Source organism: Taurulus bubalis, assembly GCF_910589615.1.
Source record: "Taurulus bubalis genome assembly, chromosome: 16".
NCBI classification, from domain to species: domain Eukaryota; kingdom Metazoa; phylum Chordata; class Actinopteri; order Perciformes; family Cottidae; genus Taurulus; species Taurulus bubalis.
The window spans coordinates 10,756,906-10,871,462 of NC_136604.1; the positions used below are offsets into that span (position 1 = coordinate 10,756,906).

General features: G+C 43.8%; 1 protein-coding gene across 1 annotated transcript; it reads left to right on the forward strand.

Annotated features, from left to right (window-relative positions):
* Positions 1 to 9,302: 9,302 nt before the first annotated feature.
* On the forward strand, positions 9,303 to 108,062 carry jarid2b (jumonji and AT-rich interaction domain containing 2b; the record flags this gene model as incomplete). The annotated part of the gene is made up of 18 exons (XM_079232010.1): positions 9,303 to 9,347; positions 56,987 to 57,113; positions 64,827 to 64,950; positions 79,064 to 79,287; positions 88,853 to 89,071; positions 92,386 to 92,627; positions 97,865 to 99,317; positions 100,565 to 101,166; positions 103,342 to 103,434; positions 104,318 to 104,436; positions 104,653 to 104,723; positions 104,911 to 105,025; positions 105,256 to 105,361; positions 105,447 to 105,629; positions 106,390 to 106,520; positions 106,847 to 107,033; positions 107,489 to 107,596; positions 107,812 to 108,062. 18 exons carry the CDS (start codon positions 9,303 to 9,305, stop codon positions 108,040 to 108,042), a joined length of 4,380 nt encoding a protein of 1,459 aa, XP_079088136.1. The 3' UTR covers positions 108,043 to 108,062.
* Between the last annotated feature and the right edge of the window lie 6,495 nt (positions 108,063 to 114,557).

Below are 114,557 nucleotides of genomic sequence, written 5' to 3' on the forward strand. Positions count from 1 at the left end.
ATGTCAAACTTAGTGCAGAATAAGCGAATGCATATCATGAATATATTTCCATTTGTTTGAGTCAGATATATTATGTATTATCATGGGAAACATGGAGGCAGATTAGTAACATTATGAATTTAGTGGGATGTGATACAGGCTGAATTGGTGGAGTTAGCACATGTAAGTAATCAAGGCTAACTTCACAGTCACATGCGCTGTATTTTTTTTTTACCACGTTCAACAACTACAACCAACCACTGCTTTGTGAACGGTATCCATGAAGCAGATTGCACTCAGGGATGATGAGCTTGAATCCAACACACAAAAGAAAAACACCTTTCCCCCCTCACACACCCTCTTTAGAAGACCTATAGTTATTCAGTTAGTCCAAGTACAATTAAGTGCCTTTCAGTTGCAAATCAGAGCAGAGCTGCGAATGCGAATAGACAATCAAGCAAGGTCGCTTCCAAAAACACAAGCTTCGCGTTAAGCCAACTCCAGCCTATTAGGGAAGGGACATATGTAGCTAAATTACACCGTGCACCCAGGGGATATGCAAATGTTCAGGACCTCCCGCATGACTTACCTTCTTTTTTTTATCATGCAAACCATGTTGGTGTGATAAGCCTCGTATGAAAAAGCACAGGGATATTGGCACACTGTGTGCAAGTGAAAGGTCCTCTACTATGAGATGGGATAGCAAATGCTTTCCTAATAACCATCACTCTGTGTTTGGTAATGCCAAAGGATTAATTAAACTGTTCTAATGGAAGCAACTGAATTAAAATACCATTTAATGGTCAGTGTGAAATTGTTTGAATATTATACTTTCTGTTTACTTGGCTGCAGTGTGTGGTGTGAAGGGATCGCAATAGTTGTATTCCTACCATGCAAAGTAAATAACAAATCTTCATTATCATCCCATCTTTGGAAGCTTTTCCGTAAGACATCTGCAGCTGATTTTAAATACACTGTAATTTGTTTTTACACAAAAGTGGCTTCTCCTGCACTCTGAATTACACCTCTGCCTCTAATGAGGCTATTGGTGGAAGGGCTTCTTTGGATAATTAGATATTGATGTGTACCGATTGCCATAATTGCAGGGATGAAGGGGAAACCCACAAGTAGCTGCTTTTTCCCAGTTTTTTTTAACCCTTCTGTTTTTCTTTTTCAGTACTACCTCTCTTTTAATAGCCTCTATTTCCAACATCTCCATCCAAACCCTGTCTGTGTCTTTCATTCTCGCTCATTTCTCTTGCATACTCACACCCTCTCTCTCTCTCTCTCTCTCTCTCTCTCTCTCTCTCTCTCTCTCTCTCTCTCTCTCTCTCTCCTCGCTTTCAGACCACCCAGACAGCCGTCCCTGTGTGCTCCAGCTGTTCCCCTGCTGTGGCTGGAGTTTGTGTTACTTTGTTTCCGCATGGCTACGATTGAGGCAGCCCCCACCGCGACCCATCCAACCCCATTTCTTTCTCCGCTTGCTCCGTTCTTCCCCGCGTCCCTTTTCCTCTCTCTGCTCATGCCCTCAAAGAATCGGAGAGGGATGGCTTTTGTGTGCAGTGCAGGTGTCCCGGGTGGGTGAAAAGGGGCGCAGAGGCTGTGGCTGCCTACTGTCAGGGGGGTGGGGGAGGTTATTCAGCCTGGGATCCCCCACCTGTGGCAGGTCTTGACCCACATGAGTCAGCCAGTCACTGCTGGGCTATAGAACCTTTGTGGCTGAACGCTATTACTCTCTGTGTGGCTAGATACACACAAGGGACCTGGCAACGCTACAGCGCTGCTTGTTCCTCATGAGTGATTCATGCTTAGCTACTCATCCACACCGTACTCCAGTCCAGACTGGTTTGAGGTGAGGAAGGGGAACAAGAGTGTTGAATGATGTCAAATTGAATGGGGAAAATGGACCCACAGTGGAATGGATGTATAATTTACAGATGGCAAAAAGATCCATGAATGAGGGTCACAAGGGACGTTAATTAAATGTCAAAACATTGGATATGTAGGGATATATGTAAAACAAAAAAGAAGGATGAATTAAGCATGAGAAAAGATTCTTTGGTCACATTGAATGACAAAAAAAGAAAAAAAGGAATTGAGAAATTAGCTTGTTTTTCTCTGTCATGGCCAATCAAGTCCAGGCAGAATCAGCCAGTGGTCATGTTTTTTAATGTCTGGTGTCAGTATTTAGTGTATGGTCCTCGGCTGTGGCAAGGACCAGCCTGGTCCTCGCAGCCGCAGAAAGCACAGAGCCAAACACTACCTGTCAGACCTGGTCAATCTAAATACTTTCAATATTGAGGGGGTGTACGAGCAGCCCTTTACAATTAGGATTCTTGTTGAAATCTGATTAGCTCAGTCATTCTCATCATGAGATATGAGAGCAGTGTTCCAGCTTATCTTGATTTGATTTGGTCTTGTTTTGATTGAGTGCAGTGGTGACATGGTGATACAAAATGAGGAGGCAGATGGCAGCCAGACATCTTAAAGTGTCACTAAGGTCTTCAGTATCATCAGATTCTCTTTATACCACAACAACTGTATTAACATTATAACATTTGTCTCGTGCCCTCCAGGTGCTCACACAAAAGGCCTCTCCATCTCCCAGTATGTCCCTGATGTGTTGCATCATAGGAAAACGTTTCTGACTTTCTGTCTCCTTGGCATCACTGTTGCAACATTACCATGGTTGTGTCACAGGGCCGATAAAGACAAGGACAAATCCTTTGATGTGATGAGTGACCCGACCGCGATTGAGATATGCAGACCATTTTAGCATCTATTTATTTTCAAAGTCTGCAGTTTGCCAGGTCAGACTTATCCGGCCTTGGAGCTGCCAGGTGAGCTTGGGGAGGTCTGCCTCATTAGTGAAACACAACAACAGCACTGGGGGCAGAAGTAATGGCTAGTCATCCCTTGGCTCTGATCTGAAGGCAGTTTTGCATTTAGCTTCCAGATGAGTCAACTTAAGGCACAGTGAGGAGTGTGCTGATCCCAGTTACTTGCCCTGAGGACAGCTTCCCACTGCAGCCCGAGGGTGTGGATATTCCTCCTGTTGATCCCGCCATCACACACCACAGCCACCACTGCTCGGGAAGTGAGATACTGAAAGTGCGAATTGAATCAGAAAGAACCGCTGCCAAAGGGGGGTTTCAAATCTAGCTTGTAGCGAAGCTTCAACTGAGTCTCTGTCTCATCCTCACTGTTGTACTCATATTTTACAAAACTGATACGAGTCTAAACCGCTGGCGCCTGTTTTGTTTCGGCAGGGGATTTCTCATGCTGAAGGTGTCCAATTATCCATGGTAGTAGAGTGGGGACTCTCAAGTCCCTCCAGAAAGAGAGGTGTGTGTCTTTGTGTGTGTGTGTGTGTATCAGAGGGGGTTGTCGAAAAATAAATTGTGTTTGTGATCTCAACGAGTCCCTGAACAGTGGAAAGAGAGAGGAGGAGGAGAGTGTGAGGTGGGGGTGGCTGTGAAGAAGGTTAACCTCCCTTTAATGAGAGTACTTATAAGATTCAAATTTCAGCAGAGTAATTCAAAAGCCACCATGACCTCCAGTCTTCCTACCATCATCGGCACCGAGGCACCATCATTGACCCCCAAACACAAAAGACTTCATAAGATTTCTTGAAAACAGGAAAAAAATTAAAATAAATAAAATGTGTTCAATTGTGCATTCAACTTTAAATTCAAGTTCATAGCAGACAAAACGACTTTTAAAAAGACATATGTTTGCATTGATAACATGCTCAGAGTATCTATTTAAAATAACCCAAACAAAGAGAGAATGATGAATGAAGTTATGTCTTGAGATTTCTTGCATAGTAAATATTCCCTTTATACCTGAATATAAGACGATCTGCCATACTTAGATATATTATTTTTTGAAGGTTAAAACTCCTTTCCCTTTTCATCCTTCCTTTCTTTATCTACACGAGGTATTTAATGTCCGTGGTGCTCGTATTACTGAGCGTTATAACAGCCTGCGTGAAAACGAAAAAAATTGTACAAGCCGTGATTTTACGGCTTCCTCATCGAGCCAACCTCCTGCCAACCCTGCAGCTCGCTTGCTGCTGTCCCACAGCGTCATGCTCCGCTCCCCACACACCTCCCCACCCCTCTTAATGAACAAAACCTATCCTCTATCAAACAGGTAGACGATACGTAACAATCAGGAGTGGTGTACATTATTCCTTATGTACATGCTATGCATGTACATGAGGAATTGCCATTATTCTGCTTTAGAGAGCTTATTCTTCGGCAATGTGTACATTCATAGAAACATTTCAACTTTTTGGCTGCAAGATTAAAAGCTGTTTAAAGCATTTCTAGCAATTCTGGCAAAAGCACACTAATATACTTAAACACTGAGAGTAGGAGTAGTCAGGATTTGAACTTGATTCAGTGCCAAAATAAACCATTGTTTTTTTTAAATGTTGATCAAGTTCAGTGACTGAGGAAAGATGAAAACATCAGGTCATTGTCGAATTAAACCCAAAGGAAGTGTCTTCTAAAATGGGAGGCTGTACTTCCTTTAAAAAAGACAAAACTCTTGTATTCCCTGGGAACAAATCAAAAGGTGACATGAGTGAGTATTTTCCTTTCGTTATTTCAATGCATCTTCTTTTATTTTCGGCAGATGTGATTACAATCGCTTGCTTTTTCTTTTCCTTCTCTTTTGAAGGAAACTCTTTTGGGTTTATTTCCACAGTGTGCAATACTTAACCATTCAATCTTTCAACATTAATTTGGGATTCGTTGCCACCCCCCCAAGTAAATCAACCCCCCTCACACACACACACCCTGACTCCCCCTCTTCTTGGCTATCGGACATCAATCTAGCCAGCACCGTCTGCTAAGCCTCACTGGGCAATTAACCACATTGAGAGTGAAAGCTCTAATCAATCCCTGGCCTTCTCCATCACACACACATAGACACAAACACACACTTCTAAATGCATTGGTGTAAATGTATCTGCTATTTACACAAGAGCAGAGCAGTCCAGACAGCACTTTTGCAACATGCTGTCTCCTCAAGCACACCCCAAAAAACACAGACACAAACACACTCTCAGTTTCTTTTACTTGCATGAGTTATGAATAAACACTAAATCCTTTCCTGCATTTAATCAGCATCAAATAAGTATCGAGCTTCAATAGGACACCATGCACTTACGTCACAGCCGACTTATGGTTTATTCTGTTGCCACCAGTCTCCAGATGCACATGTCATTAACTCACTGCAGCTGGCTACAGTTTTCGGCATTTTACCTCAACACTTAAGTGTTGTCATATAAATGTAAAAAAAAGTGAAGCACTCTGTAAGCAAGATGAATTTGATTTTGTCATTTTGATTTTTTATAAAGCTTCTCAAGGAGAACTCGAGCAAAAAATGTCTCAAAGACCCTGCAACCCTGAAGGCTGTCTATGGCATGGGCTAAATGTGAACTGTGAGGGTTACCGCTGTGAAATTCAGGCGTCCCTCCACAGCTTGTCTCATTGATTCATGGGGACCTAAATGTCAGCACCAGCAGGGCAGAGGGCCCTGGTAAACCCCCTGAGAGTGAAGGGTGATGGGGCTAAAGGCAGTGTGATCCACAGCCTCGTCTCAGAATAGCCAGCTTGACTCCGACGCTGTAAAAGGACAAGGCCTCATTGATCTGGGGGCTAAAAGAATATCTCAGATAAAGGTACTGTAATGATTTTCTGATGTATATTTTCCAAGGATTTACCTGAAAGTGAAGGATTAGGATTTATTTTACTCCGCAGTAAACGTGCTTATGATCAGCATTTATTTAAATCCCTTCGCTAGCCACACTGTATAATTTCTGCATTCTTACTGATCCCCCAATATTTCTTTCCTATTCTGTTTATATATTACATATAGCGTGACTTAACGGGAGGCTACATAAATTTCATGTCATCCGCAGAGCCTCGCTGAGAATTATTGACCCGTTGGCTATTGATTTGGTGTCTTTGTTCATGCATTCATGGGTAAGTTTAGTGCTTTGATCATTCGGTGCGTTATGCTAAATCTACATCAAACGCAGAAGACGAATCGATGGCTCTTGCTCGTTACATGAATGATAATGAAATCAGTATGATTGCACGGATGCTGGTGATTGATAGTAATCCAGCTCTGAAGGGTTTGGGGAGATGCTAAATCTGCTTGTAATATTTCTTGATCATACCTGTCCACTGGTTTGTGTAAAGACGTGCAGGTAAAATGAGGTAGGAGCTCAAACTACCTGTGACTGTGAGTTTGAATGTGTGTTTTAGGGTGGAGGCACTCCACCAGAACAAATTCTTAAGACGTGAGAAAAGGTGTTTCTAGTTGAGCAGAGCGAGAGAAGTTCAAACCATGGGTCCTTCCTCACCCCACAAAGCTGACCAATCAGTGGAGGTGAATGTCGGATGGTCAAAAGTCGAAAAGTCAAGGCATCATCAAAGTTCATAAAATTCCTCCTGAGGGGAACGTGTGCAGTATGTCTGTTCCAAACTTAAAAGCAGTTCATCCAGTTGTTGTCGAGACATTTTACAGAAAATCACAACTTTGAACCTGGTGGCGCTTGAGGAAAAGTCAGGGGATCGCCAACGATAGTAGGATTCATTCTCTGGGAACCATACACCATAAACCATTGTTTACCAATAATGTAGATGTGAAGATATTTTATTTGATAAATAAACACTTTGACCTGCTGGTGGGGCTAGACGAAAAGTTCACAGATCACCAGAGTCATGAGGATTCATCCTCTGGGCGCCGTTGACATCTTTGCCAAAATTCTTTGCAATCCATCCAAAAATTGTAGAGATATTTCACTAAAGATGTAACCTTTTAACCTCTGTAGAGACTAAGGAGATCCCCTGATTTTGTAGGACTCATCCACTAGAGACCACAGATTTCTGTGCAACATTTCATGGCAATTAGTTGTTGAAATATTTCAGAGCTTTTAGTTAGCCAATCCTGGTCATAGCTGCCTAACAATGGTTAAAAGCTTCAACACTGTACAGTTACCTACAGTTAGAGCTCCCCTTAAAATCCTACCTTAAAGACAAGGCAAGGCAACTATATATCTGTCTTTGTGTAACACCACACACACACACACATACACACACACACACACACACACACACACACACACACACACACACACACACCTACACACAAACACACACTACTCTTAACAGGGTTCATACAGAGCAACCGTCCCACTCAGTATACTAGAATAATGACACAGTGAGCCCACTTCTATGAGGGGGATGAGGACACCCAGACAGCTCAACAACAGTCATAGCAGAGTGAATAACATAAAAGTGTGAATATTACCTGAACAAATATGTATGAATCTCCTCATATTCTCCTCAGATCAAAGATCTTGGTACATTCTTGGAAAATCGGTGCATGAAAACTGGAGAGAAAATCTGAAAATGTGCATCCACTTTATTAATCATCCACTGGTTAAAGTAAATAAGGCTGAGACTTCCATCATCTTTTCTTCTTTACCTTTGTAAAAAGGTGTCAGTCCCTGTCCCTGATTGCGGCAGATGATTGATTGATGTCCATGTGGTGCAAAAATCGTGGATTGACTTGTAAGATGATTAAAATCAAAGACCTCTCAATGAGTAAAATGTATCAATTCTCTGCATCTTTTACATCCCTGATTAATTACAATTAGATTATACTTCGTGATTCACGTCTAATTTTATTCAAACAAAACAGAGTAAAACATGTTTTCTTCTTCTGATGTATAGGTTACTAATATGTATTTATTAAATATGAATTAACCCTCAATTACAGTTTTTACTGTGTTGTCCATTGTGAGAAAGTGTGGTGATCGCTTCAACTGATCAGAGCAAACATAATTGGAGTGTGTGTAACTGAGCAGATGTATAGGTAAGGACTAGTTAATGTTAGGGCAGACATTCAAAAAGTGGGGTGCCACTGCTGACACCCCCGGGTGTTCCCCTGTAGGTCTCCAGAGGGAAGAGCCTAATCTGATTACCAATGCATTTTACTATGAGCTCAGGAGAACACACGTGTAAAGACTTTTTTGGAGCATTCTGCCACTGCTAGAGTTGAGGCTCTGCCTACTAACATCCAAGTAAACCCCCCAAACTACAGGGGTTCCTGAAAGCACCACTGCATTCTATGAAACAAATACCTTAATGGTTAACCACCATTCCGTTGTGGGGGTGATGTGGAGATTGGGGGTTGGTGGCAGACATTTACATGAACATTTGGGAACATTTGGGAACCACTACTTTGGGAACCACTACTTTGGCCCATTAACCTGATATATATATATATATATATATATATATATATATATATATATATATATATATATATATATATATATATATATATATAAGATGTAACAACACATAACACCATAAATGTAGTGTATCAAAAAACATGCGACTGCGCCGCATGAGATCATAATAGGAAATACAAATATATTATTTTCTCAACTTAGACACATCATCACCATAGGAATAGTACGATTTAAAACACTACCAGCATATAGGGGAGGTATAAAGCCTATACTGGAGACCACTCGTGCCTCCTTGATATCCCGCAGAAACACAGAGCCTCCAAACTAATATTCGTTTATTGCCAGATCACTGTAAGCTGCCATTAACAATGACCACCAACACAACAGGAGTCCATAAAATAATATGCGAGAGGACTATGTGGCAGTGCAAAGTGCCGAGGGCCGTCTCATTGGGAGTTTGAAGTTACCGCTGAATGGAGAAGGACGTGATAGGCTGCGAGGCTGAGGCTGAGGAAGAAAGGAGCTGAGCTCAGTCAGTAGAGCCGTGCCGCTGGAGAGCTCTCGTCGACCGCAGGCTCCAGCTTCCAAAAACAAGAAGAAAGACGTGACACCTTATGTTTCGTTTTTAATTTATATTTATTCATTTCTCGTCGTGTCGTCACCTCAAACAAGATGTAACTTGCGGGCATCCCCTCAAGTATATTCATGCATTTGAAAAGAGCCGGGAGTGAGTGCGCAGAGACGAGAAGCCGAGCTGTTTTGGCGAATGGAACTTATTGTTGTGCATTTGTTTTGACTATGTTATCCCCGAGCGAGTTTGGGTCCAGTCCGTCTCTGTCCGTCGTCGACCCTTGAATTTTGGGATTTATAACCGAATAGTTTAAGGGAAACGCCGAAGGAGGATTCTGCAAAGCCAGCAAGCCTTTTCCTACAAGAGCCGGGGATTTAAATCGTCATTTGGTGGTGCTCCGAGAGAGGCGAGTCAAAGAAAGAAATCCATGTGGCCATTCTCTCTATAGCCAAACATTTTTTTGGGGATTGCATAATGAGCAAGGAAAGACCTAAGAGGAATATCATTCAAAAGAAATACGTAAGTAAAAAAACACACACACACATACACATATGTGCCTGAAATGCTCACGAACGCCGATCGCTCTATTCAAGTTTGCCTTGCTTCGTTTACGATGAAAATGCATAAACTTTCATCGCGGACTGTGAAGGTTACCACCGGGCAGCTCGTGTACTATTTGGGTCAGATATCATTTAATGGTAACGCCTGTAAGTCACATCAGCGTGCTAACAATTTCATGCTTTTGTATTTAAAGAGACAGCAATGTTTATTCAAGGTCTGTGTTGCAGCGTTTCTTCGACATCAGACATGTTTTAGGCTATTTGAACATCGGGTGCTTTGGATTGCTTCGCTCATTTCGACTCGTTTTAAAGCGTGATTGAGAGCGAGGAGGTGTGCACAGTGTGTCTCGGCTATGCGATAAAGCCACGAAAGGTTGGGTGAATTAAAAGACTTGGCGAACTGTTCTCACAAAATGCTTTTGTTCGCGCCCCATTTCTTCCCATTCAGAGCCGTGAAGACGAGCCTGTCGGCCATGGCTCAGCTATTTCGGCTTCCATTTCGTCCCATGCTGAGCGGTGTCTTTTCCTTTTTTACCTCCGCTTCATACCTTTGAGAAAATATACACATAAAACCTTTTTTTCACGTGCCGAAGCTTACGTGCAGAGTTTGTGTTGGGGGCGGTAATGTCCGCTGGCTGTGTGTGTGTGTGTGTGTGTGTGTGTGTGTGTGTGTGTTTTAGATGCTGGCAAAGCGACATGTTTCGCGGACTGTTGTGGCTCTTTAATTTTCTCTCCATAAAGAGTGAGCAGGAGGGAGGGTCATGCGATTCAGCATATTCGTTCAATTTCCACCACTTGAAACGGCGCGAGGACACTCTTGTGTTGTTGTGCGGTCGCCGCCGCTTTATCGTCCTCCTATGCGCGAGGAGTCCGCCCGGGTCTCGGTAATCCTGCGGGTCTCCGCGTGACCTCTGTTAACGAACAGATATTGCAGCAGCAGCCCGTGGAGGAATAACTCCCATGTTTGCGATACTACCGGGGATTAGTTTACAGGCGCAAGGGTCTCGTCCTCGGCTGCAGAAATTCACATTGAACTGCACATTGCCCGACTGGTGGTTTTCCGTGTGATCCGATCTTCTAAAGAGGCTTCGTTCAGTCGCATTGCAGGGGCTCATGTATGAAGCCATACCAAGAAGCAACCATTTTCTTTCTGCAAGTAACACGGGTGAATTTCTGGGGTAGGGGCTGCAAAATAAAATATATAAAAAACAGTCCAGGGTATAGGTGGTTAATTTAGTCAGGTGAACACTCATTTGTCCCCGCCTTCGTGAATGCAACACAAACTTTAAATCCTGGAAACGTGTGAATGGCTCGACTAAGTTACCATGGATCGTTTTTCATGAAGACCTACACGCTGGCCGGGCCTCTGTTTCTGGTCTTTTTAAAGTTTGTTGCACTTCTTTTGTGTATTTATAGATTGTTGCTGTGACTTATTGTCACAGGACCCCACTGGCACATTGTTGCGTTTAATGGCAGAAGGCATTTTATATCTGCTAATGCCCCGGAGCTGAAGTCAGCAGAGCTAACCTCTGCCCCCCTCCCCATCCAAACAACACGTGGAGTGTCTTTAAACGTGCCCCCCCCCCACCCCCTGCAGAATGTTTATGGCTGATTTTTAATTTTCAAACCGAACCATTTGTCACATCTATTTTGTGCTGAAAGAAAATGTTGCAAAAGGCCAAGCTGAGCAACAGGTTTAGGAGCAAGGGAACAATGAGAATGAATTAAAAAAGGGTTTGTTTCTGTGCATTCTTGCTTCGATCTTAATTAGATTATCAATGCCTATAGTACATTTAAATCGATTACACATTCCATGTGAAAGCAATTAAAGCTTATTCTGAATATTACCTGCTTATTTTTCAATTGTCCATTTTGTTTCTGTCTCCTACAAACTAGTGCGAACCAATGTTTAGGGGATCCACTAAAATTCCTTCCAAAGGAGCATCTCCTCAAGCTTTTAATCCGTCACTTTTGAATCGGTTTCTCCAGTCCGCCGTATACTGTTGTCTTATTGAAGAGAAGACAAAAAACATCTTTATTTCTTCTTTTGAGCAACATACATTTTGAGTTACATCATTGCCAGGAACACAATGTGCTGAAATATGTGGGCATCAACATTTATTTGTTGGAAAGCAACACATATGTGATCCATCCCCGATAAGACAGATGTTTTAAATGACTGAAAAGGTCAATCTAGCATTGGTCCATTGCAACTCTTGTGCGTACCATGTGTGCTTGATGTATTCTGCAGTACATTAACATCCCATAGTGTTCTTTGACATCGTCACAGTTGACTTTTTGAATCTTCAACCATTACAGTGACTTTTCCCTTCCAGTGACAAAGTAGCCTCAGTAACATTTAACTTAGGGAGTTGAGTATTGCTAATAAGACAATGTTTTAGATTTGTGTCTACTTGTCTAAGTCTCCCTCTGATATGAAAAAAACGGGATGCGCACTAGAAAGGATGACTAACTGAAAGTCTGCACTTAAAATTGAACCAGACTACGATGGCCAACTGTGTCACACTCTAAAAATTGGATTGGCTTTTTTTTCTTCTTTTCTTCATTTGATCTATTTATAAGAGTATCGGGGGTTGGAGGGTGGTTTGTTTGTGTGTGTGACCGACTGCAGGATGCGTGTCCTCTGTCTGCGTGTGTCACATCTGTCACATGTTTTTGGCAGCTGCAGTTGATGCATGAAGTCTGGCCTGGACCAAATAAGGTTCACATATGTGCATTTCCACAGCAACCTGGAGGAGTCCAGATCCCAAAGCCTCCCTCCAGGCTTTGAGACAGGACTCCTGGCCATGACTGATCCAACCCCCCTCCCCCACTCATAATTAGCGTAAGACAATTATACATGCTTGGCTTAACCATTTCCCCTGAAACATGAGTGCGAGTTGTTACCCTTCCGCCCCCACCCTCTGCATCCAACAAACACCCACTATCTTCGAGTGATAATACAATTCATCATAAGATGATTGAAAAAAGGGGATGAGTCCCTAATAAAAGCAAATAAGTCAATTATCATTTCCACTAGACTTTATAGTTGCCAATGTAAACAGAACCAAAAAGAAAGACAAACCGCTCCGTCAGGTTTTTCTCTCCCGAAGATGCTTTGTCAGGCAGTGACACTGCAGGAGCAAGCGAGCCTCTTTCTCCCATTTAAAATGATTACATTTCCCTTTTTTAGATGTTTATTTTTGTCATTTGTTGGTGCTTTTCAAGCCAGGGGTTGAGCTTAGGTGCTGTGTAATGACAGGGGTAGCAAGCACTAATGTACGGCAGTGTTGTTCTGTCTAACGAAACATGACACACACTGTGTGTGTGTGTGTGTGTGTGTGTGTCTGTGAATGCGTGTAAGCGAGAATAGCAGGAGAGCACGGCAGAGTGCAGCCTTGTGCAGCCAGGGCCATTTTGTGCAGAGTCGGCTCTTCCTGTAGGCCCCAGCTGGGGCTAGGCCTCCGATTCAAAGGTTTGTGTGTGTGCGTGTGTGTTTGTGTGCACGCATAGTGTGTGTGGGACAAGCACAGCTGCTGCAGGGGCCTTTACAAATGTAAAGAGGCTGTCAGTGTTTGTTTCATCAGGCGCACAACTGATGAGGGCCAAGTTGGAAATCCATTGCACTGCGAGTGTGCGTTGAGCGTGCACAAAAAGAGGAAACAAAAATAGAGAGCGGGGCCGAGTTGGGAGTGCAAAGGCACAAACTCTCCCCCTCCTCCTTTTCCTCTCTTTATCTCCCCCTCTCTCTCTCCCCGTCTCTGTCTCGCTCTCCCGTTCTTGGGCTGTCCAAATGAAATGTGGGCCTCATGTCGGACCATGAAGAGAGGGTCAGAGGGTTGTTTTTTCACCGTGCCTGAGCCTCTATGCGCTTCATTTAACCTTATGTTTCAATGCAAATTCTTCTTTCATAAGCTCCCTTCTCCTCACGTGTGCAACATGGCAGGGTTCACTTTGCAACCTCCCTGTCACTATGGCTACCAAAGCAAAACCAAAGTGTACTGTGGCAAAAGCAACGGTTTACTGCCTGTTTATTTGACTACATTCGTATGGTAACGTTCCACGTGGCACCTGTGAAAAGCACCACCGTAAAAGATAAAAGTGCTTTCCATATGTGCTTGTTCATTTTTATCAGCGTCACTTTGATGAGACAGTTTAGCCATGCGGACTGTAAAGTGATGAGTGTATCAAGTTTGAAACCAGCAGGATGTGGCGGGGATAGCCTTAAACAAAAGGCAACAGAGGATAAGACATTTTAATTTGGTAGTAACAACACCCTGCTTTATTGTTCTTTATTCACCAATGGGGGAAAATCAAAGCAGGGCTATTTTGATTATGTTGCCAAACTGTAACAGCGTGGCATAAAAGTAACTGCCAAGAATATGAAAAGTTGCCAGCAATTCACACACGATGGAAAATAAGCGAAACAAACCAGGAGTTTGTGTGTCACCCTGTGCAGACAAACTATATTGCATACTACATACTTGACATAATGGTTAAGAAAACACTTAATCAGATGTTTTAGCAGCCTTATTCCTCTTGCTGTCACAGTGACAGATTAGTAATTTTCGCTATAACCTGTCTAGTAATGAAACACCATCAGGCCTCAGTTCACGTGCCCCTCCCCTCAACAGTTTTGTTTTTAAGCGGAGCGGAAGCGGTTCTTCCCACACTGCGGGGCCCGGCTTCGCGTCCCTTTGGCCTCGTCTCTCCTCTCGCAGGGCCTGCCGACTCGATAAGCACTGCCAGAAAAATTCTGGGAGTGATATTGGCGAGCCCGGTCCAATTTAATTCGGCCTTATTTATTTAGTTTGTGCTGAAATGAAGAGAAGAGAGCCCTCTATAGATAAAGGTCTACATTGCCAACGGAGAGTTTACTGCATTATTACAGGCTCTCTGAGCTGCCGGCTTCGATTTGGAACGGCGATGGATATTCAGCGGCCAAATGCATCACCACTCCGCTCTTTTTCTCTCACACAAATGTAGACTCTCGCTCCCTGTTTACCCTTTACTGCCTCTGTCTTTCTCTTCTTCTCTCCAGCATTATGTCGCGGACGGCACACACTCCTGTTATGTAATATGACCTTTTCTCTTATCAGCTGTTGGCATTGAGCACAATCTCCGGCTTTTTTTCTGACACACACACACACACACAGGTAAAGGCCGTGTGGGTTTACACGTGCAGTCAGGAGAAATCAACCGGTTTTAAGGCCAACCTCAAAACCAAGGTGCCTTGTGGCTATCAGTGGTGTAAGTCATTTATTGGAGCAATCGCATAACGCAGGGCGTGACTCTTTGTTTCTCTCACGAGCAGCGTGCCCGTGTGTAGGTGTGTTTTACAGCATATGCGTCAATAGTTGGACACAGTGCAGTTGTGGACGGCCAATGCAAGTAGGGGAGTGAGTGTGTGTGTGTGTGTGTGTGTTACGTTCGCCACGTGTGTTCCCTCTGCACGAGTGATTTATATCCTCCTGCTCCTGTGGGTTTGGATGGAGATGGAGGGGGGAGTGAGACAGCTGGTCAGGCCCTGAGAGGCTGTGTGTGTTTGTGTGTGTGTGTTGTTTATGTGAACACACCCGCTCAGTCGTGTGTGTGTGTGTGTGTGTGTGTGTGTGTGTGTATGTGTGAGTGAATGAATAAGTGAGTGAGTGGTTGCCACAGCTTATCCGTTCAGGATCCCTATGAAGCTGAATCAACACTTTAGCTTTGTCTTTGGTTTGGCCTTGCAGGCTTTGTGGGGTCCATGAAGGACATTCAGCAGTAGTAGAATGAAGAGAAAACAAATTGAATGAGTTGTTTTGATGTATGTCTTTCTGCAAACAATTCCATATTTTTGTGTTTTTAAGAAAGGAAAACCACAAAATAATCGTACAACTCTTCAGGAGCCCTTTGCTTCTAGTTCAAATGGCAGCTTAGCCGTGGGCTTCCCTTTAAGCTCTGTAAGCTGAAATAGGAGGCATTAGGTTGTTTTTCATCCATTTTTGCATCACCCAGCCATTGTAGCTTAGTCAGGCTTTAGCTTTTAATGACCATTATGTACATCTCTCAAACTATCTTCTGGTCGAACCTTGCTCATCCTCTCCTCACTCTTCATCACAGCTACATCAGTTTAATAAACACTCCTTACATTTTCATCCGGTGGTCAATCCCATCTGATCCCCTATTGTGACACCGTCGTCTTTACACATCCAGTGAATTAAGCCTCGAGGGATGAAGCAACAGAGCAGAGGCTCAGTCGGTATCGATCCTCCATTACTCCGTCTCTTTCTGCCGGGAATAACAGTTTCACTGTCACTGATTATGCCAGTAAGACTCGGCATCATAAAATGTCTTGACTATACTGAGATTAGTTTATCCTGAAGCTTCCTGCCATGGTCTTCTTCTGAAAATGCTGTGTGCTGACTTATCATTCTCTCTGAATATTGCAGTCTGTTCAGTTTTACCATTCGGTGTACATTCATAAATGTTCTTGTTATGGGTTACGGCCTCACGAGCCTCCTACCAAGCGCAGTAATCTATGAATCACTCTTTTTATGATGGAGCAGTTTGTTTCTTCCTGCCAACAAGCCACTGACCACTCTATTCAGGTCCGCTTTGGCACCGCTCTGCCTTGGCCGATAAATCGCTCTCATTTAATCTCTCATGAGGGTATTTGGTGATAACTTAAAAAAATAATAATTGACAATCATTATCCCTCTCTTTCACAACAGTCATTTGTGGCTCTCCAACATGCATGGCTAGTTGTGGAACGGTGACCTCCCTTCTGTGAAAGAGCCCTCGAATGCAACGCTTTTCACCAAGCATTTGGCCCCTTGCGAGGGAGGCCTTAATTCAGGATGGCAACTCCTCCCTCCTCCATCCCTGAACCAGGGGAGTAATGAGCCAGTGGAGCAAAGTGGCTGGGTCACTGTTGCTGCCTAATCTCTTCATGTCAGCCCTCGCTGAAAGATACAAAAAATAAAAACAGTACATGTGGTGAAGGTGGCGTGGTGTAAAGAGGTTTTCTACACAGTTTATTGATTCAAGGCAGAAAAGTAGTTGTATATTTTGTGGGTTTTGACTGATTTAGAGGAAAATTACTGGTTCCAGAAAAAAGGTGTTAACTGCATCTGGCCCTCACTCGTACCCATTCGGCCCGCCAAACTGTATTTGGAGGACGGACAAGATTATGTCTTAATGCTTAAACCTGGTTAGTGGAAGGTTGTGTGTGTGTATCAGCTGTCAGATGTGCTGGTTACAGCGTCGGCTCGCATGTGCGAAAACGGAAGGGATGAGGAGGTGAAGCGGAGGTGGGTGGTTGAGGCCTGTAAGAGGCTGAATAAACGGTTTATTTGATTCGCAGGTCAATATATACACATTCTGTTTGCGTCCATCCTACACCCCCATCCACCAACCGCCATGAGAAACACATTACTCCCCCCCCCCCCATCTTGTCTTGTAATAGAATACTGAGTGGATTTTTTCCCCTGCTGTTCCACACTATCTCTCTCACCTCCTCCCTCTCAACTCAGTCGCTCTATTGCTCAGCACAGCTACAAAAGAGAGGAAGGAGGCGTTGGGAGCTTTCTGTGGGATAGCGGCGGAGACGGGACTGAAGAAGCGGGGGTATTTTCTCCTCGCCTAGCTGTGAAATTGCCTCGCAGAGAAGCCGGTGCACGATTGGCAGGATCTGTTCCCTCGTCTTTGCACTTGATTTTTTTTGTAATTTACTTTTACTGAGTATATGTGTTTGCATGCGATGATCCTTTGCTTGAAAGATCCGACCGCTTAGCTGCACGATTAGGCTGTTGGTGGTTTTGAGGCTCTTTTCTCTTGGTCTCCCACTCCGTCGGCATCTCACATTCTCTCATCCGTTTTGTTTTGTTTTTGTGTGCCAAACGAAACTTTGGAAACCTCTCTCCAGTTTGATCTTACACAGCTGTGTGAATTAACCCCCTCCAACACCACCCTGCTAGCCACACACACATACTAACATGCATTCACAGGCATAATCTGGCCCTCTGGGGTTGTCATTTTGCACGTGGTAAATCTTGTTCTTGCAAAAATGTATTAAAAGAGATGTTGGTGTCCATTTTCTGCTGTAACCAAAACATTTTTATGGTAGCGAGGGAGGGGTTTGTTCTTATTCCTATTCATATAACTGAAAAGCAGAGTAAGAATTGGCAAGTCAGAGCAGCAGTATTGATTTTCTTCTTTTTTTTGCCTATTGATTTATTTTTTTTATTTTTATGAGCAATAGGTGCTTTTTAAGTTTCTCCAGAGAGAAGCAGAGTGTGAGTCAAAGGTATTGTTCCCCCTCCTTTAACCTCTGCTCAATAGATGAGGGCTTTTATAATTCTCCTGGCTGCGTGATTTCCTCCAGGCCTCACAGCAGGGAGCTAGAGTTCATGGTACACTGAGGGAAGGGCGCCATAGTCTGGGCTGAATGTCTGGCCAGCCTCCCCTGGCCCTGGATCAAACATCACAAGGCCTGAGGGGGGAGGGAGAGGGAGAAATCACAACCTGTGATCGTCAAGGAGAAGAAGTCCAAGAGGATAGAAATAATCAAATTAGGCACCATCTCAAGTGGAATATCCACAGTGACGGCAAGGCCTCTCTACCGATCTCTGTTGAAATTCCTCTCCGTACAAAACACAGCTCCCAAAAAAAAAGCATCACACAAAAGCTGACCGTGTTTTTAGATTTAATTGTTTGAGAATGCGGATAGGACGTGAAATAACCACTGGTTGATTCCAAGCATGCCACTTTCACGCTTTTAAAATGAGTAATGCAGGCATTGGTTTGCAGTTAAGAGAAAATCGAAACTAACTCTTGGTAAACAGACTTCTTAAGCCAACTAGCAGGAAGTTACCATGGTGACTAGAGAGCATACCCCCCTCAACTGTGTGTGTGTGTGTGTGTGTGTGTGTGTGTGTGTGTGTGTGTGTGTGTCTCAGTGTGTCACTTGGCCCTCCTACCCCCAGGTTTCTATAGAAACTGTCATGCTGACATGAAGTCAAACTTCGTCTCCTTCTTTTTTTGTTTTCGAGGTAGCTCATGAGGCTGTGGCACGAGATGAAGAGTAAAGTTAGATTGTTGCTGCGGCGTCTGGTTCCTGGCGGCATTCTGGGGAAGTTACTCGATATTGAGTCGGAGAAATAAAGTGAGAAACGGTGAAACTGAGAATGGGCATTTTACCTAGAACATTTGGTATGCTGTGTGTGCTCTTTCTATGGAAAGTTTAAATATTTTAATTTCTCCTTTTTAGTCATCTGGCTTTCTTGTATTACCCAGCTGTTGTTGTGTTCAGTAAATTGCAGATATCATAAAGAAACTGGTAAGCTCTCATGATGTTGGCCCATTTCCTGACAGCCGATCAATTATTTTTACATTCTCAGTCATTTTCACTTTGAACAAACACCACCCCATGATTCAGTCCCTGAAATAGAGAGTAAAATTTCATATTACTCAAACCATTCAGTCGTATATGACGGTTGTTTTTAAGTCTGGTTTTGGTTCCTATTGTGCTCTTTCTTAAGTTGGAGAAGTTGTTCATGTATTCATTATATATCTTATTCACACACAGAATAACAACTAAATCCACAAAACACACTCCCAAGTATGACAAAAAAAGTGAGAAGTATCAGAAATAGATCTACGAATGCCAATGTAGTAGTAGTCGGAAGGCAGAAGCTGTATTTACATCCCCTTCTCATGGAGATAAAACAATCATTTATTTTTAGGTAATCAAACACTAAAGAAAACAATCTGATTGATTATTATATTCCATTCCTGCCAAAAGATCCCTCTAAATGCTCCACACTGTTCCTTTAAGCGTTGGCCACATACAGGGTGGTCTGCATGCCGGATGATGAAGTAGAGCTTCGACTCAGAGGTTTACAAATTGATAAATTACTGATAACTAATTTAAAGCAACTTTGACACAGTGTGTCGGTGCGAGCCACTGGATATCGAACTCCATTTATTTGTTTTCTTATGCTGACGATGTCATTAATAGATTTATTTGAAACACTGAGTCGGGACAGAGTTCATCCAGTCATACAATGATCTGACTGGTAGATCAGCAGAGTGAGTCAGAAACAAACCCACAACGGCTAAACAAAACATCTCTGGCGTCAAGTAACTACGCTCCACCCATGCAGCTTGAGCTGATATGGTGTTGACGTTTTCTCTTTTCTACTCTGTGCTTCGACATAAATTAATTAATTTCACTTCCTATCCAGGCTTCCTTTGAGGTCCATTACCAGTGATGGCGTCTGCAATACACGTGTGGTCCTCTCTTTCTCTCTCTCTCTCTCTCTCTCTCTCTCTTTCTCTTTCTCTTTCTCTCCCCCTCTCCCTCCTGTGGGTTGCTAGCTACACTGACGCCATCTAATCGCCCCTCATGCATCACCTTCATTCTTCATCCCCACTGTACCAACGCCATTATTCACTTCTTTCTCACACCCGTTTGCTTTCCTCTCCACCTCCATCTAAACTGCGTGCGCCATTGCTTTTGCACACAATCTTTCTGCTGTACTTTGTCTCAATGTTCTAATAGTCCTCCCCCTTTTTTTTAAGCTGTCTCTCACCTTCTCTTTCTCTGTCCCCTGTATTCTGTCAGTCCCCTCCCCTCCTTCTCCTCTTCCTCCGGGGCCCCTAGGCCTCAGAGACTTTGCCTTTGTGTGTGATAGTGGATGGAGTGGAGCAAAGGGTGGGGTGAGGTACGAGGGTTTTGTCCCAAGCTGTGAGGTGAAAATCATTTCTTAATTGCCTCTTGTCTTTTTTGTGCCAGCGGTTGTGCGAGGGAATGGACTCCTGGGCCGACACTACAACTCCCCACGCAGAGGAACTCCCTTGCCTAAGCCCTGGCTTTGTTTCATAGCGTTCTCTGGCTACACTGTAATCTGCAGCCACACACACACGCGCACACACAGGCACGCGCGCACACACACAGGCAGGCTTTAAAAAGGCTTAAGATGTTGGACACAGCAGAATACAGAGAAAAATAAGCTTTGGATATAGCACTATGAGGTCTCGGTGAATTGTAAATGAGCAGTTGTGCTGCATTGTAAATTGAGTGTACTTGGTGTGAATTATAGTTATGTGTTGGATGTTGGTTTCAATATTGTCTGGGATCCTGACTAACATTTCAAGCTGCTTTCGTCCTGTGCTTTTAATCTCACATATTTCACATTGTATTAAAAATGATCTGTATATATTGTAGAACAGCAGCTTGGCTCTCGCCGCAACTTCCTGCAGCTGCCCTAACTCTGGTCTATGCAGGCCTATTCTGTGAGATAAAAATGGTCTCATCATTTCTGGCTCTCCCAAGTGATTAATTTTTTTCCAGTGCGAAGTAGTGTAATCTGGTTTTAAATCTAGTTTTGGTCCGTTTAAACATGGTTGTGGCAGTGTAAAGCTAGATTAAAATGTGTCTGGCCAGGATCGTTTGGAAATTGAACCTAAAAAGAAACATTTTGCTTTTGTGGACGTTTGTCTGTCTTTTACCATTTTCCTCCTGGAGATAAGAACCCATATGTATGGATCTTATGTCACAGGTTACTTTCTCACTGTTGGGCAACACTCTGCTCAAGTTGTGCATGTACTTAAATGTTATTTAAACACCTGTAACATTGAAGTGTCATTTCTTATTAAAGCCCTGTGTTTATTCCAGGTCAGTAGGAAGGTTGTGAGGCCGGTTTGGATTGATCGCATCAGGTTTCAATTCCATTACAATTCACCTGTCAAAGATTCTCGATGCATCTCAATGTATCGCATGCTCAATTTTCTAAAGTGGCTTCTTTTTCAAGAATTAACACAATAAATCGGAATCCCTTTGTATTTAGAAAGTGCTTTAAAAAAATCTGTCTATGCCCTAAAAATCTGCATATTTTCAATGGTAGTTTCTGTGTGAGCCACCTCAGTACGTAAAACTTAAATACAACAACTCTGCAGTGTATTACAAGTATGCTAGGCTTAGTCACTGCATCAATTCAGAGTCGTTCACGTCCGTATCGTGATGCGTCTTAGAATCGAGAAATTGCCACACCTCAAGTTTGGAGGATGTGCAATCGCCTTGGAGATGGGTTGAACCTGCGTCACTGACTGTCTGAAAGGGGTACCGGTGTGACCGTGGTCAGGTCCTCTTCCTGTCTTTCCTGTCAACTGTCAGTGGAGGCCTGTGGTGGCTTCCATTAACCACCACACTAACTGGTAATCTTATCTCCATGACAATCTGCATCAGGCTCAGCCCAATGCCGGTTAACCCCTCGCGGGCCACAGCCCAGGCACAGTTTTTCTTTCGTCCCTAGTGATGCAACACTGTATGTTGAGAGGAAGTGTTGTCGTTTTGGGTTTGAACTTTGGCTTGTTGAAAAGGCCCAAATGGAGTTTGAGTGACGGGGTCATATTCTGCACAGGATCAGGCTGTCACAGCTGCTTGGACATTGAAGAGGCTTATCTCTCTCGCCGCCTCTGTCTTTCAACTCATAAAGAGGATGTATGAATTTTGGAGCAGGCCAGTTACATAGATACACATACAGCCCCCAGCCCCCGATGATCTCCATGAAATCCGTCTCCCACTCTCCCTCCCTCAGTCTGTCTCGCCCCCACTCCCCTTTAATTTCACTCGGCTGCAATATCCTACCCAGACCCTGATTGTTGTTTTCTGAGCGCTGGAGTGCTGTTGTTGTAACATAATCATTTAGTCTCCCTCCCGTGGATCTGGCAAGCTGCACGCTGAAAAGCCTCCACTGCTCATTTTTATGGCATGGCAAATTCCTTACAGCAGACTGCTGCTGGCTCACCTTCTACGCTGTATTTACCCGTGTAGATGGATATCTTGCCTGCAAAACATTTGAGAGATGACACATGTTACATACACATTTAATATACCCCAGAGGTCACGCTTGTGAATTTGATTAGCCCGGCTGAAATATGATGGTCGTGATATTGAGCGACTTGGCCTATATTGAATTTTTAATCTCGGTGTCGACTTCGGCTTACATGACATGCCATTTCTCCTGATCAGTGTTGTTGGAACTGGAGCAAGAGAATTGTTTGGTGCCTCATTACATTGAATTAGTGTAGTTCAATGTGACCAGTCAAGGGCTTGTTTTTTTAAGGATGACACAGAACTCATTGTGGAAAACACAAGAGGTTGTTGAGGTGATTACAGGAGCGGTTTGTTTTGTTACTCTAGTCAAACGTGTTGACCCTAAATGAATATGACTTTAGCCTGGTGACATATCATCTCGAGTGGAGCTGGTGGCTAAGGTGGTATCATGGGAAATGAAGCTGCTTGTGTGCTCAGCATCTCCTCCATTACCTCCTCTTGGTTGCACACAAAGCCCCCTTTGCCTCAATTTTATTTTATTTTTCATGTGAACTATGCACACTCTTCACGTGTCATGAGCATCATATCACACCACTGAACCAATCTATCAATCATCCCTCCACACAAACAATACATATTAGACACTCGTACACAGCTCCAAGTCTTTCATTCACTTGCCTTGTTATTGCATCTGTAGCACGCGCTAAATCCCATTGATTACGCCTTCACTTGTGTCACAGGGGGCTATGAGGGGGGCCCTGATCGATTCAGGGGACCCGGAGCTGCAAAGGGGCCCTGTGACATGACGGGGATTAGATATTTATTGTTTCAACCTCGGAGTCATGAGGCCCAGAATTCCTAGTGTGCCTGTGGTTGCGAGATCACAAAGATGTTTAAATTCATCTTTCTGCAACCACTGCTGCAGTAAAAATGAAGTGTTTTTTTATTTATCCTCATACACATTAATGTCTGCTTCTTTTAACCTCTATTCCATCTTTGTACTTCTCTACTAAGCAATGTCTGGATGTGTTTAAATTGCAGATCTCCAGGCTAGCACAGTTTTATCGTTCGCTCCCATCGTTGGGGAAAAGCTTGCCATAAAGAAATATCATTCTTTTTTCTTCCCTTTTGCACTTCAAGACCACCAAATAATCTTGTGGGGGAATTGGATAATCCCTTGTAAATGTGTCTAGTGCTCGACAGCGAGTTTGCATCTGATTTCCATAAACGAGGGTGTTGATGTATGAATAAGTTGTCAAATGGATTGATTTATGAAGGCAGCTGTCACTCACTGGCAGACTATTCTGAGCGTGCCCAACCTGACCCATCAGCAGCTGACTGAGTAGCTGATTGATAACCAATGCAAGGTTATCGTGTTATAGCGTTCTCTTTTCTGTTCACCTCACTGCATCTTTTTTCAGGGGTGGGATGTTTATTTTTATTGTCTCATTAAGTCACAAGACTTTCCTTATTGGGAAACATGTTCTGCATGGCAAGGAGGCAAACAGATATCCGTTGAAGGGCTGCAATGCCTTTTTCTTTCTATTTGTCTTTGTCCCGTTTTCCTTCTATCTCTCCTTTCATATCTCTCTAGCTGGTAGGTAGCTGGTAGATCAATGCCGCTATTGTCAAGACTGAAAGAGCAGGGGGGGCTCATGAGACCCCCTCTGTGGGCTTCGTGTGTTGTGCACACGCGTCTGTGTGTGTGCGTGTGCGTGTGCGTGCGTGCGTGCGCGCGCGCATGTGAGTGCAAAGGTTGGAGGTTTGTGATAAAGCCTTAATGTGTCTGGGAATCACCTCTCTTTCTCTCTAATGGTCACCTGTTTAAGCTGCAGGTGTTTTGGCACAAACTGTTAACACCAACCAGCTATGCATCCATGACCGTGGCCATTCCAAAGAAATATACCACAGCTGCATGGTAACGTTATACTGCCTTGATTAAGCTGCAGACTTTAAATATCACTTTCTGTCTGGAAACCACCTGACATTCTGTATTTTACTAGCGTCTAATGCAGAAGGTCAACCCAAATGTCTCATAATCACAGTGCATGAAACTGTAGGATGCATTCGTAATTTGAGACAACTTTCGAACTCTCATCTATTCAGGACTTCTTACAGAAAGTTTAACCAGTGTCCAGTGGGTTACTTTGGTGATGAGAGAGAGGTGTATAGCAGAACTTTTGTGCTAGAGATGTCCATTAGCTGTGTTTCAGTCTTCAACAGGACACTCGCTGAATCAGTTCGATGGCAACCAAAGGGAGGATCTAGTGTGTACGACTTACTGGAGAGTTTGCGAGCTGGCATTCTTTCTGGGTCGAGTTAATGAACAATTGCGGTTGCTGTTGACGATAGCTTGGCTGTTTAAAAATGGCGGGCGATGCTGGTGACGATTCTCTCCGTCCAATCAGTGGTCTGCAGTGTTTTAACTCCGCCTTCTAGTCACGGCTCAGCTCGTTTGGAACCTTGACCAAGAATGGAGTGGTTTGATCGGTACCGTCCACAATCGTTGCAAATGGAAATGCGCAAAGAATCTTCCTTACATGTGACAAACTGGATTGTTGGTTGAAATGCATGCCAGTGACTGCAGTGTATGTATTCATTGAATGCAATTCAGTTGTCCAGAGTTGCTCATCATGACTGAATGGCAGTTGACTTAAGGCTGAAAGACTGTTTACAACATGCACATTTTTCCGAGGTTTTCAGGTGTTAGTAATAACCTGCAAACAAAAAAGTGTCCCTGGCTGAGTCCAAGGCAGGGTTGTTGATGCTTGAAGCACTTTGTGCTTTATCATTGCAGAGATAAAGAGGAGGCATTGGAACAGCTACAGCCCTCTATCAGTTTTGAACAAACAAGACACACACACACAAAACGATCTCTCAATGTCATGAGAGGCTCATTGGACAGAATTAAAGATGTGATCTTACAAAATGTCAAAACTGATCTGATCCATACTGAATACCTGAAAGTTTAAAAGGCCGCATGTGTGATAATAGTAATAATAACCCATCTCAACACATCATTTCTGCTTCTCATTTTTACTCATTTATTATTCTCATGCACACAAACAAGATGGCTGCTTGAGGATGTAGCTGACTGATAGCAGCTCTAGTCTATAGAAGAGGGCCTCTTTTTGTTGCTATCTCCTCACCACAGGAAATATGGGGGGGGGTCTTGATCCTAAACATTTTATATGATGCGAACAGCAGTCTCTATTGCAGGCTTTATTGCAGCGTTTCCATTGAGTGCGAGTGTGCCCAGTGTTTGCCTCTGAATGACAGTAAAGAAGTAGGTCAGCACAGAGACCCCGTTCAACCCGAGCTGAGCGGCTTGTGTGTGTGTGTGCATACATGTGTGCGCATATGCACTTGTGTGTGGGCATGTGTAGCACAGTGTGTGTAATTTGCTTCATTCCGCCAGGAACCAGCCTGATCTCCCCCGGCCTCCACAGCTGTGTGTGTGTGTGTGTGTGTGTGTGTGTGTGTGTGTGTGTGTGTGTGTGTGTGTGCGTGTGCGTGCGCGCTGCGACGGACGAAGCCCCAGCAGAGCTCTGTTCAATGGTGCGAGCAACCGAGTCAGCAGTCATATGCAGACTGACAGCCAAGCGAGCAGGGAGGGGGTGGGGGAAGTGTGTGTGGGCACTCTTTTTGAGACGGAACAGGTGTGTACGAAAGAGTCAGAGAACGACAGAAGGCCTCTGGCATGAGAGGCAAGTAAAGAAGTGGAGAGGAAGAACTAAACGCGAGAGCAGGGTGAAATTGGACCAGTGAATTCTCTCGGTCTCTCATGCTCACTCATTTCACAGCACACTGCTGTTGTTAGGGGATGACTGAGTGGCTCCACCCCTTTCCACCCAAACGAGCCAATCCACTATCATATTCCTCCCCATCCTGCCATCTGATTGGTGGGCTGTGTTAGCCAGTGGAATGAAATGGGATTGATGGGTAATCTGGGACCGGAGGTGGGGGAAGAGGGGCAGGGGTAAGGTACGACTGACTTAGATAGTGTGCAAGGATATTATCAATGTAGGTCATTAACATCACAATATTCCAAACGTGCAGCATTTCATTTCCATATTACTTTTTATGATTTATTTTTTTTAAACATTTTTTTTTACGAACTCCATAACTTTAATAACTTAATTTTTTTTGGTTGGAACACAAATCATTCTGTAAACACTCGATGGCTCATGCAGTACTCCATGCGGTACTCCATGCGGTACTCCATGAGGTACTCAATGAGGTACTCCATGAGTACTCCATGAGTACTCCATGAGTACTCCACAGAGGTCCAAACCGGACCTCTGTGCCTGATGGTGCCACTCTGGGTTCGCTTAGGCTGGAGGTTGACGGCCTCTCTTCACACACTTTCCCCTCTATTACAGGAGGAGATTCATTTTAATTGGACATTTAGGGGAAAGAAATACTGGACAAAACATAGGACTTCTTGGTGGGGTACATCTATATATTTTATATATATGAGAGAGAAGGAAAGAAGTGACTAATGTGAGGGCCTTGAAGAGAGGGAAAAGCCAGGGCTGCACCGTCTCCCCCCCCCCCTGGGTATTGTCATGGCTCTGAGTGGCTAATGGGAAGTGAAACCAGAGCTGGAGATTGCTCCTTAATGGATGCTGAGCTATGTCCTTGGGTATGTTGTACACCACGCAAGAGCTGCATTTTGTTGAACTATGTTTGCATATTTAGCAGAGAACAAAATGTATGTATGTATGTATGTATATATATGTATGTGTATATGTGTGTGTGTGTGTATATATATATATATATATATATATATATGTATGTGTATATGTGTGTGTGTGTGTGTGTGTGTATATATATATATATATATATACACACACATTTTGTTCTCTGCTAAATATGCAAACATAGTTCAACAAAATGCAGCTCTTGCGTGGTGTACAACATACCCAAGGACATAGCTCAGCTATATACATACATACATACATACATACATACATACATACATACATACATACATACATACACACACGCAAGCAACCGCACAACGTGCTAGCTTTATTGGTTGCATTAGATGTATTAAAAATATGGTTAAAAATGCACATCAAGCGTCGGTCTCAACCTGGAAAAAATTTCTTGGGGAACTGACTGATGTTGTGATCTCTTTGCGGATGTGTTGGTGGATTGAACTCGCACGTGAAGCTACACGTCAACAACATGCTGTTAAATGTTAACACACCGACTGTGAATATGGATCGCTCCCTCGAGTGATTCTGAACATAATAGGAAGGGTACCTCTTTTTTTCGTTTTTCGTTTTGTCATTAGCGTGTGTCCGTGTGTACCTCTGACCATGAGCACCCTTTCTCCCTCGGTCTCTTTAAGAAGCCTTCAGCGTCCAAATGAATATAGATGAGCGGAGAGATCAGCACGTGTTCAAATCAATGGCCTGCCAAATACAATAAAAGCTGCTGCTCGCTACCAGTTGCGTCAATAAAACATTGATTCGGAAATGCGAGCGTTTTGCTGAGGCTCTCTACTCCCACTTCCTCGAAGCAACTTTGGCTCAGAAAAACTTTGACTGGACGTTGGCTCTATTGTTAGTTTTTGTTTCTAACTTTAATGGATTCAATTTGCGTTATGTTTGTATAAGGCGAGCAAAAACTAACAAGGCAGTGTCTATCACGTTAAACCAGACTGTCTGCTACCCACACGGCTCAAAGGTAAATGTATAGAAAATTATGAAAAACACTGTTTCTGTACGTGGTGACTCTTCTCACAATGAGGTTTCCTGTTACTTTCCCTCATATCTGTATTTTACTCTGTGCCCATACCCTTCACTCAGACTCAAAAACAAGCACACGTTAGCAGAAATCCCCGTGTTTTGGGTAACTGGGAACAGATCAGAGAAGCTGTTCATCATTTCGTCTCGCAGATGAGTCTTTTCTCTATTGTTTTCTTTCTGAAATGACTTGGTTGTGCGAAAACCACAAACTTTCACACCCTGAAGAGGAGAAAGTGTGTGTGTGTGGTGCGTTTAAGCGCAGTCCCGTAAGAGCCAGCGGCGTCTCCCCGTTTTTTTTTTTTAGCCAAAACCCAAAGGAATTAAAAAGGGCGAGTCAACGGTCCAGCAACTCTGAAAAGCCCGGAGGATAAAGAGGCCCCAAGTTAATTATTCAAACCAGCAGGAGAGATGCATGGCACGCAAACATGCGCAGGGTTTCCCCAAGAATAGTGCACGGGCCTCCTGCTCGGCCGCCTTTTGATTTGGTCATGCTTCTGAATGTGTGTGTTTCCAAGCTGAATGGTAAAGTCACTGTATCTTTAGCTTTTTGCATAACACATTATTTTCAGATAATATGTTGATCTTAGTCATCCGTCTTTACACTTTCCCCTTCACCACCTCCTCCTCCTCCTCAGCTGCTCTGACAGGAAGACTACCTGATTTCAGAGCAGTTTCATTATGACAACATGGCAAAAAAAGCCTCCAACACCATTAAACATCAAGCGCTTAGAGGAAAATCTTTTTACGTCACCACTGGGTTTCCAAAAAGTAGTCCCATTCACGACCTCTTGCATTCGGTCGACTCAGCCCTCCGGACACGTGCTTGCCATAAAATGGATCCCACGTAGCTTTAGATTAGAACCCCACTTGCACAGTTCTTAACCAGTAAATTAGCTTCACACAACGTGACTTTAACCGTGCAGCGCTGTGCAGGGTCACACTGTTTTATGGCAGTAGTTAGTAACAGAACCTGACATTTGCCCCAGTGTGCTGCTACTGTCTTTGATTCCACTTATCTGTGCATAACACAAGAGGAATGGCATCATGCTGTGTCTATATAGCAAGCCACATCATTACGTCTTGTAGATGGTAATTTCAGCGAATTCTTGTTTGTGTATGCGAGACAAAGTGAGTGACAGCGGTGCGTAGGTGTGTGCGAGCGGGAGGAGCAGACATATTTGCTCCTTCCCATCGTCTTAGGAGTCGTTCACTTTGCCGGGAAAGGGCTGTATGTGACCTTGGTGGTAAATGGAGGTTTGGAAACGAGAGGGAGTGCAGTTAGTACACGCACGTAAATGCACTGACACATACTCCTCCATTGCGATGATGCAAAGCCACACACTCGCACATACTCCTCCATTGTGATGAGCCGTGCTGATATAATGCTCAGCTCGGCGTCACACCAGAGAAGCTGGCGTGTGTGTGTGTGTGTGTGTGTGTGTGTGTGTGTGTGGGGGCGCTTATGTGATGATGCTTGTGCACATCACCCAACTGCAGCAACTAAGACGATGGCATCTCGTTTGATAACTTTGAGTTTGATAACGGTTCAACTTCAGGAGATTGTGTTGCATTCTAGTCCAAATTTGACTCTAGCTATCTATTTACCAGAAAACATACTAGTTCCAAGCAGTGATTACTTGGGGAGCAGTGATACTAAATTTGGCAGATTTGTGAGTGTGTTGTTGGTGGACACTGTTTTCCCAGCACAAAGGAAATGAAGACAGGCAGCTGGAGAACATAAAATCCAATATTGGACAGCGAAGAGACGGCTCCTGAAACATCTCGGCAAACAAAACCTTAAAGGAATAAATATTTAGGGAGAAATATAGCTTTTTCTTTAAGTTTAACTGGCAGCCACATTCCAAAGTCACAGTTTGACTGATATCTAATTAATAGCTTAACGTATTAATTCCTTTGGATACTAACTGCCAAAACAGCATGCTGGTTTATAGTGTGGCTTTGGGAGACGGCTCTTGTCCCTCCGGTCATGAGAGCGTATCTGTATATGCTAGCCTAGCACCACGTGTGTGTGTGTGGCGCTGGCTGGCTCACAATGGCTTCAGTGTACCGGCCTCTCTCCCCACTGAGTCCTCACTGTACTCGGTGCTCACACAGAGAATTCACGGATCTCTTTGACAGGATACCATCCTCCCCCTCACTCCGAAGTTTTAGTGGGAATGGGAACCAAAAATAGTGAGTGGTCGCAAACTGGGAGGGGAAACCCCGACAGTCGTCAAAATTCCTGAGTGTCCCACTTGGTGGCTGTATGGCGAAAAGTACTCAGATCCCATGTGACTCGCATCATTCTGTAGAAACACAGGGGGAACGATTGTGTGGGAAAACAGTCTTGGGAAGTGGAAGAGATCCGATGGAGATTTTCACAGTGTGCATTCAGTGTGCGTGGCTATTAGTACCACACTGTCCAGGCTAGCCTTGCAACACAGGGCAAAAAAAAACAAGGACCTTTAATTCTGTGTCGAGTGATTTTTGTCTGCTGACTGACGTAGCTTGGCAAGGAGCGACGGGAGAGGCAGAATAAGTGGTGGGCAAAGGGAGACAGAGGGGAGGAGGGGAGAGAGGGGGAGCAGGTGTGAGGAAAGGGGAGAGGGAGGGAACAGATGTAGACAGAGAGAGAGAGAGGGAGAGAAAGATCAATGGCTGTTCCCTAAATAACGGATGTTTGGGGCGGCAGCTCTCTGCCCTGTCTTCCGCTGTGTGCAGACACTAGCAGTTAACCTGTCTCCAGTGCACAGGAACACTTCTGTGTGTGTGTGTGCGCACACACATACACACACACACACACACACACACACACCCCTATGGCCTCCCCTGTACTAATTCTGCTTCTTTTCCCAGTTGGCCTGGTTAGAGATCGTGTTAGCTCCAGACTCCCAGACTGCCCCTGTGGTCAATAAATCCTCAGAGCCTCCTGGGAGTTGTGGTTTCAGAGGGCCAGAGTCCCAGTGCCCCCCAACTCTCCCCCTCACCCCCAGCTCAGTGGACGTGTAGAGTTCATACCCAGAGCCGTGCAAAATAAGACGGGAGCCCAGTGTTACAATACAGATGGCAGTGTGTGAGAAATAGTTAGATGTGTGAAATGATTCCCTTTTTACTGTCTCGCCATCTTGTGAATCCTCTCAGTTTCTTCTTCACTGTCAGGTTTCTCAGGTCAAACCAAATGCGTGGCATCTGGAATCTCAGGAATGTCCCGTAAACGTCAACATCTAGGCTGAGACGCACACACCTAATGCCACGTCATTGTCGCCACAACACATTTCTCGCCTATTGATTTAGTTTTCCTCCCACTCCCTCTGTCAATGTGAAATGAAAGGGACACGATAGATTAAGATTGATTTATTTTTCCAGAGACAAATGGGAACATTTTTCTTCAGCGCCGCATTATGATTGAATGCTTTCAGTGACCCTTTGTCTCGGGCAAAAAAGAGAAGCGAGCGTGTACGCACCCGGCATATGGGTGCTAAGCTTTTAGGGCAGGATAAATGCATCGCAAATCATTTTGAACTCGCTCCTCCTGCTCCGCCGAGATAAGGATACACATGCCGGAACACACACAGGCGCACATTTGATTGTCTTTGCATGCTCCTTCTGCGGGTGAAATCTACCAACAACAATCTGAAGTTGAGGCCAATGCAGAGTGACGTTTGAGTGGAAGATCCACTTAAGTCATCGTCTGAAGTCCTAAATGTGCTCTACCCTGCTGTAATGTGCTCCTTGGCGTAACTGGCACTAGTCCAGAGCGTGCGTTTCTGTGTGTGTGTGAGTCATGATTATAATAAGGCAGGACTGAGGCAAGAGTTTCGCTCTAATAAGGAAGACAACAATCTTGAGGAAAGTGACTTTTGGATTAAATCAAGGATTTTCTTAGTGTTGTGCAAGGGCAGGATACATTTGGAATGAAAGTACTCTATTGCATCAAAGATGTCTCTAGAAGCTCTCATACGGTGCGGCAAAATCCGGGATAGAATTTATTCGCATATTGTGACCACTGTGTTTTTTGAGCTTCGTCTTAATGCTGAAGCAACGAGGGCAGCGTTGAGAAGCATGACCAATGGAACATCTGCTTCTCTGCACCAAAACCTGTCAACTCTATTTCTCGAAGCCTGATGACAACATGCCCACACAGCCACCATTATTAGTACAACTTTTTCCCCCAGCACGCTTGAAGCCGTCTTTTTTTTCTTCTTCTTTTTCAAGCCTTTTTTCGACGATTCCAGCATACCAGGCCTTCCCGCTGCACACAAATGTTTCCTGTGGGTTTCATTAAATAATGACGCGGGCATGAAAGAGTGACTCAAAGTCAAACCTGCTTCTCTTTTATTATAAGTGCGTGTGTGTATATATAACTGGAGCGGGTCACTGACACACATTTAAGTCAGCTAAATGGTTTCCTGCATGTAGAGCAGCCGCTCTTATCCGTGATGAAGACCTCAGGCTTTGTTGTGGTTGTTGTAGTGGCGTCATTTTCCTGAAACGAACGCGAGGAAACCCCTGGAGGTATTTCCCTGTGGACACGGGCCGAGGACGTAACAGTAACTTGGCCAGACGAAGAACACAAAACTCTTGACTCTAGTTAAAATGTGTTTTTCTGTGTTCATTATTATTATTATTATTAGCTCTGTGGTTTGTCATTGCGGTTCGACCCATCGTCTAAAGACAAACTAACTGTGGCCAGAAAACACCCATCAAAACAAAACAGGACTTCTGGTGTTATTAAACAGATTGTTATAGCTTGGTCTGTGGTGAATATCAAACTCTCAGTTGTGGTTCAGAGGGCTTCTGTCTCTTCTAGCTTGTCAGACGTAAGGACAGATGTGCCACCAACTTTTTTTTTTTTCACTCCTGGAAATATTCCAAGCGTGTTACTTGAGGAAGCTTCCCCACCTCTCTGCTCCCCGACTGGTGGTTCTCTCAGCCATGTCGGAGCGCGGCCTCGTCTTACTCACCAGTGACAATACATTGCGTAGGTCTCTCTCCCTGGGCCGCCACGATTCATTAAGAGCCCATTTGGCTGGAGACATTTTGGAGACCCAATAAAGTGTCCGGCCTATAAATCGAGGGGGGTTTAATGCGGTCGGGACGCCATATGAGGTGTTTTTATGACGATACGCAGGCGGCCTTGAGTTAAACTAGCGAGCTGGCCTCTCTGTCGCTAGCTCGCTCTCCTTGTCTGCCCTTTTCACTCGCCCCCTCCCTCCCACATCGCTCACCCGACCATGCTCCTCCGGTTATTTAGGATCGTCTTTGAGTTTGCTTTGATCCTGCCTAGTAAACCCTACCCCCAACCCCTGCTCATGGCCGATGATTAAACAAAGGGTCACAGGGTTTGGTCGAGGAAGTTGTCTGTCTGTCTCTGTGTGTGTGTGTGTGTGTGTGTGTGTGTGTGTGTGTGTGTGTGTGTGTGTGTGTGTGTGTGTGTGTGTGTGTCTGTCTCTCTGTATCTCTCTGTGTAAGTGTGAGTGTGTGTGTGTGTGTGTGTGTCAGTGTGTCAGCATGCATTTGTGTCTACGGGGTTTGACGGGAATGATGCTTTCTAATAATAGCCCAAAATCTGTTTCAGCAGGCCAGATGGGTAGCGAAGGGAGATTTGCAATGACTGCGAGTGTCCTTCCCAATAGACCATGGCAAGAAGAAAAGGAAAATCTAATATCTTGACGCTGATATCATACCTGGGAGTGAATTTAAATGGAGCCAGGGTGTCTTGTCCATCGCTTTAAAGTGGGGACACTCTGAGGGCAGCACTGGAATGCAGTTTACACTTGGATGCGGAAGCGCTGATGGTCGTATAAGGATTTATAGCAGGCAGGGGAGCTTTGAGTGCAGCGAGGAAGGATTATTTCAAAGCTTTTTGTTGGCTTTGGAATGTAAAATTTTGACTCGCCCTCCCATCGAGTTACAGGGTGGTTTGGGGTGTCGTCCAAAAAACGGATGCCTCGCTTATTATATAGTAAAAAAAGAATTGGCAATTTGGTATGCTCATTTTATTTCAAGAAACGGTGACATGGACTATATAACGATGACACAACAATAAAACAAAGATGTGTCGATATAACGGCAAATTTGTCAAGCAGCTGCTTACCAACTTTGTAACGCAGTCTGTGCTACAGGATATGAAGCTGTTTATAGTGTTGCCAAAAGATCTTGTAAAATATACAAATATAGTGCAGTGTGTTTCTGCCTCTGTGTGGTGGGGAGAGATGGTCAGACGTCTCAAATGTGCTGCACCGAGGTGTGAAAGTGCAAAAAGTAGTACTTTATCAGACAGGAAGACAAATCTGTTTCTCCTTCTGCTTTGACCCGCTGCTATTCTATTCTGTTTGTCTATATATTTCGGGGTGTGTATCTGTCTGACAAGTTGTGTACTTGCTCAGCACTGTTGTGATGAAGCCACATTTACTGGCTGCACATCAAGATCACTTCTCTCGCTTGGGCCTCATTCCTCTGTCTGTCTGCTCGTCATCGAGTCAGTCTGACTCACACAGGTCTCCAGCACAGATGCCTTGGCCCACTCTGCATGTGTGCGAGTGTGTTTGCATGAATAAGTGTGTGTGTGTGTGTGTGTGTGTGTGTGTGTGTGTGTGTGTGTGCGCACCTCCTGCTAGCGCTCAGCAGGACTGCCAGTCAGTTTTGTGACTACACTCCCACACATCGCCGTCTCTTCTGCTTTCTCACCATTTCTCTCCCTCCTCTCGCTTCCTCTTTCCGCCCGTCTTTTTTTCGCCGTCTTATAAAATCCTATTCAAATCGATGAAGTGTGCTTTCCATCCAGGCAAATGAGGGTTTAATTACAACATCCTCCATCTCACCTTCATTAGCGCTACTTCACATCACAGCTTATTGCATGTGGGCTGTTGTCTATGCTGAAGTAGAAGGATGGGAATTTGGGATTTGGATGAGGGCCGAACACAAATGTGAGAATGGTTCCCAGATCGTTCTCAGGCCACGCCTCATGATGTAATGTCTGCCAGAACAACAACAAGCTCACAAAAGCTGTGAGACTGTATCTCACTGTTCTTTTCCCCCCCTTATTGCCAGGGAAGTTGGTACAGGTATAGATACCTCTCACAAGTCTGGCTTGGCCAGTTCTATTGAATTGGCTGATGTCCATAGTGAAACATCACAATTAAGGTCATTTTAACTGATCGCACTGTGATGTGTGTGTTCAATTAAAAAGGGATATTCATTCAGTCATTTTGCGCCCTGTGTGCTGTTGCTGCTCTTGTGCACGGGCCAATCTGTCTCTCTGTGCCACGCTGCTTGACTGAGTGCTGAGCACTCAGACTGCAGACTGGGTCTCTCTGTCTCTCTTTCCCTCTGTCTCCATTTCCCTGTCTGTCTCTCTCTCTCTCTCTCTTTCCCTCTCGCTCTCCATTTCCTTCTCCATCTGTCTCCATGCTGTCCAGAAGCAACACACAGTTACAACTGTCCAAACCGATGACGATGATTCTTCTGTGTTGTCTTGTGACACTCCTGGTGTGAATCTGCGCGTCATTGCATGAATCAGAATAGTTTCTTTTTCAGCACGCCATGAATGCCATTAGCGCCACCGCAAAACCGCACCACGATGTTGGGTTGGCCCAACCCTACTCTGAAGCCACTTTGTCAGTGCTGCTCAGCTTGCCTATTCATACGGCCGCTCCCCTCAAACCCATGCATACACACTCCGCTACAGGCGCTGTTGACTCCCAGTCGAGATACTGTCTCTGCTACTGTACAGGCAGGACCTTGCACACACACACGCACACGCACACGCACACGCACACACACGCAGCAGCACTCTCTGTCTCCCTCTCTTTCTCAGTAATGCACTATCGACCTCTTTCCTACTTTGCAGACCTTGGGCTCTCCAGTGGCCTCAACCTGTTAAGTACACAGAGACACACATATGCACGCTGTGACCACGCTGACCTTTTAGCTCGCCGAACGAGACTTGATTTCCAATATGGGTTTGTCTTACAGCACTCTGCTGCCTCCAGTCAGTGTTAATGTGATTAGGCCCGTGTCCTGCTTCCCGCATGCCGTTTTCTTTGTCTTTCCGTCGCTCTCTTTCTTCCTCTATCTTTGTCTCTTTCGTGCTGTAGCTGAGGTAACGCCATGCTGGGGCTCTTTTCTGCGCACCTCTGCTGTGTGCTAATTCACTAATTCACTTTATCAATTCCTCTCTTCATGGTAGACCATTCCCTCCGTTCTTAATCTAATCAGGCTTACTTCTAGCCGCTCCTTTTCTCTCCCCCTGTGGTCTCTCCCTTTCTCTCTCTCTCTCTCCCTCTCAACACTCCTCTCCCCCCCTGCCCCCCTCTTTCCATGCTCGCTAACGCTAACACAATGCCATTTCCTGTCTAAATTGGCTAAATGTAGCAGAGCCAAGGGAATCGCAGCATGCTTAATGAAGCATAGTGGCCACTTCACCTGCTAGAGGCTCTGAGCTCTTTATCTCCGCATTATGTGTGTGTGTGTATTTGTGTTTACATGGGTACTGTGTCGACTTCACAAGCGCCCATTTATTTTTGTTCACCTACCTGATACAATGAATATCAGTCTGAAGTTACGAAGATTGCTGTTAACCCCTTGTGATGAGAAGAGTGTTTGTTGTGATGAGAAAAGTGTGTGTTGTGTTGGACAAAGACCGAACATGGGAACTTGGGAGCATTGTAAGAAATAACTCGCACACTACCGCGAGCAATATTTGGCCATTTGGTTGACTCGACCTTTGACAAATCCACAAGCAAGAGCCCTCCGAAGAAGAAGGTTAATTTCTCAAGTTGCTGAATATTCCCTTTTTCGCCACACAGGAAATACCACCAGCGGCTGCTCAACACTTCATTTATCAAGAACCCAATGCTAAAATGTTGAAAAGCGAAAGGAGTTCATTGAAACCAAAATGGTTGGTCGCGTTGGCTTCACAGCTCATTCATTCCTTCCAGCATTCCCAAATCTCATCAAGTAGCAGAGGCCCCTCACGGGTGAGAGCAGGGGGGCTTCTTCTTTTTTTTTTTTTTAAAGCAGGGTCTTATCAGGAATTGTCTTAGCTTATATTTAGCTGCTTTTATCTTGATGTGGTGAGTGGCAATAGATCGAGGGCATTAAAGGGAAGGTGGTGCTGACTGAGATATGGTTGCGTGGCAAATGGGGGGAAAAGATGACCTCACTTAGGAGCCCTTTGTGACGGTGCTGCTAAATGTTCTATTTGTTCATATCCTTTCTCTCTTGCTTCCTCAATCCTACCTCTGGCAGCAGGCGCCAGGGTGGCAGACTTTGAGTGTGTGTGAGTTATACTGTATACTTGGACAAGAAATGGTGGGCAATTGGAGTCCCCTGCGTCTGCTAAAACTAGGGGGCAACAGTAATAGGGACGAGTTTGGCAAGAGATTTCTTGCTGCATTTAAAAAAAAATAAAAAAAAATAAAAATACTTTACCATCTTGCTCATTTTAATGCACTGTTAATGCAGGTAGTATGTGTTTTTGTTGTCTGCTGGAGGGCATGTTGACGGGTTTCGAGGCTGAGTGGGCTGAGTTGGAGAAAGGCATGTTTCGGGGTGAGGAAGGGTAAGGTGAAACAACCAGACTCTGTGAAGGCCAGCGGCCTAGTTGGCCAAAGAGCTTCAGGCTGTTCCCCAGCCAGCCTTCCCAGCCTCCAGCAATATTTACGACCATTTTTTTGGCAGGTGAGAGTAATTGAACAAGCATTTGTTATTTGGCAAACGAGCCTCTGGCTGCTGTGTCTGGGCTCCGAGAACGCCCCTCGTGTTGTAGTTTTTAACTCTCTGATAATTGAGCCACATTCAAACAGCGGTTGTAATGTGTTTTGAATGATCAGAGGTATTATTTTATTGCTGAATGCTTAATTGCTGAGGAAAATGTGACACATATAGTCCTTTTCAAATGCATTGTATTCATTTTGCATTCTTTAATATTTGAGTGACAACAACTGAAAGTTGATGGAAGGGATGAAAGTGGCCAATAGAATTGTCTGCTTCAATGTTGATGTAACCTTTTCTCATACAAAGTTTCTGTTGATCATTGATGCAATTACAGAAACAAGTATTTCAAGTTTTTCCTGAAATAATAAGAATAGTGCAGACAAAGGGTGCTGTGTCAACAACCACCAAAACTGCAAACACAGAGGCCTGAATATATTTTTGGAGAGGAGGCCTGTCATTATTTCCTTGTAATTTTAGATATTGATAATGTGTTAGAAGCCCCATGCAGAATATAGTTGAGCTTTTACTCCCTTATAATGGCCCACACTGACATGTAGAAATGAAATTATTTTCTTGAAATGAACAAATGTTCTTTTAGTTTGAACCACTCCACCACTTCTTGTATTAAATGCTGCCTCAATGCAAGATGCAAATTAAAGGGTATTAGTGGTAGTTAAAACAAAAATGTTGATTTGATTCCATATTTCTGATGTCTTTAGCTTGTTTTTTTCAAGCAGCACAAAAGCAGAATTCAAGTTGATTGCAAGTGGCGTGCAATTATGCCCTTGTATTTCCTCTGCTTCTCTGCTGCGCTCCCCTCTTACTCTTTCCCTCCTCTCGTTTTCCAAGCCCCGGTTTTATAAACGACGGAGCAGAAATAAAACCTTCGAAGGCTTCTCACTGAGCTAATACAGGAAAACGATTGTGAGCATTTTTTAACACGGGCTTAAATGAAATGGTACATTTTACGAGAGCTCTGTAAATCACGCAACTCGGCTCAAGACATGTAAAAACACAACATTGATTTAAATGCTGCATTGGGCACAATTAAAGGTACTTATACTGATGGCATCTTATTTCTTGGCACGCCGGTAGTGGTAGGTGGAAAAGCACTGTTAATGGTCTTGGCTAGTCAGCCAGGAGTAAAGGATTTTTTTGACTTAGCATGTTGTTAAAAGTAACCCGGTCCCTCATAATGCGGTGACTGGACCATTATATCACGAGCAGCGTTCGTGAGAGAAAGGGAAATGGGGAAGTTAGGACAGTGTGCCACTGTCCCGTGAAGCCACAAGGCCGTGCGGGTAAACCAGTCCAATAGCAACAGCTGATCCACACACAGCTAACAAAGAGCGACACCCACTCTCTCTTTGGCTCATTCACCGAGGCTCGACAGGAGCAAGGACCTCTGCTGACACGCTTTTCATGTGCAGGCCCACATCCGCTACACCTGTCTGTCCCCCTCCCTACATGCTCTGTTTTTTTAAATTTTCTTTTTTCTTTTTTTTTTACAGTGCGCCTTGGTAGCCGGGCCACGGGGCCTTTTAAAAGCCCCACACTGTTCTCGCCTGTTCAACTGCAGATTTTATGTGACAGTTGCATTCCTTCAGGCGGGGGAAGAGTTTGAGCGTTTTATTAAAGTACATGAATCAATTAAGAGCCCCGGTGCTGTGGGGCACATGCACGCTGTCTTTACCCCTACGTAGAATCTCGCCAGGAAAGGAGCCAGCGTCAGTAATGAGTGGAGCAGGGCTGACTAGTCTGAAGACAGGGTGTGCCATGCATGGCTGGGAGTCAGTTACCAGCCTGGCCAGTGATAAGGGAGGCAGTTATGGTCGATACTGTGAGGCAAGATGAACAGGTGATGCAGGAATGGCACTTTTCCACATAATGCTGGCATCTTGTGAGAAGTCACAGTCAGGTGTTAACGTTCTAATGATGGAAATGCTTCATCTGACTTGGCAATAAGGAGTTTCAAACGTTTCGGTAAAAGGCATAATGGAAACGTACCGGCAAAATAAACAACAATATGTTGTGTTTATTCCCATTGTTTTTCTCGTTTTGCTACACAACAGGGAAGTCGGGCCTCAGTCAGATGTAACGTACAGTGGTTTTGTCGTTTGTATCTGGACACAATAGGTCACAGTTGGACACAGAGGGAAATGTCAATGTGAAACACCTTCCCACTGGGAAAAACGTGCACTGGATGCAGCGCCGTCGGCTCCGAAGAGGAGAAACTTTTTTAAAGTCAAAGAAATACCGATTAGCGCACAGCCTGATAAAATGGACATATTTCAAGTTATATGTACATTTACAGGTCACATCGTGCACTGATTTCCAGCCCTTTTTCCTTCCTTCCTTCCCCTCCCCCTCTTGCCAAGTCTGTGGCAGGTTAATAAAATAAACATATATCCACCAGTGGCGGTAGCAGGCATGTCAGACTCAGACTCCCTTAGCTGTCATCAGCTGTGTGTATGGGGGGGGGTTTGCGAGTCTATTTCCAACACAGACTGTGAGTTTTAGCTGCGTCTTGTCTGTCAAAGCCCTCTCTCTGTTACTGACCCTTCCTGGGCACACTGTGTCCCAGTCCAGTTAATGAGTTAATTATATTATTAGTGCATCATCCTGTGGGAAAATGACGTGTCTGTCATTTGATAGCTGACTAGTAGTGTGTCTTTACATGTTGTTCATTGTCTTATCGTAAAAATGTGTGGGTTGTGTGGGGAAAAATAAATAAAATGTAAGCAATGAAATGACAAAAATACTCTGCTTTCAGCTTCTCCAATGTGTATAATAATTAATCCATCTCATAAAACAGCAACGACTCTAGAAAATAATAACTCCATTGCTGGATAATTAGTTGCAGCCCTAATGTTCACTATGCCGCCTTGGGGTAAATTGGTCAGGTTTTTAACATGCCTAGTCACTCACTTTCTTTAGAGATTAACTACTGCAGGACTGGAGAGGATGTTGAAGAGTACCGGCGTGTGTGTGTGTGTGTGTGTGTGTGTGTGTGTATATATATGTGTGTGGGCCCTTGTCCTCTAAAGGCTTTGTGGTGTAGGCCAAGCACAACACAGCTGCCCACACACACACACACACACACACACACACACACACACACACACACACACACACACACACACACACACACACACACTCTCTCTTTGAAGTGTGTCCCAGTCCAGTGTAGTGGTACAGGGTCAGGATGGAGAGGAGGATTAACGAGGCCCCTGGTTTGGACGGATGAAAGGATGGTGGGATGAATGGTCTTTATGAAGTGTTGGATGAGAGGAGGGAAGGCCAGGTGATGACGGCCAGTGGACTTTGGTTCCAAAGCAGACGCTGTGATAGAGGGCCCAGATCTAAGGTTTACATTAAAGACAGGATCAGTCCTGGCAGCACTGATATTAGCACAGGACCTGACTTCTCTGTCGCTACATTTAAGGTTGTTTTTCACCTGTGGCTATGAAGGGACGTCAAAGACTTCTTTTTAATCTTGATCTGAATGTAACTTTATTCTGTTTTTGTGAGCTTCCTTCAGTGGTGGTGTAAGTTTAAATGGCCCTCATTCAGAGAGAGAGAGAGAGAGAGAGAGAGAGAGAGAGAGAGAGAGAGAGAGAGAGAGAGAGAGAGAGAGAGAGAGAGAGAGAGAGAGAGAGAGAGAGAGAGAGAGAGAGAGAGAGAGAGAGAGAGAGAGAGAGAGAGAGAGAGAGAGAGAGAGAGAGAGAGAGAGAGAGAGAGAGAGAGAGAGACTCAAAAACACGTGCCACCATGCTAAACCTCCTCGGCGCCGCGCGGCATTAAACAGACAGTGATTGATCTACGGTATGATTGTTTATTTTGCCTCGCTGTCAGTGATGGATGAAGATTTGCACGTGTTTGAAAAGTCTGCGTGAAATATGGGGGAGAGCGCAGGGAGGGGGTTGTTTTCAAATCAACTTCCCCAAGGAGAAGCAGCAGAGGGCCTATGGGACAACCTGTCACCATACCTTCACCTCATCTCAAATGTAATGCCCCCCCATAGCGCGGTAGTAACTCGGCAATCACCATTTTAATAACTCTGACACAAAAACAATTTACACCACAATGAAAACAAATGTTTACAATCCTATCAAGAGAAAAAACGGCTGATTTTGTGGTCGCGGCATGTGTAGAGGAATTATTGGCTTTTTATTTCCAGTCGCCATATGAATTCAACTTTTGAGAAATGACGGTTGTTCTGAGAGTGACCTCGCTTAATTTCCTGTCAGTGGTTTCCCTTTCACACAACATGCCACATGCTAATCAAAGTTGCCTCATAACACCATTGTCTTTGCTGGCATTGCTGCCGCTTTTGAAGCTCATGCATTCAGCTGCAAATGTGTGACACATCTCTTTAAAACCCAATGCTATTGATATTCAGTGGCTCTGTTGTCCTCTGTAGATGCTAGATGATTGAATTCCTTCATCCTCACAGAGCACCATATACAAAACTTCCTTCTGTCTACAGATGACAGCCTCTGAGCAGCAAGACATTTCTAACACCCTCTTCAGTTACCATCCCCCAAGAGGCCAAAAAGAAACCAGGGTGAATGAATAGAAAGGGGAACTCGAGACACAATGCCTACCTGTCCTCCCTCCCTCTCTTCCTCCTCCCAACTCCCCTGTGACACCCCTTCTTTTCCTCTTTTCTTTTCTGCTGGCAGAAACGGTCTGAATCCTCCGATTCCTTTCACACGGGCAGATGGCTCGATCGGGAGTTTCTCCAGCCCAGACTGAAAACAAAATCAAACCCCAAATCCTCCATCTTCCCTGTACTAATATTTTTTTTTAGAATTTTACTCCTAGCAGACGCCTTGTTTGTCTGCCAGTTTCTGTAAACCATGGAAACCAGGCTTCCCCTTTTTCACATCTTGTTTCTCTTTTTCAAAAACGTTCGCTTTCACGTGCCAAAACAATCCTCTGAATCCAAGCTCATTTGAAGACAAAAAGGAGATGGTTTGCTTCACTCGGCTTGTCTCTTTTCAAAGCAGCGACAACTTCAGCACATTGCACATCATTAGCGAGGGCGAGGTTGAGAGTAAGGTGAGGGAGCTTACAGCTGCGAGCTAAAGTTGTAACATGCTGTTAAGTAGCTCTGAGTTTTAGCGTTCAGAGCATCCCGGTCTAATTAGGTTCTAGTGTGGAGACTGTTTGCTGTTACGCTGACAAAATCTGACTTTGTAAGAGTGCATATTATACTCTGACTGGATGGCAATTAAAGAAATAAAAGAATAGCTTTAGCTTTAGGACCTTTTATATTTTCAAAGCTTTACAGATTTAGAAGCAGCAATCTAGGATATCACGGCCACACTACCTACTAACTTACATTTGAGATCAAGCTGATACAATATACTTGATATGATGTTGGGCCAGGGAATCCTAAATTCCCATTTTACCTTTCAGTTATAAATTGGAACCATGTGACCATAACCCCTTGTGGGGAGAGGATTTGCTCCCCATCGGCAACTGAAAGGAACCTCTTTCTTTTCTCTGCCCGGGTCTTCCACAGCACTTTGTCATGTAAAGAGGCCCTTATCTGGCTCTGGTTGGGGGTAAAGAGGCTGGAGAGAAATGGCAAGCTGGATCCCTGGGGCCAACAGAGATCGACGCATGGTAAATAAGTGACTGTGATTGACGGGTCCTTTGAGCAGAGTGGCCCGCCCACTGATGTGCCTGCCGGGAGGTCAACTTTGACCCCTTCTGGCCACCTGCTTGCCCCCGACCCTTGACCGTTCGCTGGACTTATGCGTCGACCGCATGTGGCCTTCGATTAGAAATTAGGTGGTTTTGCACACAAGCTTTTATTTGTTTTTTGGGTGTTTATCTGCATTTTCCCACATATACATTGATGTTCCCATAATGTTGCTTAATACATTATTCAAATAAGCTTTTCCCTTTCGTCACCACTTAGTCCACTTGAAACACTTATACTTGCCGGACCCCATGTAACCACAAACAACTCTGATCCATCTCATTGACTGTTTCAGCAAATGATTCCTCATGCAGTCCAGGATACCCCGCCTCCTACCCTCGTTGTGTGCTGCAATTTCCGCCCCGTGCTCTGGCTTTCAGCTCTGCTCTTCGAGCGTTACATTTGTTTCGCTGCGTCTCATAAATGCCTGGCCAACAATGACAAGTTAATGGACGAAACAGGGGCTTGGAAGTGTAACGATTTCACGAGGCCTGATTTAATTTCCCTCATTCTGGCTAAATTGGGCCACGGTGTCGGGGTAAATAAACACAATGCATCTGGACTGCAATAAAGAGAGTGAAACGACAAGAGGGTGTGTGAATAAGAGGTAATGCTGTAAAGGTCGCTTTCTCCTTTCCCCCGTGAACAGTTATAGATTCATCACGGAGTGCTTGTCGAGCACTTTGCTTGTGGACTAGCTTAGCCTTTTGAACGTTGCAGTAAATAAAAATATTTTAGATGTGTGTGTGTGTGGATATGACTGCATGATTACCTATTGCCACCTCTCTCTGTTCATATTAGAGATTCATCGTAGTTTGTAGTTTAATTGGCTGTGATTGGTCATTTTTAAGCTCATGAGTTGTGTGTGAACAAAGCATTCCATCATGTGTCCATGTACACCTGTGTCTGCACATCCAGAAGCTCTGAAGTGTGTCCTGTCTGACATCATTTACTGTGACCCCTGTTGCTCTCAATTAATGCCAGCACGTGTGGGTTTGAGATCATAAGGGTGGACGTTTCAGTTGGCATGTGTACAGACTCATGGCCTCAACTTTATGTGCCTACTCGAGATACTGGAGAATTTAAGGCAGGGTTAGAAGCCCTATGTGTACCTACATTCTTCAAAGTGTGAGCCAGATGAGACAAAAGAGCTTCACGACACTCGGACACGCCCTCCTGCTCCTCTCTTCTCTTTGATATTGAATTACCTCAATGACCAGGAGAGGCAACAAAGTAATAACAGGCCTTAACTATTGACCCACCCCAGAGCTCCCACACAGCTCTTTTCTGAGCAACTCTGCTGATGTCAGCTCCCCACCATGCAACGCAAGCCTCTATATGCACATGGAGTCTCATTTCCATAAGGAAAATAGTATGCTAGACTCGGAGCCAGAGGGTAATTATTTGCTTTGTTAAATTGGGTAATTAACTTGTCACCCAAGTGATATTTGTGGCTTGTTCACAACAGTTTGATTCATTCCCTCCCCCCCTGTTAAGCAATGGGAGACTGCGAAATAATTGTGTTGTCTATGAAATAATAGTTGTGTTGCCTAATTATTGCTTTGTTGGAACGGTCTCATTTGTCTGGCAAGTTGCATGAAAAATTGCACAGTATTGTCGTCAGAAATATTTCAACTGCAGTGTACCCATTATTTTAGAGAAACCCTTGACATGTATTCTAAATGAGCTTAGTTTGTAGTATTTTCCTGGTTCTTGCGTGATGAGGTTTGAAGGCGGTTCATAGAAATTCTTCCGGTGTGTTGCAGTTGAAAAGGATGAGGTGTAGGAGTTACCGTACCCTGGCTTGTGCTTTTTGACTGAGACGGTTTATTTAATTCATATGTAAGCCACATTGGAAGGCATATAATTAGTAACCCACGATTGTACGTGTGCATACACATTCAGACATGCACAAATACACTCGCACACAGACAGCGCTGTCTTGCTTGTCAGAAACAGCTGCTCGAAGAAGGGATGGATATGCACATCTTGGGCATGGCGATGTGTGTATGTGTACATAACGGTACACAGTCTGCCAGTAATGATCCAGACAAGCACTTGTATAGTGTGAGCTTCAGAGACGGTCTTGTGTGTATATTTGTGTGTGTGTGTGTGTGTGTGTGTGTGTGTGTGTATATGTATGTATGTATGTATGTATATATATATGTGTGTGTGTGTACATTGTACAAAGGCGCTGTGTTGTGACGTGCTTGTTAGTGAGATTGTCAGCCAGAGAGCGACTTGACCTTACATGGTTTGTACAAGGTACTTTGTTGTTGCTGTCATCAGCCCCAGTCACACGATTGGAAAATGGGTTTTGTTGCATTACATTAATTGTATGACTGGTGTTGGATGTCAGGTTAAAAGACAAATCACTGTCCAAACATTTTCCAGATCATTTTCAAGTTAACATACCACATTTTGTTTTTCATTTTAATTTCAAACTCTTGAGCTATCGAAGAGGACTCTTCTTGATGGACATCACTCTAACTTCGCATCAGCACTGAAAAGTGGTATTTACACATTCCTGTCGGATAAAAAAACTAATACAGCTGTCAGTCAAACAAAGCTTTTTATTCAGTTGTAGAAAAAAAATAATTATTCTGGAGAGGTGGGTAGAGCCCGAGCATTCCTTTGTAACGTATTCGCAGGCTTGTAATTTGCATCGTGTTTTGAAATGGGATTTAGGAACGCCAGCCAATATTTTGTCATTTCCTCATCTGGGATCAGTTTGGTTTGTTTATGGGCTGATCCTCAAAACATATACCACTGCAAGCAGCTGCATGAAGAGACGGACAGACACACAGGGCATGTGTGCACACTACAGTTGCACAAAGTCAGACTTACCCACATGTGACTTAGTCACAAGTGTGCACACACATCAGGGCCAACAGAGGGCATCTCAGCACACACACACACACACACACACACACACACACACACAGACACACAGACAGAGACACACACACAGACACACACACAGAGACACAGCCTGGCTAGTTGTTGCCCGCGTGCCCCCACCAGCCGACTGCCAACAGGCGGGTTAATATTGCCACCAGCTGCAGAGGGGATGATGCCAACCAATGCCAACCGGCACCAGGCCCAGAGTGGTCACACAGGAGCTACTGTGTGCTTCACTTCTCTTCTTATTTTCCTGACACTGTTTATTTTCCCATTTGCACTGTTTTTTTTCTATTCTGCTTCTATTCGAAGTGAAATTTAAATATAAAATGACAGTGTGTGTTACCGTGTACACATATAACATAGACCAGTGTGAACACATGGATCAAGGCCATTCACAGGGTGGTCATCCATCTCAATGAACAACACTGGACAGTGCATTGGCTGCGTGCATGTGTGAGAGAAAGGGGTAGCGTCTAGGACGCAGTGGTGCATTATGGGCTCACAGAAAAGCAGACAAGTTGTTGGTCCTTTGCTTGGTCAGTCGCTTCTTACGCCTTTCTTGAGAAACACACACCCAACATTTCATCAACACATGATGTCTGTGGTCTGTCTGTGTCAGACTTAACGGATAGGAATGAGCAGTGAGATTAGGCCAACACCCAGCAGGCCAAAGAACAAAAAAGGGTTAAAAGCACAAAGATTACATTTCATTTAGCTGATGCTTTTATCCAAAGCGACTTGTATGTTTGCTCTGTACACCGCAGACACAGCAGCAGGGAGCAATTAGGGGTTAAGTGTCTTGCTCAAGGACACAACGACATGGACTAGCAGAGCCGGGGCGCGAATCACCAACCCTATGATTGAAAGACGGGCATGCTAACCTCTTAGCCACAGTCGCCACTAGATAGCATTATTTACTCCCTGTTTTCAGTTTTATTCGACAAATATTCTGGGGTTGGAGGGTCATATCATTTAGTATTTTGTTTCCCATTTCAATTCACAAATCAAAAATGAAAGAGTTTCTTTTGCGGCTTCAAAAACTTGGCGACTACTATAAGAAGACATAAAAACACACACAAACGCAAGTGCGCCTCCCGCACGAATAGACGCCGCTTTTCAGTGTCTCTAAGAATGATTGTACTGAGACTAAACTTCTTTTGATTGGATGCGATGAAATAGGGAGCTGCCGAGGCAATCTGTTTTTGTTGTTGTTGCAAAGTCGCAAGCAGGAGTCAAATACTCAGGGACACATTTTAGGCATCTCTGTCGGGCGGGAGGCGCTTCTGAAGGGCCTTCTTCTTTTTTCCACAAATGTACTAATTTGCGTTAATCGAACTTGCATCTCGCAATACACAGTCGTTTAGCTTCTTCACTCGCGTGGGCAAACCGCGGCCCTTTTCACACGCTCAATATCTTTTTATGTCCTGGTTGTGGAAAAGGGAATTAATGAGTCCTTCTAGTAAAGCAGCTTGTCTGCGCTCGAGCAAAGTTCTGCAAGGCTAAATGAGTTTACAGCCTCAGGCTATAGGAGCTGCTGTTGTTGTTGTTGTTGTGCAAGTGTGCCTGTGTGCACGAGTGTGATGGTGCTTGTGTGCTTCTTCCTGTCTGATTGTTTACAGCCTTACCTAACTCGAGTCCAGATGTAATCCTCCAGTCTTTCTGATGAGTCTGACTAGCCAAGGCTAACAAGGCGACTTTCTTGAAGTGCCCCTCAGGCGTTGCTCTCGTACCAGCTTGCTCCCATACAAATGGCCTCCTCCACTAGTAGCAGACAGATGCGGTTTAAGCTGACCAGAGGCTGGTGGTTCTCTGTATATTCTGATAAGCCTGCTAGCCTGCAGGCTGTTCCTGTCAGACGAGGCACGGGGCTAATGAGGTTACTCTGTTTCCTGTTTCTGCCTTCCTGTCCCCTCCTTGTGTTTGTGGAAGTGGGGGGGCTTCAGCCTTTCTACGATATGTCCACATGCGGTAAGATTACTCACATATGCTCAGAAACATATTGTGTGTATGGATGTATGCATAGACACTTCAAGTATTATATATATATAGCACGTGATGTCATGTTCCGTAGTATCTTAAGATCCAGTCATGTGATGAGACAGAGACACACTTCAGTGGTCTACACACTCTCTTGTATTTGGAGGAATGTTAAACTGATGCCAAAAAGGCCAAACCTGGCAAGGTGGCAGCCAGAAAAGGTTTCGTCAAAAATATCACTGCTGTCATATGACATAATCTGAGAGGCCACTTTTTGTGTTTTTTTACTTCAATCAAAAGGTGACATGGCCCTCAGCCTGCCTGTTATTTAAATGAGTTTGAAGACTCAAAGTGTATTTTCAGATTGTGAAATAAGAAAGATTTTTGTAAATGTTCTTGCGTCTAGTCTTTTAGAAGTCCCCTATCAGAAATGTGACCTTGCTTTTCAAAGAAAATATTTCTCAAGTAATTGTCCATTAGCACGGTTATAGCTTGAGGCAATTTGCAGGACAAGCTTTTTCCTTTGGCTATATAAGAGCTAAAGAAATAAACTATCGCTACTGATGTTAGAAGTCACACCTCATATTTCTCGGCACAGCTTGTGCGTGTGCGTGTGTGTGTGTGTGTGTGTGTGTGTGTGTGTAGGAGAGAAGGTTAGACATGCAGCTCTGTTAAGAGGGATCAGCAGCAGAGGTCTTCCAAGGCTCCCGAGGGAGTAGCATGGAGGCGCTGGAGCCATTGCTACTGCTAACATGATGAATGACAGCGCGTTGTGGCGCGCCGTCGATCACAACTGTCCACGTGACCGCAGATAGTGTGTGTGTGTTTGCATGCCTGTGTGTGCGCGGGCCCGCAGTGCAGGGGATTGAGTCAAACCGCTGGTCAGAGGCAGATAGCCAAAGTGAAAGTGATATTGTGACAGAGTTGTAGGGTAAGCGTGCTGAATGAGGCTGTTACCACTGAATGGGAGCCGTTTGTTATACAAGCAGATCTGAAACAGAGCACACACACATGAACACAAAGGTTGCTTTATACTATATTTTAACATGCATTTCTAGCACAAGACCTGTGCTTGCGTCTATTGTGAGACCAGACACAGCCAGTCCAGTCCTTTGCCGGAACAGTCGGCACTTTAAACCTGCCAAACGTTACTTAAGAATATGAAGAATTTTCCTCAACTGAGCCCTAAAAACCATGGCAACACGACTGTGAAACTGACAGAGACACGGCTGCAAAGCTGATATCAAGCCGTTACTTTAACATTTCACTTTATGAGAGACACTTTAAATTCCCACAACAACAATTCTACCATCCGTTCTTGGCTTTGTTGCACGGAATGAACAGAAAAACCGATGCTTTGAGCAACGGCTCTTTACATTAATGCTCCTCTGGTGCTGTGTGCCATGCATGCAAGAAACTCCTTCCATGTACGGTGAGATAATCTGTCCGTACTGCGAGAACAGTCGGCGCTCCAGGAACGTTTCACAGATTGGAAAGGATTTCATCTTTTCTTTTCACACATTATTCTTGGTTTCATTTCCTTCTCCTTCTTTTCGTCTTGTTAACACAAAACATGGCTGTAAACCGTCAGTAAACACAGTGGAAGAAGTAGAGGTAGAGAACCGGAAACGATACAAGTCGCCATCTAACCATCTACGTTTTAACTTCATGTCAGCCATTTGTTCCATGGGAGAAGATAAGCTTTCGCTCATTTTGGTAAAGACGTCGACGCAAGAAACGGCTTCTCGTGTGAGCGAAATATTTGCAGCGTCAGAATTTATTCAGCAAAGGTGTTCCAAAAAACACCACTTCAAGCGAGTGTAAAGACTTTTTTTCTTCACGCTTGTGGAAGTTTTTTCAAATTCTCTGTTTCTGTAATGCTTTTCTTATGCGATGCTTTAAAAATAAATAAAAATAGAAATGCAGACCATGTTGGTGAACGTTTGTGTTCGGTGACATTTGTGTGTTTTAGGGTTAAGGGTCCGAACCGGGGTCAGTTGGTCACATAGCCAGTGTGGGTGGGCGACCCAGTCATTTTAAATCCCTTTTATTATGCTGCCAGTTGGGCCTTGTATGTGTGTGTGTGTGTGTGTGTGTGTGTGTGTGTGTGTGTGTGTGTGTGTGTGTGTGTACACACACACACACACTTACCTACATACAGATTCTTCAGAGTACTGTGACATTTACTCTGTCACATCTGTATTTAAAAGCTCTCTCTTGCTCTCTCTCCCTATGTCTCTCTCTCTCCCTCTCTCGCCTCTGTGCTCTACTTTTTACCAGCCTGAAAGCGTTTTATGCTCGACAGGGCTGAATGGCGCTGGCAGACTGTCACTTATGCATGCTCAGATAGATTCAGACACACACACAGACTGTGTGTGTGTGTGTGTGTGCATGAGTGTGCAGCGGCAGACAGCTGATATGATTGACAGTGGAGGTGCGGAAGGTTTGTGTGTCTGACACTGAGCTCAGCAGGAGTCCATCATGGCCAGGCTGCAGACTGAAGGCATTGTTCTGAGGGAGAAACCTTTATCTGCTACATATGTACAGGTGCAGGGAGAAAAGGCTGAGAGAGAAAGGGTCACGCACACAATTTCTCCTACGTAGACAATTTGAAATTGCCTCTTTTAAGATTGGGTATCTGTCGGGATTAAGTTGAATTGAGGAAGTTGTGTGCATGTTTCCTTCTGGAAAAACTGTGGTTTAAGTCACGATTGCAGCCCTCGTAGCATTCCTCTCATCGCCTCTCCTCTCCTGCAGATGGAAGTGTTCTGGATCCCTCTGCTCTAGCTGTTGGGGCTATCCCAGCATGGCTAGTTTAAAGGGAAGGCCCTGTGGCTACACACACACACACACACACACACACACACACACACACACACACACACACACACACACACACACACACACACACATACACATACACACATTCCAATGCAGTGAGCTTGTGGCGTAATGAGGCGATTATATAGGGCCTCTCGTCCCCGGCAACCCCACAACCTTGTTCCATTCGCCTATTCTCTAAACTCCGAGCTGAGCTCAGCATCCGGTCTACTTGAAGCCATTAGGGCCATGGGGACCAGGATGTAGTTAGGATTGGAATGTAAGTTCTGTGAGCAAACACGTGCTTCCTAGTTGAGGAAGTCGGCCTGGTTTTAGCCACTGCCTCAGTTGTTTGCAAATTATGCTGACGTTAGAACTGCTTGTCACATTTTGTTCGCGCCTTGGTGCTTTTTGGGAAATGGTAGCCATCATTTACATCAAAAACTACCTGGACTGTTTACTTAATGGGTCACTTCTCCTCAGAAATGCTGCTCAGATGTTTTTCATTGCATTTGCATCTCTCACTTACGAGAGCCCTATATTATTGTGGAGGCATAATTTGGATTTCTTGCCGCATCGTTTCGGCTTTCTTAAAAACGTCCCATTAATTAATTATCGCTGTCATCTGCACCACTTGTGAACGCTGAGCCGTGATATAGCTGCAGCAGTCATCTGGGGCCCATGTGTTGGTGGAAGAGGAGGAAAGCTCATGATGTGGCGAATGGAAGAAAGAGGGTAGTAGTGGGGTTGAAGACTGTCCTGACTACTGGATACAGCAACCCAAGCTTTGTTAAAATAACGTTTCTCCTCCATTGATTCCTCCATCCATCCATTCGTCTCTCTGTCCCTCCTCCTGAAGGGAAATGTGTGTTAGAATAACACATTTTGGGCCTGTTTTGTAGAGCAGATCGCAGCTGGCGCTTGGCCCACATTCCTCAGCCTTGACATCCGCACAGTCTACAGCAGCACAGCGCTATTTTTAGAACCGCTAGTGAAAACACACACACACACACTCACAATTGCACACACACACAATCGCACACACACAGTTATATGTACGTATGCAGATTCCCAAGCGTGTGAATGTTTATATGCGTTAGCTTAAAGGTAGTATATATTTTTACTTTCAAAAGAATGTGTGACTTTGTTGCTATGGTGGTAGTGCAACATTACTGAACCTGATTTTATCACCACTTTAAAAAAAAAAAATGTATTATATAAATCTCTGGTTTCCATCTCTTCAGTACAGTAAGCACTGACGCGTCTAAGCTGACGTTAGTGTGGCTTTCTGTCACACTGATGCACACACAGCGGCTCTGTGATGCTCTTTAAGGCCCAACGGGTGAATGATAGTGGAATATGACATTTCACCCACATTTAAAATGTTTTACAAAAGGCTGGTGAAGCACTGCTGAATTTGTCACAGTAATCAAGTTTAGTTGTATTTTTCTGTCTGGTCGTTTGGATTTACACTATTAGGATGGTCAGATCTGATTGTGATGGTGATGGTGAGTTAATCGTTTCTCTCTACCCTCTCCCGCTCCCTTCCCACTTTCCGTTTTGTCAGTATCCACTATTACGCAGCCAATGCAATCCACTTGTTTCCCCATCAATTGTCAGTTATTGGATTTGTCTGCTGTGGGGAGAGGATTGTTGAGTAAGCCTGGGGTTATGAAGTGGAACCAGCTCCCCTTTTCATCCAGTTAAAAGAACGGATACAGATGCAGTGATGGATTTATCCTGCTCAGACTTTTGACTTTATATCAGTGGCATGTCACTGCAAGCTTTTTAACATTTGCACTATTGTTTAAAAAAACATCTGTTTATTCACTTGTGGTGGTCGTCTTTGTCTAAAGACTAGCGGAGATGCTCTCGTGTTATTTATTCACTGAATCCTCTTCAGCTCAAAATGTAAACTTTTCATATTTTCACAATTAACTTAATAAAAGTAATGAACGCAAACTGAGTGTGAGATGACATATTTTGAAGAATAAAAGCCAAAATAATGTCAGGAACAACAATTGAAAATTGCTTCTAAGGCGTGTGTTCACTGATATTTTCTCCCCTTGGGTTTCCATCTTTTTGGAGATGTTTTACAGAATAAAATGTTTAAATAAGCCCAGCAGGAGAAGTATTATGTTGGTATACCTCCAAGCCCTGTCTGATTAAGCATGTTAGATTGACAGAGAAAGAGATACATACATACTTCCAAGCATCAGCATCCCGATGGATGCATAAAAGGTATCCGTCTGTGTCTTTGTGTGGTTCTTTGCAGGTCGGTGGGATTACCTGGCATTCCATAGGAGTTGGGGGTTCGCGGGTGACAGTAGACACACAGCGTTCCTGGTGCATCACTGGGTTACACACACACACACTTGCACACACTCATGTGCACAGAAAAGGTCCCTGCGCTCATTAGTGGGATTCCACCAGCCTGGTGGGAGCCGGACGGGGTGTAGATGTGTGTGTGTGTGTGTGTGTGTGTGTGTGTGTGTGTCAGTGCCAGGTAGCACTCGGCTGGCATTGCGCTGTATAAAAGCTGTCTCTAAAGAGCTCTGGCAATACCTCAGACACACACACACACACACACACACACACACACACACACACACACACACACACACACACACACACACACACACACAGCAGTGTATGACTGAGAATCTAAGATGCAACACAATTTGGACCTATTGCTTATTTGAGTAGATGTTCCCCCTCCTGTCGTGCTACACTTAGCCCTCTGGCAGGCAGTGTGAATGTCTTCGGAGTGGTTTTGCATGCTATTCCTGTAAATCACTTTTTAATTTTTTTTCTTACACCTGGAGAGCACACAGACACAGGCAGGAACTTGCTTTTGAGACCAGTGAAAGCAGAGCAACACCATGACCTGAAACAGATGGCAAACCACCTCTGAGTTCAGACAAATAGTTAACCTGCAGTTGAGCGAAGGTGGTGAAAACCCATTTAACAGATGATCTGAAGTAACTACGAGAGGATTTGGTGCACAGCAGCTGTAATGGAGCAGAGCTTTAACACTTTTTCCCTCAGCTGATGAAAAGCACAATTGTTCCCCTTTTTTTTCTAAACCTTGTTGCTATGTGTACACAGCGCAGGGAATATCTGTGGCACGCTGCCAACGATTGTAAGGAACCCGGGGAGAAAGTGAGAAAAAAATAAATGCATATGAACTTTTAAGGCCAATCTTTGTATCAGGATGTGTGTGCGTGTGCGTGTGTGTGTGCGTGTGTGTGCGTGTGCGTACATTTGGCCCTGTGACACACCACGAGGGAAAGAGTGCCAGTGAGCTGTCTCGGTAATTGGTGCTTACCTGGCAGGCTTTTGCACACATGCTTGTGCACGCGCACACACACATCCACAGAATGGATTAGATGACATTAACTGCAGGAGAAAATGGCAAAAATGTCCTACCTTTCGCGTGTGTGTGTTGAGGGACTGCACGCTACGCACAAAACACACCCTATAAACCTCTGTCAGAGACTGCAGACCACCGGTGCAGTGAATGGTCTGCGTGTGTGTGTGTATGCGTGTGTGCACGCAAGCAAGCGTGTGTCAGCTCGCTTTCTGTATGCAGGGAGACGTGGCTGTCACCCATCAGCTCCATCATGTGCTGACACCCAGCTTTTAATCTTGTCCCCCCCGCCCCCCTCTTTAGCTCTGCTAAAGGCCTCATCCCTAAACACAATCAAAACAAAAACTCTGCTGAAGCTTATTTTTATCTGCTGAAGAGAGAGAGGAGGGTTAAAAACACAAAAGCGTGACAAACAAATCTTCAGCCTTGTCAATATTGTCATAAATTATTTAGACTTGTGAAATGAATCAAGTGAGTGAATGAGGTCGTATCATTTTTCGATGTAATTACAGCAAGTTTCCATGGAGATAGTCAACTACATTCACCAACTCCTGACCCACCTGTGGCTTGTAAGCAATCTGGCTTTCTGTTGAACTCGACACTAATAGTGACTAGGCAGATGTTGCATGAAGTAAATCACATGGTGAGCTGACTTTATCCATTTATTTATTTTTGGATGGCTCACACATGTCCTCTTGGTGTAAAGTCACTGTGTGCGTTTGTTTCAGAGTTCAGGTGCATTAGCACACACCCTGCTATAACAAGGTGTGTGTGTGTGTGTGTGTGTGTGTGTGTGTGTGTGTGTGTGTGTGTGTGCAGCACTGAAGGGCATTCATGAGCAGTAGTCTTTCAGTGGATCTGTGGGAGGATGCATGATCTTAGAATTTGATAAATTTTCTCCTTTTCACGCATTTGGTCAGAAATACAGACCGATACACCGACTCCGTTGGGACAACTCTAGTCAGCTGAAGTTTCTTTTTTTTGTGTCACATTTGTCTTTCATGAAATGCTCTAACTGTTATCTTGTTTTTACGGCATGCAGCGATAAAACATCTTGGTCTAATTATTTCTGTGTGAGTTGGAGATTCTTGGTACATCCTGCGCTGATGTGACCGTGATATCCGCCAGCCAACTCTAATGATCTGGGTCCCCCCCACCCATATATATACACACACACACACACACACACACACACACACACACACACACACACACACACACACACACACGTTACTTTTCCACGTCTGCTCTCTTACAATACATTCAAATCACGCAGAAGGAAATGTGCTCGCTGGGTTGAGCCGACAGGATAAGAAATGTTATGCGTTTAATTCTAATAATTAGCATACATTAGCCTTTTGCACAGAGACAGTGTTCTCTTTTCTCAAACCTTACAGCTGAAATCCACTCGCCCCATGGCTTGACTAGAGAAGCTATTTCCATTTTACATTATTTATTAATACCTCTTTGTTGTTGCTCATGTTCTAATCTCATTTCCTTTAGTCATTAGCGTTGTTCGACATCAAACACAGCTGCTAGAGCAATATGTGTAGGGAAGAAGGGGGAGAGAAGTGTGGTTATTGCTGTTGGACACTCACTAAAGACCCTTTTAACAATGTTTAGCAATGCAGTGGAATATTTTTCTATTCAGCGGTTAAAATTCTCAATACGAGCAATATGGTGTTTTGAATTAAGCGAGCCTGTAATGTGCTAGAAATTTAGCGTGTGTGTGTGTGTGTGTGTGTGTGTGTGTGTGTGTGTGTGTGTGTGTGTGAGTGAGAGAGACTTCTGGTGACCTCTTTGACAATAACATCTTCTGTCTCAGTCTCGCTGGGAGAGATTAGCAACACATGAACTCGCAGTCCCATGATGCTTTTTTCATTTGCTTCCTACCTATTCATTACCATAACACTCCTCTATCATGGCATTGTGGGGAGATGCAGTCCTTCGTGCATTGTTATGCAAATGCTTTGCTCTGTGTCTAGCTGCGAGCTATTGCTACGTTATGCTAATGTTGTGTCATGCTAATGTTGTGTCATGCTAATGTCGCGATATAGCAAGAAATGGAAGGGAATGATGCAACCGGAACCTAACGAAAGGAAGATTCCCCTTCATACTAAAACTTTTTCTTTTGTTTCTTTTGCTTGTTACATTTTGCTTTGTCATCACCACTGGCCTGTAAGTCCCACTTGTATGGCTATATGCTGTTGTTTGACAACAGAAACAAAGGAAAAAGGTCAGCATTAAAAAAAGTCTGACTTTTAAAACTTGCAGCCTGTGTAAATTACTTTTTCATTGTCTGTCTGCCAGTTTGATTTAATAAAATTAAATAACATCATAATTCTGAACTCTTTTCACTTTTCAGCCATCTCCCACAAGCACAGAAACACGGTTATTCTTTTTTTATTTAATTGGTGAAATAAAAAACTATTGTTTCGGTCAGTGACAATAGATGTGTGTGTGTGTGTGTGACAATACTTTGTACTGACCCATTCTCTTTCTCTGGATGTTTCCACAGGATGACAGTGATGGGATCCCGTGGTCAGAGGAGCGGGTTATGCGAAAGGTGCTTTACCTCTCCCTAAAGGAGTTTAGGAGTGCACAGAAACGGCAGCTGGATGGAGATGGAACCCCAACCTCCAATGGTAAGGCATCATTCCACGAGTGTTTTTGTTCCGTACATCGTAGCTGTTTACTTTACTACAGTATGACACTGGTAAATTGGTAATTTAGTGCCACATGCCATATTACAGGAAAAAAAAACTGACCAGATTTGTTTAAACCACAGGAATACAATAATTGCAAAAAAAGTTATAGTGTTCCATTCTGCCATATCCTACAAGTTAAGCCAGATGTTACAGATGGTACATCCAGTACCATTGCATGCCAGTCTAAGAACTATACTATCTAAGTATAATTCACCACTTTGTTCTGGAAGAGGATATGGCTATGAAAAAGTATCCATATGCCACTCATCCTGTACTTGGAAGTCTTTATTTGGCTGAGGTAAAAATAAATTGAATTGCTAAAAACTTTCACTTTGTTTTGACGAAATGAAAGCAAAGAAATGGCTGCCCTGGCATTTTGTGGTGTAAATGTCAGAGTTGCCAATTTTGTCTGGCTTTGTCAGGCAGTCTCGCTCTTCATTCCTTTAATTGAAGGCGACAGTTTTATTAGTCTGTCTGTAAGTGGAGACTAAGCGTGTTTACTTTGACGACAGAAACAAATTGTACTTTCCAAGGAGAGAATCCAAGGAGAACAGACGATACAGGACTCTCTCTTTCCTTTTGTTGTGGGTCAGTGGGCAGCGAGCTGCAGTCCTTCACTCTGCTGTCTCCGCGTGGCATCCTCAAAGGAACCATTGAACTAAAAATATTTCCCTCAAGTTTTTAAAATGTTGTTTACTCATCAAATGGAGGGAGCCGGATAAGCGGTGTCCTCCATGCCACGAGAAAATACGAGAAAAACCTGTGTGGAAGAGTTGTTGATCTTTCCAGCATGGTCATTCACACTCATTAAAACATGGTTGAATAGATACACTGACATGAATTAATATTTGAAGTATCTTAGTTCCACAGAAATGTAATTCCGGGTGGACGCTCGCTACAGTATCAGTTGAGGGATATTGCTGTTGGGCCGTGTAAACCTGAAACATAGCAAGAGGAATGAGAGCACAGGGGGATGAACAGCTTGTTTTGAACCAAGCTGCCACCATGTCTTTGTTTGACACTGGTGCTCCAACACAAAAAAAGCCCTCTGCCAGCCAACAGTGGAGATTTTGAACTTCACACGTGCCTCAGAAGCTATTCTCAGCTGACATTAACACAACCCAGACACCGGAAGAAAGGAAACGGGAGGGAAAAAAAGAGCCTCTGAAAGTTCACACCCAGCTAAAGAAGCCAGTCATCCAGCTAGGCAGAAAGGAAGACAGACAAACAGGAGGGAAGTCTCTTTTGAAATGTAGCTTATCTTTTATACCTAGTGTTGTTTTTTCCCATTTTTTTTGTCTTTATTCTAAATTTTTTCACACCTTCATTTCTTCTCTCTCCGTCTGTGCTGAGTGCCCCCTCCCCTCCCTGTAGCTAGTGTATCTCTGTGTGTCTGTCTGCCATCTCATAGCTGCCACTCCAGAGCTCCTCAGGGCCTTTTAAGCCGCCGCGGGTAGCTGACCTTATCGCCTGAATAAAAATGACTCATTAGAAAGCGTTGGCGGCCCGTCGTGCCGGGGGTAACGACAGCAGCCCGCGCTGACACAAAAGGGAGCCCGGCTGAATAGACGGGCCCTGCTGTTTTAGAGCACTGTGGGTTAGCGAGGCTTTGGAGGTTCTGCGAGCGGCACAGTTTCCCTCGGCTCACATAGATGTTGCGGTGAAACTGTCAGCCATTTTGGAAGATCACACTCAGCGTGCGTTACATCCTAAATGGGCAGCTCCTGCTGTTTTAGAGGACTGTGGGTTGGAGAGTCTGGGCTCATATTGGGGCCAGACATGTGGCACAGTTTTCAGAATCATATGGGTACTATTATGAAACTATCAGCCATTTTGGAGCCAGACTCTGCATGTACATGATACTTAAATTTGTCATAGAGTTTGATGAGATGAGAGATAACTGTTGTGTGTAAATAATTGGTCAGTTAATGGACTACTTGATTGGCAGAACATTTTAAAAACTAGATAATTGCATAAGCAAAAATGTCAAACTTTGCTGTTTTCAGCTTGTCAAATGGGAGGATGTATTGCTTTCCTCTGTTTGATATTGTTATACATGTTATGTTTGGGACTGTTGGTTGCACACATTAAGCTTATTTTAAGGTATCATCCTGGGCTCTGGGAAAGTGAGTGGCAGTGTAAAGTGTTTTCTTGAACAACATTTGTTTTTTACTATAATAAATAATAAATTAAAGCAGATGTGTCACAAACAATAATTTGTATTACAAACTATTATTTTCTCAAATGAGTTAATCGTTTAGAATGTCAGACAATAGAAGGAAAATGTGTATTTACTTTACTATCATAGTAGACTAAGAATACCAGAAAATATCCACAGAATTGTTGGCATTCTTTATTAAAATCACATTGATTGTCGAAATAGTAACATCAATTATGTCTAATAGATTAATCTGCTAATCAGTTCTGCTCTGATTACAAAAGTAATGAAATAAATGTTTGAAGCCTATACACAGGATCTGGGCCAAATAAAGGCACGGACCTCGCTGCTTCAGGATATTTCGAGATCCACCATTTTTGAAAATAGGTGTCCTCTGACCAAAGGAGGTTACAGCAATACTTCCTTAAAGCAGCATTTGTCTCATTTGTTTCTCCATCTTTACCCCACCCACATACCTCCATCCATCCCCAGCCTCTCACTTTCTCCTCCTCCTCTCTCCGTCACTGTCTTGCAGTAGCGCCGATCTGTTTTAAAGGGGGTGTGGCAGTCTGTCAGTAGTGTGTGTGTGTGTGTGTGTGTGTGTGTCATTCTATCTCCCCACCCACCCAGCCTTCTCCCTGCCTATAGCCAGCAATCATGCCATCTCCTCAGCCACTTTGCGTCTCGTTGTTGGCAGCCGTCCATCTCTGTGTCCATCACACTTCCTGCTTCTCCCGCTCGCTGCCTGCATTACTTACCAAATGACATTATGCCCTTCTGCGTCCCGGCTTCCGTTTGTTCATCCATTCGCCCTTCTCCCACTCCATCACAGCCACATTCTTCCCCTCCTTTTTTCTTCCCTGTCCCCCTCCCTCCATCCGTCTGTCCTTCCGGTTGTCTCTCCCCCGATGCAGGGTTTCATTACACATCAATAGGACTCTGGTTGCTGCCTTCTCCGCAAGCTCCTGTCTCCTCTCTCCCTCCCGCTGCTCAATCTCCTCGATGTATCTCCACACCCCCACTCTCCCTCGCGATAGCCTCTTTCTCCCTCCGGTTCCCTCTATCCGTCTCTGTCTTGCTTTTTCTCACCATCTCCCTCCGCTTTTTCCTTCCTGTCCTCTGCTCCGCCTGTCTTAACTGCCCTCAGTATCTGTCATCCAAACCCTCCTTCCCTGTTCCCATTCTTCCTCAATCGCCACCATTCCTTCCTGTTTCCCACCCTTCCTCTTCTGTTTTCCGAATCATTAAAGCTGCGTCTTCCTTCTGTACCGCCTTACCTCGCCATCTCTTCCCGCTGGACTGGTCCGTACCTCTTTTCTCCCCCTGCTATCTTTCCTCCCTCTCCATTTCTCTGAGTGCTGTTGATGGAGGAGCTGGCTGCTGGCCAAAAACCCAGAAGGGGCTGAAGAGAGGGGCTCCCTGTTTGCCCATTTCTCTGACTGCCCCCTCTCTGTCTCTGTCGGTCTGCCTGACTCGCCGGTCCTACCCTTTTTTTTATGCACGCCGTCCCCCTTCCTTCAGCACTGGCTCTGCTGTCACTCTGCTGTCTGTCTGTATTTCCCATGCCGCCAGCCCCTTGCATGGCCAGAGTGGCAGCTGAAACACTGTGTGGGCCCACTGTTCACTCTCTCTAGCATAGAAGGATGGAAGGTTGGATAAAAGGAGATGAATAAGAAAATCCCATTCGGCGATCGAAGGAGAGTTTACGTTTAGAATCCCAAAATTTAAAGAGATTGCATTTATTCTGTCCGCGCAAGCTCATTTTATACAACAGCTCAAGCCATTACTGAACCCCATCTTTCTCTTTGATGCTTTAGATTAACGGCCCCGAACTGCAGAAAGCAGAAGCCATGTTTCTGAACTGCACATTGCTTTAAGCTTTTGTTCTGGTTTTTGGTAAGTGTCATGCAGCGTTGTTAGGTCAAATTTTGGAGGGAAGAGCAATTTATTTGGAGCTATTTGGAATCCTCGTGCTAGGCAGTCAGTTTTACTATCTTCCTCTAATCTGACAAGCTTCTGGGAATGCATACTACGGGGAGTTTCCCTAAAATAAAACTTCCCATTGTTTCTTTTTATATCATCCAACAATGTATGTATACAGGCCCAGAGAGTTACACGAACAAAGAGCATACAATACAATGTTAGTGCTCTTGTTTACAACAGGAAAAGGAGGATCAAGGTCTACTATAACATTATAATTCTGACTGCAAATTGTACAGAATTGTTCCTTTTTATGAGATGGAAGTTAAAAGACAGATTACTACAATCTATCTGCAAAGCAAGAAATAATTAGATCATAACTATCTGCAGTATATTAACAGCTCTGGTTCCTTGTACCCCAGGTTTGCCATTGCACTCATTTTCACATTAAGCTTGTGTTTGCAAATGTAATCTAGAACCTATAAGGGCACTCTCTGCCCCATTATGATTGTCTTTGCTGTACCATGACTACTCTGCTATAGCTCCACTTATTACTGCAGCTCACACTAATGGGCTCCTCTCAGCCCTGTTATGTGCTATGTTACCCTGTGTACCTCCGCTTTCTCCCTCCTGCTCTCTCGAGACTTTGAGGTGAACATATTGAGGCGATCGGCTTAGTTAAGCATGCATAAATCTGATTACAACCCCGCCCCCCCATAAGAGCAGCTTTTGGATTTGCACACTAGCATTGTCCTCCGTTGCCCCATCCCAGCCCAAGCTCCTGGTTCTGCAGAACCAGGAGCTTGGGTTAAGGCTCCTTTCCTGCCTGCCACACTCGCCCATCCCTAGCCCTCTGCCTCCCCAAGATTCCCAGCTCTGGCCCTCAGGTGGGCATCCATGTGCAACCAGCATATGTCGAACAACTCTTTGGAGGAATGGGGAGGATAGCTGGAGAGAGTGAGCAGAGAAGAGGGGGCGGTGGAACGGGCCTCTGCCTGTTTGTTTGTGCTCTGTGGGGACATCATGCGTCAGTCATTTTCTGAGCACAATTAAAGCTAATGAGCAATTTCGTTTTTTGCTCTGGTGCAAGATTCACTGGCAAAGCACATTGTCCCAAAGTCGCGATAAGACTCTTTGCACCATCTCCTTTCGGCAGCGCCTCCACTAATTATCATTTTCAATGTCCTAATTTCTCTCAATCTTTGGAATTTATCCTATTTTTCATATCTTTCCCAAATGGATATTAATTAAATTCCCTATTGCCATATGAAGGTTTTTTATTTTGAGCAATTTAAATTTGGCCTGAATGGAAAAACTTCCACGTTCTCTCAGTGAACCTCTTGATTGATTAAAGGCAAGCGGATGGAGCGTTTCGTGCTAACCCTGACATTGTAAAGCAGTGATTCACTGGCCTATAGACTTCGTGGCTCTACAACCATAAAGCATTTCCAGCAGTGCAATGGCCTTACTCATCATGTCGGCGCCTGTTAACTTCTGACCGCAGCGATGCATGTCTGATGACTGTACCTCAGGCGTTCAGGTATCTACCTGCCCTGCCTGTGTGTTGTGAGAGAAACTAACCGCCAGTGTGTCTATGCAATAAGGACAAAGTGTGTGTGCTCATTCAGCCCAAAGCACATTCATGAATCTAAGTGAAATCATACGTTTTAAATCTCCTTTTACCTGCTCTACAATTGCTCATCTTCACCCTGTCTCCTGCACTGTCATTTGATCTTACCCCCCCAATGCCCGGGCTTGTTCGACAGCATCCTCCTCGCTAACGGGATATCATTCAAGTTGCCACTTATCCTAACGCGCACTACACTGCTGTTATTATCTTAATTTATTTTCCTTGTGACACCCACCATTAGGGGTTTTTGGGTGCGAATGATTGACACATCCCTCCAAAGCATCAGTCAAATTTTCAAATTTCACTGTGCGTGCTGGGAAGGCAACAAACTAAGAATTCCTCAGTCAAAGTGACGTGCCAGACGAAAGGTGAATGCAAAGGTTTATGACCGCAGCATTCGTAGTTGAATGAGGCTTTAATATTCAGCGAGTCATCATTTGCTTAAGCAAAGTAAATGTGATTAATTGCACATCATGATATACCAGTCAGGCATGAATAATTGTCAAAACGGGTCACAACGAGTAAAATCAGAATTAGAAACAGTTTATTGCCAAGTACGTTACACATACAAGGTGACTGTTGCATAACAATAAACACAGTGCAATAGAATAATACATCATTTAAAAATAGGATATATGAACATTTACAAATATGGTAAACAAACAAGAGTATGTTATAACAAGCATGTTATTAAAGTGTTAGGTGTATATTATTAGAGAAAAGTTGTGAAGAAATGATCCTGGCGATGCAAGTGTCTGAGTCAGTGGGGGTCCCGGGCTTTTGGTTGATGAGCTGCAGATGGGAAGAAAGAATGTGATGAATTACTCTCGGTGTCAAATGTTTGATGGCTGTGTTGCTCACTCTGATAGAAATCTTCCGCTTTCAGCTCTGCTATTTCAGTGCTATTTCAGCCCTCGCTCTCCAGTTGGTTTCAGTCTCCTTAGCAGCTACCGCATTCTGATGTTTTTAGATAAGCTTTTCAGCTTTGAACTTCCCCAGCTGTTTCTCAGATAAGTTAGCTCTTTCCTATACAGTTGTTGAATCAGACGCGGCTGAATGACACGTTGCAGGAATCGCAATAACTGCTCATGAGGAAATCAAGCCCTGTGCTATCTATTTAATTTGGTTGTCTCCCTTAATTACGATTGACTTCCTCTCCTCTGTTTGACCTAATTTGAATTCTCTGTGCCTGTTGTTGCTTTTGATTTCAGAATCTGTCTGGGGGCTTATTTTGTTTGTCTGAGGTGCTTGCTAAATATTTAATTAGGGCTCTGCCAAATGGGCTCACTAAGAATGTCAGGTCCAGCAATATCTGTTCACTTCTCTCACTGCCTCAGGCTTGTTTCTTTTTTTAAATTAATTGTCAAAGGGCAGACATCACATATGTCAGCAGAGAAAAGCAGTTGCACTTGACAAGGGAAAAGAGGACAGCAACCTGAATAAGTAACTCTCCTCACTCCTAAACTAGCCCGCATGATGCTGCAATACATGATGAGAAGGACTTTATGTGAGTTTGTCGCGCAGTCACAATCGCTGGATAGACCATGTGTCACTATGTTTTCATTGACTGCCGATGCTTCCTGCTCAAGAGCGCTGTGTAATTGTTCAGTCTGGATCGCTCTGTATTTATCCCCTGCTCTCTTTCTGTCTTTCCTCTGTTTTCAATGTTCTGCACACTGTCAGCTGAAGCAGAACTACCATAATCTTATCAAAATAAGTGTATCCACTCTGCCTTTAGCCCTCTCTTCTGTATCAAATCAAAAACAAAAGCAGAAGGCTTTATTAGCACTGTCGGATGAAAACCATGTTTGTTCCCCAGAGACTCGAGTTGTATATTATTGTAATGCAATATAAAGCCCCTGGATCATAAAATGCCCACAAAGGACTACGCATGATCAGGAAACATATTTTCTTTTAACCCTTTTGGTGCTTCTCTTCACAGGTTCACTAGCCAATGGGCAGCTGAACGGCTCGGGGTCAAAGGGCAGCCACAAAGAAGATGGGTCCCTCCGCTCTCAGGGCCACGGGAGCCGCGAGTACGGCGAGGACGGTCCTGCAAAGAAAAGGTGAGACGGCATGTGTGTGTAAGGTTCCTCATCCTGTTGGGTCATTCAAGAGCTTCACAGAGCCCTGAATCTTGTGTTGGTGTAGAATTGTAAGCCGGTCTTGCGTTCATATCAAACGCTGCTGATACTGAGAGCGTGAATGTGTGAGGTAGCGATGAGAAACTTTGCGGCCATGTTCCAAATTGCAGCTTAGTTGTGATAAATGGTGTGTGCCCTGATGGTTAAGAAGCTGCCACATGATACCAGCTGCCTTCAAGTTCTCTGCACTGTTTGACACACGCACTTTATCTTCCTCCATTGTTTTTCTCACTTGCTTTCTTTGCCTCTGTTCAATTCATTCCTTTCCGCACACATTCTCTCTCGCTCCAGCCAAATCAATTCAAAATGTTCATTGCAATGAATTATATATTTAGTTTATGCACTCTCTTTCCTCACTCACAAGTGTGTGCAATAACATTTTTGGAGAAGAGCAAGTTGGTCATTAGTTCTCTCATAGAAGATGACATTCAACAGGGAAGTGTAAACAGTAGCACCATTCAAAGAGCTGCGAGGTCTTTTAATGAGCACATGCCTTCATCTTTTAATGCAAATGCCATTTCAGTCATTTATAATTAGCCACTTAAAGGAACGTCGCCGTGCATTTCCAAATGAATCATTTAAAAATGTAACTTGTTTCAGAATACAATAAGCTCTTAATTTCCAACCGGCATGATTTAAAAAAAAAAAAAAAAAAGAAGAAGAAAAAAAAAAAAGGCCTTCATATCACAAGTAGATTATTGAAAAGGAGGACTGTGGAAAATAATAGTAATTTTCAGATATATTGGTACAAACACTGCTCAGTCTTTAGACAAATGTTCTTGGAAAATTGAATCAATGGGGGTTTGGAAAACGTGATGCTTCTGTAACGCTTTAGGCATGAAGCTGATTTTAAAGTCACAAGCTGGAAAGTATAATTTTCAAATAATCACGCTCTATAGAGTGTAGAGCAGATTAAAACGGCTTGTGCTGGCCACAAAGCTGATGTTTTCTCTCTGCCTCAAAACCACATGCACTCACATACAAGTACAAAATGCAAGCTGCCATAGACCTTTTTCTTAGATTTGTAATCTCAAGCAGCCAGCTACTGTAGATGGTGCGCGTGCATGTCCATGTGCCCATGTGGTCTTGTATGTGTTTTGTTTTATTCTGCCGCTAGTCTCTCTCTCTCTCTCACTCACACACACACACACACACACACACACACACACACACACACACACACACACACACACACACACACACACACACACACACACACACACACACACACAGTGACAGGGCATCAAAGCGTCGGTGTAAAGCTAGGGGCGGAGTCTGGGGGCCGGACAGCAGCAGATGTCCCTCTGTAATGAGCAGCCCATACAGGCTCCATTCACTGCGTGTCAAGCACCTGCCTAAGTCCTGCTCGCTGTCATTCGATACTGTAACCTCCAAATCTGAGCATGTTCATGACAAGCTTTCATCTACCTGCCTTTGAAACAGAACAGCGTGCCTCTCTGAAACATTCAAGTTTTTCAGGGGGCCGCTCCAGAGACGTAGAAGTTAGAGCTCCTGTAGACTTTGGCATGTGTGTGGAAATCGTTAACCCTCAACTATGAAATGAAGATCAAAATGTAGACAAGACAGACAATCATTTTCTGCAAGTCGTAGGAAAACGTCATGTTGAAGTCAGACGGATGAATGAGGTTGAATCGTAAACTTTGAGAATAATCGAAGTGAGGATGGCATGAATGACAACAACAGAAAGTGTTGAATAGAAACCAGTTCACCCTCTGGCTTGTATTAAATCAAAGCTCTCTCCACCAACTGAGGAGGAATAAAGGCACCGAAAGAAATAACAAATAGCAAGGACACTCATACTTGTATTCTGTCTTTCAGCTCTGATGGCCTGTAGTGCTGTGTGTGTGTGTGTGTGTGTGTGTGTGTGTGTGTGTGGAGTTCAGTTAGAGGCCAACTTGCGCCACGGTTTACACACACACACGCACGCACAGACACACACACACACACACACACACACACACACACACACACACACACACAGCAGGGCTGAATGAAGAAAGGCTTTCTATCTGATGCTAATGAAACACAAGCCTAGCCAGTACTTGGCAATGCCTCGCGCCCTCTTAAAAAGCGTATTTTGTGTGTGTGTGCGCTTTGTGTGTGAGGGATGACTCCAGTGCCCTGGCATGGCTGCCCCGCACTGCTCCTGAACGGGACCAACTGAGATGATGCCAGGAGCTTTTACACCTGGCACTTGCCAAAACAGAAGGGAGGAGTTGCGGCGTTGCCGGTTCCAATTTTGAGCCGAAGAAAAAAGTTTCACACTGTTGAGAGAGGAAGAAGGGATAGACGGAGAGAGGGAGTGACTGGGAGGAGCAGCCGAGAGAGGAAGAGAGGCAGGGACAGAAGGACAGGTGCGAGTGATTTTTGGCAGGAAGCGGCCCCCTTTAGAAGTCTTTGAGATCAACTCTATGTTTGCCTTCCCATGCTCCTGAGATTGGTGGTGAGACTGGCAGCACATCCCCTCCAACATGCCAGCTCATTGTACTCCTCTCCTACCAGCATGACCATATTCACTAATCGGGGTTCCCCTGCCAAAAGTGGGACATGCATACACACACACTCACACACACATAAACTTGCATTCACAACCCCACATGGTCTCGTCTCCACTGCCATGGTTTACTGACCTACTTATATTCCTGCACCTCTGTTCCTCTCCCACATTTTGGTTTGTATTTACCAGTCGCTGAGGTGTTGAAACAAGTCCCAGAGACGGCGTCTAAATGGTATTTAGTTAAGTTGTTGTCTTGGCTGGCAGAGTATGGCAGGTAGCCTCATCCCTCGCATGTATGATTCAACATTATTTGCGGTTGAATACTTATTTGGAACCACTGAAGGATGTCTTTTAGCTCAGTCATAAAACAAGCTGTTGACTCAGAAGCTTCCTCTCCAATAAGCAGACATCATTTTGTCAGCATCTTGTACGTCAGGTGATTAAGGGAATGAGTAAATCACTACTTGGTATTCATTAGTATTTTAATTTATCATTGCTGATCTCACTGGCACAATTTTTCTTTTTCGTGATTGGGGAAATTTTTTTGTGGCTTGCAGACTGTAGGTGTTATGATTTTTAGTTTGTGTTAAACCTGATTAATCTGGTAGTCATTTTGTGGTCCCTAAATGTGTCACGACACTTAATCTGATGTGTTTCACAAGTTTTGCGTTACGTTTGCTTTTTTTTTTATCTCTGCTCATATGATTGATGTTTACAAGAGGGATTCATGGCGTCGCCCCCAGCAACTTGGCTGTTTGTTCAACTGAACTGTGTGTGAGACCGAAGACAAACTTATTAAGCGCTGCAAAAGTGTGGGTGGAGCGTGTGGATCACAGGTTGAGTGGCCCTCTTAAAGAGCCTTCTTAACTTCATCTCTGCATTTCTCTCTCACTCTTTCTCCGTCCCTCTCCTCTGTGTCTCTTTTTTTTCTCTCTCCGTCTTCACTGAACCCCACTTTTGGCTCTCTTTGAATCTGCTCTCTCTGTTGTCTCAGCCAAGACACACACTCTCACACTCAGCTGCTGCCGCTTGTTTTGTTTCGACTTAATGAATGCCAAGTGTGTACACACACACGCACACACACACACACACACACACACACACACACACACACACACACACACACACAGACGCACACACTTGTCTTGTCTAGCGTAACCAATGACTCTAGTCAGTAATGCATAATCACCATTTCCATTTATAAGGGATTACATGCATGTGCGCACAGGTCTGCACGCACACTGCGAATATGTGTGTTAATAGAGGGCCATGATGCGTCTATTGATTTGCTTTTGATGTGAAGGAACCTATGTTCAGTGCAACAACGAGCTGTACTGCTCACACCTTTTATGTTGTGTACATACATAAGGGAGTCCTCACACGCAGACATATGCTGATCTTATTAGCAAGCGGGACAGTTATCCCTTTTCGCTTTCATCCAGTCGACTAGAACGGCAACTTTGATTCTGCGGTCATGTGGTGACTTTGTGTCTTATTTGGAACACCACTAAATACTGTGTCTGTGTCACTGACTGCAGTTTAAACTCTTGAGCATTTGTCGCTCTTTGTTTTTGCTGTCTCTCCCCCTTTGTCTGTCAGTGACTCACCCCTGCATGTCAGCATGTCAGTCTCCAAAATCTCCTCTAAACTCTCTTCTCATTGTCGCCGTGTCGCTGCAGCTTTATGAAAGCCTTCCGCTCCTCTGAGATTGCATGGTGAAGGAGTATTAGCCCTCCACCACAGTGCATGATGTCAGTCAGCACACGGACTCACTCCCATAATCACTGTCAAATACAAGCGCCAGCCTTGTGATTGGAGCCCAGATTAACCATGTTTCAACTGGTTTGCATGGTGCTTCTTGACAACAGAATCTAAATGTTGACAGGATTTACTGTCCACTGTTATTTTTGTAGCTGCAGCAATTTGGGCGGCCAACCTAAGGTCCGAAAAGTCTTTTAATAGTGTGTATTTTACTTTAGCTGCAAAAATATCTATTGTAAGACAAACTGTTAGGATGACTTTATATTAAAAAAATATGACTCAGAATACTGTATCAATATATCAGTATACGATTTCAAAATAGGTTCTTATTTTAAGACTCTTAATAAAGCGTTTTGTGTTCCCGTAAAAGCCAGAAAGTATTTATTTTAAAGGAAACTGGATGAAGTGTCTGTTTGTGTTTGCTGCTTAGATCAGCAGGTTTGTGTGCACATGTGTACTTCATGTTTTTATCAAATCTGTATGCTTAGTTGTTCTAAGCATAGCTGCAGCACAAGATGCCAAGATGGAAATAACAGCAAAATCTGCATTACAAATATGGCAAAGCAAAACAAAAAATATCACGTTTCCTTTTCAGTTTATGCACCTTTTACTTATTTTATACGAGCCACACTGTATTCCGCCTGTTCCAGATCCTTTGTTTGAGCCACAGTCTGCTGTGTCTCAAGCCCCAAGGCCTCAAGTCCACTCAAGGTCTCTAAAGGTCTACATACAGGACTCTGGCCTAATTAGACTGATTGCTAAACACATACAGAATCCTCTGATGTTTATTGACTTAATCTGGCTGTGGTCAGTCACTCCCAGGGGTGACTGAGGTGGCCTGTGAGGTCAGAGGTCACAGGGTTTGAGTTCAGCACGTGTTGTGAAGGAGTGGGGAGGGTGGAAAATAGCCCTGAGCAGTGGAGCTTGACTGCTAACAAAGCCTATATTAAACTGCAGGGTTTTACTTTTTTCTTTCTGGCCATGAAGTGCAAGGAAGCCGTTCAGGAAGGACAGTTTCATTCTGTGTTTTCTGCCATGTAGTTCCCCACAAATTCAAAAACTCTTGCTACATGTTGGTAAAGCTCTATTGGTGTGTTGAAGTTATTTTAGTGGTGTTTAGCTCAAGCACAGTACCACTTTTGAGCATTAGCATTTTTAAGGTGACAAAGGGGACATTGGCGTCTTCCATCTGACCTAATATAGCATTTATATATTCACAGAGATACAGCTTAACGGGATCTGTTGTCAAGATGTCTTTTCTCTCCACATCTGCCTATCTGGCCATCTCCCCACTCCTCGTTTCATTCAATAAAAAAAAAAGGTGGTGGGTGAAAAGCCAAGGTTATATTTAAATATGCACACTGGCCCTGCGATGTCTTTTATCTCAAATGAATATTGGCCTCATTGGTCCTTCTTGAAGCATATAGCTGTCAAGGCTGAACTGGGACAAAGAGACTCACACGCACACTATCGCGTCCCTGAATAACAACCTCACATTTATCTTGACGTCAACACAAAGCAGTTGAGCGTTCAAACCATATGCTGACGAAATATACAGAAATACTGTAGAATATACATTACTTTCATGGTTATCGAGGCCTGTTCAAATAGACTGTCTCTACAATACAGTGAGTAATAACTGGATGTCTGTGTGCATATCTGTCCTCTCTGTGGCCTTGTCTCATTGACTTATGGTGGTGTTTATTTGTGTTTGGGGTGCACATGCTCACTGTATATGTGACTGGGGGTCAATACAGGGGCTGTTTGCACATGTGAAGGTCACGAGGTTATGAAGCCAGTTCTCTGCAGTGTCATCCCTCTCCAAAATACATGGAGACAGAAAAACAATAAACAAATTGAGCAAGGCGAGTGTTCAGTTACAAGTGTTTAGTTTCCCAACACAAATCCTGAAACGGATGATGCGTGGTCAGCGTAGTCTTTTACAAAGAAGGTTTTGCAAGCACTCAAATTTATCATGATGCCCTTTTAACCCTGGCAGTTGCCCTCTAGAGGCTGTGAAGTAACTTCTTTTTCATCATTTGATGAACTAGAATGGAGCTCTTAAATCTGCAACGTGCCAAAGTAAAAAGTATAGAGTGAATGAACGGTTATGTGCGGTACTAGAAGAGGTTTAATGTCTCTGCTGAAACATGGCAGCCTTGGGACTGCTTTCATACAGATGCTTAAAAGCTCATGTTCACACATACACGTGGTGTCCATTACAGTGTCATCATTGCGATTATACACACTTTCTTCTCCCACTTTCATCTGCTGATGGATTTGATCGGAACAGACTGTCCGACAACACACACACACACATACACACACACACACACACACACATAGATAGAGACATTGATTAAAGGCATAAACTCATTTTGTGAAGCTTAATCCTTGCTATAAACATTCATACACATTTAACTCTTATGTACATAAACATGTACGTTCATGTTGCTCTGATTTAGACAAAATTAACTCAAAGGGACACACACACGCACGCACACAAGCACGCACACACACTCACAGAGCCAGCTGTAGTGAGGTCGTCTTTTATCAGGACCATGTGGGCCATCTGGAGCCAATTAATACAGCCCCTAAGGTACAGACTCTGGATCAGTGCTCCTTTCCTCACACAATAACCTTTGCCATGGAAGGGAACAGAAAGTCTGACTTGAGTACAGCCTCATGCCAACATCTATCAAACTGAGGGACAAACTGTAGACAAGCTTGATTCAGATGTGCCATAGTATTTCTGCAAAAATGGCCTGCAGATTTTGAATGTCTGACATAGCTTGAGCTCCTGGGATGAATGTGAAACTCATTCAAATCAGGCAATTATTCAAACATACTGTATTTTCTTTGGTTTTGTCGATATATTGTTTTTGTCAGTTTGCGGTCTCTTTTGGCCGTCAAACAGGTATCTGCAAATGAAATACAGAGGCTATTTGGTTCGCTGTTATCTTTTTATTTCTTTTTTCTTTTTGGCCTGGCACACTTTCACACTTAATCAAAGCTTACTTTTTTTTGCTCTTTTTCTTTCTTGCTCTTTGTCTTTGTGGTTATTTGTATTTCTTGATCTCATTCTCTTTATAGAGATTTTTTTGGATTTGTTTTGTTTTGGAATGGATTCAATAAGACGTACTATTATTTTCCAATTAATACTCCGTCTATGGCTTGTAAAGAACTTCACAGTATTAAGTTCAGCCGAGTGCTTTAAAAGTCAGAGGACACATTTGCACAAATCAACACGGGGACTACTAGCTCATGTTCCACTTGGCAGCCCTATCCCAATATCAGATTACAGTGGTACAGCAAAGGTCTGAAACCAAACCACACTGCGACTGACACACACACAACAGCCACGGCTCCACTGTGGAGGACCAGGGCATCGTATTCAAGGGACACTGTGTCGTGGATGACCTTAGACCACAGACACACACGTCATGAAAGGCCCTCTCACGTTAAGGTGCTCAGCCATTCAGTGTGTCATGGTATCCACTAATTCATTAAATTTAATTTAATTTTAGAGCTATCTTTGGTGAACCTGGAAAAGTCAAAGTAGATTCTGGCTTTAAATGCCTATACAATCAGAATAGTTGGCTTCACACTAGGTTGAAACCTGAGTGTCAGAAGTCATGTCTAACTTTAGATGGTGTTGGTTACTTGTTTCAAGCTAGATTTCACCCAGTAACACAAGTGACACATTTTTTCTTAAGCTTGAGTTTAAAGCAGATTAATCTGTAACATGCTGTTAACTTCAAACCACTCATTGTACACATTGGACTCCTTCATCAATATTGAATATACGTAAAGATTTGAAAGATGCTGAGCCAGCAACTTATTCAATAAATCAAACACGCATGGAAGACTGCTTTTTCAACAATCAGTCCTGCCTAATTGACACTGAAGGTATTTTGCATCTATTATAAGTGTTTAAATCACAAATGAGTTGTTTAATAAATCAGCTGTTGTCGGGTCGAAATACATGCAAGTGCTTAGTCATCTGGTTTCTTGCGCTCCGCACCCTGCTGATGTGCTTTGGCTGACAGTAAAATGGTTTAAGGAGCCAGTTAGGGTTGGAAGTTTCTATTTGTGAAACTCTTCTCCTCCACTGACATTTATTGACTGAGTGTGAAGGATAAGTTCTGTTTTTCCTGGCTTCCCTCCACTGGGAAAAGTCTGGGATCAGAGTCAGTTACTGATCGAGTGTGTAGACGGGGCCTTGCTCAGTGACACTCCAGCAGGGTGGATGCTTGCCAACGCAGCATAAATAGACGACCACGAGTGCCATCAAGGTAGTTCCCATGGAAACATCACTGGAAAGGTGTGGATAAGATGAAGACTGAAGATGGGAGCTAGATGTCTTTGATTGACAGGGTCCGTGTGCATAAGTGTGATCTATGTCAACTGTTCACGACTGTGCAGCCTGAGCACATGGTGGCCTGGCTTTGGCGGAGTGAAAGACATTAAAGAAGCTGTAGCTCATCTTTCTCTCTGCCCCGGTGTCCCTTCATCACCACCTCCTTCCCATTTTTCATTTGATGTGTTAGAGAGAAATCACAAATGGCCCTTTATGCTCTCCCTTTCTTCTTCCTCCTTTCCCGGGATTGCTGGCTGACAGTATCGTCAAAATTTCCTACTGTCTCTCGCGGAGATAATCAATGCCCTAGCAGCTAGGGTGGCATGTGTAATATTAGACATTAGAGCAGCCCTTTGAAGGGTATGGCTGGGGGATAGCAGGAAGGGATGGATGGAGGGAGGAAGGGATGGATGAAAGGTGGATTAGAATGGGATGAATGGGGACATCCTGCTGTAATCTCTTTGCTTTTCTTCCGCTTTTGGATCTCTGTTTTCTCTTTTCCCTCCCTGCGTCTCTCCAAACCTCCTCTCATTCTCCTTCAATCGGGGGAATCGGTCTAATTTTAATTGTGTAAGCTTCACTTACCTGCCATGGCACTACACCTATGAGTATACTATAGCTCAACACGCTTGGGAACATGTTGTACCCTGGCTGACACACTCACTCCCACACCGGCAGCCCTCCTCTGGACAGACAGAGGGCGAAGTCAGAGGCTCGTGTTACCACTGAGCCCAAAGCACAGTGGCAGCACAAGGCATGCCATTGCAAATTGTTCCCATGCTGATTTCTCATTATTTACATGGTCCTTGGGACACTGAAGTGTGTGTGTGTGTGTGTGTGTGTGTGTGTGTGTGTGTGTGTGTGTGTGTGTGTGTGTGTGTGTGTGTGTGTGTGTGTGTGTGTGTGTGCGCACGCTATACTCAAGTCTTTCTCATGCATGCGTGACTGTCTCCTCAGCATTGACATATTGGCAAACCTGTTGAGGACAGTCCATAATTTCAAAGGACTCTGGACAAATTTGTTAAATATGTGTTACTGTAATTTCCTGACGCCCCTTAATGGTGATAAAAGCAGTAATTCTGTTTCGCCACCTGGGCACAGTTTACAAGGAAGAGAGCTCTCCATCATGTTTATAGTAATTACTTGTTACTGAAGTTGCAGTTTTCATAATGTAAGGTGATGGGGTTTTATTTATCCATTCCTCCCGCTTGTGGATTCACTGCCAGACCCTTCATTATCACTCCATCAGTAAAGCAGATCTGTTTTTATTACCTTTTTATTCGCCCCATCTTTGCTGTTAGCGCGCCAAAAGAGAAAGAAGATGATAAACGATAATACATAGAGGAATGTACATAAAGAGAATTTAGTCCAATTACTAGTGACTACCTCGAACTAGAAATGTATTTTCTGTGACTGACAGACTCAGCATATCTCCATATCTATGTTAGTTAATAGGTAACAGATAACAGAGGATCGTCCAAGGGAAACCTGAGACCCGTCTAAAGAGACTCTGGTTGACTGTCTAGACAGGATGTAGTAAGCACAATGCTTTATTAGCTCATCTGTCTCTGTCCCCATTCTTTTGCACAGTTGCTTTGGCTTTATTTCTGTTGTCAAACTATCTTTTTTTTTCTGCACCTAAATAGGATCCTATTTATCTAAGGCCGGAGCAATAAAACTATCCCAAGGTTAGCTTACCAAAGAGGCTTTTATGAGAGCTCCATCTCTGCTTACTATTTAGAAAGTGTTCATTGCACTGAGCTTAGTCTACATTGCTCCCCCATTTGCGCTATTAAATTGCAGCCCATTAAATTCACAGGATGGTGAGACGGCTTCGGGTGGCTGCACATTTGAACCGTGCATAAGCGTAGCAACCGTTGCGCAGCCAAGCACACACATACAGGTGTTCCCACATGGCCACAGTAAAGTCTATGGAAAAGCCTTGTTGTACGTTCTTATTAATATAAAAAGGGCTTGATATATTGGTGTTTTAATGAGAGTTTTGAATGTGTAACAAATCGTTCCTTTAAGATCCATTAAAGTCTAAAAGCACGCATGTACTCGTACAGTAGATGAACACTGACGTTGAAAGCTTGAGCGTGTTAGAAGAACAACAAGAAGAAGGATCTCTGAAAGAAGGTGGAAAAGAGGAAATTCTCTGCATTTGGCTTGAAGTTGTTTGAACTTATTTACTTAAACTTTCAGATATTGAACAAATAACAAATTGAACGTGGACTTTTTTAATTTCCATATTGTGAATAGTCTATATATGTGTGTGTGTCTATGCCTGTTTATACAAGTGCACAGTATGCACTGTCTACATGCCAAAATGGACGTGGTGGCATGTTTGTGGTTAAAAATTCCTTAACTCTGGTTGCGTTATCTCTGTGTACATTGTGAGTCCTTCCTTACCTCGATACTTTCTTCCCATCTCATCACGTTTCTTCTGCTCACACTATATATTTCCCCATCTTGCAGTCACGCAAACCTCACTCTGCTTCCAGCGTCCATCTGCACATCCCCCCTTTCTCTCCATCACTTCATCTCACTTTGTGGCTTTGGCCTCCTCCCTCTCTGCACTTCCGTTTCCCTCATGGTCAAAACAGAAATAGAGTTTTATAATGGTGCGCGTGATGAGGTCGATTCATGAGGATAGACTTAAGGTTTGGTAGGCAGGGTTATAAGTGTCTTTTGTGTCTTTGCACATGTGCCCATGTTGAAGTGTTTGCATGTTGTGTGAAACGAGGAGGATTGTGCTTTACCTCACACCTTTCTCATCCTTTTGTCTCTCTGGCTGTTTGTCACACTCTTCTTCTGTAACGATGTTTTCATATTAGGTGCGATTGATTTGGTGCCGTGCCCGCGTATGATTGCCCCCTCTCTCCACTCTCCCGCCTCTCAGCTCTCACATGAATAATGTTGCTCCGTACTAGAGTACACTTGCGTCATCATCAATGTGACATTTGTTTATGTTGTTGCTACGCTATGAAAAAGCGCTACCCAATCGCAAGATACTCCACTCACGCAAACTATTGTTTATATATGCAGACGAGAACAAACCTCTTGCCTGCCTTCCTGTGTTATTACTCACGGATGTGCAGTTCAGAGGATGAGATCGGTGTGCGCCGCTTGGGGTCAAGTGTGCTCTGATCTGGGCCGGGTTCCCTGATGCGAATGCCTCCCAGCTGGCCTTGAATGGGTTTTGATTTTCATTGGTTCATTCAAGGCCTTTGTCTGTTTTATTTGCTACCTATTCTTTGTATTTGCTAGTTTGTTTGTATTTCTCTCTTCCATTCTTTGTTTGTATCTTAATACTTATTACATTTATGTGCCGCCTTCTTGCCCTGTCCCTTTTTTCTCCACATTTTGCAAGTTCATCATGGCTGTGTGTGAAGTGACACCTTATTGTATGGTTTTGCCTATTGAATTGTCATGTTCTTTGTTCTGTAATACCAGGGGAAAACGCTACATCCTTTATGCACATAGCTTTTAAGTGCATGTCAAAGTGAGGCAGTGCTATAATACCTTCTGGTCAGTAAAATTAGTGATTTAAACTTTTCTCTGCCACATTTATTTGAAGAATAAAAGTGTATTCTTTTGTGTGCAGAGAAAAAACTCCTTGAACGATATGTAAAAGCCAATTATATTTGTGTAAATGCGGATCACTTTTGTGTAGTATTGCATTCCTACTTATAAAATGCCATCCGATCGCAGTCGCAGGCTTTTGTTTACGGATTGTTTGATTGTAAACAAACTGGGCGTGTGCAAACAGCTGTTTGTTCAGTTTTCTCACACCTCACATCAAATGCAGCGCTTCGGCATTGTGCGTGCAATCATCCCTCAATTTCTCACATATTGAGCTTACACCCATGGCACGGCGGGAAATTGACACGTTTTGACACCACACTGTTCTCTGATTGAAGTGTAATCGGAGCTCTGCACCAAATGTATTGTGGGTGTTCTCCAGACATGATCCTATCTTCCCTTACTTTAATCGGGTCCACGGCAAATTGACAAATAATACCAGGATATCACATTGCTTCTATCATAGCTCTCTGTCCTTCTCACACACACAGCAGCACTAATCGATTGAGGCCACTTGCTGGTTCATGTGGCCCCTGGTAGTCTAGGTCTGTGTGTGTGTGAGACAGTTTTACCTCCCTTGTGGGGACATATTTCCATTGTGGGGACCTGCATTCCATTTGAAGACAAAATGCACGTCCCCATAACCTAAACCATTACATTTTAGGGTGAAGATTAAGTTTAGTGGTTAGGGTTAGGCATGTGCCTAAATGTTAAGTGTGTGTGTGAGAGTTGGTGTCCACACCTAGATGTGTGTGTGTGTGTGTGTGTGTGTGTGTCGTCAGGGTGGTGGTGTGACAGCTAAGGTCCATCGCTTTCTCTCAGACACCCACTTCTTTAATATTCTTCTCTTTCCCTTGCCTCCACTGAGGCACACTGAAATGAAGAGAGAAAAGAGACAAGCAGAGAGAAAAATGAGAGCGACATCTCAAAGGCTTTGTGCACCACAGAGGATAATAAGTGCAACTTAGAGAAAGAGAGAAAGTAGAACATATATTGGTGGAAAGGTGAGAAGGAAGTAAAGAGAGAGATGTGTAGAGATACAGAGAGATGAAGGTACGTGTTGTCTGGCAGATTAATGATCTTTCAGTCAGTGCTTTCAACAGGAACTACCTGTGTGTGTTTTGTGTAATTTACTCAGCTAAATACGCTCATTTACATGCAAAAGCAACCAAACACTGAATGACCGTGTGAGCTGAAGTGTGTATCCATCCATGATGGGCTCACACCCACTCCTCTCTGAACTAATGTGCAAATGCTCACACACAGAGGTGATCCATTCTTCACTACAGGGTAATTGTTTCAGCAATCCACTCCACAGTGAGACAATAGCCATCAAGCCACAGTGACGAACACAGGGTGTGTGTGTGTGTGTGTGTGTGTGTGTGTGTGTGTGTGTGCGTATGTGTGTGTGTGTGTGTGTGCGTATGTGTGTTTGTGTGCATGTAAAACAGCAAAAGTATGATTTTAATCTGCTGCATACTACTTTGTATTCCACTGATATGGATAGGGATGAATTATATCATCACTACTTGCCAAGTGTACAATACTGTACACTGTGCTAATGTAGTGGTACTCGTGTGTGCGTTCATGATTTTTCACAATGCATGATGGTATTTGATTGTTGGAAATCAATGTGATTTATCTGACATCGGTCCTGAACACAGAATCTGATCAAATGTACTAGCTTTCCTTTGTCGTGTTGGCTCACCGCTGTGGAGTAGACACTGTTGTGTTTTGCTGTAATCAAATAATACATATCAGTTGCTTAATCTGTCCTTCCTTTCTTTTATTTCACCCCCCACCCCTCTCAGACCACGGCTCCAGGCCCAGAGGAAGTTTGCCCAGTCGCAGCCCAACTCTCCCAGCACGACGCCCGTCAAGGTGGCCGACCCGGGCATCCTGAACACCGTCCTGGCCACTGTGCCCTCAACATCCCTGTCATCGCTCTCCTCCTCATCCCTTTCCTTGTCCATTCAGGACCTGTCCAGACGCAAGCCCAAGACGGAGGACTTCCTCACCTTCCTTTGCCTCAGAGGTAAGCCGCAGCAGAACGGAGCAGATGGAGACATAATTGCATGCCGACCCACAACCAGCGGTAGGCACACCGGGATGTTTGTCTGTTTGTTTGTTGTACGTCTTGCTTTAGTATTACAGGTTTTAATGCGTGCCCTGGACACCGGTTTCTGCTAGAAAGCCAAACCACAAATTGGTTCAGAGGCTGGACAACAGTTTGCTACTGTTTGGACTGTTTGTCTTTGGATAGGCCTGCACTATGTAAGCGCCTCCAGTTGCAAACTTATGAACACACTTAGCATTTCCAAGACCTGTCAACAGTAAATGCAGTGCAGTGCAGTGCAGAGATGGATTGTCTCATACGAAGGTCTAAAGAGAAACTCAAACTTTGGTGAAACACATTTTATAGACGCACATAAAGACGCACACACGAGCAATTCAAGAGCACATACAGTAAGTCAGGTTTTGATCACCCGACACTCACTCATACTCACACACATAACCGCACACACATACTGCAAATAGCTTTGCACTTGCCCAGGGCTAAGATTATCCTGCATTTCATCAGCTTACACATCTCCCCCTCCTACCTTTCAACAACTATCTGTCTATTTAACACCCTGCCTATCACCCTCTACCACAGCAGCTGTTAGTACATATAGTACTCGCTCTAAAAACACTACACCGGCTCATCGACACTATGTAGCACCTTCGATGTCAAGTGAACTGTAAAAGCCATGGCGAAGTAATTAGTGTGTGTGTGTGTGTGTGTGTGTGTGTGTGTGTGTGTGTGTGTAGATTTTTGGGATTGTCTCAACTAGGAAAACTATTTGGGTTAAATGCCGGCACTATCACACAGCCACTCAAATGAATCCCCCAACCCTATCACAGGGGCAGAAATATACTGTGAATCGTTTTGAACTTGGAACAGACATCATGTCTGCTTTCAAAATTCTCCACATAATTAATTGTTTGCAAAGTTTCTCCCTGTGCTGATTTTACAAGGTGAGACAGATGTTTTGAACAACACTACATGTCCTTTATTATATAGGTAGACTTGTACCTAAGATGTAAGGACACTCAATGACCCTTCACAGGACACTTCAATTAATCATAAGCTCTAGCTTACATTCATGGCTGTCTCAAATAACCCTCTTAAATAGAAGAGGGAGTGACACATTCAAGGCCTGAATAATGAAGAAAGTTTAGGGCCATTTTCTTTTTTTTCCAACAACCTTGGCCGTGACTCCTCTTTGCTATCTTCATTTTATCCTTTGTTAAATATCTCACTCTCCTTCTTCTTGAACATGTCCTCACAGCCAGAATGAACTCATTTGGAAGACAAAATCCCTTGCTCCAGATTAATTTACTGTTATCATCATTAACCTCTGCCCGTCTTTCAAAGTAGGCTAAAGACTCAGGAGAGTTGAATTTAGATTAAAATCTGTTGGGACATGATGGCTATACGTTGTTATTCTGACGAGAATGCTCCCATTATGGAACTCCAGTTTAACCTTACAGGGCTCAGTCAAGAACACATAATTGGAGGTTGCTGAAATCGACGAAAGCCTTTGGTGAGATGAGCTTTGGTTTGCATATATAGGCCATGATGGTACATAAGATAATGATATAATGTCCCATATACTTTGAAATTGAGATTATTCTGGGCTCTGGGTGCTAAACTAACTCCAGCCTTCCATGTGGTGTGTAATGAGGTGTAGGTGGCTGGTCCTGACTCAAGTGTGTGTGTGTGTGTGTGTGTGTGTGTGTGTGTGTGCGTGTGTGCGCAAGGTCTGCTGTACTCTACTGCCCTACTAAGGATAATTTTAGTGCTAGGCTGCTAAGCTAACGATAGACTGGTTTTCCACTCTTCCGCTCCCCACTTTAATGTTGTATTTATAGATACATTTTTAACTCTGCGCGTGTGTGTGTGTGTGTGTGTGTGTGTGTGTGTGTGTGTGTGTGTGTGTGTGTGTGCGCCTACTAACTATCCATGCTGCAAGGATGACATTTTCCTGTGTGGGCTTCTTCTGCTCTGTTTTTCCCCCTTGGCCTCTCATGTGACCCATATGCAGGGACCCTCACCAAGAGAAGGACACGGGAGAATGTCAGCCGAGCCCTTGAGGTTGTGTGTCAGTGGATGCACTTGTGTGTAGAAGCGTGTGCGTGAGTGCAAATCCATGCTCACCACTGATGTCCTGCTTATCTTCTCTGTCTCCCGCCATCATGTGTGTGTGTGTGTACACGCAGCATCCAGGGTGTGTGATGATACACAGCCTACGAGGACAATCGTATTAGCCTGGTTGATATTTTCAAAGGGACTCAAGTCTTTGATATCCTCTGAAATCCCAAATCCCCTGTAAGATCTTGATACATGTCTCTCTGGTGATCTGACCACCACAAACATCAGGCTGGCTTCACGTCCGCTACAAAAATGCTTCTGACAGGATCTCTAGCTACATTATGGAAATGTCCAATCCATTATCTCTCTAATTTTTCAATTTGGGTTAGACTTATTTTTTGAAGTAATAATGGTACATTTAGCAGCATTTCTACCCTAAAACCTTATCAGTGGTGATTCCTGGGATCTGCAGGTCAAACGTTCACAATGTTTATGCACACACACACACCCACTGCAGTGTTTGCTTTTCTTATCTGGTAAACAATACTACGCAAAAGGCTTCCATCATGACTCATTCTGACAGCTACATAAAAGCAGTTAAAACGTGAAGGATTTGAAGCTGTAAAGTGAGCAACAACAAAAAATAACTCATGTGTCTCTCCGTATAGGAAACCACTATTTAAAGGGCCGGTTTACCCCAAAAACAAAAACGCATATTTTTTTCATTGAGCAGCTGCATGTTGGAACTATGGTTGAAAGAAAATAGCTCCTACATGAAACTGCTCACAAAAAGTCTGTGGATTATCTTGAGTAACAGTTATAATTTCTGGAAAGAGAGATTGCCATTGAGTTTTTCAAATATTTATTTTGTTCTTGCGCTATGAGCAGCACAGGCTGAGTGTCGTATAGTCACATTATATTCGAGAGAAGGCACACATTACTAGAGACGATATCTCCAAAACGAGGCAACTCACACCAAAACAATCTAGATTAATAAATAACTGTCCCTTAAATCGTGATGTCAAAATACTGAGTGGAATAAAAGTTCAGCTTTCACAAAATGTGTTCAATTTTTGTTGCTCTCTTTACAGCTTCACATCCTTCATGCTTTATCTACTTTTATGTAGCTGTCAGAATCAGTTTTTCATCACTATGCATGATACTCCTGTTCATGTGCATCAAAGTTTGAAATAGACAAGATCACACACACGCACGCACGTTCATTAACTGAGTAGCTGCTTTATCAGAGGAAATAATTGTGATGCAACGTGGGAGTAACCGGACAGGGAAGTTAAAAAAAAAAAAAAAAGATTTCTGTCTTGTGTATGGAAGGATGCACATCATGTATGCTCACCACCCACACTGTCTAGGGCCTATATTCTGTATTTATCTCACTGCTCTTCTCTCACACGCGCACACACACACACACACACACACACACCCTAGCAAGTGCTCAGTCTCTGCCTGTGCTCTCAGAATGGTGTTTATGTGTGGTCCAGGCCTGTAGTTGCACTGTTTATATCCATGGAGAAAGCCATTTGGGTGGTAGCCAGACAGTCTGCCTCTGGTATCGTAGAGGGTGTAGTGCTGCTGCCGGCCTGTTGGGGGCAGCACTGACAGGAGCAGTATGTGCACACTGTTGGCCCGCTCCAGGTTTTCCAAGCCATCCAAGGGTTTCATTTCAAATTGAGCTTCCCACTGTTTAAGTAAACAGCACAATCTTTCAGGAATGATTACCGTCATCCATATAAACTACATGTAAACTTTAAGGGGTAGTGGTTGCCCCCTTACTTCATGTTTTCGTGCATCTTTAAAATATTCATCAATAAATATAAGGTATTGTTTTGTTTTATTAGATAAGAATAGATTTGGGTGTAAATGAATAACTGTCTGCACACACGTGGAAATGACTCTCTTACATTAGATTAATTTCAAGGAGTGTGCTTTTCCTTGTGATTGTGTGTTTGTGTGCCAGCACCGTATATGTGCACCACTGCTGTGTTCACCTCGTTGCCCCCAGCGTGGTGCCTCTCTCTCAGGTTCAGCGAGTCCAGTTTCTCTGCTCTGCTTGCATAACCTCCAGCCCTGACCTCTTGAACCAAAGACCTCAGATTCCTAGTACACATATGAGACAAATGTGGACTTTTCACATCTGGTTTTTGAAGAAAGGACTGCCAATGCTGGGAACTGTGCTAGGTCTTTCTATCTTTGGAGCTAGATTGTTAGATTTGATTTTGTTTGATGGTATTTTTATTGTCTTTCGAATCGGGCTTAACTAGGAGCACATTTTCCCTCCTGGGAACAGGATTCCAAGTCTGACAGCTACTCATGTGTCTCAAATGCATTGTTGATGTGACAACTGAATTTCCCTCAGGGTTACGGTACTTTTCTTTCTTTGATGTATGATTGCTATTTGATTAAAGCCTGGAAACTGTGTACGTCGAGTTGTGACTTACTTGTGACTCATGATGCAGAAGTTGGTCCAACGGAGACTGATTATGCTTTCTCCTCCAAGTCCAGAGCCACTGTTTGTGGGGTTAATGTTTTTGCTGACATCAAGCAATGTCAGTTGGGGGAAGTAATCACCCAACTGACAGGGAAAAACTAACCTGTCTCATGGCGGTCTAAACCCAGCACACGTTCCCTATTAGTGGGCGAACAATCCAACGCTTGGTGAATTCTGCTTCACAATGATGGGAAGAGCCGACATCGAAGGCCTCCCTCCGTCTCTCATACTCTCTCTCTTTCTGATTCTCCACTATTGACTAATGAGCAGTTTGTCAGAGCTCAGCTGTAGAAGATAACTTTCTGCTCTGTGCCAGAGAAACTACAGTTCTCTCCCTTTCTGACCTTCCCTGCTCTCGCACATCCTGTGCACACATGTGGCACTTTGTTCCAAGTCAGCACGTCCACATGTCCCCGTGGCAGCTAAAGCCTCCTGATTGACTATTTAAATTGTCCTCATTGTTTCAGTTCCAGTTAAGGGGACAAAAGAGGGTAGCCAGAGAATGGAGGGGTTTGTAATTATGCCCCCTCCCTCAAATCCCACCCAAGAGCCCCGTTAAAAATGACAATTCTAATAGAATCTTTCAGACCTAATTATGATTTGTCTGAGCACGGAATGAGGTGGATGAAAAGATGTTGTAATTTGGGGATTGGGCTCAAGTCCTGATCTTGGAGAAGGACTGAGATATATATATATTTTTATGTGTGTGTGTCTGTGTGTATATATGGGCATTCACGTGTGTTTTCTAGGAGCGGAGCTGATAGATTCAGGGTCTCCAGTAATGTAGCCACTCCTGTAGTCGAGATGGCAGTGGACTGCTGGATCTGTTTGGCAGACTGGCTCTGTGTTTTTGTCCTTCTTTGAGTTCCCCCTCTTCTCCGTCTCTCCAAAATCCTCGACATTCTTATTTTTGGGATCTTGAATATATTAGATTTGTGCTGTTGTACATCTGATGCTGTCTGATGTCTCGTCCTTCTTCTACCGTTCTGCTTCTTCCTACAGCCTTAAAAAAACATTCTCATATTTTCTTTCTCACTTTCACAGTCTCTCTTCCCGTTTTCAGTTTTACTCTATCTGTTGTCTTACCATAAAAATGAATGAAGGATTGCTTTTCTTCCCACATCCTGAAAGCTACCCTGTTAAACTGGTTCCCAGAAGTATTGTTAAGGTTCACACACACACTTCCTCTAATATATTTCAACATGTCTATCTCCAGTTTCCCTGCACTCCCAAACAAACACACACTCCTCCCTCCATTTCTACCCCTGGGCGCCCCTGTGGTCTGTTTGCCATTGGCCCTCTGACCCCTGTTCAGAGCAGTAAATTACAGCCATTTAGCTAATGAAGCAAGTCATTAGAAGCTGATTGGGACGTGTGTGTATGTGTGCCACCTCTCTGTTTGTTTGGTCTAAGAGAAGAGCGTTTGCTCTGTCGCCAAGACAAACGGGGTGTGTGTTTGTGTGTGTGTGTGTGGGTGTGTGTGGGTGTGTGTGTGTCTCTTTGTATCTGCTGAATTGTAGGTGTGCTGCAGTCACCAAACTTCTGGGCTGATCCTCTGGTTAAAATCAAGAAGATTGTACTTTGCTACAAAGTGGAATTACTGCATGGGTTTAACCACTTAGAGTTGTCTGCATCCCTCTTAGGATGCGGTGTGCCAAGTAACCATGAACACACACTGGCCAGGGGCCTGCCTGCAAAGAAATGGGTCTTACCATGTGGGTTACTATGGATTATATGAAAGCCATATTTCATTGTTGCTGAACAGTTACTATTTTGTTAAAGAGAGCAGGTAAAACTCCATTATTATCTGTTCAGGCATTCTGCTGCTATTACAGATATTCTCCGGCTCTCTGAGGAGGTAATTAGAAACTGGCAGAGCTGCTGAGTGAAAAATGTGATCCAAGGCACAAGCAGATGTATTATTACCAGGATCTGTTTTTTTGTGTGTTTTTTAAAAGCTTGATACGAGAAGGAAATGTAAACGCTTTCAAAATAGATTTGATGTGACATGTGGTAACCACAGGTCCCCCGACTGGCCAATAATAGTTGTTAGTGCATTTTAAAATACAAATTAATCTATTTTCAAAGACTCTAGAAAATTGGAATAATGCTTTCAATATGTTTTATGTTCAAATCATAAAAACGGAAAGTAATCTGTCAAATCAACATCATTTAAGAAGGCTAGCAGCAGTTTGTTGGTTGTAAAAGAACAGGGATTTTCTAGCTTTCATGCTCCAGTGTTCCCTAAGGACTTCATGTTCTTATTTTACTCTGCAATGTAGGCTATAAAGGAGAATGCTTCAGTATTAAATGGTCCTCTGTCTGCATGGAGCTGGATAGCAGCAGTGAACGGGAGAGGGAACCAGTGTGATGCTAACTTCTGGGGTTGGCCTCCAAAGATACGTCATTCCTGCAGCTCTCTACAAAAACAGTATCGATGAGTTTCAGTTCGGTTCCCCAGAAAATATTCAAAAAATAACGTACAAAAAAAACAAAACAATTATTTTAAGTTGGTCTTTGTTTTAGGTGGTCAGAACACGTGTTGCTGCTTTCCTGTCCACGGCAGTACATTGCTTTGCTCCCGGCCAGTACTCCGGTCTGTTTCTCTAAGCTAATATCTACTGTAGTAATACACTGACTAATGATGCGTACCTTGTAAAACCTCACTTCAAATAATCCAAACTATCCCTTTAAGCCATAACATGTCATAACATGTCCTTTCCTTAGTCACGGTGTCATTTATGTATTTATGTATACACTTACACAGAAATGTTTACAAGCTCAACACTATTGTCCACTTACAGTGTAAATGTGTTTGTCATGGTGCACACATATTGATGACTGAAGACTGGTTACTAAAAATTCATAAATTTATATCCAAATAAGGACCATGTAAAATACCTCTATCTTATTCTATTATATATTAAGATATATTTCTGGTGTATAATAGTTTTGGTGTCATACTTGTGTTATCTCTGTATTTGTATTAAGCCCCTTACTAAAGTATTCAATGTGTAAAATCTAAAATAAGTGTTCTGCATCCTCCAAAACAATAGTGCTAATGAAATAATTGGTTTGGCTAATTCCTAATTTTAAGTGCTCTGTATAGATTAATGCAGGCTTGTTAAAATCCGCCTGTTTTTCAGAGGCTTAACATTATTTTAATTGACATATAATTATGCACTGCTTCCCATTAATGCCCTTATTTAAACCATGGCCTCTACAAGGGCAATAAGAACCACAGTAGTTCCTCATGACATGCAATTCATTCATAAAGGATTAATACAATCCAGTGTTTCCTGCTCATAAACAACTATATCACTATGTATGTATATCATATGTACTCTGTGTTTGCATAACCACACATTCCAGTTAACTATTAATGTGCCTCTCCTTTCTTGTCACACACACACACACACACACACACCCGGGCACACCTATACACGGGCTTCTGTTATTGAGAAAGGTCTGTTTCCTTCATGTATCTCTCAGCATCACACGGCTAACACAAAGAAGCAGCCGTGTTGCTTCTTTATGTGCTGTACGTGTGAAGGACAGGCTGACGGCTATAGAAATCTTCTCTTCCTCTTTTTCCCACTGGCCTTGCAGAGAGAGCTCCTCTTATGGATGCCCATTCAAAAGCTGTTCGTGCAGACAAACACACTCGCAAGCAATGCAGCATTCTCCTGGTCTGTTGTTTCATTTGTGGCAAAGATCAGCCTATCGCTGTGAAGATTTTGATGTTGTTGCTGGAAGCACACCGAGGCCCACTATGCATGCCAGTCGCTACTGCTTACACTCCACGAGCCTGCCTGAGTTCTTTATTCCTGCATCTGTACGAGTGGAGCAGCTGTTTGCTCACTGATTTACGAGTGCAACATTATGAGATTTTATAACATAGCTTTGGGCTTTATGACCTTTTATGAGAGTGTGTGTCTACATTCAGCTAACTGATGTAACATTATATTATATCCACTGCCAAACACCATTTACCTCCCTCCAGCACGTATTGAGCTAGATTTCTCAGAGATGACAATGAAAGTGATCGAGGGTGACAGAAAATGGAAAGAGAGGGATTGCTGACTTTCTTCTCCAAATAGGAGGAGAGATTGACAGTTATCATGTTTAGAAGATTGAAAGCGGCATATTTGGGATTGTCTTAGACTCTCTCAATAAACCTGTCAGCATCAAGAGTCTTTGTGGAAAGACGGGCTGTTGCATGCTCCCAGTGCTCCGCTTCAGTTCTAGTCTTCAGAATATGTTGCTCTCATCGCCTCCTGCTCCTTCTGCACTGATTATAGTTATACAACAAGTTTTGTTCGAACCACCACTACTACGAAACAGAAGCATTTACAGGAGAAACGGCAGAAATGAAAGCAAGGCCGGGAGGTAAATGGTAAATCCATAGATATGAGAATTAAGAAGTGATTTGGAGGATAATAGAGGTTTAGCTTAAGTCGGATGCAGTATAAATGCTGTTTAAGTAAAACTGTCATTGCTTTGCAAACCATTTGAACATTGTGCTGTGTGTGTGTCCTGATGTTTGTGCGTTTTAGTGTGTGTGTGTGCAAATGCGTCAATGGAGCTGCGATGTGCGGAGCAGTTTACAAAGCTTCAATAGGCCACCAGCTGGGATAATGACAGATGGAAAAAACAGCAGCACAATCACCATTATTCACAAATGCTTCAGCAGCTTCTATTTTTACATTCATATTTCACGACTCATCTGTAATTTCAGAGATTAAAATGTACATATGTGGATTGCTGGGGGTCTCAAAAAAGATGTTGAGTGGGAAGCAGAATTACAGTAAAGCTGTGTTTTTCAGTGCCGGTCTCATATTTCAAATTGTAATTATTTCCCTTTTCTACTCCTCCCCCAACCTACCTCTTTATTATTCATCTCCCTCTCTCTGTACCCTTTCTCCTCCTTTCCGCCTTTCCTACACCACCTGCACTTAGGTTCATCAGCCCTGCCCAGCAACATGGCCTACTTCGGAAGCTCCCAGGAGGAGGAGGACCTGGAGGACGATGAGGAGGAGGTGGAGGCGGAGGTGAGGAACGGAAGTGGGATCCACTCTCAAGGTGGGGGAAGCAACAGCCAAGTGTCGGCCTCCTCCTCTTGCCACTCGACACCCCGCAAGGGCAAGTTCCCCACCAGGCAGCCGCTCAACGGGCATGGTAAGGACAGGACTGGAGCTCGCAGATAAGCATGCAAAGAGTTAACTCCCTGACGACATAATCACAGAGCTTTTTGGGAAACTCATCCATGAAGATGAGCAGTTTTGTCAGTTTTGAGGTCCTGCCTTTGTTCACCATCTGAGGAGAAGAAGGAGTTAACAGAAAAAAAAACAGAGAGAGAGATGGATGAAGAGGGAGATGAGGGGAAAAGAATAAGTAGAGTGAAGGATGGTGCACCAGCAGAATAACTAGAGAGAAGTGGAAATATCCATCTTTGGAAGAAAAAAGTGAGTGATTGATGGAGAAATGCAACAGAGGAAGAGAAAAACTTTGGCCAAACGGGAGCACAGAATGAGTCATGGGACTGTAGACAGAGTAGTAATGCTTATTTCTGTGTGTGAACGTGATCAATTTCCCAAGTTTGCACTCTTGTTTTTTCCACTGCAGAGACGGGGTAAGTCACATAGGATAGCATAGCCGCACATCAACTCTTTCCCCCCCAATTAACACTTTACTTGTTAAGCCCTAACAAGGTGTTTATGCACGCACTGCAACAGCTGGCCGGGGCCCTCGAAAAACACACACACATGCACGCACACACAGCGGAGTGACAGCATGCGTACACCCCTTGGGGCACATAGACATTTGATTGAATACACATACACACACATGTGCACATTATTTAGGAAATTGCATGCATGCATGCAACTACGCCTATAAGAAGAGTCTCAATCCCAATATTGATGACTATTAAAAACAAGTATGATGCATCTTATCAAGTGATTTTTCAATTACATTTTTTGTATTTAGGCTTGATTCTATAAAACTCCAGCAAATAATGTTACTTCACAGGCAGATTTCCATCATTAGGACAATCAGGCGTTTAAGGCTCAATCACGGGTAAAAATGGATAAGATGGAGACTTTCTTTGCTGTGGATAAGGTACAAAATGTACTCATTTCATAGAATCCACAACATTGCTCCTCAAGGTTTCTTTTTTTGCTAAGCAATAGAGAAACAATTTCAACCTGGAGGCTCTCCATCCCTGGCAGACTTTAGAGACACACAATCCTTCCAGCCAGACGTTTCACCACAAAACAACAGCTAGATTTTAATGTTTCTCCTTTTCGCCTTCTCCGACACTCTACCTCCCTCCTTAGTCTGTAGAATCGCCGCAAGAAAGGTTCAAAAGGTGAACGCTCTGCTCCGTCATCCTCTCAAGTGGAATGTGGAGGAGGAGAGAGACTGGCGGGATTAAAAGAGAAAGAGGGAGAGAGGTCCATGGATTTGCTTGAAATGAACTCTTGGAGAACTGCGCTCTGCCTTTGCATAGTTCACTGGCAGTGTCTACCGCCCAAAACAAACGTACAGTTCTCTCTCATTCTGTCATGAACATCTGGAGCTGCAGCTTGAAACATAAACTGTACATATGCACAAATCTGTATACGAAGCACGAACGAGGATAGTGGAACCTGTTTGAACACATCCAGGCTTGTTGTGTGCACGAGGACAGCTTGGTCTCCATTCTTATCTCGTATACCAACACTGTTTGCAAAGCAGCTCGGCGCCTTCACTGTGATATGCTGAATAAATAGATAAGAGGGAAATAGGAAGATATACTTTTAGGGAACAATAGGGATGAGGAGGTTAAGGACACTGAAACAGACGTTTACACACATAAGTGTGTACACCGTTAAGACTGGGTCATTGCTCCAGTGTTGAGACAGTATTTGTGCTGTGTTGGGTATCAGACACACACGCACACACACACACCCCTCAGTACATTTTGTGGTTTTAAGATTGGTGTCAAACGTGACACTTTAATAAGGAGCTTGGGCCACCCTCCAGCAGGGCCGGGGTTATATGGGTAGGAGGAGGAGAGAGAGAGAGAGGCGGCGAGAACAGTCGAGGAAGAGGAGAAATAGAATTGGAGAAGGAGAGAGAAACATTTTATTCTGGGAGGTAAAGAGAGACGGGAAAGGCCCTACATTGTAGGCCATTCATCAGCGTGCCGTCTCTCCGCTTCTCTCTCCCACTTGGCCATGTGCCATGTTGACAGAGCTAAATTAAACAGCGTTTATTGGGCTTCATTTCTTGCTTAGCTCACTTCTCAAAATGTCAGGATTTCTCTCCTTTTTCATGGCGCTGGGGCCCCTGAGAGACTCTCAGGCGCTCACTTGTGGTTACGAGCGGATACACACATACAGTATAGCACATACACACTGCATCTTCTGTAGACAGAAACGTGCACTGATGTTCAGAACTGTGCACACGTGTCGTCATGTCGAGCATGGCGTGTGTGCTGTGAATGCACTCGGCCTCCTGTCATTCTTTCCATACAGCCTGTTGATGGTAAGACGCCATGAAACTTTAAATTGAGCCTCATAAAAGCTGAAGAGGGAGCCATTGAATGTGTTTGTTAATTACCTTGCGCCCGTTCGACCTGTTTAACATCATCGGCGGGGGGTTGGTTGGGTATACGTCCATTTTGAACAGGTTCTTTGACATGTAGTACAAAGGCGTTCTCATACACACCTTAAATCATGCATATTTTACTGATTGGGCACTATATGTTAGCCAAAACCCTGTCACTCTGATGTTTGTGCGGGCTTTTCCACTTGGTCGTTGTGGTTTTGGTGCAAGGGGTTTATATGCTATTCTGCACTACAGGGGGGTATTGAGACTTATGTTGGCATTGGCATAGGTAGACGGTAGCCTGAAAAAACATAGTATATGTCCAATGGTATTCATGCCTTGCTACCTAATAGGAACTTTCCACAATATCCCGTTTTCCTTACAGTGGCTTCATTTTTATTTTATATATTTACTTTAAACTTGTGCACATTAGGAATTAGGAACGAGGTTGCAGAATTTGAAAAACATTGTGTATATATACCATATAAATTCCTAAATCTCAACAGCGAATCATGCAAAGCTTCAATGCAGAGTGTCATGTCGCTTGCAGAGTACTAAATCTAAGAAGAACCTCAAACTTTCTCGATTCATTTTTGTAAGTATATTTCATATACTGGGAGCAAATAGACAACTAAAACCAGTAAGCTTCATTAGTGATCACTGGTCAAGAAGCAGTACAATGTTGTTTTCTCATTTTGCTCTATTAAAGATGGTGTCAAAATTCAAATTTATTCTGCTAAATGTAATTTCAGAAAACTTCTAATCTAATTTCAAGTATGTGAATAACCACTTCAAGCTAATAAGATATGTGTCTTTAATTGGGTTTGATTTCCTCCTCTCCCAGATGAATTAAGAATCATATAAGAAACACACTTGACTCTTCTCGCTTTCCCCTCCAGTTTTCAGCAGCCACGGTAAAGCAGGGACCAGGGAGAGTCCGAGGCCCAAGGCGGGAACTCCCGGCAGGGATGCGCCAGCGCCCCCACTGCCACCTCTACCGCCTCCACCTCCGCCGCTACTGAGGGAGCGCAGTGAGCGGGCGGAGGCGCGGGAGCACGTGAGGCAGCAGGCCCTGGCCAGCAGTAGAGGCTCAGCCAACGGGCTGCCACCGAGGAGAGCTGCTGAGGAGCTACGCAAACAGGTACTGTGTGGCCAGGAGCACCCGGTGTTGGGATTTCAAAGCCATAATATGGTAGATGTCATATGGAAAGGAAAAGGACATGTCGAAAGCTTCCTCAGGAGACCTTTTGAAAGTGTGACGTAGCATACAGAGAATGTATTCTCCAAAAGGGAACCGTCTATGGCAGCTGAATGGTTTGCATTAGCTGTGGTATAACTTGAGATACCAGTTCTGCATTAATTGGCTCGAGGTGCAGGACGCTTGTTTGGTCATTATGCTCACTTCTTGAAATCCTCCCTCTCTAGACTCTTATTTTTCGTTTTCCTATCTGTCACATACTCTTTCTATCTTCTCTCAATGATCCAGCCTAACTACTCCTGTGCCTCTCTTGTCCCCTTTCTCTACTTTATTTTGGGTTCTGATTTCCTCCTTTGCCTCGTCTTCTCCGAGCTCTTCCTTTTATTCTCCTCTCCTTTCCTCCCCTCCCTTCCATCTATTGTGTCTGGGAGAGTAATGATTGTGTTTTGGCCTGCTGCGACTGCAGCTATATTTAGTCATGCTGGCTAGGGCCTGTGAAAGCCTGCCTCCCTCTCCGTGGCACTTAGCGGGTCTCATGGAACCCCACAAAGTGAAAGAAGAGGAGGAGATGGGAGAACGGGGGCAGAGGGGGCTTTAGCCAGATCACCGGCATTCGTATGACCACGTCTTCTTTCCTATTTCCTTTTCTGGCTTTTCCTTCCTGTTGAGTGTCAACCTTCTATCCAGTGTTGTTGTTGCTGTAATGTGCTGCCGCCGATGCAGACTCAGGCATGTGCTTCAGGTTTTTAGAGTGGCTGGAATTGTCCTGAAAAAACAACAATGGCTCTCAATGAGAGTGACTGCCTGCCAAGCCAAACTTCAGCCTCACTAACTCACCAGTCTTTGTTCTATCACTCTTCTCTTCTCTCTCTCTTTTTCTCTTCTCTCTTTCTCTCTCTATTCTCTCTCTCTCTCTCTCTCTATTCTCTCTCTCTCTCTCTCCCTCCCTCTCTCGCTCTGTGTCAAAGAGAAGGATCTTGCCCTTGACAACATGGCTCCAATCATTTGGAAGGATTAGTGCTTTTTTTTTCTCACTCTCCCTTCAATTAGCATGAACTGTGTGTGTGTGTGTGTGTGTGTGTGTGTGTGTGTGTGTGTGTGTGTGTGTGTGTGTGTGTGTGTGTGTGTGTGTGTGTGTGTGTGTGTGTTAACCATGTGTGTTCAAGACTCACACACATTTATACACATGACCCACTGCGAAAATACAGGCTAAGCCATATAAAAGGTTAAGTGATTATGTAGCCGTAAAGTGTGTGTGTGTGTGTGTGTGTGTGTGTGTGTGTGTGCGTGTGTGTGCGTGTGTTAGACCGAAGGGTAGAGGCATTATCATAATTCAATTCACAGTGATTCAGTTCTGCTTAATTTAATAGCGGCTTGTATCAACAAAATACATGCGCCATAACGGGACCTTTTCATAAAACAATATGATTCTATCCATTTTAATTAAATAACAAAAGCAGGGATGTCAGCAAAGCAGCTGCACAGATCAGCGAGCGCAGGTGGTGTGTGCAGGGCCAAACCATTAAGCCGACTCGGCACCATTTGAAAAGGACTCTGCACTTTCTTGTTTAGTTGTTTGTCCTCTGCCACCCTCAATTAACCTCCCTCCTAACACGACAACATTTAAAAAATGACAATAGATAAGAAACACATCAAGGAGAATTAAATGAAATAACGTGTTTCTCTCGGTTATTTATGTGTGTTGTTAGTTATTAGTTATTATTATTATTATGTGTGTTATTAGTGCCAGGCTGAACTGACCTTTCTCTAGCTGCTTAAAAGTCAACCTGCCCTGGGCCGCCTCGCATTGCTCCCTAATAAGACAGCAGAGGGGAAAGAAGGCTTAAGCCGGATTTATGCCTCGCCGTCGAGGTGTTCTGGCAGTCGCACCGTAAATGACTCCGGCATAGGAATTGATTTGTAGCTCAGCACAGGATTTAACCCGTTGATAGTCATCGCACCGCCGTAACACTTGATGGATGTGTTGCACGCCATCAAGCTGTGACATGCATTCATTATATTCCCAAAGTTATGGTGTTTACATTATTTCCTGCCACTGGTGACGGAGAGCATCACAGTGAGGAGGAGGTGGCTTGCACCGGATTACAAACGAGAACATCGCTGAGCATTTCCTCGACTTGCCACGTGTTTCGTCCTCACTTCAGCCGTCCCTCAAACACAAAGTAGCCCCGATGTGTCATTACGTGTTTAATGAGGTGCCTGTCTCCACTAGTGGTACCTCAAGTTAACCGAAGGAGCTTCTGCAATGTCCTGACATAGAGGTAGAAATCTGACTGTGACCACATGTGATTCAAAATGTGCACAACCGCTCCTACATCTCTCTTCCTTTGTCAGTCAGCAGGGCTCTGCAAGGGTTAAACTTTATCCCGTCTCTCTCTCTCTCTCTCTCTCTCTCTCTCTCTCTCTCTCTCTCTCTCTCTCTCCCCTCCCCCCCTTTTTCTCAGGGCCGGCTCCTGCAGATGTTGCCTGTTAAAAATCTTCCTGCCAGGCCTCAGCTGGGCTATAGCAACACATGATGTCATCTAGACCCACCTCCCTCACTCCCCACCCTCTCCTCCCCTTCCCCGCTCACGTGCGACCAAAATCCACTCCAGTCTCTGGCTGTGTGTGTGTGTGTGTGTGTGTGTGTGTGTGTGTGTGTGTGTGTGTGTTCAGTTTTTTTTTCCCCTTTTGGCTTCATTGTCTTTCTTGTTCTGTCCCTTTTCATTTTATTTCATTTCATTTCATTCTCTCTACCAGTGGCTATTGGCACGAGTGCGCTTCCATGTCCTTTTCCGTTATATCTCTTCCTCTCTGTCTTTCTTTCTTTCCTTCCCCAGCAAAGTGTTTAAACTATATCCTGTCTCTTTGCTCCGCTTCGTATTTCCTTTCTCTCATCATCAACCTCTTGCCATCCTTCTCTGCCACCAGACCGAATAATTAAAGAGAGAAAAGTGATGGAGACTTGCCGAGATTCCCTGAAGAGAGCCGGTCCACTGAGCCCTCCTGTGGCAGGAAGCGGTCATGACAGTGTGTCTCTCAGGCTCAACGCTTTGTCAGCAAACTGTGGCTGGAGAAATATAGTAGCTGTCTGGACAACTGCTTCTTTAGCAGTTAGGTGCTTTTTCAGCATCAGCGTAACACTAAATATGCTGTCACATTGAACAACGTATTAATTTGGCTAATGAAATGTGTGTAAATAAAACAGTTTGAACGTTGTGATGTGTCAGATTGGGAGATAAATATTTAGATAACACGTAAAATCACATTTTTTGCAAGGAATACACATAATGCGACTCGAGGCGCTTGCTGTGCAGCCTCGTTCCTGTCTTTCTGTCTCCGTCTTCATCCCTTTCCTCTCCCCACTCCTCAAGGCCCATTCTTTATTCCCTCTCTCCTTGTCACCCGTGTTTTTCCATTGTGTGTGTGTGTGTGTGTGTGTGTGTGTGTGTGTGTGTGTGTGTGTGTGTGTGTGTGTGTGTGTGTGTGTGTGTGTGTGTGTGCGCGCGCGCGCGTTGGAGGGGAATGATTGACGGAGGCAGGGTTAGGTTTCAGTCCCCCCTTATCTTTTAATGGCCTGGTCTTTGTGTCGGCCCCCCGCCACCTGAGACGAACACAATACAATACATGAGCGCAAACACACACACACACACATACACACGCTAACACATATACATATACACACACAAGTGTGACACGAGAGCCCTTCAAAGGCAAACCTGTCAATGGGCCGGCTGTCACCTCCCTCCTGTGGTGCCCCGACTGTGATTGATAACTCCATCTCTCCATCCCTCCTTTTTTCTGTGGTTCACTTCCAGCTGGTCTGGACAGAAAGGCACACGGATACATGGATGGATGGCAGCGAAATTTGATCATTAATTTTCTAAAGACATCAGGGCGCTATGATAGCTGATGTACAAGTGTGTCTCTCCCAACTTTGCATGCCTCGTTTGGATATTAGAGAATATAAAACAAAAGGATATATGCACTGACAATACATTGTAAGTTTACACAACAGGATGATGTTGCCCCTTTATGTTTAAACTACAGAAATAGGATCTCCAGCTCAACCTGTTCAGAAATCGGCAGCTAAATATCTTTAATTTTACAAGATCTGCTGACACTATAGCAATCTCACTTACTTACACACTTACTCACTCACACGCATTGGAGAGAAAGAAATGAGAAACTCCTGGCAGCACTGAAAGTGGGCCATGAAAACACCATGGAAGAGAGAGGAGTGGATATTCTTAGAAATGCATACAGGGGAAATATAAGTGGAAGAAAGGAGCAGTGGGGAATGTAGTCATGGAGCGAGAGAGAGAGTCCTATACAGAATTAGATTTTACACAATGGATTGTTACATGTGCTGATCCAGCTGTAAAGCTCTTTGCACTGAGGGAGAGGGTGACCATGTTTCTTTCCACAGCTGTAGCCAGTGGGCCAGACACCACTGTACCAAACCACTGATCTACAGCTGGAGGCCTCAAAGGCTTCACACACACCATGTACACATACATAGTCTCTCTGTCTTTCCCTCTCTGGTCAAAAATTTAATTATAGCGTTTAAGGGGAAAAAGGCTGTTTTTATGTGCCCTGATGGGATTATATTCCATCCCAATGACCCCGCCTCCAATCTCATACTGTCCAGCCATCTGCTCGCAGAAACCATGGAGCCATACCGTCTCTCCCTCATGTCATTTACTTTGTATTTACCCATTCTAAACTGTTGTTTATCTCGGGATGTAGTCATTTTGGTTTGCACATATCCTTTTTCTAAATTTCTGTCTTTGTGTTAACAGCAGTTTGAGCTGCAGTTTACAAAAGAGTACTAGATATGAAAGTATAGTAATCAAGACAGTTGATCAGTTCTCAAAGTGTGTGTGTGTGTGTGTGTGTGTGTGTGTGTGTTGTACTTTCTGATTATAGTATTGTATCTGTTTCGGGAAACGTGTTACTATCTTTAATACAGTATTTTGAACGTTGTGTTCAACATTCAGAGATCTTATCAAACAGGATTCTTTCAGAGATTTAAGCTCACCCTCCTCCCTTTCAGCGAAGATTCCTGTTTTCCAGAATATATCCATGATTGATCCAGAGCATTGTGATAAGGTTATTTATCTTTATACATCTAACTTGTACTCCCTCCCTCTCTCTCTCTCTCTCTTGCTGTTTCTCAGGTCTCTAAAGTGAACGGGCTGACGCGGGCGGGCTCGGCACAAGCTGTCAGTGGTGCCAAGAAGAGCCGCGACTTCCGACTGGCGTCCAAAACTGTGAAGAAATACACAGCCACCGTGTCCAAGGGCCACGTCACCTACACCAAAGCCAAACAGAGAGAACTGGGCAAAAAAACCAAACTCAGCAGCAGCAACAAACACAACAGCGCCGCCTCGGCAACATCGTCAGCGAACAATCACAATCAGCACAGCCAGCCAGCGGCCAGCAATGGGCTGGCTAACTCAGGAAAAGCAGCGGCTCCAGCCCACCACAGCAATGCAAAAACCCGCAAACAGGTGCTACTTTCCAATGGGCTGCACAATGTGGCTGCCGTCGCCCGCCTCAACGGCAGGCTAAATGGGCAGCGGTACAACACCGTGGCCAAGGAGGACGGGCAGAGACAGTGCCAGCAAGGGGAGTGCCCAGGTCGAGAGGGACTGCGTTACTCCAAGCGGCGTCTGGAGGTGGTCCTCAATTCTGTGGGGACGGGGGTTGTTGAGCAAAAAGCCAAAACCACTGGCATTGAGGCCAAGAAGGCCAAGCTTCAACCCACACCTCTGGAGACACGCAGCAGCAGCAAGAAGGCGGCCTATCAAGAGAGAGCTGCCACACAAACCAACACCCCTACCACTCCAGTTTCTAACGGACATGAATCAGACGCACCCCCTTCTCCCAAACAAACTCCACCTGTTACCCCACCTCTTACTCATCCTCCTCCTCAACAAACCCCGCCTCCTAATACACCAGCAGCCAATGCGGAGCCGGTGAACCAGCGACCCAAGCGGGCGTCGGCCGGCAAGCTGATGTTGATTCGACAAGCACAGCAGCAGCAGAGCAGGTCTCATGGTCGCAACTCCTCTTCTTCCTCCCCTTCATCAGGCCCGAATCACCCACAGAACCCCAGTCGTGCCAACACTACCTCAGACCCCCAACAAACCTCTGTGTGTTCCTCCAACGCCTCCTCTCTGCTTGCTTCCACCAACAACTCCGGGCAGCTCAAACCAGCAGCTTTCCGGCTTGCTGACCGAGACAAGGAGTGGGAGCGTGAGAAAGAGATGGCCCGCCAGAAGGAGCGCGAGCAAGAGAAGGAGTGGGAGCGCCAGCGGAGCAGGCCAGATGGGTGGGCGGCTCTGGGCGACGCCCCCGTCTTCCGGCCGGTTCCGCGGGAGTTCCAGGACCCCCTGGTGTACTTGGATGCGGTGAGGGAACCGGCCGAGGTGGCTGGAATGTGCCGCGTGGTCCCACCAACAGACTGGAGGCCAGAGTGCAAGCTGAGCGAGGAGATGCGTTTTGTTACACAGGTGCAGAGGGTCCACATGCTGAGCCGGCGCTGGGGCCCCAACGTGCAGCGGCTGGCCTGCATTCGCAAGCACCTCAAATCTCAGGGCATTACCATGGATGAGCCGCCTGTCATTGGTAAGCGAGCCATACAGGGGGAGACACATATGTATACATGAATGCCACAGAAGACAATTTAGTCTACAAAACTCATTCCTGAATTGATTGAATTAACTCCACAATGAGCCACAGGTTTCTTCCTGCAGGCTGCCACAGAGGACCAGAGCCATCGATTTTACGAGAGTGTATTAGACCCAGATACCCCGTTCCAAACTGAGGCCTCCTCTCAGCCCTGTCTACACTTGTGGCTGTTTCTCTTCTCACAGCTTGATGACTGTAGGCGATAAGAAAAGGATAAACTAAATACAGTATATAAAAAGAAGATAATGCATGATTTTAAATAAAAAGAAAAGGTATTTTACCTTCCCGGTATCCTTTTGAAACAGTATTTTGTCACATGTGCTATGACTATAGCAGCCAGTGAGCAGGAAGCACAAAGGTCGCCGTTTCCATTGGTGTTAGTGGCATTTGGCCTTATTATATCTTCCCGTTTATAGATGACAATAACAATGTGGAACAACTTGACGAGGGGCCTGACGGGCCATAAAAACTCCAGATTGTCTGGTCACCTTCCATTTCCCACAATGACATCAGCATTTTATGAGCCTTTAAACAACCCAGTTAAGACAGAAAACTGTAGGTGAGAGTTTTCTGTTCCCTATGCATACGTGGTTGTTGAATTTTATTAGTTTTGCGCTAGTTCATGTTGGGCATGTGCTATGCAGCGTTTGTTGCTTTTATATACAGCTGTATTCATTTTAGCCCGGTTGGTATGCGGCGGCTAGCCAGAGAGACCTGGCAGCCTGTAAGCCACAGAGGAGTATAGCCAGGATACTCTGGTTCCAAATGATTTCCTTTACTGCACCCAGCAGATCAGTTTTACATTAACAGAATTTGTGTCTCTGTTTGGCACAATGACGGTTCAGATGATTCTGAAAGGTGATGGGTCAATTGGCAGTTTAAAATAAAATGAACTGGGATGGAAGAAAAGATATGTTGTGCCAAAGGAGCAGATGCTCAAAGATGGCAGTCTTGCTGATTTTAATTTCTTTCTTTTTTTTTAAACTTTCTTTCTTTTTTTTAAACTTTAAGGAAAAACTGTCAACTTCTATTTTTTTACACACAGCTTTGTGAGGTGACAATTGTTTCACTTTTGTTACATTGTAATGTTACTGTGAGGCGCATGGAGTCCTGCATCAACCTCACAATTTGTATGACCACTCACTGTTAGCTCACTCTTCATTTTTCCCTTCTGCTCCATGCAGGTGGCTGTGAAGTGGACCTGTCACGTTTTTTCCAGCTCATCAATGACATGGGCGGCATGCAGCAGGTGATGGACCTGAAGAAGTGGACCAAGCTAGCCGACCTCCTGCGCATCCCTAAGTCAGCGCAGGACCGCCTGGCCAAGCTGCAGGAGGCGTATCTCCAGTACATCCTCTCCTATGACTCGCTCAGCGCTGAGGAGCGCCTCAGACTGCAGGCCGAAGTGCTGCAGGAGAAAAAGAACCTGGAGTCACGCCGGGGCCCTCTGGAGGGCCTCTCGGACTCCTCCGCACCTAGTGCACTGGTGCTGCCACGCTACGAGCCCAAGAATGGGCTAGTAGGTGGAATAGTGGGAGGGGCGACAGGGAACCACCGCACCAATGGAGTGTATCATCGTCTGAAGGAGCTGGAGGCTCAGGTAAAAGCGGGCCGGCGTCGGCTCTTCGCTCAGGAAAAACAAGGCAAAGAGGACAGGCAGCATGGAGAAGAGCCGCCGCCGCAGCCGCAGCAGCAGCCGCAGCAGCAGCCGCAGCAGCAGCCGCAGCAACAGCAGCAGGAGGAGGACAGGGGCGTTCTCAGTGACCAGCACAAATGTATTAACAAGGTGAGCATCTAACTTTATTTCAATTAGATGGCAGATTTTAAGTCACGTGATGTTCTATACTAAGAGCCAACTATTATAGTTTGACTTTGTTTATTAGTATGTTGGCATCCATTATCAGGTTTGTTTTGGTCCTTTTAATCGAATTAGATGATGATACCTGATGATGCATGCCTTAACTCAAATCATAAACAATATGAACATTGTTTTGGTTTTATGTTAGATTCCAGTCTTCAAATGCCTCATTGCTCAGCCAGATGTTGGCATCTCACAACTATCTGAATCCAGACTAATGTTACACATGAAGTGCAAACAGCCTACACTTTTCAAATTATCACCACTTAAATCTGAGCGTTTTGATATCACTGTGCCGGTTCTAAAGTAACAACATATGCCCCCTATCTGCATATCTTTTTTATTAAGTGTCCTTGGTAACATTGTCCTGCTGTTAGCTGTTTTAGATTGTGGTTTAGAAAACAAACATTAGCGGTTTGCCCAATTGTATGTGTAAAAGTGTCATGTAGCTGCATTGTTAAGATGTATTGTTGTGAGATCGATGGACAGTACCCTGCACCTCTTATGGTTTTGCAAAAATATTTCTGTGCGTGTGGTAAGGTGGTCAGTAGGCTTGTGTATGCACTCGCACACAATATGTTTTCCCACCTCCCCTGCCTGCTAGCAGCTGTGTTGATTCTGGCTGGCTGAAATGTAGGTCAGAGGCAGAGGCAGCTCTCAAACCAGCCCTTCCCCTCACCCCCAGCCCCGCCCCCTCAAAGAACCCCGCCTTCCCCAGCTCTTTAATCCAGCCCCCCCATGGCTGCTCTCCTTCAGCCCATGCCCTTGCTCTTAGCTATTTATCCAAATCTCCTGTCTTTCTCTATCATGCCCAGTCCTCTCACCGATCCCTCTGCCAAGCCCCTGCATCCCAAACGCAGTGCAAAGGGAAGCAGTTTTTTATGTTTGTGTAGAAATCCACATGTGTAGACACATACCAGACTTCACAATTCACAACAAAACTGTGCATGTTTTGTTGATGCAATATTTACTTGCAAAGAGTTTGTGGGCAAATTTTGTTGTCATTCCAAGGTATCTTGATGGTTTGAATCATTCATTATTTCTGTAAGATACTTTAGTCTCAAACTGCACAATGCCCCCCAAACTTAAATGTGGAGCCCATTTGATTGGTTCCCCCTCCCTTTGGTAAGTAAATCCCTCTATATGACCTCCCTCTGAAAAACTGAGATATTGTCAACAGACTCGACCAAGTATGTTCTGTAGCCTTCAGAATTGTGTAGATGTTTAATGTAGTGACATGTGGCTCCATCCTGACAGGACATGCTTGTCTAAATATGACCCATCACTTTTCTCCACAGCTCAGATTTGTATGCATTTTTCATCATGAGTGGCCCCCAACAGGAGGTTATATTTCATTTTTCTATCAAGAGAACAAAGTGCATGTCAATGGTATAATTAACTCCAATTACACCAGGAAAGGCCGGGATAAGTGCTGCTTCTGACTCGCCTGAAGAAAGTGTTGCTTACTGCGTCACGTCTGTACTTTATTTAACTGCATTATTTTACAACCCTGCAGCTTTTGTAAAAATAGAAATTGTAACGAGGTCAGTTAGATTTTTTTTTATTTATCTGGATCCCTAAGAAGGAAAAAGAAAGAGAAATTGTCACTGTGAGGATGAGGAATCTGCAGGGTCATCTTTCAGCAGATTCCGTCTGTATCAAAGCCCAGACCCGGCAGATTTACGGTCACCTTCAAAGCTTCTCTGTAGCAGGAATGTCCATGGAAGAGAGGGTCAAAACCATGGGAAATATATCTGTGGCTTGTAGAGGAGGCGCAGAGGTGGAGCCATATAGAGACACATGTACAGTTCATACACTTGTCTGTGCACGACATTATTGGATCATAATGCTTTCCCTCAGATTTCTTTTTTTACTCGTTTTTTTGACTCGCTACACATGTAGCGAAACTTGTAGTTCATTGATGTCCAGCAATGTTTTCTTTGCTCATAATTTATTCATGCTCCACTCCCAATATTCTTTTTTTAGCATGACAGAAGACACATAAATATGTGGAGTGAAGTCTGGAGTTTTTCTTTCCCCCTCTTCCCCTCAGATTCCTGTCTTATGCTGTGACTCATAATGTTTAATGTTCCTTTGTTGCAGGGGAAATCGGTGTCTTTGACTAACTTCTTCAGGATAGCCCGGAACACCATGACCATGTGCTTTAACAAGGAACCAGGGGCTGCTGAGGTTGAGGTGAGCGTGCTCACATCTCGTCCAGAATGTAAACTACATCGTCTAAACAGACAATCCACAGGACTCGCTGTCAAGCATTTTATTGCAACAATGTTCTTCAAGTAAATGGTTCCAATAAAGACTGCTGACAGTGAATTCTGTGGATTATCTACATGGCTAAATAAGGGCTACAAAAGGATTTTTATTATTGAGTCATCAATTGGTTGATTAGTCGGCTCCCAGGGCCCATGATGAAGTCATCAAAGGACTTGTTTTGTCTGACCAACTGTCCAAAGTCCCCAAAGGAGTTAGAAAACCCACTAATAATCACATTTGGGAAGGAAGAACCCCTGTACTATACTGTGTCTTTTTTTATGACTCTTTGAAGGCATCCTGTCGTGTGACATTGTTATGAATGATACTATGAGTTTTTCTGACTTTTCATGCCATAATATTGTATGATATTTTAGGGGTTTTAATGCGGGAGTGGTTGAACTTATTCAAATTTGGTGGTCAAAGGTCACTGCGACTTCACAAAACACAGTTCTGACCATAAGTCAAGAATTCATATGCTATTTATGACAATTTCACAAAAATATCTAATATGATAAAAATTATTAAATTATGGATATAAACCACAACATGACTGATTGGTGGATGCATACAAATGCTAGGTGGTAACTGTAGTTTATTGAGTATGATGACATACTATAGCTTCTAGTGGTATGTCTTTTTTTTCCTAATGGAACATTTAGTCACTTTCAGAGGACGTTTATGTTTTTATTCATGTGAACCTCATTCAAAATGGTATTATTCTGCTTTTACCTAAAGCTCAGCTGAAACCTGTACCTTGCTTTCTGCATTCTCCCACTGATTGTCTTTCCTTCCTTTTCCGTTCCTGCAGGAAGAGTACTGGAGGATTGTGGAGCAGAGAGACAGTCATGTGGCAGTGCATTGTGGGAAGGTGGACACTAGCACACATGGCAGTGGATTCCCCACAGGAAAGTCAGAGCCATTTTCAAAGTAAGCAGCTCATTACACCACGCTCACTTAAGAGTTCGCACAGAATATTTTGCCTGTGTTGCAAGACTGTCGTCCTGACCTATTAACCGAAAAGCCATAGGTATTAATCTCAGATGGTGAATCAGAGAGAAACACTGTCCGCTTCCTCAAGGTGCTTTAGCCATCTTGTCTCCTTGGTATCCCTGGAAAATAATGTAGAAATTATCTTTTCCTCAGACATGGATGGAACCTCACTGTCCTTCCCAATAACTCCGGATCCATTCTGAGGCATCTGGGTGCTGTGCCTGGTAAGGAACTGTAAAGGCATTTCTCTACAGCATTGAGGCTCAATAGCAAGCTTAAACAAAGCCTAATTATCTGTGAACTACTCCAGAAAATGCATTTATAGGGCAAATATGAATGCCAGTGTCATTGTGCAATTTGCAGTTAGTAATAATAACCTATGCTCTTGTTTATTTCTCTTTCAACCCCTAGGGGTGACCATTCCCTGGCTTAACATTGGCATGGTCTTTTCTACCTCATGCTGGTCTCGAGACCAAAATCGCCTTCCATTTATTGATTACTTACACACTGGTGCTGATTGCATTTGGTAAGTATTCACTGGGCTCTTTTCCATCATCACTAATAAAGAGTACACATGATCCCATAAAGTTCCCGTAAAGGACCATTAGGATAAGTAACAGTATCACTGAGTGCAAAGTCTCCTATCTGTGGACAATCTTTTGCAGTTGGAGGAGATTCAACTGATCCTTAATGTGGTGGATTCTTTAGTATGAATCTGTCCCTGTGTGTTGATGTCTTTGTGTGTCTCTCCCACAGGTATTCTGTCCCTGCTGAGGAGAAAGCTAAGCTGGACAAGGTGGTCCATACACTGCTTCAGGCCAATGGCACCCCAGGACTAGAAATGCTGGAGAAGAACATCATGGTCAGTGCTTTCTGAATTTTCTATCGCCACTTAGTTCCCAAAAATATACAGTTTCAGAAATGTAACACTATTCTTGGTCCTCCAGCTCTCTCCAGAGGTGCTGTGCCACGAAGGCATCAAGGTTTACCGGACGGTCCAGCGGAGTGGCCAGTTTGTGGTCTGCTACCCCGGTGCCTTTGTCTCTAAAGTGTGCTGTGGCTACAGCGTGTCAGAGACGGTGCACTTTGCCACACCGCACTGGATGAACCTGGGTTACCAGGCCTCAAAGGTCAGCATAGGAATCTGGGAGGGCAGATCGGTGCATGGGCTATGTTACATTAATAATGGCACATAACTTATGTATATGTGGAAAATAAAATGTGCCACAAGGGATGAAGATTATTATTATTTATAAATACAAGATCAAAAGCCTGTGTATTCAAGATTGTACATAATGTATTTGGTTCATTTAGCTTTTTGTTGTAATGCCTCACAACACTGCCCTCCTGTGGCAGTGGCAGTTAATGCTCTTAGTCGTGTAGAGTTGATTGAAACCATAATTCATAATTGAACTTAGAAACTAGAGTTTGATTCTCTGAATAGCCAGCGTGTTGAACTTTGAAGAGTAATTGCAACTGTAAGTCTCCCGTGGGGTGCATTTAGATTTTTTTGTGATCATGAGCATGCCTTAGGACCATTGGACCTCATTATTGCAGTAATGGAGGAAAATAAAATGTTCCTTACTGTCACTATTATGGAATTATGGTGCAGGAAGTACATTTACCATAGGCATTACTATCAAATTTGTAGCCACAGCAAAGATTGCTCTCGAGGGTAATATAACATTCATGCGGCGTGCTGTATTGTGGTGCTCTGCCTGCAACCTGTTCTTCCAAGTGTTTCATATTTGTTACAGACATTATTAACATTGTTGTTATAAATGACCAGTGTTTTTATGTTGAACCATAAAGAAATAACTCATCAAAAGCAGTCTGTTTGTAATTTTAATGAGAATCATAATGTTTAATGTGTTCCGATGTTGTGTGCAGGACCTGAAATGCCGGCGTATAGCCAAACCCTTTTCCATGGAGAAGCTACTGTACCAGATCGCTACAGCCGAGTCCAAGAGGGACAATGGCCTCCTCCTCACCACCATCTCCGCTCTACTCAAAGACCTCAGGTAGGATACAGCAAGTATACACACATTTACACATATATACGCAAATACTACTACTATTCTCAACTGTAGATTTTTATCTGCAAGAAAAAACTATAATATTCACATCCTTTTATTTATTTTTTTATCCACAACTAATGAGGCAATCAAATGTTGCATTAGGGTATATTCATGCTGTATTTCCTATTTCTTTGTGTGTTATTTGATTTTTTTATAACTACTATCCACTGCAAACACATTTATTTTATTAGAGGATGTCCCACTCCTCATATTTTCCCAGAACAATGAATTTCATCCAACGTAATGCAACATGTTTTCTTGTCCAATAGGAACATAGAGATGCGCCAACGACAGGAACTTTACAAGGCAGGTTTGCTCTCCTCTGCCCGCTACGGCACCCATGACGGCAACCTGGGCCCCGGGGAAGGACGCAAAAAGCCCCGTGGGAAATGGCCGGCACTGGAGTCCTCAGAGAGACGCTGCCAGATCTGTCAGCATCTCTGCTACCTGTCCATGGTGAGAGCAGAGGGTTTAACGAGTGATGGTTATGAGACATGGGGACTTGTTTTCTAAAATGCTTTAACTCTAGTAGTTTTGATGTGCTTTGGCATTTTTAACTTGTTATTAGTTATCTATTCCTGTAATCAAAAGTATTGCAGGAGTTTTTCAGTCTGCATTGTTTTGCATTACACCTTCCAAAAACAGTTTATAAAGTACTTACTAACTATGACCTGCTATACATAAAAACGTCCCTATTTATTTGCACATGGCAAGACTTCTTTTTCTTTGGCTTTTTATGGCCTAATATTTTAAAAGTGTCTCAACCAAATGATGACGTTTGACAATGTTATGATATCAACTTCAATGCCACGATATTGTAATAAATGCAACTTGTTTCATTCATAAGAGACTTGTGATTTGAGTGTGTGGTTCCCACTGTAATGTCTCTGTTTGGGTTTCCGTCTGCGCAGGTGGTTCAGGAGACTGATAACGTGGTCTTCTGTCTGGAGTGTGCCCTGCGCTATGTGGAGAAGCACAAGTCCTGCAGAGGCCTTAAGATGATGTACCGATACGATGAGGTGAGCTGTGCTTCAGTTCGCTCTCCGTCCAGATGGGGGAGACATCAGCTAGATTTACGCTGCTCCAGGAAGTAGCTTATTTAGCAGTATTTAGCAGTGTTTATGATGTAATTTCTGATGAACCAAAGATGTTAGAGAAGGTCATTTATAAATTAGAAAAAATGCAAATGGTTACTTTTTTTAAATGTGTATTTTTTTCTGTGCCTTCTAATTAGGAGCAAATCAACAGTTTGGTGAACCAGGTGTGTGGCCGGGCCATGTTAAAGAACGGAGGAGGCGGTGTTGGTGGAGGAGTTGTCACTGCAGTAGGGGGGGACCCCTGCCATGGCCTAAGCCCCGCCAAAGCATCGCCAGCCAAGCGAGGACCCCGAAAGCGCGCCACCGTGGAGGTGTCCCTGGCACGCCTGTCCTCCAGCCACATACCCAAGGCTGCTGCTGTGTCCTGAGGAGGACGCCACGGCGTTACCATCCGGTGTGCTCGGCCCACGTCGGGCCCGACCCTCCCAAACTCCCCTGTTTTGTTTTACATTAAGCAGGATCACTATCAATCCCTCCTCCACCACTCAATATTTAAGATTGATTGTTTTTTAGCTTTGAAAATCCTCTCACCTGACCGAAGTCCTCCCTCCAAAAAATATTCACCTCCTCCCTTAGTATGACAGGCTTGTTTACAAAAAAAGAAGGAAAAAAGAAAAGAAAAGAAAAGCAAGATGTCTTTTTTGCACTAGTGTGAAAGAAGAATTTGTTTTTTTCCTGGATGATTTTAGAATCCCACTGTCCCTCTTTAAGTCTTCTTTTACAACATTACAAGCATTAAGCGTAACATTCACAAGAAAACTTGATGGGTCCTGTTAAACCTTTTACCTCCACCCTCCCTTAACTGCAGTGGGTTACATTTGTTACCTTCTCCTTGCATCACTCTTTCCTGCCCTCGTCTCGCCCCCTGAGACTGAACCCCATTCCTTCTCATCATGCATCACTCAACTGTGAACGTGGGACAAATGAAAAGGCGGCCTTTTTTTTCCTCTCCAGTTTTGTGAAATGAAAATGACATCAAGTAGTTACCCAAAGTTTCTCTCTGTCCTTGATTTGAGGAAGAGGAGTCCTTTTATAATTATTTGATTATTTCTTGGTGCAGCTCCTGCATTGTTTTTTTAAAGGGGGGTTAGTGACGCAAGGTAAAAACTTGAAAGATAACGATGTTGGTTTATTGTTGGTTGGCTATGTTTTTTCAAGTTCTATTTTAAATTTTAGCTTTGTTTTTTGCAAGAAGTCTTCTGTGTATTTTCTTTTCTTCGTCATTGTCGATGTTTCTGTTTGTTGGTGGATGTGAGAGGGGCAGAGCTACAGCTGCTTGACCTGTGAAAGGTCACCGCTCACCTCACTTCCTGGTAGTATGGAGGGGTCCCTCCTTCGCTAGCAAGTGAAAACTGTGCCTGATCCATAGCGAGGAGATCCATTTTATTGGTGCTGTTGGTTATAATTACTGTATAACACAAAAATAAAAAATCTGGGGGTTAGCACATGCTATCTACTAACAGCTAGCTCACGCTCCCCCAACCCACAGGGCAGAAAGGCTTTCAGGCGTTTCTGGTTCTAGATGTGCAATCGTGTTAACATTCCATTCTTCCAGTCCTCTTGTTTCATCTGTAACAGTAAACATTAATTATTATATTATATTATTATTTTGTGTTTTTTACTTTTGTTGGTCTGACGTGTTATCTCAAGTAGAGCCACTAGTCAAAGAGTGTAAAATGTGAAATATCAAATCCAAGTTTTGTTTTTTGTATTTTTTAAATTGTCCTTTTTTTGGCTTTTTTCTTTTCTTTTCCAGATATATTACGAGTGATTTTTAGAGAGAGGAAAAAGTCCAACACAAACAAAACATCAACTTTTTTTGTACATAATCCTGTAAATCTCTTTAAATACCTGCGCCTTGTTCTGGGGTTAAGGAATAAAGAAAGGAAGGAAGGAATAGAGAAGAGAGAAAACGTTCCAGAGGAGAGTGGTTGATGAAGAAAAAGCCTTACATTTCCCTTTCTTCATCCGTGTGAGTTTGACGCTTACAGAGTTGCTCTGGTTAAACGTGTATACAAATTTTAAGTGCTGCTTATATCACTAAGAAAGAAGATATTGAGTAGCCAACGACTGCCCCCCCCCCCCCTCTCCCCAACCTAGTTTTGTTTGTTTAGCTTTACTTTTTTAAAGAAAAGGGAAAAAGATATGTTCACAAAAAAATGGGTTTTTACATTTTCATTACTGAAAATTCAACAAAAATGTAGTAGCTACTCATGTTGCACTGAGCTTGCCAGTGGTGACTGTCAAGGAAAAATCCTATAATCCAGTTTGTTGGTTGTCGTCCCTCGCAGAAGACTGAACTGTTTTAGGACTATTTAATAAAATACCAAGTTGGGTGTTTTCAACATAAAAAGTGGTTGTCAAGTTTTTATGGCCTTACAATATTTTATTCTGATGGGATTTTTTTGTTTTTTTCAGTTCTTTTTTTCTGTTGGTTTCTTCCAATTTCTACAGTATAAACTACTTGCTCACAGTGGGGGCTCTGGTGACTTAATTTATTAGTGCCGCATCTCGGCCTTTCCCTCCACTCGGAAAGAGAGTCTCATGTTGGTTATATTGACAGTTTTTTACTTTTGCAGTTTGTACTTAAGGTTTAATAAAAACTTACCGACAATTCACTGTCATTTCTTTCCAACCTGCTTGTCTCTCTGTGTGCAAATGGTTTTAGTAGCATCTTTATTTAGAGTTCAAGTTCTTATCTGATGGCGCTAACATTTAAAAGCCATTGCACCAAAATTTCAAAATATTATTTTCACATACAGTAGTACTCTTGCAGTATTTCGCCTCAAGCTGAAATTTAGACTATTCAAAACAAGTAATTTGATGTCACCTTGGGCTCTAGGAACTATTAAAAAGACCAATCAATTATGAAAATAATTTAGTTGTTAAGCCACACAGATAATCCACAGACCATTGTTCCAATTTTAACGGGTGCCAGTGAGGCCTGTGGATTGTCTCAAGCAGTGTTTTTTTAAAGTGGGATCCTTGAGGGGTTCCAAAAAGAGAAATGTATAAAGATAATGAATGTTTTTTCTACATCATTAAGTAACACACTGTCAAAATGTATGACTATTATGGTCATGTGTTTAATACATTTTCCATCCATTAACTTCCGCTTATCCGGGGCCAGGGGGCCAGGCTTAGGCGGGTTTTCCAGACGTCTCCAGCAATGCTTTCTAGCTCCTCCTTGGGGACCCCAAGGTGTTCCTAATCCAGACGAGATCTCGCCAGCGTTTTCTGGATCTTCCCTGGGGCCTCTTACCAATTGGACGTGCCCGGAAAATCTTGAAAGGAAGTCGTCCAGGAAGCAGCCTGATCAGATGCACGAAGCACCTCAGTTGGCCCCTTTTGATGCGAAGGAGTAACGGCTCTACACTGAGCTCCCTCCGGATGCCAGGCTCCTCCAGGTGCTTCCAGGTCTGGAACCACCGGTCCATCTGACGCTCCATTTTGACCCCACTTGGAACAAGACGCTCTTGTTTGGGGTGGGGCAGTGAGTCACTCCCAAGCAAGATGGCCTCAGACTTGGCGGTGCGGACTCATCCTGACCGCGTCACACTCGGCTGCAGACTGCCCCAGTGCGTGCTGGATGTCACGTTCTGAAGGAGCCAACCAAACCACATCATCTGCAAAAAGCAAGGAGGCAATTCTGAGGTATCCCCAAACTGAACACACTCCCTTCTCCCCGGTTGCGCCTTGAAATCCTCTCTGTGAAAATCAGAGCATAGAGACGACCCTCTCGTTCCCCGTGGAAAAACTCCAACACAGCGGCTCATGAGCTCATCATTTATTCTCACTATAATTCCTTCACCCGGACCTGACCCCGGATAAGCGGCTGATAATGAATGGATGGATGGATAATTCTTTCCATTGGTAACACAGACAGAATGTATGATTATTTTGGTTATGGGTTTAATTTCTGGAATTAAACATTGAAAAGCAAAAAAAAAAAAGTGTGTTGTACAATTTAGAAGCTGATTGACAGGTGTAATATTCCTATAAGTCTTTTAAGAAAAACGTGGATAGTCACTTTGATTAAAATGGTAAATTTAGAAAATTATAAAGTTATCAATTTATGAGTTATAAACTCCTTAGTAGCTCCCAAAGTAGTTTTGTTATTGAAAGGATGGCCTCTGAGCAAGGCAATGGTTCAGAAAGATACATACGCGTCTTTTTCACATTGTTTCTTTATCTTTTATAAACAGATAAATACTTAGACGAAAACTAGAGACAAAAAAAAACTATCTTTGACTACACAAAGGCTGGTCTTTTATTTTAGCACCCACTGATGTTACACACTGATGTTTTAAGGGGCCATGCCCAACTGTCAGTGTGAAGAGAAAACAACCCAGAAAAGACAACATAACATAACTTTGTGTTGAACCACAGATTATGGTGAATTACATCCCTAGGGTTTGCTGTGGAGAGGAACATCTGGAATACTTTGCTACTGCAACCCAGCCCCGGATAAATGGGTGAGAACAGAGGGAGAGTTTAACTGTGGCTTCTGAAAACGAAACAACCCACTATTCTTCATTACCACCATCTAGCTCAATGTAAATGTATGACTCTATAATTGAAAGATATGACTAGATGAATGTGAGAAAATGTGTTGTTGTAATTTGGGTGAATTGACTCTTTTACAACAGAAACACACTAGAGTGAGGACCCATTATCTGGAGGCAAAAGAGGAACACAGGCCGTACCACGACATTATCAAGTTCCACAGCAAGCAGTAGAAGGTGTGGGATATGTTCTAGTAGTACTAATATGTTTACCACTCTATTCACACCTCATGCATTATACACGCAACATTGTAGTTCTTCTTAAATAATTAAAGTGCACTGGAAGGACTGCCACACATCAACCCCAACACATCCACTCTCAGCGTTCAAATGCCACAGAGTATAACACCAGTATTGGTTTTACTTACTTTTCTGTAATAAAAATATACTTCGTAAAATATTATTTCCCTGTATTTCAAAGCCTTCACCACTCTCTATCCATTTCCTCACCATGTCAGCTTTCTATTTGGCAAGAGCTGAGGCAGGACTACAAATCAAGAGTTTGTGCACAGAGACTATTCACATGCTCAAACCCTAAATCCTGCAAATATTTCATTCTTTATAATGAAATGCTTCGATGAAAATCAAACAATGCTTGGGGGAAAAACATTTATTAAAGTCACAAACTGTTGGCAGGGTAGACGAAAGGAAGGAGTAATGCTGTCACATCACACAAATGTAAACATTTCTGTACAAAATAAATCTGGATAGAGTTCAACCTTCTCGGTGTTGTCTAGTGCACACAGTCCGGACAGGGATTTGGTCCTCGTTCAAATGGAGAAGTTCCGATATTATTGGTCAAAAGAATGGCTATGGGTAACTCTCCTGTGTGTGTGTTGATATATATATATATATATATATATATATATATATATATATATATATATATATATATATATATATATATATATATATACATATATATATATATATATATATATATATGTATATATATATATATATATATATATATATATATATATATATATGTGTGTGTTGATATCTTGGTACCTCAACTCCATCTGTGGTCCTATACAGTACTATGTGGTGTAGAACCCACTGCCAGGTGACTGCCATCTATTACACCATGTTTATCAAAGCCAATGGCACTAAAGTATTCTTCTGTATCTCAGTAACGTGACAGTGGCGTACAGCACTTGGTATACGAAAGAACAGAGTGCTAGCTTGGTGTTTGTGGTGTGCAACGCCGCTCAAAAACGCCCATGTTTTTCGTTGCGTGGCTCCGACATCAGCCAAACACAATCAGCCCGAGAGAGGCCACAGAGGGCAGAGGGCAGTATATGGTCCGGACCCTTCAGAATTTGAGTTGCCAAGAGCAAACAAAGATGCTACCTTTTCCTCAAATTGCCCTACGATAGCAACATAAACGGAACAATTTAGCGTGGGCAGTTTTTATTGGATGCCGTCACTGACCACAACCCAGAGAGAGAGAAAGAGCATGCTTTATTATGCATGAACATTTTCCTCCTCACTCAGACAAAGGAGTGCTTGAGGCCTTCTTCAGGCTCCAAAATATCAACTGGAACAGACAACCAAAACCAACGGAGACTTTTCTCATTGTGTTTTGTTAATTTAACGGTCTCCAAACCAATCCATCCATTCCATTAGGCAGGGTCACCAGACTATCGCAGGGCTGACACAAAGAGACAGACAACCATTCACACTCACATTCACACCTATGGGCCCTCATTAACCTAAGCCACATGTCTTTGGACTGTGAGAGGAAGCCGGAGAACCCGGAGAGAACCCACGCTGACAACATGTAAATCACAGAAGGGCCCTCCTGACATAAACTCAGAGTTTTGAGTTCATTGCGTTTTAAAATGGGCACTACAAACACAGGCATGTTTTATCCGTCTAGCGGTAATCTACACATTTAATAGCTTGCAGCCATAGATGCCACCAGTGTTTTGGTGGAATGAGTGACCATGTTAACTGGTGTCTCTCAGCCGAATGCCTCCAGTTGCTGTTCGTGACGGTAGCTTATAAAAACACAAAAGCCTTCAGTCAATTTTAAATACACTCCTCAGTGTTTATTATCGACACCAACCATCTACATAAGTTACTACGAGCAACCACGCACGCGTTTGACTGAAAGTCACCAGTTAACACATCAACAGCTTAAACTGAAACACCTGTTGCACTGAAAACGTTGTGTTTTGATGCTTTTAACAGTTTTGATTAAATGCTTAAAGCTTGCTAACTCATCTGGATGGCTGGGGCAAAAAAACACGTGCACGCATATTTATTTATGATGTCGGCTGTAAAAAGGTCTATATAACGCGCGCAGGAGAATT